Source organism: Heloderma suspectum, chromosome 2 (genome assembly GCF_057233095.1).
Source record: "Heloderma suspectum isolate Gila_16-S chromosome 2, 16-S_ref, whole genome shotgun sequence".
Classification (NCBI taxonomy): Eukaryota; Metazoa; Chordata; class Lepidosauria; order Squamata; family Helodermatidae; genus Heloderma; species Heloderma suspectum.
The window spans coordinates 288014040-288158218 of NC_139459.1; the positions used below are offsets into that span (position 1 = coordinate 288014040).

The 144179-nt window shown below is 42.6% G+C and overlaps 1 protein-coding gene across 2 annotated transcripts; it reads right to left on the bottom strand.

The window, feature by feature from the left end:
• Nucleotides 1–7157: 7157 nt before the first annotated feature.
• Nucleotides 7158–107963, bottom strand: SFMBT1 (Scm like with four mbt domains 1). 2 transcript variants are annotated; one of them, XM_084839787.1, is made up of 21 exons: nt 107874–107963; nt 52634–52783; nt 47366–47460; nt 41316–41556; nt 40631–40719; nt 38050–38296; nt 37223–37320; nt 35622–35723; nt 30384–30534; nt 29844–29926; nt 28598–28724; nt 28116–28229; nt 27502–27544; nt 25441–25505; nt 23066–23205; nt 20527–20636; nt 18618–18793; nt 16406–16584; nt 16017–16262; nt 12046–12174; nt 7158–11823 (listed from the first exon to the last, which is right to left on the bottom strand). In XM_084839787.1, exons 2-21 carry the CDS (start codon nt 52659–52661, stop codon nt 11683–11685), a joined length of 2604 nt encoding a protein of 867 aa, XP_084695913.1. In that variant the 5' UTR covers nt 52662–52783; nt 107874–107963; the 3' UTR covers nt 7158–11682. The 2 variants fall into 2 exon arrangements, with proteins under 2 accessions (XP_084695913.1, XP_084695914.1); XM_084839788.1 differs by lacking the exon at nt 107874–107963 and adding an exon at nt 107224–107510.
• Nucleotides 107964–144179: the final 36216 nt, after the last annotated feature.

A 144179-nucleotide genomic window follows, 5' to 3' on the forward strand; every position in this document is an offset into this window, starting at 1 on the left:
TATGGGCAAAATTAGAAATAATTACTATAATCTAAATTTTATAGAAGGCAAGCTAATTAACCTCTTGCTTGCTCTCAGGACAGGACTGTGCAATGTTCCAAATCGTGCTTGCTTACAATTTACCCTTCATGCACCCACACTTTTCCTTGGTATTTTAGGCTGAAATCCAGATGAGGCGGACAGGGTGCCTGGGACCAGTGAAGAGCTGTTTGGCACCTTAAACATTTACAGATAAATTGCAAACTGAACATCATGGCATTGAAAGGAGGAGTTGCTGGAACATGCCTCCTCAGATATACATTTTTATTATGACATGGCACCTACACGGTTTCACAGGGGGGAGTTAAAATCCCCATTTTTCAGAGTATAGTATACCAGTAAATGTGTAAGATGTACCCTCCAATCTACCTCTGGAAAGAAAAAGTCTGTTTCCTGTTCTCCATGCTATGAGTTGCTGATGAGGGCAAACTCCACCCCTCACCCTGCCCAAGAGCTGTATGGCACCCTAAACATGTACTGATTAATTGCAGGCTGAACATGGCACACTGGCAAGGGCAAATGCAGGAATGTATCTAAACTCAATTTTGGAATCCAGAATGGGCATTCTGGAGTCTCATGGATTCCAAAATTGGAACTGGAAGTTCAGTGGAAACTGGCCTGAGAAGTCCAGTTCTGCCCATTATTTTCTGAAGCAGAGCTTCTACCTCAAGAGTCTTCCATGTTCTTAAAAACATATTGGTCAAGGAATTGTATCCAACATTATTCCTTCTAACTCTGAATAAAAATGAAATTTTAGACTCGCCTTTGAATGGTATTTTCTTTCTGGTAGTAGAAGTGTGTCTGTTTTGAATTCTTGAGCAATGGACACTTCCTTGAGATGAATTAATCATTTTTTGATAGAGAGCCTTCAGTGACATATAGGGAGAAGTGTTCAGTACATAATGTGTTTGTTAATTCATTTTTTAAGATGAGGCTTCACCAAAGTGATGCCCTCCAGATGTATCAAACTACAACCTCCATCCATCCCAGCCAGCTTGGTCAATTACCATGCTGGTCTGGGGTTGAATGGGATAGTTCAAACACATCTGGAGGGCACCATGGCGGAGGCTATTTTAGAGGCCTAGTTTATTGAAATCCCATTAAGATAGAAATCATCCTTAAAACACTGAATCCTCTTCTAGCTGCTACAAAATCATGTATTTTTCTTTTCCCACATTTTGTTTTTACCACTTGTAAAATACTCCACTATTTCATGACTTTTATACTTTTTTATACAGATTATATAATAGATAAATATAAAATAGTCTATATTTATGGCAGAATGAGTTGTTTTCTCTTTTGGAAGATACATCACAATATAGTCCCTGGCTGCAAACAAACTGGTTTTCTCACTGTGAAATATACTTGTAATTATGAGCAGGAATATTTATCAGCTTTGCATTGATCTGTGATCATAATGATAAAGCAGCTGCTATATTGAGTTGTAAAATGAAGGCATATCAGTACATGAGATCAAATATTAATCTTGTTACACTAGTGCAAATCCTGTGTCGCCAAGGGGGATAGTAGTCTGAGAATGATTGGATAAAAACATAAAAATATGTTTGCCTGTTTCCCTTGCAACTGGGGCAACTTTACACTTTTAAAATAAATGTACTACAAATAAACTGGCAAAGGTGAAAACACAGATGTTCTTTTTAAAAAAGATCACTTACCATTTCTTGAAGTTTGAGGTAGAAAACGTGATGTAACATTTTTTTCTCTTCTCCTTCTGGTGTCCTTTCAGCTAGTCCTCCTATTCTGTCACCTTTTCTTTAGCCCCTTTCCCAACATTCTGAGCTTGTCCTTTCATTGGCCCAGCACTCTTAAGAGCTCACAGGAGTAAGCATTATTACACATGCATACACACAGTGCCACATGTTACATTACATGTACAGTGTGGGGCATATTTGCCTCATCCCTCTCCCTTCTGTCTTCCTGAGCTGCCCAAAGCTCAAGCTTTGGACTTTTTCAAAGTTTCAAAATGGTCTGGACGTCTACACTTCTCAAGCTTCAGTTGTTGTTTTTTAAATGAGCAAAATCGGTCTGGTAGATCTCTAGTAATAAGCCTTACACTACCATATTCTTATATAAGATACTAGAAAATAAACTTCTGCCAGGCTATTTCTATATTACGAAACTAGAAATCAATTTAGGGCGCAATCCTACGCATGTTTAGACATAAGAAGCCCTACAACTCCCAGCATTGCACCACCAGCAAGAGAGTAAAAAGGTATAAGAGATCAACTTTTTCAAAAGTTGACTTGACCAAAGTTAGGGGGGCCTTTATAAATGAGAAGCCTCAAGCCTGAAGTAAAAGCAAGTAATTAAAAAGTAGTAGTAGTGATGCTTAGAAGAGATACAGAAAAGAGGAACCTAGAAAGTTACAAGAACTGGATATATGCTGACTTGATAGTTAAAAAGAACTAAATATTCACTGAAGGATATGTGTAATCGTGTGGTTAAGACTGGAGTACATGACCACGGCCAGACAGCGATTCTCTTGATGTGGACAAAGATCACTAGGCGAAAGGGGTAACAAGTGATGTAAGGGGAAGTATGCATAGATAAGGAGGTGGGAGAAAAAGAGTACAGTAACCAATCATATCACATATCATGTTCAAGTGTAAAACTATAAAAACTAAAGAGAAGATATGGCTGGGGTTGCTCCCACCTCTCCTAGCAGAAAACTAGAACAACTGGTAACATATGTTCTTATAAGCTTGTAAGTTGCATCTTCATCTCCTTGTTCTAAACTGGACTAGTACCATGGTACATCTTTCTATAATGGTCTTAAATATGCATGCTTTTTGTTAATAAATGTTTAGAAGTAGAGTCCAATTGTATGAGCATCTATTTATAACATAACTATGCTCTCCGAGTCAGAGGATGGATCACGAGCAAATCCAACATTCCCATTAGGCAGGGGTGTAGGGACTTGCTTTAGTGGAGCATTCTTATTTAAGTTTTAAAAACCCCAATAGATTTTGAACCAAAATTTTTTCCTACAAAAAAAAAGAGACAGATTTTAGGGGAATTGGGGCAAGGTGTCATCAGTATCCCGATGACACCCAGCTCTATTTCTCTGTTACATCTGAATCAGGTGTGGCTGTGAATGACCTGGACTGGTGCCTGGAAGCAATGGTGGGATGGATGGGGGACAACTGGAATTGAATTCTATAAAGATGGAGGCTCTGTGGATGGGCAGTTCCTGAGTCCAGGAGTGGAGTAATTTACCTGTACTAGAAGGGGCTGTTCTCCTCCTACAGGAACAGGTATATAGCCTGGGGGTGCTCTTGGAGTCATCTGTCACTAGAGACCCAAGTGGCTTTGGTGGCAAAGAGCACCGATTACCAGCTTCAGCTGGTATGACAGCTACAACCATTCCTGGACAAGGATAGCCAGGCCACAGTGGGGCTGCCCTCGAGATTGGTTCAGAATCTGCAGATAGTGCAGAATCAGGTGGCTATATAGTTCAGTGGAACTTCTTACCATGCACATATGACTTCTGTGCTGAAAGCACTGCTGCCAGTTAGCTACAGAGTCACGTTCAAGGGGTTACTGCTGGCTTATAATGCCCTAAACAGCTCAGTACCAGTTCATCGGAGGGATCGTCTTTGTTAGGAATGAATCTGAGTGTGTCAAGATAGTTAGCAGCTCAGACTCAGAATGGGAGCAGCCAAAACCGGGGGAGGCTCCTTCCCTAGTAAGCTCAGATACGGCAAGGCGTTCTTCTCAAGACCTTGGCACACAGATGGTTTGACCTGAAGGGCCCCCCCCCCCCCATGAGAACCCGGGTCTCGGGGGAGGAGGAGAGTGACGGGCGTGACTCGAGGGATGCTAAGGTCTGTCGCGGAGCAAAGTGGGAAAAGTTAGGAGCTCAAACGCTCCTCCTGGTTGGCTATGTGTGATAGCCTACATAAGAGGGAGCAACTGTAAGGGAGGGACATCCCCCCTAAGCTAGTCTGGCAGGAAATTCTTCTTCAAACTCCTGGCAACTTCTCTAACTTCCACTTCTGCTCCTCAATTGGTATTCGTAATTGTGTGGAGTAGCTGTTTCCTTTGTAGCCTAAGAGTTTCCTAGAATTTGCATTTGTAAGGAACCTGGTCGTTGACTGATAGTGAGCCCGAAGCCTGGTATCTTGGAATGTGTTGATTGCGAAGGGAGAGGATGAAGGGACTTGAGTCTTCTCCCGTGCAGACCGCCCCAGTCTCTACCATCTGAGGGGAAGACATACCACAGCTTCAGGGAAGGGCTGTAGCTCAGTGGCAAAGCACCTGCTTTGCCTGCAGAAGATCCCAGGCTCAATCCCCAGCATCTCCAGGTAGGGCAGGGAAAACTCCTGCCAGAAACCCTGGAGAGCTGCTGCCAGTCAGAGTTGACAGTACTGGGCTAAATGGACCAAGGGTCTGATTTGGTATAAGGTACCTTCTTCCTATGTTCCTATATTGATATTCACTTGGTCATGGGGTGGGGGAGAGCCCTCTTCGTTGTGGTGCCTGTTGTCACCACCCTGGGAGCCCACCTGATTACAATGAAAGACGCATTTGTTTGCTGGACATTTTCTTGACTGCTAGCATTGCCAACTACCTCTGGCTGTTTTAATTAGATACTTCACTGTTTTATTACTTTATTGTTTTATTACATTTTGTTACGGTTTTATTTTGTGAACCATTTTGGGATTTTAAAAAAAGTGGCAAATGCATTTTCTGAAAGAAATTTTTTAAATACATCATGGAAATAGTTTCAGTCGCTGAATTCAGCAGTGTTTGTTCTCAGGACAGAGAATGTTCCATAAAAATCACTTCCACTACATTTAGATTCTGTTGTCATCTAAAAAATGCTTTCATGAATACAGTTAAGAATAGACATGGGCAAAGGATGCCTCATTATCCCATTATTCTCCATCATTTATCACTGAAGCATTTGCAATTAAGATACCAGGTTTTACAGAAAGCAGTTTCTAGCTAATTTGAGCAATGGATCAAACAGCAGATCCAGGCAACAGACAGGAATATCTGAAGCTAGGGGGTTTGTGATTGGGGGGGGGGGGGAGGAAACGTATGTATTTTAGCCAAAAGACAAGTTTCTGCCATGGAAGTGTTTATAAATTGCATTAGTGATCTCTTTATGCAAAGCATTATAACAGGGAATTTGCAAATTAAGCAACACATTCCACATATTTTTATTATCTGGTTTGAAGCTTGCTAATAGCAAATTCAGTGGCTCACCACATGACTAACAGCTAAAGAAACTGTCTCCATTGAAAGTTAGTGTGTTACCTAATGGTGCCTGCCACCAGCAGAACAGACACTGCTGGTGAAATAGACCACCACCACCATGCTGCTGTGTTCCCCAATCTGCTCTGGGAGCATGGAGGGGTGTGCGGAAAGGAAGGGGAAGTCTTGCTGTGTGAGAGGTGGTCTGCTCACATCATGTGATATTGGATGGAGCCCTGGTGTTTCACTCATGCGGTCTCAGATCATCCAGTGATTGTAGTCACTGAGTTATAAGCAAGTATACTGAACAAACCCAAGTTGACGATATACTTACTCGGAACAGAGGTGGCAGATTTCCAGGCATATTCAGGTAGGAATGGGGGATTCTCTACCTTCAAGTCATCATGCCATCGCTCTTGGTTCATTCTTGCACACTGTAATCAGTGATACTGGGCTACTTTTATGAATTAATCTATAGTTTGTGTTCCTTAAGGCTGCAATCCTTTGTTCACTTAATGGGGAATAAGTCCAGTTGAACTTGGTGGGCTTTACTTCTTAGCAGACATGTAGGATTGCATTGTACATAGCAAAATTTATACATCACAATTCGATAATCTACACTGAAAACACTCAAAAGTTCTACTATTCTCCTTATAAGGTTTACTCCACATTGAGAAGTGGATTCTTCTCAAGGGATAAAGTAGTAATACTGATGAACGAATCAGTTAAGTACTACAAGGACACTTTACATTTGGCTACATTTTGCAGTTTCTTGTAGCACATAGATGTGTTTTGGTTAAATGCTGGGCTACAGTTTAACTCTACTAGGGGGGAATCTAGAACCACATACATACACACACAACCCCCTTAAACTCCAAAAACTGGAGCTGTCCCCATGTAAAACTGCAAAGTTCCCTCCGAGATGAAATAAAAATACAACACTATCCAACCATTATTGAAATAGCAGTTGTCAGCTTGAATCCATTGTCTTACACTATCAGTTCTCAGCATGCAATACTAGCAGGAGGGAGATATGGTATTGCCTCTAATTAGTTCTAAGTGTTTAAACATTAATGCGACAAAAGCATTTTCTTATTTACTTGTAACATTAGTACAAAGCTGAAGTTTAGCCAGATTAAAAATAGCATGCAGCACAATCCTATGCATGTTCGTTCAGAAATAAGCCCCACTATTGGGCTTACTCCCAGGTGAGTGTGTTTATAATTGTAAGATTACAGGCTTAGTTTTGCAAGTAACAGTACAAATTGATTTCACTATGCCAGCAACATCACCCAATTTTGGTTCTGATTACCTTAACCAACCCTCCCCCGCAGCTCCATTAGAAATTAGAAAAAAAAAGAAAACAATAACCTAAATTAGGAGGATAATGCACCCTGATGATGAACTCTGAAATCGATTTTGATCTCCTTTAACAAAATGTAGTTTGAGGGTATTGTGCATGTGTGAACAGCATTTCTATGGGGGGAAACCTCAAATATAAAATTGCATTGAGTTTTTCTATCACTACTTGCTGTTCTACCCAAGAGGGCAATAGGTAAATAGGCCTAGTACCTGGAATGTGATAAAACATCTTGAATTATAATTATAAAATGCTTGGAAATTCACCTTTGCCACTAGGGATCCTCAAGTGCTTGTTATGTACTAATAACCTGGCCTGCTCTTTCCCCAGTGACATAACACAGAATTCCGAACACTCAACCATACCCAACTTATTGACACAATGGAAACCAGCACCAATTTAAATATTTTTAATTTTCTTACAACCACTTAAAACGGTCATGAAGTACCACAAAACTATGTACATTCATTTACAGAAAAGAAAAAACCCAAGCAAAATAATCCATCTAAAATATTTTAAAACCCTTTTACTGATGCACCTATCCAGCAAAGGAAGAACTTCAATAGTAATATTTTAATGTGCACATTTCTCCATTTTAGAATTTTACCCTCAATTCACACATATATATTAATTAAAATCAAAGAGGAAAAAAATAGAGCAAGCAGGTGGAACAACACAATATACATCTTTAATTAAAAAAAACAGCAGGGAAAGTGCATGTCCGATGAGCGATTACAACAAACAGATCTACATATACGTTGACAGTATCTGCCCTAGGAGGCTCTTTCAAGAGATTTTGATTGTCTATAAACATTAACAGAACTGGAGGAGGATGTGTGCGCTGGGTGAGGGTGGAATATGGCAGCAGCTTGAGAAGCTGACAAACAAGAAGCCTCAATAATACATGGAAAGCATTAAGGCTTCTTAGGAGTTGCAGTTAAAGGAGTAAGTTCTTCACAAAAGGTCATCTATTTAAATCACCCCTACCCCATTACTCGAAGTTCCAAATGTCTGGTGGTAATTCCAGTTTCTACAGAGCCTTGCTTAACAAGACAAGAACTTTGCTTCCTCTAGAGATAAAAATAAATGCAACTTGCTGCATTCCATGGTTCAAACCCCTTATACTGTTGGTGTCAAATTGTATTCTTTTAAGCAGTTTTAATCTGGTAGGCTGCAGCGTAAGGATTAGATCTAACTTCTGGCAAACAAACAACTTATAAGGAATATACCCACTGTACTTCTAGCCTCTCTCCAGTTTTGATGGTTTTCAGACATATATATTTATAAATAATTCATGTTAGTGGTATTCACTATACAACCCATTTGCTACAAATCCAGCCTAAAGGGTGTTTGATTACTGCACACATAGTGAATACCACTGCACTATATAATGAGGTTTTAAAACTATTATTGTACACTAAAATCCATTCTGACCTTTCACTCATAAGGCTACCTTCAAAAACAAAGGTCATACATGAATGATTTGGGGGAAGTTAATACCAGCATGAGTTCTCAGCATCCAGTCAAGCTTACACTCATGAGGTTTTCAGGCAAAGTCAATCCCTTTGTGCTTAGCAAATCTTGGGTATTTTGAAAACTTCAGTAGTCCACACAGTAGGCAACCATCTTAGGAAAAGCTGAAAGTTATGTTGAAAGAGCTTTATTTAAAACATTGAATTTAATTCTCTGATAAAATGACTTTTGGCAACATGTCTCCTGTTAGATTCATAAAGCTTCACAATACGTACAGAAAGAAATAAAGTGGCTGAGGCAAAGACGTGATTTGGCCATCCTGGTTTTAAAACTTCACAATTTGGCGTATATGTGAAATCTACTCCTCCTCATGGACAACCCAGCTGCTTTGAGCTGATTAGCCTTTGGCTAGTAATACATTTAAAAAAAAACCCTCTGCACATATGAAAAATGTGTGCTCAATTCAGTAAGTAAATGGCGCATTATTATATTGCTAGAAATTTAGTAATTGACTAATTCTACCTTCTTGCGAAGTATTTATGTGATCAGGAATAATAAGGCTTCCATTAGCTTAACAGGATCAAAAGTTGCATAACAGGCACAGAAATGATAAAGCGTCAAATGTTTCCCCTAATCCTGCCTCCTTCAAATACAGAGTCTGGTATAAGTCTTACATGTTACTAGCTTCCCATTTTCTCCCAAATCTCTAGCATTATAAAAGTGGCAGGTATGCCAAGTAAAATTAGACCACAACTATCTCACATTTTATTTGATAGCTGTGCAACTTCAAAAGACTTTAGTGTAGAGTAAAGAAAGTTTATGTGTTAACATTTTTCTGTCTTCTCTAACTTTATAAACTATTTTCCAAAAAAGCCAATTGTGGGGAAAAACTCTGTATCTTAAAAAATTATTTTCATATTGTCTTTTTTATAACAAGTAGCCCTAAGAGGCATGAAAAGTGTGTTTAACTTTCCCTGCTCTCTTCTTTGAGGGAAGGTATAATACAGACCTTAATGCTAATGGGGTGCATACACTTTCTCCTAGCTAAAATGTCATTGGTATAGTAAAATATACAATGCTATCTAACTTTGCCAACTCTCCCCCACTCCACTACAATAGTACAAGAACCTTTGAATGTCATATCAGTACTAAGTCAGATAAGACTCCAACTAATCCATTTGGCCAGTATGGAAAGAGATGAACGGTTTGTAGATGAAGTTATGTTTTACTGAAGTTGGAGAATAGTCCAGAACTATTTAGGGAATGAATGCTTTGTAGATTGTGTCAAACCCTTTAAACTCAAGCCCACAAGACATGCTTGAACTTCCTCAAGAAATGAAGTGTACAAGTACCCGTGTGTTGCATAGAAATGACTCACTCAAAAGTAACAAAACAATGAAAAGCATTTTTCTTTTTGAATTCTTTTTGAACTCCCCTAAATGGATCCCACTGGGACCAAATTGCTAAAGCAAGACAGAAATATAAGCCTATAAATATATCCCAGCCAGCCAGCATGTACTCCACTGGCATCAAAAACATAGTTTGACTTATTTACAGCAATGTATGGAGTATGAAAGTTTTAACTTTAAAAACCCTGAAAATCTTAAAGACATATGTTTGTACATACAAAGTACTTATGATTTCCTTCTGGATTATTTTTCAGAAGACATCCAACAGGTGCCTGTTTATAGAGCAAAAGATACACTAAGGTTGGATGATGAAAAGAGACTGATTTTCTTTCTGGTGCTAGATAGAGGCATTTGCACTCACACACACACAAGTGCATTTTCTCATAAATAAACGGACCAGCTGAACAGCACTAATTTCAATATACAAACGTAGGTGCAAATTCGGCCCATCGGTACATTTACTTAGGATTTTATGTACTAAATCTGCTTTGGTTGAAACCTGAAATACGAAAGCTCTGGGAAATCATTCTCTGCATCCATAGTCTAGGGGGTCCCATATAGCTAGGAGGATTATAAGGAAATGTCTTTCAAGATACCATATAAGATACCTCTTCCTAAACAGCACTCATGTATACCCTGGGACAAGAAAATAATGTTTCAACCTGTGAATGCCTAATCTTCACAAACTGAAGTGGCCAGATATATTTCAAATTTAATATACACATATAATGGATAGAAAGGCAGAGGCTGACCTGGTGCATGACTGGATCCCAGTGAGTTTGGACCCACTCTGCAGAAATCAAGACCTTTAATTCTTCAATAGTGTGCACCAACAATCAGTGGTTGCAGTTGTGGGAAGTTGCTCTATAGATAAGCATTAGCCAGCACAATAAGTTGAACACAGTTGAGTTCTCTCTCCATTGAGCCACAAGGTCTTGTGGAGAACCATGGGCCCCCCTCTCCTAAAGCGTTCACATAAGTCAGCATATGCCGCATGAACTGTGCTACAAAAGGGCATCACAATTCACGTTCTGTTAGATACTTAGCTAGAAGAGGGAAGACAACATTCCACCCATGCATCTACAAAACAAATACAATGATTTGGAGAATCCTCTTAATATCTGAGTATTCGTAGGAGCTCTGCGTTTCCACTCATTCTTCCTCTACAGATGTAAGGTCAGGTTTTCAAACAAATGAAAACGAGAGAAGAAAATATAATCCCTATCATGTCATTTTCCCTACAAAAAGTAACATGCAATACTTTACTAAAATCTTTCCAAACAGAAAAATGGTATTACTGAAGTGTCAATATTTCTGAGCAGCTTTCAGTAAAATATAAAATAAAAAAGATTGCATCTTTTCTGTAAATCAAAGTCATTCAAAGCAAACATCCAAATTTATAATTCTCACAATCTGCCCCCCCCCCCCCGTGCCTTTATACCGGCAACATGTCAGGCAGAAATTCTATCAGGCATAACCATCATCACCACCACCTCTCCATGACAAAGAACTCTACCTGTTGAATGTATGACTATCAGGTAGCCATTAAAGGCACCAAGCCTCTGTCAGGAGAAAAAAAGTTGAAATCCCTGTTCTATCTGCAGAAAAGCAGTTGTTGCATAGCGGTATATGACCTTCTCCGGAAATTTTTACTTCCCTCGTAGCTTTTTCAGGTTGTAGAGGTAGAGAGCAAACTCCAAAATAAAGATCACAAACAAATCTGGCTGTACTTCAGTGTTCAAGCTTTTGGCCACACCACTTATCTTGGCAATCATCTTGAAGATAAAGAAAATGGGGTAGTTCTGCAAATAGTGAGGAGATTTCCATCTATCTACATTCCCTTCCACATGCTGTCAAGTTTATCCTTTCCAGACCAGAACTAAAGGAAATTTTTCTCCCCTCAGAGGAGAGATTTCAACCACCTTTATTCATAAAAAGGTCCTGACATACAGAATGAGCAAGTACTACATTCCTAAGCCAAGAGACAGCTGTGAAAATAGCTAGGATTGCATTCATGTTTTGCTCCAAGTATTTTTTTTCCTTCCCTCAAAGTGCAAGACTGCAAATGTCAGTTTATAAGCAGTTTCCATCTGACCCTCCTTGGTGCTCCCTACTGAAGAAAGAGCAGGACACTGCAGTTGTGCTTCAAAAATTCAGTTTCAACATTGCCCCCCTCCCCCTTCAGTTAGCAAACTGCTGGTAGAAGGCAAATTTTACTCTTTCAATGTGATGGCAAAGTTTAATGGCTGGGCCAAGTTTCAAGTCCATGCACTCCTGAACAGTGGGAAGGGTGAGCAGGAGAAGTGCCTGTCCATCTATTTCCTGTTGAGAGATGGAGAGAGAACTGGAATCAGAATTAACAAGAAATGACACCAAGATGCATTAAATAGTAGTAAACCTGTAGTGTGGCTGAAAGCTAGCAAACCAAAATAGAAAATATCCTTAGACCAGTATAAACGTAGGGATCAAAAAGGCTTAACTATGTGCCATGCCAGAAAACTATGTGCTCAATTAGTAATTGCCAACAATAGAACAGTAGAATACCTGATCCAGAAATATTCTAGCTAATGGTGCACAGTCTGTAGATTTGAGGAACCGCACAACATCAGCTACGCTCCATTCCAGAGGGTTGCTGTCCAGCTGCAACTTTTCGCCAACTTCTATCTTTATTTCCTATCCCACAAATCCAAAACACAAAAGCAAAAATGTTACATTTGCCATGCTCAAAATATTCACATTTTTCACATATCCCCATTAAAAGACCACCACCCGACCTTTTCTAAAGGTCCTATAGGCCATGGGTGGTATGTGTGCATCAACAAAAATTAAGTCATGAAATGTAGACTATGTACTCAGACACAGAATGCACAAACATTTCAGCTCCATGCCCCTATTCCTTCCCTCCCCCCAGGAAAAGTAATAAAGTTGTGTGCCCGTGAATGCAGCAAAAGAAACTGAAGCACAGATGGGCACTTTTGGGGAACCCCCCTCCCCAATCATACCAACCAGATGAGATCAATAGGTTTCCAGCAGTCCATAGGTGGAATGTGCAAATGTTCTTCCTTATGATGATATGTCCCTCACCTCATCCACCTCAGCGTTGGGTGTACTGGTTAACAGTTCTCTCACATTTGTAAAGGGCTATCATGGAGAGCTAGGCATGCAGTGTGTTAAACAGATGTAATTGCATATAATTTGAAAGTCTGTGACCCAAACTAGATGACGCAGTAACATTGCAATCCTATGAATGTCTACTCAGAAGTAAGCTCCACTTAGTTCAATGGAATTTACTCCCAGGGAAGTGCGTATAGGGTTGTAGCCTAAGTGTGTAAATATATTCAAAGTGTCTGATTTTTGTCACTGTAATTTAGGGTTCAAGATTGTGACCACGGTGCACTAGGAAGGGAGGTTTAACACTCCGCCCCCCCCCCCTCCCCGCTGCTGTAGTCCCAATGAAAATTGCCCTCTCCAGCTGCTGTTCACCCAGGGAGGGAAACTTTCAGTGATGTCAATGGAAATTTCCTTCCCAGAGTGAATTTTATTTCATTTATTATATTTCTATACTGCCCCACAGCCAAAGCTCTCTGGGCGGCCCACAAAAATGAATAGCAGCTTGAGAGGGGGCAACTGTCATCAGGCACACAGCACAGGGGTAAGGGATTAAACCCTCATCCCTGCACACTCCTGATTCACTGAACACAAGATGCTGCTGCCTTCTACTGACTCAGATCACTGGTCCATCTAGCCTAGCCAGTTGACACTGGCTTGCAGCAGCTCTCCAAGGGGGCAGACAGGAGTCTTTCTGACCTAGGACATTCTGCATGCAAAGCCGGTGCTCTGCTGCTATGATCAGCACCATCTGTGGTTGCTACTTAAATAAGATAAGTCACACATCTTAAATGCATACATACATTCAATGTATTGTCTTGCATGGCCCTACATTTGTCCTTTTTTTACCCCAACCTGCCTGCTTACCCCAACCTGCCTGCTTTCCTTCTTACTATCAGTGGATCTTGGTTCGATCCCTGCCTGTTCTCCTAAAAGCAGGTCATGTTATTGTGTCAATTCCACAGTTAAGGTAAGTTCCTATAATATACACAACCAGGACTTCTGCTGGAAACTGGAGATAAGATGCCTAGAACTCCTTGGAGATAAAGCAGGGTATAAATGTTTTAAAATAAATAGCAGAAACTATTCTCCCTGGCTTTCATATTAGGTCTTCTGCCAGCAAGGCAAAGGGAAGGACTTTTGATTTCAAACTGATGCCTACTAGCTGATACTACAATCCTTCTGGTGCCATGTACCATGCAACCTGCCTGCCTATTTGATCAGCTAGAACAAGTATTAAATGTTAGAACCAATGCTTTTCTTCTGTTTGCTTCCTTGACTACTTTTCTGCGTTCTGTCTGTTTGTTAATGAATTAGCCAAAAGTTCGATTTAACTGGTGCGTTCTGATCTGGGTAGATTCTGACTAATCTTACCTTAACCCCCATTAATGCCCTGGTTGTTGTGGCCAAGCTCCAACAAAAGTGTATGCTAACCCTCTAAGAGAGTTGGGTGGACACAGCTTAGAAGCTGGCAGAGTTGTAATCTGGTAATCTCTCCCTCTTAATATATGAGAGACTGAGGGCACAGTCCTATCCAGACAGGCGGCCGCCTCTGAACTCAGAGGTGACCGCCTATCCAAAGCAGGGCAGGAGAAGCATGGAGAGGATTGTTCTCTCCACGCTTCTCTTGCCCTGCTTTTTCTGCTAGACAGCTGATTGTGGCTGTCTAGCCGTGGGAGGACAGAGCGGGGAAGTAAGCTGCTGTACAACACATAGGATGTGTCATACAGGCAGTTCCGTCCTCCCCGCCCCAGAACGCCCCCAGCCACGTCCCTTTCCGGCCGCTCGTGCTCCTCTTGTGAGTGCGGAGGATGGGGCTGTTCCGCACTGCCTCGGAGGCAGCACAGAAGTGGGGGGAGGCCAGATAACACGATATCCTATGGCCATCTAGCTGCTGTCTAGCGGCCATAGGATTGCTCCCTTTGGATGCAATCCTATGCTTATTTAGACAGAAAAAAGTCCTGCAACTCCCAGCATTCCCTAGCCAGGATTGTGCCTTTACTGTTCTTTAACTCAGTAACTAGTGGCAGCTATTTATTGATGCAGAGCATGGTAAAGCAAAGTAAACATGTTACTTTTATTCTCATAGCTGTAGCTGGGAATGTTAGACTACTGAAATAGGAAAACAAAAATTAATGTCTGGTTGAATGAACCTGACACTCAGATGTATAAACTTGGTGAAAGAAGGTTATCATGTTTACATATAATAGACTTTATACAGAACCTGGGAAAATTTGGGATACGTAGTGTATGTTGCAAGCTATTACTCCATTTTTGCACTATTAAAGGAATTGTCTCCAAAGGGAAGAAAGGGCTTTCGTGCAGCCTTAATAGATCTTTAAATGTAGCTTTAATTATTAATAAATAATTGGAAGTTCAGTCCACCAGGAAGTGTTTGAAATGATTATTTACTGCAAGCCAGACTAGCTCAATCTAAGTGAACTGAAGGCCCCATCTAAAGTGATGAGCTAGGCCAGTTAAAAGCAAACATTTAGACAAGAATTTGTCTCAAATAGGGATGTATGGATTTTGTGAAATCCGTTCTGTCTGTGTTTTGCAGACTGTTGGTCATCTTTTGTTCCGTCATCTGCTTATTGACAGAACTGGTTTTCTTTTAGGGACATATGAGGTTTTCATTCCACTTGCGTGAATGCACAAGTGCGAACGTGAGTACCCCCACCCCCACCCGGTCTGCAAGTCCACAGAATTTGAGCGACTCTGAAAAAGCTGGTCCACTGAGGAATCCACAGGTTGGATTCACAGAAATCCAAACTCATTTGAATCCACTGTGTATTTCTCCAATATGCCTACTTTCAAATATGCTTCCTGTGGCCCCTAAGCACATTGAGCATTGCAGTGGAGAAAGCACCTCTAAGATGGCCCCAAGTATACACAAACTACATACAATGGGAAAGCCCAGCACCACTTTGCAGAGGTTTCCCTGCCACCTTCACAACTGGAAAAAGCCAATCAGGTACTGGAGCAAAGAGAGGTATGTCTGTCTGTCCACCCCATCCATCTTTCTGACCCCCAATTACATGTTTAAGGCCAAATAATGTAAAATGATGGATTATTTTGTTTCTAAAGATACTTCTAAAACAAACATTTGAAATAATTTTTCGTTATCTCAGGGTCTGGTTCTTTTATGCTAACTTTGTGCTAACTTGTGGTTGTATTTCCTCACATGCTAATTGGAGTAGCTATTTTATTCTATTTCTGTTTTTAGTCCTAAGTAAACCTGACAAGCATGGACATATACTGCCATTTATCAACAAATGGGGAAAAGGTCCTAACATTCAAGATCTAAATGTCTAAATCACCTACTGAACAAGTTCCCCCTTTCTGAAAGCTAGATGTTCACTGCTAAGATGTACTTTTTTGTTTTGTTTTTTTAAATCAAGACATACCTTTGGTGAAGGTGGTTTATTTTCATCATCTGAGAAGGAAAAGGTTCGTAGTTTCCTTTTCTGTGTGTCCCGGTCCTGCGCCCCAAAATGGGATCGCTCGCTCTGCGTGGGGGAGGATGACTGAGATTTCTTCTCTGACACTTCAGACTCTTCAAGCAGTTCCTCCTGATGCTCAGAGGTGCTGTCTTCAGTCAGGGATTCTTCATCCACCTCATCCTGGTCATCCTCCTCTTCACCCCCACTGCCCTGAAATGATACAGGAAGGACATGGGTAGGCTCATCTTGGTGTGGATTAGTGAGGCTTGTGTGCCAAAGCATATTCCATGGTTAATTTATCCAACACTTATCTGGCCTACAGCGTCAGAAATAAATATCTCATGGTCACATACCTGGGGTGAGCCAGCTGGTGTGTTATCCACAGAGGTAGATGATCGTTTCTTCTTATGAACAAAGAAGTTTTTTCGTTTCTTTCTCTTCCTGCTTGCCTTCTTCATGCTTGCCTCTGTGCTGCTGTGGATACCTGGTGGTCGGCCAATCCTTTTATTTCTCCGCTTCCCATAATAGTGGGCTATGGGAAATTAAAAGATGAGAATTCTTACTGCAAAATTTCAGGACAACTCATTTATTAGTCCTTAAAAAACAGGGCAGTAAGAGGAGATTTTAGAGGCGCTTTTGAAAGTCCTGTTGTTGCTGCTTGATACGCATGCACTACCCTGTAGGTATGTGCCTTAGAAAAATAGAAGAAATGATACAGCAGTTAACGCAGCCTGCTAGCCGCTAGACAAGGAGCACAGTGTTTCAAATAAGGGGTGGGGTTGCCAACATTTGCAGGTCAAACTGGTCTGTAGCAACCAATGGTCAGGTTTCTCAAGATGAGGGTGGTGACCCCACCAGGAGTGCTGAAGGTGCAGTTTTCATTCTGTTATTGTGTTTTTAAATGTGCTTTAATGCATTTGTTTTTATTATTGTTTTAATCAAATTTTAATTGTGATTGTAAGCCATCTTGAGTGCCATTTTTCTTGGTGGAAAGGCAGGGTACAAATCAAATCAAATCAAAAAATGAGGAGGATCATTTTAGGCAATAGATGAATTGACACAAGGAGAGGGTGTGTGTAGGGACCATGATGTAGAGAAGCAGTATGTAGGTAGGAGCTGATGAAAGTGAGCATAACAGCAAAGTGTGTGAGTGTGTGTGTGTATGTGTGAGTGAGTGAGAGAGAGAGAGAGAGAGAGAGCAAGAGCGAGCGCAGATGATGGTAGGAACATAAGGAAGATCTAGTAAGCTTAGGAGAAGGGTACAGTTTCATAAGAGGATAAGCCTATATAGTCATGATGGCCGTATATTACTTCTAGTATTGGAGGCAGTGTGCCTCTCACTACCACTTGCTGGAAAACATGAATGGGAAGGTGCTGTTCCCCTCATGTCCTGCTTGTGGGCTTCCAATAGACAGCTGGTTGGTCAGTGTAGGAACAGAAAGGTGTGCTAGATAAACCTTTGGTTTATCCAGCAGACTCTTCCTACACATTCTGAGAAATACTGAAACAACCAATGTTAGTACAGCTTTTATTCTTACATCAAGAACCCATTACTGCCAACTGAAACTACCATTCACAGTTTGCAAACTATTAATAAGGACAGACTTCACTTTTTCTATAAGGTGTAAAGCAAGAATCATGAAGAAGTTGGATATTTTTCTTGATGTCTGCATTACAGTCCAGGAATATATTCCAGGTTTTCCTGAACAGCTTCCCGATTCATTTCAATCGAGAGAGAGGAGAGAGAGAGAGAGAGAGAGAGAGAGAGAGAGCTGATAAATACACACACTCCTTTGAATACACGTACTGGATCTCTACAATGAAGCCAGTCAACCTGTTATGCAGGAGATCTGCAACAAGATCTCCTGATGTTTTTGTTTGCACTTTAAAGCAGCGATAGGACACAATGTTTGTCTCCCTCACAAAGCTGCTAGACCTTCCCATGGGACCTTCCACAAATACCAGTATTTTCCCCATGGGCTCAACACCAGATTTCTGGGAGCAATTTCGATCAAATTTAAAATTGCTTGTGACTCCTTTGAAATGAAGATAAAAATGTCAGGAGATCCATTCATGGATCAGCCACATAATAGGTGGTTTTGTCCTCAGATCAAGGGGACTAGCTTACTATAATTTTACAAGTGCTCTGTGCTGCTGCACTAACTCTTTAAGTCATCCTTCCCCAACCTGGCACCCTCTGGATATCTTGGTCTGCAACCCCCATAATACCCAGCCAACATGGCCAATGCCCATGGTGGCTGGGAATCATGGGACTTGCAATCCAACACATATGGAAGGCACCAGGTTGGGGAAGGCTGTTCTAAGTATTCTGTGGGCAGATATTAGACACAGGGCATGATGGACCATTGCTGATATGATCCTGGTACAGTAGATCTTCTGAGCACATAAAGTTTTAAGGATACTGTAGTTTTATTCTTTACAGTACTTTTAAGGATACTGTGCATTGATAGGAAATTATGCTTTCTAGCCACTGACCCACGTTGTAGCACTGTCCAGTAGTGAATGAGAAAATCCACTTGTAAGATCAAACACCACAATACTCACTATATTTGGTTTTTGTCAGAACAGAGCAGTTCTCTGAACACTTGTCTAGCACCATCTGGGGGCCGAAGAGATTTGGACAACATTCCAGTTTGATACAGGTCTGCCTGCAGAAGTCTGAAACCCGATCCGCTGTTCTTACAACCTCCACTGTGGCACGGTAGCTCTTTCCTTTATACCTGTAGCAAGAAAACAAACATTTGGTTCGATTATAATTGAAACAAAAAGAAAAGAAGTGAAGATATGGAAGCCAGGCCACTTTATGTGGTAAATATATGCAAGCCATTGTAGGGCTGGTGAAATGTTGTGCACCACCATTGTCAGATCAAGATACATTCCTACTGAATTGGTATTACTAAAAAGGTAAAGAAAGAAGCGTGTGACTAATAGTGAGTTCAGCAAAGTTTGCAATTCTTTGGTTCTGCATATAAACCTCAGCCACTTGTTATGCCCTCCTTCAGTACAAGGAGAGCATTCTAGCCCCAGTATCTGAGCCAGAGAAGAACTCCCGCAACGCACCCACTCCCACCCAGCTGCGGTGGTAGCTGCAAGGGGGCGCGGAGATCACAGATCTCTTTCCTTCTCCTTTTTTTGCCCTGGTACATGGAACAAATCCTGTTACGGCAGTGTCTCAGGTATCAAGCGACCCCTGGAAATGGCACCCTGGGTCACATCTGTACTAGCATTCACTCTAGGCACCAGGGAGAAGGACAGATTCCCTCCCTCCCAGAGTAGAAGGAACAGCGGCCACCATCACTAGAGTCACCACTACCACTTAATGGGGTTTGGGAAGGTAAAGTGAAGCAACAGCAAACACTGGAGTACTCATTGGGGACGGGGTGGGGATATTTTCCACCAGTGTAGCAATTAATTGCTGGCCCAATCCAAAGGGAATGGGGGGGGAGAGGGTTTAGTCTATTACTAATTGTCAAAGGGATTTTTCTATTTCAAGACATACACCACTTATAACTATGTGGACTGCTCTGAACTCTATACTCTTAATCAATTCACTTACAGAACAAAAGAACATCAATAACTTCTAACCTAAGCCTTTTGCTGACCTTCACTTGACAGCCTTGCAACCCTTCACTGAATATATAAATCAGTTGCCCAGTGAACTCAGAGATAGTTACAAAACTCAGTGTTGCAATGTCAGTTTTGCAATATCTAAAATAACTCACTCCTTGTTAAACATGAAACATCTGCTTAAGTACTCCTACTTATTTACCCAGCCCCCCCAAAAGGCAGCAGGGACGTTCTGTTTAACCAGGAGACAGCATGATTAGGTCAGTTTTTTTCTGACATCTGAGAAAGTCCTCAGGAATACAACTACCCTTTTACTTGAACTATTCTCTGGACTTTTGGATTAGGTTGATAAGAAAGGGAGAGAGATTTTTTCAGAAAAGAGAGAGGCTTGTAATATTAGCTGCAGTGCTATTTTAATTTCACTCAAAATGCATGTTTATTTTGGAGGAATTGAAAAAAATAGAGAAGACATGAATCATTAACATCTAATTTAGGCATATAGTCAGTTATCTTATGGAAGAAGATGAGTGATTTGAGGCAGGGGTGCTTATGTGAGTCCCATGTTATGCCCACCCAAAGCAGGCTCACTTATTTAGATTTATATCCCTGCTCTTCAAACAGATTATCAGGGTACCTTCTGGTTTTTTAAGTTGGCTGTGGGGACTGGACGGGACTGACTGCTGTGGTGGCAGTGAATTGGTGGAGAGATAAAGGGTTAAGCACCTCCTCCTGCCTGCCAACTCTGCCCAGCAAATGCACCCTCTCCCCCATGGCCCTGCATCAGCATTACAAAGGTGGTGGTGGTGGTGGGGTATTGTTCCTTTGTAATGTCTAATTTGGCTCAAAGAGCAAAGGATAAACACATGATACAGAACAGACAATTTACTTTGCTTTCAGGGTCTCCCCGTATCCATGCCAAGCAGCTTCCTCATCCAGTTGGATTTCTCTAAGAACACGGCTTGGCTTATAGGCAGCATTGATCAACAAAGAGAGAACCTGAAAAGCGCGTGGGGGGGGGGGAGCGGGGATAAAAAGAAAGGGAAAACATGATGTAACTTGTATAGTAACATTTATTTTAACATGATAATATGACTTAGTAGATTAATTCTATTCATCTGAATTAACCACAGTGAGCGTACCAACATCACAGAGTCAAATATGCAAGCATAATAAGATTAGAAAGAACAACAGTAACTGCAAGCCAAACCAGACAGTAAGTGAGGACTAGCCAATAATTTATTATTTGATTGCCATTAAGTTTCCAATCTAGCAGCTCTCGATATAGCCTAGCTGTCTTTCCTCATTTCCTTCTGCTTTGTTCAGGGAACATCATAGCACTGTGTTTATCTAGCAAATGTTTCTGCCTTCTTTTAATTCAGCCAACATGCACTCAATTCCAGCGCACATTTCATTTCTTTTCCCCAAAAGAAATAGTTCTGTGAGGGGCTGGCCTTATACTAAAATATAAAAGAACTAAAGTGTACTGGCAAACAGAAAAGCCAATGAGGTTGAAGGAAGGGTGGATGCAAAGTATAGGCAATGGGATGAGAAAAAATAATTCTCAAGGAAGGGTAGTTGAAGAAGGAGGCTTGTGGACAATGGCAGAAGATGACAGGTAATTGGGAGCTTTTCAACACAATTTCACAGCACATCATTCAGGACAGGTTGGTTAGGACTGGGAGGGAGAGGGAAGGAAGGTTGGTCAAGGTGGCTTTCAAAGAAAATATTTATCCTTGCACTAAAATAACTGGAAAAACCCATGAGTGAAAGATGCCTCATTCAATTCATTCCAAGAAGTTAGACAGCCATGTAAGAAAATATACATGAATTTAATGAGCAAATAATCCAGAATAATGAACCTGAGATTTAAAATAAATCATATTAAAGTGCTTTGCATTGCTGTACCATGGCACAGTAACTGACAAAACTGGCACTATGAGGAATAACCAGTGGCATTTAACATGCAGCAGAAGTCCCCAGAGGCAGTTACAATAATCTAGGATCTTCTCAGAGGACTATACATGTTGTAACAGATCTCGGTAACAGATCTAGTTACCGACATCAAATCTAATATTCTGCCTTGGGCAGATTCTGCTGCTATTTAGTTCAGTGCCAGGTGTTTATTGTCTTCTCTGCAACACCACTTAGGCCTTTTTGCAACACAGTGAATTAATTACATGCCTGATAGAAGTCTAATCTTCCCTAAAACTTTTATTTATTAATTACAGGATTTCTATTCTACCCTTCCAATTCATGAATGAAGCACTCAAGGCAGCTAACAATTTAAATCTAATCAATACAAGAGAACAATTTCACAGATGGGGATTCTGCTAGTGTACTGCCCACCCCGCTCAACAGCCTCTTTTCCGGAGTTAGCTGACGTGGCCTCGGAGTTGGTGCTGGAGTCCCCTCAGCTTGTGTTGGGGGACTTCAACGTTCATGCCTGGCAGGAGTGGCTCAGGAGTTCATGGCCTCTATGGCAACCATGGGTCTGTCCAACTGGTATCTAGCCCCACTGATCTGGCAGGACTCACTTTGGGTGTTGGGTGGGATAATGGTGATCTGGAGGTGGAAGAGTACTGTAAAGGCCCTGTGGAACCACCACTCAGCTGGCGTGTGGCCTCTAAGGAGGGGTTTTCAGGCCCTGAATGCTCCTTTCGGATCAGCAGCAACATGAGAAGACCCAACAGGGGAGGTTGGAGCTGGGGTGGTGGTGGTTGGGCCCAGCTGGCACTGGGAATGTCCTGGGTTGTTTCGTGACAGCCGAACCTGGAAATTCTGGGTTGTTTAGGGGTGAAACAATCCAGAATTAACCCAAACAATTGAAACTGAAAATGACGTGCACACCTGCTCATCTCGGGCAATTCCTGGGTTAAGCAACTGTAGAACTGGCAATGGCTCTCCAGGCAGGAGTTTTTCAGCTCTACCTGGAGATGCCAGGAAGCGAACCTGGGACCTTCTGCATGCAAAACAGGGGCTCTGCCACTGAGCTATGGGCCCTCCTTAGCGGGACTTACTTCTGAGTAAACAGCAGAGTTTCAATCTGAGTTGCGAGGCACAGGGAGGTCATATAGGAAGACCAAGAGACCCTGAATTCCTTCTGTGGCTCCCAACGTTTTGGGCCTGGCCATATCTCCCAGAGCAACCGTTTCTGTGAATGCTACCAAACCCCCCCCCCATTTTGTGTTGGTGCTCACAACACTTTCTCAAAATTCCAAATGTGCCCACAGGCCCAAAAAGGCTGGGGACCCCTTTACCTAATATAGGTAGGCTAGTACGTTGTTTCATAGGAAATTAAACTTTTTTGTACTTACCTCGAAGGCTGCATTAGGGTATTTCTCATCTACTATGACTAGATGGGGGGTTTACATGGAGAAAGCAAATTGTGCCAGAAACTTATAGCCATGTTTTCCAAATGCCCGTACCTCTTTAAGAACAAGGACACAATTTCCAGGTCCCACAGACTGTGGCAGTTCAGCAATTCTACCTTTGTTAAGATATGGCCCTGAGAAGCAGCGGTGGTTGAAGTAGATCTTTGGACAGCAGTATTTCCCGTTAGTTACAACTGGAAAAGTAAAACGATTTCAGAATGCTCTGCAAAAAACACTCACTTTAAATACTACCATTCAGGTAATCTAAACTATAATACGGAAGTAACGTTTATTTATTTTATTTATTTTATTATTAAATTTATTAATCGCCCATCTGGCTGGTCACCCAGCCACTCTGGGCGATGTACAACATACAATAAAAACAGTTTAAAACAATAAAATTCTACAATAAAAACATTTTCTAAAATACCCTAACCCACCCCTAATGCCTGCCTGAACAACAACGTTTTTAATGCACGACGGAAGCTCATTAAAGTTTACAGCTTCACATGTATATATCTTGACTTTTGATAACCCACACCATGACTACATATGGTTAATTCCCATCTCAAAGGTTTATTGTTTAACACTGACAGTCCACCTCATCATGGTCAACTTCTAAATATTATGGGCTGGAACCCAAGAAGCAGAAGTGGAACTGTGGTCATGCAATGGGCCTCTCCTGCCTCCTCCTCCTCATTTCAGCCCTCGCCCCCAAAGCTGATTCAGAGGGTGAAGGGGCGCTCTGGAACAGCATGGGATAGCTGCATGGGAGGCTGCAGTGTGACAGGTTACAAACCAGAAGTCAGGGAGACAGCCTTGTGCGAGTGCACGTAGCTTTCCACTGGCACAAAACACCTTTGGTTCCAAACTTGTGTGCACCATCTAAACAATTAAAACTCCCCCCACCCATGCGAAAAAGTATCTTAAAACTTGATTACGCTTTCCTAACAAACAATGGTAGAGACCTAGGTGACGCAGGGTCAAATTCAGAATTGATACAAGGTTCAGACCAGCCTTCTCCAACCTGGCACCCTCCAGATGTGCTGGACTACAACTCTCACCATTCAATGGGCATGCTGGCTGAGGACGATGGAAGCTGTAGTCCAACACTTCTGGAGGGTGCCAGGTTGGGGAAGGCTGGTGTAGACCTTAAACCTCTCAAGGCTAAAGATGAGATTTCTGTCATTAACATGGAGAAGAGACTTCTAGAATATCCTTCATGACTTTCTGTGAACTTCCGTTGGTGATGTATGCAGAGGCCCACAAGTCCTTGTGGGTGAGGCAACATCAGTGCTCCAGCATTTGCACATGACTCATGTTCCAATTCCATTGTGCAAATCTTTTCTTAGGTTCCACTAAAGCACAATCTGGGCATTTTTTGTGTGGCTTGTTTGGGCTGGGGAGTTGTCAAGCACCTGTCAGACCAGGCCATAATGCATTGCTGGTGAACTGCGTTTGGCTTGATGATTCACAAGTTGTAGAGGCCTGATAAAAAATATTGGTATTTTCATATGTTTTTGTCTTGAAAGCTTGTTTTCCCAGAGCCATGTGTTAATGTTGAAACAATGTGTATAGTTAGTTTATTGCTCAAGTTTTCAAAATAAGTCAGCATCCTCTGTGATGCAAGATTGTTAAAGGTATTGATATACCAACAGTCATTCCATTCTAGCTATGCTTGGACTAAGAGTCGCTTTCTTTTAAAGCCCTAATTCCGTGGAGTTTATAATTGGCATATATAGAGATGAGATTGTATTGACATAACGCCTCTCCATTTAAAAACCAATTAAATCCCAGAATGAGCAGCCTCCATTTTTGCAAAGCTTACATTAGGTAGTGTCTCAAACACACACTTTGCTGCATTGCAAGTGATGCAATAAGATTTTAGCAATTTGTTTAGCTATTTCAGCAGCAGATGTACTTATTCAACATTCATTCATTCAACAGTTTAGCAAATGATTAGATTTCACCATCTGGCACATATGGAATTTTACTGTCAAACTATCTTGTGCTTATAGACATGCCAGAGTTCTCTGCGAGGCAGAACATAGTACTTCACTGCTGAGCTGAAAGAGTTCAAAGTACAAGCAGGAAATAGTTGTTAGGAAGAGCCTTACACAAACAGAGTAGCTCTAAACATCTAAAGCCAGTGATGGTCGTTGATTATATGTTTTGTCTGGAACTACCATGATTCCCCCCACTGGAACTCCCTTGTTATCTAGTCCTGCTCCCTTTCACCCTATTGGGAGGGACCAATAACCTGGTATTATACTGGAAAGTTCCCTTCCTTTATAGTATGCAACATTTTGTAATATGCAAATGTAGAGTTATCTTTTCCTCATATATTGTATATACACAGCGTTTATAGCCTTACTGTCCAATTACCACACATCCCGCCCTCCCCTGGCAAACACACACTTCTTTCTTACTGGTGTCAGCAGAGTTCAGTTCCTGGCTCTTTAGTCCCTCATGGTCAGTCCTTGAAGACAATATTCTGTCAAAGAAGGAAATAGGATGAAAAAAAAGTATTATTCATACTTGACTTTGCTATGTGGCTCTTTAGTTCTACATATTATTTTTTTTAAAGCAAATGTGATTTGTGCCTCTAGCATTGCATACCTAGTGCATGGAGAGATTTAATTAGTTAGAAAGAATAGGTACTCAGTGTATAGGACCTATGAGGTTGCCAGGCAGGTGCTCCTGAGGAATTATGTCCACTGAAAAATGTGGGTAGGGAGGGACCAATAACTTCCTACCATTCCTAAAAGTTGTGTGCCTGAGAGAAAAATTGACGGGAGACTGAAACCAAACCTTGCAATGGTCCCCAGGAACTGGAGAGGACAGAAAGCCTGCTTAGATGCTCTGCCATAGCCTGTTGGACTACAGATACTAACATTCAATCCTAGATTATTATATGACAGTAAGTTCAACTGATTTAAAAACACACACACTTCCGTTCAAGTGTGCTTAACAATGCAGCCTTCACTGGGTATTCCAGAGTTCTTATAAGATGAAATCACACACTTAGGATGTCACCAATAACCCGCCAGGTGAATTCCATAGAACAGTATCATTTCAAATAAGTTCACACTACACAGTCTCCCTTAGAGTTTAAGGTCTTGATTAATGGAATGGCCTTTTCTGAATTAGCAACATCTATTGTTCTCTACTTTTCTAATGCTTTAAGTTCACCATCTGATATTACAGCCCAAATGGAGATTCATAAGGCTGTTCATCAGTAGTACCCCTGGGACATTTTGGGGAAAAGACATTAAGTGAAAAATAATTAATAACACCCTCCACAGAATAACTTTCAATCAGAAAAAAGTGATCCCAGTCCTAGCAGCACTTATGAAAAAGGAAAGGGCTCACATCTGGAATAAAGGCAATGGTTCAATTCAAATGAAAGAGAAAGCCATGGTCCCCACTATGAAGGTAAGCTGCAGTGAGTCTTGGGCTCATGAACTCCCCCAACTGCCCCCTTTCCTCCTCCACACCCATGAGGAGAAGCAGCTTCTAATGATAGCCTAGCCACGGTTTCCTGTGATGTCTAAACAAACCACATTTCCTGGTGGTTTGTTTAGACATGTGCATGTTTTGTAGCATTTGAGTGGTGGCATAAATGCCTTTCCTACCATAGGCAAATAGAACTCGAAGGTGATATACAGGAGTTTCATGATCCGTCTACCACAGTAGGAAAGATATCCACAACACCATTCAAGCATTACAAAAAGTATGTGGCTAATCTCAGTGTCAGAATTAAACACTGAAGTGGTCTTTGGGCACCATATGATGAGTACCTGCTCTACACTGCTGTAGGGAAGATGAATTTGGGATACCTCCCCCTTCCAGCTCCTATTGTAGCAGAAATCAGAGACAGAGAGACCATAGAGACTACTCTATTCACCCCCCAGTACTATCAAACAGCATAGGCAAGGAAGCTTCTAAGCTTTGAATAAAGAGTGAAGCAGTGGAAACAAGATGCTAACCTCCCGCAAAATGCCACCTACCCTGAACTGGTACCCACAGAGTAAAAAACTAACAAAAATCCAAGCAAAACTAGGCTAATCTGCACAAAGTTACCATATCAATAAGGGGTGAGACTGAGGAAGAAACAGAAGAATTTCATCTATTACATGCTTACTTGGGGAGAACTGAAGAAGTTTACAAAAATAATTTCAATCCGGTATTATAGCCCTATGCTCCAAATCCAAATGTAGATTTATTATACCAGTATACACTTTTAGTTCCACTTGCTCAGTACTTGAATGTCCATTAACAGGGCTCAGAAGAGATTTACCTCCACTATAAGCATTAAGAGAAACTGTTCCGATGAGGTCTGCGTACCAAAGCATTGAGCCAATATAGAAGAAATTTAGATGACCATTTTTTCAGCAGTTCCAAGTGCTGAGCTCTAGCTAACTGTCATTGTATTCAAGGTTCTCCAAAATCAGCCACTGCTAGGGATGAGTGATACATTTAATACTTACTGTTTCTCTGGTTGGACCACTGCAATTTTCTTCTCTTTGTTCACTGTAAACCAAAATGAACACAATAAAGAACCAATATAAAATTTTAGAAGGTGTCCTATGATAACATACGGCTGTCACAACCTTTTACGTGCAGAATCACAGCATTTATGTGGACAGGCTACAGCCATGTTTTGCAACTGCTTGGAACACCTATTTCTTGTGAAATTTAAGAGGAACTGAGCAAAGAACAATTAAAACAAAAGTGTACCCTGAACGTTCCCAGCTGGGTGACAAGGTTTTCTTCTTCTTCCTGAACTTAGAGACATGCATTTCTCCAATTTCACTCTTAAAATGTGCTATAATAGTAGTCTAAACGTAGGTGCTTGCGCGTTACCCGCCTATTGCTGCTCATAACTAACCATTCGTTTCTAGGGAGATTAGGAACATATTAATTCAAAATGTCTTACAACTTTCTCCCCATTTCTTTTCTAGGAATTTTCTCATATGTTATGTTACAATACAGAGCATGTATGTTTTATTATTATATGTGAGAAATGGATATAAAGTACTTTGATGTACTACAATCTGTGCAATTTCACAATACGTTCTATTATAGTAATCATTATTCATACCTATTGCTCTGCGAGGAGGTCTGAGCTGGTATCCATTAGTTTCACACCAGCCTACTGGAAATATATTCATGGATTCCACACACACTATGCATTCAAGCACCGGCATTTTAGAACCTGTTAAAATAACATGCAAAAATCTTACAGGGCTACTCAGTTCTACTGTTTGTTTTGATCTGACACATCAGAATAATGGCTTCCTATACCAGATGTGTGTGTACCCACAGATTTGAATAAGCCCTAAGTAGCCTGAGAGGCTTCACACATAGGACATGAATAGGAATCTGGCAGGATACAAGCCTTTAACTGTCTTTTCTGTCGGTTTTATCAGGAGTGGCAATAAGAAACAGCCCAAATACCAACATAGCCATTTTTTGGAGTAGCTGAGAATGATTTATGACACTCAGACAAGTCAGTGGTGTTAACATGACACTTGGGAAAAGCAAACCAAATGCAAAATATCTATCTTCCAAAAGACAACTTACTTTCCAGCTGTAGCCAGAGATAGGAATCCTTCACCTTTGTAACTGTAGCAACACAAATTTCTTGTGGATCTTCTGGGTTCACAGCCTCAAGTTTCATGTTCTCCTTAAAACCATGGTCAGAATTTAGCTAAAACGAACAAAACACAAGACAGAATGTACATTTTTAAAGCAGACTCAAATACCAATGGGGAAATAGTTCCGAATAAATTTCGTGAATAAGTGGTAAAGTGAACCTTTGGAGGATCACCAAGCACTCAGAAACTGTAACAATATCTAATCAGCAAGTGTGGCCTCTTTTATGTCACCAAAAGAATTTCAGCTAAGCAACCACATGAGTTTTTTTTTTTTTAAATGGATGCATTTGTTATAGAACATGTGGGATGCTCTGCTTCAAACCCACAGCTTGCAATATTTAAAATAAACAATTAAACATGACAAAAGGATAGTGTGTGTCTCATTAGAAGCTTGCTTTATGTGCAAAGGAAGGCTTGGTTCCTACAACAGCCAACAAGGTAATAAACCTGGGTCTCAGTTGTACCACTTCAGGCTGAGTGTAGACCCACAGAATTTCCTCCTCCACACGCTGGGGAAGGATCAAAAAGGCTGCATACGATGTTCCATGCATACCAGGCCTTCCCCTTCCCACCGCAGTACCTCATACCCTTACAAAAAGGTATTCCCGGAGGCTGGGGGACTCCGTAGAGCAGTATACAATGTGATAGTAAGGGTTTGCAGTCAGAAAGCAAATTGGCAATCACAAGAAACTCTACGTGTGCATGGGGCTGTATTTGGATCCCAGCCAAACCCAAAAAATCTCTGAACTTGAAAACACTAGATGTCAGGGAGAAGGATTCTAATCCAATTTTCCCCCAAATATGCTAAATTTCCAGGTGCAGGATTCCCCCCACCCCTTGGGAAGCATTGCATCATCCGAACCCCCACAAGTAATCTAAGCGGTATACTCAAGGCGCAGATTTACCACCTCACCTGCTGTTTCTGGCCAAGACATAAAATGCCAATGCTACACTTTAAAGACATGTGATATCATCCGCTTTGGTAGAATAAACCAAATATTAAACGCTACAAATGTCTGTTCAGGCATTATAGTATGATGCCCTAACCCCACCTCCCGCAAGATATTTTAATTCTTTGTTCTTATTATTATGTCATTATGTGCTATGACTAAGAAGCTTTATAAACAAAATATATACCACTGAAAAAAAGACACTATACAGTGAATGCTCACCAAGGAGAAACAACTCTGGGGAGCAGCCTCAGCTCCACACTGCTTGAGATAGTCTGCCCAGTCAAAGTCTTGCCCAGGATAACCTATGAACCAAGAAGAGCGACTCTGATTATTGCGTCTGCAATCACACACTTCCTCCAAAAAGATATGGGTGACATCACGAGCACCAATAGGAGAGGGCAAGGAGGGGCGGTTGTGGTCTCTCCAGTCCTAGTCTGCCATTCTCCTACACCACACTGGCTCCCTTAAGTTTGTGTTATTCAAATAGCTGCTGAAAACACAATAATGCCTTCATTCTTAAATCAGGTTTTGCAGAGTATTTGAAAAGCCCATACCCAATGCCTGTCCCAGATGTACATTTACAATTACTATAATTACTATGAGAAATCTTACCTCACCTGGACTATGCTGTTGTCCAGTATCCGCAACATAACTCAAGAAACAGCAGTTCTAGCTTGTGGAAGACAGTATTTCCAGGTACAAAAGCACAATGTTCTAGAAAACTGCTGATATGAGTGCAGAGAGACTATATATGCTCACCAGGCGGAGGGCTGAGATGCAAGCCATTCTTTAGACTCCACTGCACAGGGAAAATACCAGGACTGTTGACATGACACACGCAAGACTGGCTTGTGGTACGTTCAGGTCGCAAATCATCTATTTCTATCATGAAATATTTATCACTGAACACCTGCAAGAAGGCAGAGGAATGACTTAGTTTTATATTATCAGCCAGATGGTCCTTGTTCCAGAGAGGCCATTTCCTGTGCTAAGTTTGCCAATATTTTTATTTATTGGCTAGGATGCAAAAGAGCGATGTTAAGTGTGCCCGAGGACTTGAGCATGCCCACTGGAGGTTACGGACTTTTTTTACTTTGAGCAGCTGCCCTCTACAACATATCACAAACTGCTTTTGAAACCTTGGTTTCAAAATAGGTAGTCATGTGGCAAGGGAGAAGGTGTTATTCGAGAAATGCAAGTCTACAGTTCTCTTGGGCAGATGGAACTAGTTGTGCAGTTCTTTGCCATTACTTACAAAGCACCAGAGGGAGCAGGGTACACGGAAGGAGCCTCCTCGAAGACTGTTGTACAATCGGGCATACCCTGGTAACGGTGCATTGCGCCAGCTAATCCTTCTACCACCTGATTGGACCGCAGCTCGGCGGTGCGGCGGTGGCTACATTTTGGCGGAGCGGACTTTGGTCTGGACACAACATGACGGCGACCAGAGGGAGCAATCCTATGGCCGCTAGACATGGTCTGGAGGGCCACAAGATGTTTTGGTTTCTGGGAAACCAAAGGCTCTGACCTCGGTTCAGACCTGCACTCCCCGCCCCTCTCCCTCCCCTGCCCCATCGTGGCCAGTGCAGCTGTCTCTGCACTCTGAAACGGAGCGCGGAGGTGAGGAGAAGGGGGAGGAGACTGCGGAAGCTGCTTTACGCAGCTTCCTATTGGGTCTCCCGGCCCCTTTCCCTCCCCCTCCCCAAAGCCACACCTTTGGTGAAATCACCTGTCTAGGCAAAATGCAGGGTGGCCAGAGCACCCTGCTCAAAAATATACTTTTTTCTCTTTTCAAAAGAACAAAACAAAACAGGCATCTGCCCAAAGTATCTTGCTCTAAATACTGACAAAAAGGCACAAGAGAAAGCACAAGAAAAGAATGAGAGGATAAGAATGTGCACATACAGTTACACTCAAGGTGCCAGCTACCGAGCCATATTTATGGAGTTATTGCTGGTTAATAAAGCCCTAAACTGCTCAGGACCAAGTTATCTTAAATACCACCTTCTCCTCTATTTGCCCAGGCTTTTCTCTCACCAGTAGCATTATCAGCTATCCCTGGTTTTTTTAAATGAGATGTTATTGTTTTTATCATTGTTTTAATTATTGATTTTATTGTATTATATCATTATTTTATTTTGTAAACTGCTGTGAGACGTCTTCTTCTTTTAATGAAAAGTGGTATAGAAATTTTCTGAAATTAATTTATTTATTGCATTTCTGTACCACCCAATAGCCGAAGCTTTCTGGGCAGTTCACAACAATTAAAAGCATAAAATACAACCTAATATACACTATAAGAGTTTAAAACTACAGTATAAAATAGAAGTAAAAGCCAAAATAAAACCTAGCAGCAGTGCAAAGATTTAAAATACAGTAATGCATTTAAAACAACAGAAACTGAAAGACAAAAATGCCTGGGAAAATAAGAAGTTCTTCACCTGGTGCTGGAAAGTGTGGGCACCAGGTGAGCCTCTCTGGGAAGCTCATTCTACAACCAGGTGCCACAACAGAAAAGGCTCTCTTCTTAATAGCCAATAAACAAACAAACGGGTGGGTTAGAAAACATATTTTTAAAAAATAATTTAGGGCGCAATCCTGTCTAGATAAGCGGCCGCCTCCAAACTCAGAGGTGACCGCCTATCCAAAGCAGGGCAGGAGAAGCACAGAGGGGATTGTTCCCTCCGCGCTCCTCCTGCCCTGCTTTTTCTGCTAGACAGCTGACTGCGGCTGTCTACCCACAGGACACAGAGCAGGGAAGGAGGCTGCTGTACGACACACTGGATGTGTCGTACAGGCATTTCTGCCCTCCCCGCCCCAGAACGCCCCCCAGCCACGCCCCTTTCCAGCCACTCTGTGCTCCTCTTGCGAGCGCGGGGGATGGGGCTGTTCTGTGCTGCCTTGGAGGCAGTGCAGAAGTGAGGAGAAGCTGGTTTTCCAGGCACTGACCTCGGAGTGCGGGCTCCGAGGTCGGTTCCCGGAAAACTGCATATCCTATGGCCATCTAGCCGCTGTCTAGCGGCCATAGGATTGCTCCCTCCATTGCTCTTTAAAATTAGAGATTTAGCTGAAAATTAAAGTAAAATAAAATAAATTTAGTAGGCAAAGGTAAGTTGAAAACACAGAGACATTTCTTAAAAGAGATTAGAGTGAAAATACTGGTAGTATCTTCAGGCGCAACATTACAGGCATAAAAATAAAAACTGAAACAAGAGATGTTAAGTTTATCAAGAAGAAAAGTTAAGGAAAAAAAGCCTGAACTGGATCGATGAATTCAGATACATAAATAGAGGAGGAGCTAAACTCTTTAAAGTGGAAGTGAAACCAAACTGGGAGCCACTGAAAGAATGTGAGAGAGGTATCATTCCAAATACAGAAACAGAACAATGAAAGAAGTAAAAATGGGCTGTTTAAAGCAATTGCTATCACAGTATTCTTTTCCTCTCTGACCAGACAACAACCTAACTAGCCCCCCCCCCCCCCCGCCCCGCAGAGTGCCCTATGATTAGGAGAACTGCAATTAATAAGATGATTACAATAATGACCTTCTAGAGTTGCTTAAATTGTGGCCAGCAGGGGGACTATATTAAATCTGTGACTGTTCAGGAGATGGAGACAAGTAGCAAGACAGAAGATGGGACTGTGAGAAGACCGTCCAACAGATTTGTCAAACAGATAAACTCTTTTGTGTCAAAATTGTGATGAGGCATCTTAGAAGAGATAAGATAAAGGGAAAGTTGACTAGGCAAAAAAAAGGGCTGACAGTGTTGACATTACAGTTCTTACAGCTGTCAGGATGGTTCATTCCTGAGAAAGCGACATAAGAACAGTGCATCTATTCCAGACACAGTCACGATGACATCTATACAAGAAGTGAGAGTTCTGAAGTGAGAAGAAAGTTATTTTTGTAGTAAAAAGATGCAGAGATATTTGCCTGCAAATACCTTATAGGTACAATATTACTTTATAGTAAAATTGCACACTTGTCAATAATACTTGTCTTTTGGACTCTTTGAGCTGCTCATTATAGTAAAGTGTATCACATAAACAAGTACTCTCAACCTGAATGCCCAAAATGGAATGGCTCAATAAAGATCTGGGAAAAAATGGATTTTATCTAATGTTAGTCATGCTTAGAGTAGACCCACTGAAATGAATGGGGCTTACATTAGATATAATCAATACAGTCTTCTTTTCTGAGCACACCAGGGTGTGTACAAAATTACAGTGAAGCCAACAGGATCCAAAAGTGTTTCAGTTCCTTGTTGGTGCTGGAAAAGCTTTTCATAACAATAATTTTAAAGGGGTGAGGGGAGAATGCTAGGAATCATCATCCCTTAAAATGCTGGGAAGATAGCATTTACATGCCTTTTACAAAAAAAAAAGAAGAAGGTATTTTACCATAAAAATGTTAATGAGAACTGCTGTAACTGCAGAACTGTAGTAAGATCATGTCCTTCTGAGGAAAATCATTGTTGCAATTGAAAGGAAAGGTTATATATAAAGGTGGGGAAGCCATGGCCCTCCAGATGTTGTTGAATTCCAATTCCCACCTGCCCCAATCTGAATGGGCAATAATCAGGCATGATCAGGAGTCATAGTCCAACAACATCCGGAGGGCCGCAGGTTTCCCACCCCTGTTATACTTTGCCTTGCAACTTCTTCTGTATCTCATTAGGCCACCTGAAAGACTTCTACCCGGGAACATTACCAGCTAGTGTGGGATTTATCAACTACTACAAAGATCTTAACTGGCAAGAAATGGCATAGTTCCAACCTCCAACCCTATGGAAATAGTTTTCTAAAATTAGCCTGTGTGGGGGCAAACACCAGCTTGAGATCTTTGAAAAAAATAAAAGCAAAGGAAGCAGTGTTGGTCCATAAGAAAAATTCCAAAATCCTTGCTCAGGTAGTACCTTTATTAGGACCAGCCAAAATGTCACAAAATAGTAAACAAGCTTTCAAGTTCTCCAGAACTCTTTATCAGGCTGGATGTTAAGCAACGGGGAGGGGGCTCAATTTTGAAGCTGCAAAGTCTGCATTTAGTTACTTTCTTAAGATGGAGCGTAATGGAGATAGCACACTTACAGAGCGATCCCATATATGTCTATTCATAAGAAAGCCCCACAGAGTTCCCCAGGTGTGCAGGTTTGTAGCCTTACTTGAATTAGGCTCTATTAAATAATATGCAAGTTTCAGATTGTACTTAGCGGTGCTGGGACAAACACGTCCCCCCGCCCAACACACAATGGCTGATCCCCCCGTTGTTGAAAATATAAAATCCAGCAGTCATCTGGAACTGAAGAATGGACTAATGATTTTACTGCCGATATTAATACAATACTTTCACTATTATAGCTTATTGCTATTGTTGTCATATATTTGTGTATGAAACTAAAATTAAAGAGTTTCTCTGGATACAGATAAAAAAGTTCAGAGCCGCAATTTAGATTACACTAGTTCAAGCCTTCCCCAACCTGGTACCCTCCAGATGTGTTGGACTACAACTCCCAGCATCACCCTAGCTAGCATGGGGATGCTGGGAATTGTAGTCCAACACATCTGGAGGGCACCAGGTTGGGGGAGGGTGCACTGGCTGTTATTTTTCATGCTCAGCATCAGTGCTCAATTTTGAAGAATGGGGCGCTGCTTCGAAGTCTTGCCCTGTGTGCCACACCCTTCCACCTAATCCCAGATTTGAAGGGCTTTTACAGTTACTGACTAGTGAGGAAAAGGAACTCTACTCTTTCTAAAAAAGATATTACTACTACTCAGACGTCTTGGAGCTTCAGCATGGAACTGAAAGCAGATTTGGGGACTAAGCTCTGGAGTGTGAGCATGTTTTTTGCAGCAGATACCAAAACACTTTGCAACAGTATCCTTGGCTTAAGGTGACCCTAAGTATTAGAACATATGAAATTACATGTAGTTTTCATTTCAGTGAAGAAGAAAAAGTTACAGCTAGCAGCTAAGGCACTTCAGAACATATTTTCGCACCTTTGTAACCGTAGCAGGTGATATGACAAACGGAGCCATTGGATCGACAGCCTCCAACTTCATGTTCATTGAGAATGAGTGCATTCCAACAATAGGCTTGTCCTAAAAACGACAACATGAAAAATTTTATTAGCTCTGGGGTTCTCTGCCACACAAAATCATTGAGACAGAAAATTGTTCATAGTAGAAAATGAGAGATGCAGTGTATCTTCCATTGGTACCATAAAAGAGATAACTTTATCCTTTAATATTTCAGTGAGGGTCACACTAGCTCATCCTGTATTTTGAAGTTATTCAGCTTACAGAAAACCAGCAAATTAAAGCTGGCAGCAATTACTCTCTTACTAAAGCAGACATGACATTCTCTTTTCCTTTCAATGGGACTGGAATTTGCCACAATACTTTTCACCTAGGAATTTCTAATTGGCAGCATAATGAAAACAGTAAGAAATCCGAAGAAATACTCTTGTGATCCATGGAGAGACTATTTAGTGTAAAAACAAAAATGACTCAAGAAAGACACTGGACAAAAAGAAGCAGACCTCCAGCACTGAATACTACAACTGTAATGTCATTAACAACCAATCCTCACTTTTTCTTTAGTGGGGACAAGGGCACTTCTTTCCACAGAAAGTTGAAGGCCACTTCAAACGAAAGGTCAGTCAGTGGGAAGATATTCAGTGCAACAGAACCTACACTAGTTCCATACTGTCTTCTAAGCACAATTCAAGGGGCCCAAACAGTCTGGGACCAGTATAACTTTGAGACTTTGTGCTCCAGTATGTCCCAACACACTCTTTAGGACCAACCAAGAGTGGCCTCTGAACAGTACCATCTGAATTCCAAGTTTATTTTATTTATTTACTGTACTTTTAAACCACCCAATAACCTAAGTTCTCTGGGCGGTGTGCAATATATAATAAAAACAGCGTAGAATATAACCAAGGTAAAAACAGCAGCAAAGAATAAAACCATGACATCATAAAACCAAATTAAAAACAGCAGCAGAATAGTATTAAGAGCACTAAAACAGTTCTTGAATGCCTAGGAAAATAAAAGGTCTTCACCTGGTACCAAAAAGGCCATAACATAGGCGCCAGGCAACCCTCTCTGGGGAGAGCATTCCACAAACGGGTGCCACCACTGAAAGGGCCTTCTCTTGTAGTCACCCTGTCACCTCTCTTGGCAGGGGCACCTGGAGGAGGTGCCTTAATTTCCAGGTAGGTAAATAATTCAGACATTAAGAGCATGTAGACAGGCGTTTTTGATGACTGCCCCACAATGATGGAATCTCCTACCTCTGAAAACCTGGCAAAGCTAAAGCATATTTGGAAATTGTTTCAAAACTGTTACTTGGTTGGAGTTTTGCATCTGCAGCTGGGGAAGTCAACCTTGTGTCTGCTACATTGATTTTAATACATTATCTTATACACATTTCAGGAACTCACTCAACTCACCTGGAGCCTATGAGATCCAATGGGCAAAAAACGCTAATTAAAATAGCCTCATGTGGCTGGTTTTCAGCAATTACATTTTGTAGCTATTATATTTAACCATACAATATATTAAAAGCGCTCAACGGCAAGTCCCAGTTGTCGTACCTTAAATAGATCAGTGGGCACCAAAGATTCTTCTTCCTCCTCTTTTATTTTTGCTAGGATCTCCTGCCATTCTGCCTCAGTCTTCAAGTGTCTAACAGCTTCAATAAAAGAATGGTAGCTTGTTATCACCCTTAGAGTAGACCACAGCAAGCATGAATCCTTTACACTACTCCTGTGATGTGGTCAAGTCAATAAGGTGAAAATAGTTGACAAAACTGCACGCTACCTTTTGCATGGAGAGACTGCACAATACATTTCCTTGTCATCACTCCCTATGACCCCTATGCTGAATAATTTTTTTAATTGCCCTCAAGGTGTGCATGCTGTATTTCCTCTGAAGATTCCGTTTTAGCAGTTCTTAGGCAGAATCCTATTTGCTTTTAGGGGAATAAGAAGCAGTTGGGAGATTCAGTTGGGGGAGGAGGGCAAGTTGCCGATAAGGAACCATTAACGGTTATCCCTAGTGTGCTATGTAGGTGTACCTTCTGATTGTCCTAAGAGTATATCTCCAAGCACAGAACATATTGCTTGGATTGTTCTAAGTTTATACACAGACAAAAGAACTACCAAACTCTAGGTATCAACAGCAATTTGCCTCCATCAACATGGCAATTGTGCAAGCGGGCAGCTTAAGTAAACGTTAAAGAAAATGGGAAGCCCCTGAGTTCTGAACAGTTACATGACATTCATGTGGTGTCTGCATCCTTCTTGGCCATGCCAAGATGATTTCTTACTGGACTGAAAGATCCTTAGAACTGAGACTGCATAATAAACACTACTGGAGGCTTAACAAAAGAAAATGTGTGATTGAAAATGAAGCTTTGTACCTAATGGAGGCTCAAGGATATATCCTTGTTGGGTTGCCCAACCCACTGGATGGAGAAAGGGATCTAAGTAGAACATCCATAAGTCATGCTGGTCTGAATCTCCAAGTCCTTCATAACGCAGTCTGAGCCTTCCACCAATGTTTTCCAGAACATTGACTATCCATGCTCCTAGGGAATCTTTCAAGTGCTGACATTCTAGTCTTGAACCAGGTGCAATGAGATCCAAAGGATTTTTCCCTCGATGGAGCTGCAGAGCAAAATGGAGAAAAATGGCTGAATGTTGACTGCCCATTCACCTACCCTGAAAAGACCTTAAGACAAAATATTAATCTCCATTGCTCTTGCTGAGTTCTATACAAGACTTCTACCATGCTTACTGTTAGCACAGTGAAAGCATAACAGGAAGTCAGGCAAAATGGGATGTTTTTCTGTTTCTAATTCACAGCACTGCAGCTTCAGCTTAAACTCTTGACAGACGCATAGCCAAGAGCACAGCAATCTACATTTATATATGTAATTCATATATAAACTGGAGCCTGCATTTGTCTCCATGTTTTCCTGTCAAGCAATTTTCTGTCCAATTCAGGGCTGAGAAAATGAAAATTAAAAATCCTTATTGTTTGTGAGGGAATGCTAGTAAACATGTTTGCTACATGATTTTTACAGAGTCTACCTCCATACAGCTCCTCCTCCTAAAAAATATTGTTGCGGATCCCTGCCCACACACAGCCAGATCAAATGCCCCAGCCTTCTGTCTTTGTGTTTCCACTGTCTAGGACACAGCTGTAGTTGTAGTCAGGTTCATGATCACTGTGGAAGGGTAAAAGATCTGTCATTTCTTATCATCTCTCTCATCTAGACCTCTAAATGTGTTAGTGGTTCTAAATAGAGTGGTTGGTTATCTGTGTTATGGAGCTTACTTCAGATTACGCATGTGCCCCTTTGAACTAGAACACAGAAGTGCTTCCACATTGTCCCTGCATCCAAGGCTTGGGGGTGGAATCTTGTGCTTTAAATATATTACTTTGTAATACCTGCATTCTTTCATGAGATGCCACTGCCAGGCTGCTTGCATTAGCTTCCCAAAACAGCAAATAGCATTGACTATCTTTGGAAGTGAGGAAAAAACCCTTTCCAGTTCTATGTCATTCCAATATTTTTATTTTAAACAAAACAAGCAAGCATAGGGAAGCAAAAATATGTGTGGAAAGGACATTTTTTTTAACATCATGGTTTTAATACCCTCTCAGGGGCATTACAGATAAACAAAATCCAGGTGACACTTTGATCGTGTAAAACATACTTTAAGAAGAGATACGCAAGTGTACTTATTCAAAACAGCAGTCACTCAACCTGCATGAAGTTCATATTAGAGATGTTTCCAAGACTTGTCACCTCAAATCCAAACCCATACATGAGCTCATTCTCATAACAAACCATGGTTTGTCATTACATCTGAACCTGGCCAAACTATTTTAATGAAATTTACACTTTAAATCACCATTGTGGATTCCCTTCAGAACAGAAATTCACAGATTTCGTATTCTTGGGTCGTAGTATACAGTGTTCTGGCTTCAAGTTTTGCATCTCCCAAATTTGTGCATGCCCTCCATATCCCAGAAGTTTATTCCCTGCTCAAACAGTTGTGCAGACAAGCAAATGGCAAAATATTCTACTGTCCCAAAGCACTCCAAGTATGGTGTCTGAGCTGTTCTCTAGGATTTACTTTGGCCAAGTGGAACATAAAACTGAAGTAGGACTTAAGGAAGGGGAGCAGGCTGTGGGATCTAGTGCAGCCCCTCTACTGCACATGCCCCTCATCCGTTCTTGCCCTGGTTCAGTAATGCATGTGATGGTCACTAAGCCAGGTTACAATGATTAGGGTTCTCAAAGTAACTTTATAAAAGAGAAATCTTAAGGGGCGGGAGGAGAAGAGTCTCATAATAGACTTGCCATTTCCAGAACCCTGTCTGCTCATTCCTGCCAGGGTGGGGGTGACAGTTTCCCCCTTTTTTTCTAGAAGATGTTCGCTTTTTTAAAGTTTGCCTCTGACTTTAAAACAATAGGAGGGAAAATACCTGTTAGCATGGAGCTGGCATCATTTGGGGTCACAACCGAGAGGCATGTTTGGTCAGCAAGGGAGCTTTGGATCCAGTGGAATTCAAACCCAACCTCCACATGCCCCAAATTGGGCCCTACTACTGGTGGTACTCCTACACTTGTGGAGATTTCCACGGGTGAACCAGGGGGCCCTGGGATGGACATAGTGCCCCACTGGTGGAACTCCTCTCTGTCACCAGAGGGGCTTCTCCACCCCATCCTAACCTCCTTGAGACTGCCTTTATACAGGCTAGGGTTACTCTCTAACTTGCATTTAATTGTGCCCCTTTAAATCATGTAATTAAACAAAACCTCTGTTGTGTCAGCTTATTGGTATACAGACACTTTCAGGAAAGGGGGCTGGTGAAGATAGAACAAAACATGATTGCAGCTACAAAATCTAGTACAAAATTGTTTGTACTGATTTAACACGTAAGACTGGTAAAGTCTCTTTACTGCTGCAATCTGTGCGCACACTTACCCCTTCTAGAAGGTTGGCAGGGGCACTGCATGCTCCTTTCAGAGTTTGCTGAAGGAATTCCACCTGGTTAGAAATTTTATCCTTGATTCCTAAAATAAAGGGGAAAAACGTCAGTTGGTATTTACTCTTGCTATCTTATAATAATGTAGCAAAACATGTTGGATCTATCCTGGGAAGGTCAAAAGCAGGCCCACATGTCCATTCCCAAACAGGTTTGCAACTTTTGCATCACTCAGAAATAGAAACTGCAGTTAAGCATATTTTTGTGAGTTCAATACCCACATTTATAGAGTTGAGGGCTGGAGGCCACTTCTAGGGTGGGAACTGGCAGAGGAGTTTAAATATTATGAACACAGAGGCAGATTTTAACTGCTGATATTAATGGGTCCAACAAGTACATTGACAAATAGCTAAAAGAAGAAAAAAAAAGGATTCATGTACAGCTGGCTTACCGATGTTACAGCAAAGTGATGACTGTGGGTCCAGGAGTGATTTGTGATAGGCTATTCTAAGTAGAAGTTTATGGTAAACCAAAGACAAAATATTATGCAGGAACCCTGAATGGAGACCTTGGTCCAGAAAGTTATATCAATTGGCAGGAGGTTTACTAAAAACAATTACTTTGAAGGCTTACAGGTTAAGCTTCAGAGTCAAACCTGGCCTTCATCCCATGTTAGATAGTTACCTTCAGGCACTTTGAGCGTCTTCTTGTTCTGTTCACACCAGCCAATTGGGTGCAAGTCAGCTGTCATGATATCACACCAGAAGTCAGCCTTGCGGTCCTCCCCATAACCATCATATCGCAAAAGTAGTAACTGCCCACAAGTGGTAATGATTGTGGCAATCCAGTATGTGTCAGGGCCAGGTTTGACAGCAACCTCCAGTTTCATGCCTGGTGAAAAGCCATTTTGTGGGCTAGTGTCCACCTAAAAAAAGGAAGAAAGATGTTAATGCATGGCTCTGGTTACAATCTGATCAGCTTTTGATACCATAACAAACCTATTTGCAGAATATTTATTTTATCTTTATTTATTTAAAACATTTGTATCCCACCCTATATCACTAAGATCTCAGGGCAGTGTACAGATAAAATCGATTTGGACAGTATAAAATGATAAATAATTTAAACAGCTAAAAACATATTAAACCATTAAACAAGCTAATATCAATTAAAATCTAAAACGTCAAAATAGTGTGCTACTTTAGAGAATGCATTTAGCCTTCAAAGGCTTTGGTAGAAAGCCATGTTTTTACTTGGCACCAAAATGAAACCAATATACACACCAATTGGGCATCCAAGGGGAGGGCATTCCACAACTGGGGTGCCACAGCAGAGAAGGCCCTCTCCCCCTCGTCCCACCATAATGTATGTCTTGCACTGGTGGGATGCAAAATGTATGTCTTGCACTGATGAGACTCCCCTCCAACAGATCTCAGTCCTTGGGCAAGCATATATATACAGGGAGAGGCGCTCACTCAAATATCGAGGTCCCAAGCCACTTAGGGCTTTAAATGTCATCACCAGAACCTTGAATTCTGACCGGAAGCGTATTGGCAGCCAGCGCAATTCCTTTAAAACTGGTGTTATGTGATCTTTATGAGATATTCCAGTTAGCAGTCTAGCTGCTGCATTTTGCACTAGCTGCAACTTCTGAGTTGCCTTCAAGGGCAGCCCCATGTAAAGTGCACTGCAGTAGTCTAATCGGGAAGTTACCAGTGCATGTACTACTGTGGCTAGGTTATCCCTGTCCAGGAAAGGTTGAAGCGTATTTAGGTACAGGCCAGATACATCTTCTGTTTTTAAAAGTTGGTGTAGAAACTAAGGAGCTTTTTTAAAAAAAAGATCTGGATTTGGCTAGTGAAGAATCAATTGGGTACTGTGGGAAAAGTGACCACAAGATTTGGACACAATTGTAAGGAAATGATGTTAACAGCAGAAGTCATATATTTACTTTTTAAATATGGTAAATGGTATAAAATATATTAAATAAATAAATAAGTCAGACAATTTATTTCAGAAAAGCTGATCTGCATGCTCAGGTAAGTTAACATGGATAGAAAGCACTAATGAGGAATCAAGAAGAGTACACAATTTTTAAAAAAATCTGAATTCTTCCCTGTGGGCCACCCAAACATAGCAAACATGGGAAAAATTAATAGACCAATGGGGATGCAGAAGGATTTTTTTTAATGAGCTGGTGACCAAGTGAAAAAGCATATAAAAACTAAAATAAATTTGTCATTAAGGTACTATGACAATGGAATCTATGCTTCTCAAGACAAAGTAAGGAGGACAAAAGTAAAAGTGAACCGGGATTCAGAAGGAACATCAGAAATAGAAGAGTTTCAAACCTATTCCAAGAATAAGACAATTAAGGCTGCAGCAGTTACAGCACTCCTAAAGGCAACAAATAGAATTGATTACTGTTCATTAAAGTTTCTGCCTTCACCAAAAAGGCAACTATGGCCAGAAAAATGATGTGCAAAATTAAGTCAGCAGTACCTGATGAAAGCTCACCAGTGCATCTGCTCAAATGTTTCATGAAAAACAAAGGAGACTGGAAAAGGGCATTCACATCCTATCATCATAAAATAGGGCAATGTAAAAAAATGAAATAACAAAAATAGCCAATCCACAATACCCAGCATAATAGAACAGATTACAACATTCAATTTGTTAGCATCTATAAGATAATATGCTACTAAAAGCAAAGAAGAATTTATTGAAAATGATCATAGCACACTATTGCCTGCATTCAGTTGATACTACGAAGGCCTGTCATATGTACATAACCAACCCAAGCACTTTAATTACATTTGTTTGTGTGGGGAGGAAGAGAGAGCATTTTCATCCCACTTAAGTGACAAGGATTTATACTTCCATCTTTGTACATAACATATATAAAAAGCCTATAAGAACTACACACCACTACTAACTATATTTGCTTTCATTACTGTTCTATAGAATATAAAGATCTGACACTCTGGAGTGTAATGTAAAGAAGTCCGTATAAAATGTGTCTTCCAATCCCTACTGGCCAAAAGAGTTCCCCATCCCCCACCCCATGCATCACATTGCAACATATGGCAACATCATTGCCCCCAACTTAATTTAAAATTTTACATTTGTAAACCCTAGCTGGAGATTACCTCTGTCTAGGAAAAGACACTATGAAATTGTCCTTATTGAGGAAGTGTGTGCCACAGAGTGAATGTATTTAGCACTGGAAATAAGAAGAGTACGGAAGCCAAAGCGGAATCTAGGCTGGGGTCCCTTTCCATTAGATTAGCACATAGAAATACTTTGCAACATGTCAGTCATATCAGTACAGCTTTCTGTTTGTTGCTTTGTCTGCCTTGTTGCTCCTTTCCCATTAGGCTGAAAGGCTGGCTGATTTTGGAATTAATGATCAAGCATAGGTGCACCAAGACAAGCATAATAAAAGTGAGGTTCTTAATTACTCAGGTAACTGAAGTTCACAATTTTCCTATTTCGACTTCAACATCTATTTAACACTGCCTTAAAGCTGAAGTATTTTTGCTAACCTATAAATCCCCTCCTTTATCCTCTCAGCATAGCCTCAGATATATCAGTCAGTTACATAGCATCCAGAATCTGTTTCCTGCACTAAAAGTCACCTAGTGCAATACAACCATAAAAATAACAAAAGGTGAAAGAATGAATCCTTTCCCTCCCTGCAAAAGGCTTCACAATCAAAGGAAGATGGGTAGGAATGATAAACATGGAGAGAGAAAAGCAAGCAATTAAAAATATTGGATACATGTCTTACTTGGATGCATGTTCTACTAAATAAATAGGCTGGAATATTTCTGGATTAGAACCAACATTTTCATAACATTCTCTCTCATGCTCAAACAGCACCCTCTTATGGTAGCCTAGCAAGACTGCAATAGTAAGAAACACAAAGTGAACTAATTTACAGTGCAGTCCTATACATGTCTACTCAGAAGTAAGTCCCACTGTATTCAGTGAGGCTTACGCCCAGGTAAGTGGGTATGGGATTGCAGCCTTTATTTATTTTTATTTTTTTGCAAGGGCGTCCACCATCAAATTGTAGCTTGTCTGAGAAGAAAAAATGGCAGGTGATCAGTTGTCCAGCCATCTAGACACTTGATATCTAATTCCAGACCTGACTACAGCAATTATAAACATACAGCTAGATAATCTAATTGGCAGATTTGATATCAGAAGATAGTTAACTCTGTGCACCTCCTGCACTCGGTTTCTAAAGGCTGTATATACTGCAGAGCTGAACATGGCTGTGGGGAAAAGTAACCTTCCCATTTAAAGTGTGGCGATAAAATGTTATGTTTTTATACAGCTGCCTGAATACTGTTCTACCTTTTCACGTACAATACCACAGAAGATTTTTAGTAAAGGGAAAAGTAAATTATTTAAGAAAAAAATTATCTTCAGAATACAGTCCTAATAGAAAGGTAACCTCAGCTGAATTGCTAAGATATTACATTAAGCCTTCTGCAGGTTAATTACATGGCAATTGTAGTTCACATAGATTAACAAAAAACACTGATTTAGGCACAAGAAGGTGCCCTTAGTTCCATAAGGAAAAAAACCAGAAAGATGCAGTAACAGATACTGAATAATTTGTAAACACGTAGAAACAGTGTTCCAATTTGGCTTACATTTCTGAAGCAGTGCTCAGGACTTAAATCCTTAAAGCAGCAGTTTAGCACAGCAAAATTACTAGTGATACCCCAATTTGAACTTTGTCCGGTTTTATTTTTTTAGCTCTCTTTGGTGGATGGCCTGAATTTATGCTGAACTAAAAAAAAATCAGCCAAGAACTTTGTTGTTGTTGTTCAGTCCTTAAGTCTTCGTGACCCCAAGCCAAGAACTACAAAGTATTTAAAAACACCAACTTGTAAAACAACACTTTTCATTGCTGGTCAGAGAGAGCCAACTTGCCTCTGTTCTTCTTTCCCCACAATCTCTGTTTCCCTCCTTCTACAGGACTAAAGCCACACACACACACACACACAGCTCCTCCCTTCTCCATGTGTTGCTTCCAGGGAGGAAGCATGGCCATGTGCATTTCCTAAACCACATACAAATATGAACCAGTCAACCAGCCAGCACCCTAACAAGACCTTCTCTCTGGTAAGTGCCAGTGTTTACTGTGGCTAGGTTATCCCTGTCCAGGAAAGACCATCGCTGGTGGATCAGCAGAAGCTGGCCCCAATGTTAGCTCTGCCATGCCAAACCCTCTTGCCCCAGTGACTCTGTACTTTTACAGCATTAAAAAACGGAAAGCAATGGATACAGACTGCTCAAATGCAAGTTTCCAAAATATTAAGGTGCAACCCAAATGCTACAGAAACATACTATACTGTGTGGTGTAGTGCAGCCAGTGTGGTGTAGTGGTTAGACCACTGAACTGGGACTTGGGGGATTTGGGTTCTAGTCCTCACTTGGCCATGAAGCTCACGGCGTGACTCTCACCCTAACCTACTTCATAGGGTTGTTGTGAGAATAAAATGGCGAGGAGGACCATATCAAATGCCTTGGGTTCCTTGCAATGCATGAGAAAAAAGGTGGGATATAAATGTAAAATTAATAATACTACTAATAAAGCTAAAACCTATTATTTCTCCAGTCTTTCCCTGATCCTAACATCTGCTAACCTCAATGAAGGTCCATTAACTTTATGTGGGATGATCACACTCTGCCATGCATGTCAGCTGAGCTTTGATAGCCTCTCATAATAGGTGTTGCAGTATCATAACACACAGGGGCTCACTACAGACAGTAGTGGGGACGGAATTCAAGAAATTTCCTACAGACAAACACACACTGACAGGGGTGGCCCATTTGTCTAACAAGTTTCCCACCTCTTCCATTACGGGCCCACATTTTAAAATTGCTCTGTAAAAAGCATCTGGAGAATTAGGAAAGAAAAATATGTTCCAAATCCCAGCTGTTTGCTCAAGCAGTTTTTGCTGTTCAGAATTTCCAAACGTTCCAACAAAAAGTTAACTTCTTTTGACAAGTTTCATAGCAGTGAAAGCCACTGTACATTGCTTGAGCTTTGCCACACTACTAAAATCAAAGCATTACCATCGAAATCTTGAAGTTATACTATCGACTAATGCAGAACAGAAACAATAGCATTCTACCTTTATTAAGGCCAACTGAAAATCACAAAGTCATGATCTAGCTTTTGAGTTTCTTCCTCAGGTTAGATATTAAACAAATAAAAACAAAACGGGGGGGGGGTGAGGGAGAGAATGATGTTGCCAGTAAAGGACACAGTTGAAACTCCATCCGCAATAAGTGACAGTCATAAGATGGCAATCCAGAAAGCTTTTTGCAGACTAATTAATTTCATTTGTGCCAACTGCAAAAGATTTTACTTTGCAGCAAGGCATCCTGGGACAAAAAAGGGAAGTCACTCTCCATCTAAAAGCATACAAGTCAGCGATTATTTGGATCTCTCTGTAGCACTAACTGGAACATCAAGGCTCCCTTGTAAGGCAGAAAACGGGAGTAAATGCTTTCTGCTAATGTTATCCTCCCTTAAAGGGACCTGTGAGAATATTATTAAAGTCCAAAAAGAGTAGCAAAATACCTAAGGGGCTGCATTTAGATTTCTCAAGTATCTGAAATCAAAAGAACTTCTTCACATTATGGCTCTCCAGCGACTAGAGCATAAAGGATGCATTAAAAAAGGAGAGATCGACCAGATGCTTACTTACATGTTTAAATGAGCCGTGGGGGGCTGCTGTTGCTCCTGTATCTTCCAAATACTCATCCCAATTGAATTCTGCTTCTTCCACACCGGATCCTGCATCTACAATGAACCAGAAACATCATAGTAGTCCGTAGGGGAAATATATAACTAATTTGCTACTTTAAAACTCTTAGTTGTGCAGGAATTCTCCACTTGGATGTGGAAAGAAACTACTGGAATTTAGTGTTGTTTCTTTTAAGTGAGATAGATACCATGCTTGTTCTTCCAGGTCATTTGGGGAGCAAAATAAAAGAATGAAAAGGATTCTGGCCTATTACACAGAGAGCTTCTGCTACTGGGCAGTACAGAAATGTAATAAATAAATGAACAAATGAACAGACAGTCAGAATTAAGGATGAAGACTAGACAGCAACAATTCCAGAATACTGGGGAAAGGGGAGGACCTAAAAGACTCTCAACTAGTACAAGATGTTCAGACTATGCCACTTGTGCTGCTCCTGCCAGTCAGTTAGCAGCAGCCAGCAATATGAATTACTAAAGTCCCCATGCTGATTCAGTGTACCTGACACCCAAGATATACTGGGAGTACTTCTGTAACAAAACCCATTTAAAGAGGTACAACCTGTATCAAGAGTAATTGGCAATTCTGTGAAAAATAGGAACTCTTTGCATTGTAAATTGGTCGCAAACTCAGCCAAGAACACAGAACAGCAATCAACAAAATGGAAAGGAGAAATAAGAACATTACAGCAAAGGCTTAGGTGGCAGTCCCTAAGCGACTTGCAGATACATGAAGAGAGGGAAGCCGCTCCTTCACAAGCACCTTTGATTTGTAGTTTATGTCTATAAGCAGTCCACTCTGGATTTAATGCGTTACCGGATCAATCCTTAAACAGAAATACAGTGCACTAGGCTTGGCTGTGCACTCTTTTTCAATAGTTGTTTGTAAAGTTCTTAACTCCAAAGATATACCTTCATGGATAAGAACAGTTTTACCTAAGCTCCAATTGACTATTCAACTGCTGGCAGAAGTTCCAGTCACCATTTCAACTAATGTAATTAAGGGAGCAATCCTACTGGGACAGATGGCTGCCTCCGAACTTGGAGGCGACTGCCTATGCAATGCAGGGCAGGAGAAGCGCGGAGGGGATTGTCCCCTCCGCGCTTCAGCCGCCCTGCATTTGCGGCTAGACAGACAATTTTGGCTGTCTACCCGTGGGAAGCCAGAGCGGGGGAAGCAGCGGCCGGCTGACATGGGGGATGTGGTGTACCCGATTTCTTACTTCCCCACCCCAGCACGCCCCAGTTTTGCCATTCCACACTCCTCTTCCGAGCATGGAGCCATTCCGCGCTGCCCATGAGGCAGCACAGGATGGGGTAGAGGTCAGTTGTCAGGGAACTGAGCTATCCTATGGCCATCTATTCACTGACTAGCAGCCATAGGATTGCGCTCTGGTTTGCTTTTACAAATGGCTAATTTCTGTCATATATATTCGGGACATAAATAAAAATATATAAATACACACATACACACCCTTTATGCAACATGTCTGTGGTGTTCTGAAGTAATATATGGGACAGATGGATGTTATTTTAGACTTTTTATTAGTTTTACAACCCATCCCACTCAAAGCAAGTAGCTACTTTATAAAGAACAAATACCAGCAAAAGGTTTATTAGAAATTTGCATTACTAAAGCCAGTTTAAAATATCCTGCTTAAAAATCACCCTTACTAGCCCCGATACACTTGCCTAGTCAAAAGGTTTTATATTTACAGCTAAAACAACTATGAGCTTTGCTATTTCTGAATGGAAAAGGATCAAACACACCAGACATAGAAACATTTTCAGCATCACCTGTTTTATTTATTTCAATTTATATAAAAGGTAGGACAACTTCCTGTTCCACATCTATGAATCCTAACTTTCGTTTAGAAATAAAGTACTTTCTCCAACTTACGTGGTTTAAGATAGATTTAAAAAATGCAATGGTGCAAATACTGAAGAATGAGAAATGAGTAGAAAGCCAAATTCTGTGGCATTTCTTAATATTGGTTCTCCAAGAAGCAGTCTTAGATTAGTTGTTCAAAGTACTTAAAACCAAAATGCAAAATGCACTACTATTCAAAGGGGCTACAGGAATCAGTGGAAGGCCTACTATGCTAGTAGAACACAAGAAAAATATGCTGGTTGAACACTCTGCCACTGGAGCTGCTCTGCTGAAGATACATCAGAGGGACAGCTGAAATGGGGTGGAGTCATGGGCGGCACAGGAAAGAACCATACTTGCACCTCATCCCATATGTCCCATCAATGGTGTAACTTTACACCAGCAGAGAATTTCCCTCCAACTGCCCCATAATAACAAATGCCCCATAATGGACTGTGCGTTGTATGAGGGTTGTTTAGCACGACACAACAACTCCCGACTGCGGGTTGCATATTCATGATGGTGGCTGGCACGTGCCACAGCTCAAGAATAAATGAACCCACAACAGGCTGTTGTCTCATGCAAACCAGGTCAATGTGTCTGCTCTTGGTTACGGATTACTGGTAATTGCTCTATGGAGCTTGCAGTGTGGGTTCAAGTCCCTGGAGCTGCCTCTTTTCCCCTTGACATTACTTTTTTTTAACTAGGTAAGCAAAAGGTGAGTGCGGCCATGTTCACCCTTTCCCTCTGGTGGGACCGAAATGGCCATCTCCTGCTTCACGACCCCATGCCCTATGCACTGAGCCCCCTGGAACTTGCTGCTGTGGCTGACGTTGTTGCGTTTCCTGGATTCTCCCCTTGGCTGCTTGGCCAAGAGTCTTTTCCTCCCTGGGTGGGTCTGTATCCCTGTCCCAGGGCAACTGTGTGCTCTCTGCAAGGAAATGGCCCAGGGAGCTAAGTGGGGCTGTGTTGTGTGAGCTCTCCTTCCACATAAAACAGTGGTTGTAAGTAGCATAAGGAGATTCAACTTGGCCCCATATAGGGATATCTGGGGTAAGACATTAGTGGGGTTCTTGCTGGCTGTGCTAGATTGCAGCTGATGGAGTGGGGACACTGTAGCGTCATCTTTTGTGTTGTATGTGTGGTGATGTGGGTTATTGTGCTGGGACTATGTTCCCATCCTCCTCGCAAGTTCATTGGGAGGCATGTAGATATTGTCACTGGCACAGTCTCTGATTGGCTGGCTGTGTGGGTGTTTCCAGGGTCTCCATGCCTGTCATTTTTAAGCCATTTTTGTATTTTCTTGTTGCATGTGTGTTTCCCCTCCCATTGGGTACAGTGGACATTCCACCAGCATCAACACCAGCAAATTTCCAGTCCCAGCATAATGTGAGTATAGGGTTGCTCCTTTATTACGTAAAGAGGCCAACATTTAATTTCTTTGTGCAGCTCAAAGACTCCACAATTGCATTTGTTATGTAACAAAAAGACACGCACTTGTGCACAAACGCCTGTCAGAGAAGGCTATCAGGAGAGTCAGTGTCAAGTTTGCAGATTCAAAGGCAGTAACATATTAAGCGGCATATTATAAAAAAAGAATACCTGTGCTGTAAATACTGGGCAGGGCTAGTTATTAAAAACAGAAGACCTATGCACAGCACTTGATGTATTATTCAGTCCTTTAAGGACAAACCCTTCCTTTCACAGGAAGTGAAGTGGGTAGGAAGAAAGCCAAACTTCCAACATTAATGAAAGATTCTAACACTTCAAGTCTCTATTTATGGCAGATTGCATCACCCACATTAAATATACCGTGGTGCTACTCACTTTGTCAGCATTTTCATTCCTTGAAAGAAAAAGGCCACACATGCTCAAAATGGATAACTGGGAGTATTGTAAGATGCATAATTTGAGACCACAATAAGCATCAACAAAGTTCCAAAAACTAAGAAATCACAACTTTCAAGCTCTTATGTGAAAGGGGCTTAAGCGCACCTCCTATGCTCCATCTAAACAAGTTCTATGAAGTGTGGATAAACTTTAAGAAAAAAATCTTCATATTAAAAGAAATGGTGGCTGCAAACTCTGTACTTTTTAAAAATGTGGCAGCAGGAAGAGAGGAAAGAAGGAGGAAACACACTGGCCTGGTTTGGATATAATGGTAAAAAACTGTTTATTATGTGCACCAGACTCAGACACCCTCCCCTCTTCCTCTAGCATAGCCATGAGAAGAATATTGAATGTGTTTGTTTCCAGTATCAAATTAACCACAGATTAGCATTATGTCAGTACCCTAAACTGTGGTTAATCTTAACTATGGAGAGTTGTAACATGCTAGCTTCATAAGCTATGATTTGAGTTAGGCTTGTTTCAACTAACCATAGTTTAGACTAACCACAGTTTGTCCAATTTCAGACATGATGCTAAGTTGTGCTCAGCCTAAAGTGGAAGCCACTCCAGAGGAGCATGGAAGTATGGAAGCTTGTGGGGGAGAGGCTAGGCTCATTCCGTTAACGATACACCATTGGTTATTGCTGCATCCAAATGTGGTCATATAGTCACAGTAGGCAGAGGAGAGGGAGACAGCTGTTCAGATCAACTGCTGATTAAGTATTTTTTTCAGAGCTGCAGGCACACTGCAGTTATTATGTAATGGAAGTGCACATACATACAGAACTGAAGAGAAACATCAGCAACATTCTCAATTGCCCTGTGTCTGGATGTGGCCATTATTTAAAGCAGGGGTGTACAATCTGCAGCCCACGGGCCACATGTGGCCTTCTGCCACCTCCAGTGCACCCTGTAGAGCCATGGGGACCCCGCCAAGGCTTTCCCTTGTTACATCTAGTGTGAGTTTTCCCTTGCTAGCACTAGCACAACCAAGGGAAACCCTTCCCTTATTTTGGATCTCTCTAGGGAGATCTGAGATAAAGGAACTGTTTCCCTTGCTAGCACTAGCTAGGGAAAGCCCTGTCAGGGAGGGGGGCTGGCTGTAGGTGTGCATGGTGTGGCAGTGTGCGCACGCACACATACGTGCAGCCTATGGCACCTCAGCAAACACCTGATGCAGCCCTTGGGGCTGAAAAGGTTGTGCACCCCTGCTTTAATTTAAAGCAATTTTAGCCATGGTTTATTATTGGGTCGAGGAACCCTATACAACCTTACCTGGGAGTAAATTCACTGAATTCGCTGGGACTTATTTCTAGACATACATAGGATTGCACTGTTAATCATGTTGTATCACAAGTATGCAAAACTCTTATGAACCAGGTTAATTTGTCCAAAATATGTTTACAACTGAGAAGATACCTGTTGCAATTATGAAGCCTGGTATTACATTACCTGTCTCATGCTGCTGTTCTCCATTCATCTCCACAGCAATCTGGCAATAATTCTTGGGAGCAGGAAGTAGCGGAAGCCAGTCAATGCCTTGATTTCATCTGGTCTCCGGTACCTTTGTTTCTTCAAGCTTCCAGTATGTTCCAACAAAAACTGTGAAGGAAAATTTTAAAATATGTTTTTATTTTTATTCATATTGTTAGAACAACTAAAACTCTTGCTTCATTATTATTATGGAGTTAGAAAAAGCATAGTGTCAAACAAACAAGCTAAAAACCTCAAAAGGGGCAGAATCACTGTGGGTGACAACACCAGGCCTCAAAAGGAATTTAGTGATGGGAACATGCTATCACCCCCCTGACCAAAGTGCTCAGGATGATCTTGAGACAGAGAATGAAATAAAAGAGGCATACAAATGAGAAAGTGGTGTAGTAATGTTGTTGCATGTCCCCACCCACACAGGCACCTTGACACACAAGTTTCACATGTACATGGAATGTACGGCCATAAACAGAACTTGCCAGAGGTGGGGTGTGCACATGGCAGACTTTTGCACTAAGCTCTTCTTCAGATGGGGAATAGCTGCTTCTTAGTTTGGGGAACGTAGCTCAAAACCGATAACCAACAATTGTCTCTTTCCCTAAAGAAACCGTAGTTAGCATGTCATGTGAACCCTGAGAACCCTTGGTCTGCAGCATGGGTTATCTTTCCCATGATGGGTTGGCATGTCATCTGCCAGCCATTGTGGGTAAAGGGCATTGAGCCACATGGCAAGAGAGGCAGAAGCCTGCGCCACCTTGCCCAGCAGGGCCGTGATCACCATTCACGATCAAGCCCAAGCCCAAGCCACTGCCCATGCCCCTTTCCCGTTGCCAGTGACAGCCCCCCCAGTGGTGTTCAAATGGAACCCTGGAGCGGCTGTCACCCCCCCCCCCCCCGGCTCCGATCATGGTCAGGGTCGGGTCCCTTGTTTTTTTTCCCAGTCCCATGAAACTTTTTTTTTGCACTTTTCTGTAACCAGGGATGTGCACAAGTGGGGGCTCTTTCTGCGGTTTCCTGATGCTGCGCACTTATCTGCAGGATCCCCCTTCGTGCCAGGGTGGGCCAGCACCCCAAGGGGGTCCCCCACTTGGCCATCTACTTCCTCCCAGCCCCTCTCCTTTCCATTTTTGTTTCATTTCTTCATTCTGATCTTGCACAAGATTGGAATGAGGAAATGAAAAAAAAATGTAGCACCCCGTTTCTTCTGAAAAATGGGGATGCCTGCCCCTTCTCACCCCTCCCTGTGCCGGCCCCCCTCCCCATGCTGGGCACCCAGCCTCTTCAGTAGAAATGGGGTGCTTTCCCACCTCCCCATAGGGATTGCTATCTCTGCCTCGCTTATGACAGCTGTCAAAACTGACAGCAGCAAAGCAGAGGCAGCGATTGTGGGGCTGGATACTGGCTCTCCCCACCTGCATCCCTTCACGTTTGGGCACCATGCAGGGGGGCAAGCTGGTATCCTTCAGTTTCCTGATGCTGCACACCTGCGCAGTGTCATGAAACTGAAGGAAAGTAAAATAAAAGAGCCCCCAGTTGCACACATTCCCCGGTTACAAGGAAGTGCAGAAAAAAAGTTTCCCTGTTTCATTTTTGCACAAAAACAGAACAAGGGGGGGGGGGAAAGGACCCGACCCCGATTGGGGGACTTGGTAACAGACAAGATGGGCCTGCCATGGGTCTCCTGGGATGCAGGGTGGAAGACTGAGGGAGACAATTGGGCAAACAAACAACCCATGCTGGGTTGTTTGCCTGATTGTGGGGTGGGTCTGCTAGCCTCCCAAGGTGGGTGGTACATGAAACAACCCACCTTGCGTGGCTTGCCAACCACCATGGGATAGCGCTTTGTGTGAGCAGGCCATAGCGTTTTGCACAAAGAATACAAGGGTTTGATTGCTGGTCATAGGCTGGGTCAAAACAAAGGGGACAAAGGCCTGGTTCTGACTCCTATAGACGATACAGGGAGGTTCTCTGCCTCTTAACGGATTTTAGGCTATCCAGGGTAGCCCATTCAGAAGGAGTCATTAAGGATGATTAGAACGGAGCTGCTAGGGCTTTGACCTCACTGAACAGGAGGTAGCTTCATGAGGACATTTCACAATGGGGTCATTTTTCCTGCCAGGGCATTTAATTGGCCAATTCAAAAGTACCCTAGTGGATAAGTCACTGGGTGATGGCGGGGTAATTGGGCAGACATTCACAGGCATCCCCAGGCAGAGACCCTCCCTTTAATTTAATTGAGGTGTAGTTACATGTTCAGGGTGGCAGCAGCATTCCAGAGCATAATTATCTTTCCTGGCTAGCAACTATTCTAGCTTTGCCTTCCAGAACAAAATGAATTCCAGAGCCAAGGTGTCAGGGCAAGGTCCAATAAATCCAATAGCACCAGTCTTGTGGAGTGGAAATTTTTCCAAAATGGACGTTTTTCGAGTGGTTTATTTTATGTAGCCTAGCTACAGTTATCCATGCTCTGATAACCTGTTGTCTAGATTACTGCAATGTGCTATACATGGGGCTGCCTTTGAAAATGGTCCGGAAACTTCAGCTGGTCCAAAATAGTGCAGCAAGACTGTTAACGGGGACCAGCCAATGTGATCATATTATACTGGTACTTTTCCTGCTGCACTAGCTGCCAGTCCCTTTCTGGGCCCGATTCAAAGTGCTGGTATTAATGTTCAAGGCCCTTAATGGCTTGGGGCCAGGTTACCTGAAGGATTGTCTTCGTCCCATATGTGCCTGCCCGGACCCTAAGATCATCTTCAGCAGCCCTTCTCCAGGAGCCCCCACCAAAGGAACCAAGGCAGGTGGCTACCAGGAAAAAAGTCTTTTCTGTTGTGGCTCCCCAGCTGTGGAATGAGTACCTAAAGAGGCTCGAGTGACACCTACACTGTGCTCTTTTCAGTACCAGGTGAAGACCTTTTTATTTTCCCAGGCATTTTTTAGATACCAGGTTTTTTTAGCTCTGTTGTTTTAAATCTGGTATTGCATTTTAAATCTCTTTATTGCTGCTAGGTTTTACTCTGGTTGTACTTTTATACTGTAGTTTTAAGCTATTATATTTTACATTGTATTTTATGCTGTATTTTGTGGTTTTAATTTCTGTGAGCCGCCCGGGGAGCTTCAGCTATTGGGCGGTATAGAAAGGTAATAAAATAAATAAATAAATCTCTCCAAACTGGTTGAACAGGCATTAAAATAGCAAATGCAGTTCAATGTAAGCAAATGTAAAGTGATGCACGTTGGGACAAAAACTCCTAACTTCACTTATATGCTAATGAGGTCTGAGCTGGCAGTATCTGACCAGGAAAGGGACCTTAGGTTGTGATGGATAGCTCCATAAAAATGGTGACTCAGTGAAAATTGGTGACTCCTGTGAAAAAGGGAAATTGTATGTTGGGGATTATTAGAAAAGTAATTGAAAATAAAACTGTGAATATCACACTGCCTTTATAGAAACCTATGGTGTGGCAACCACACTTGGAATACTGTGTACAGTTCTCCTCACCACACCTTAAAATATATATATTGCAGAACTGGTAAAGATGCAGAAAAAGGCAACCAAAATTATCAAGGGGCTGAGGCAACTCCCCTATGAGTAAGAATCATAACATCTGGGGCTTTTCAGATAAAAGGTGAATGGGGGGAGAGGGAAGAGAGACATGATAGGGATGTATAAGGTTATGTAGGAAGTGGAGAAATTGGATAGGCATCTCTCATAATATTAGAACCCACGGTCATGAAGCTGAATGGTAGGAGATTTGAGACTTATTCACACACTACATAGTTAAACTATGGAATTTGCTACCACAAGATGTAGCGACGGCCACCAACTTGGATGGCTTTAGAAGGGGATTAGACAAATTCATGGAGAATATAGCTATCAATAGCTACTAGTCATGGTTGCTATATATTACATCTGGTATCAGAGGCAGTATGCTGGGGAACACAACTGGGAAGGTGCTATTGTATTCATGTCCTGCTTGTGGGATTCCCATAGGTATCTGTTTGGCCACTGTGGGATCAAAATGCTAGACTAAGTAAACTATTAGTCTGATCCAGCATCAGTGTTGATTCAAGCAGAGCTGTAAAAGAATCCCAGCTGTGTGAGCACACAGGAACCTAACACACAGGCATTCAGTAAACAATTAAGTTATAAAATACACACAAAAGTGGTTGATAGCTAATAACAGTTTAAAAATATTTTCCACCTTGCAGCAGAAGTTGCACCCAAAATACATCAAGAATTCAAAAGATGTTTCCAACCCTGAACACAAGCCACTTTGCATCAGTGCAGCTACAGCTAAGTATAGGACCGGGAGATCAGTTTGCTTTGATTTCTGTTTGGACTTAACCACCTAATTGTCAACCTACTCAGTGATAATTGAATTCACACGTCAGGAAACATGCCCCAGAGATTCCTGTGTTAGGCTGATCAGAGGGCAAATATGGGAAGTAATTACAGTGGCAATCAAAAATTAACCTATCCCTATTCAAGAGCTAATTACCAGAAACCAGACAGGACTTAAAAGGGGAAAAAGGCAAGACTTGGATAAATATGTGTTTTTAAGTTCTAAACCTTAATACCAACATTACCTTGAGGTTTATATACAACAGTGAACCCAAGAAGTGAACAAAATTATAGGTTTCTGCATGACCAAGTGTCATGCTGGGTCTAGAATTGACTGAATAATTAACCCCAATAAACCTGACTGTAAATGCTAATCTTGGGAAAAATAAAGAAATATTTAGAATGCATGTTAAGTTTGAACATTTTTGTTGGGTAACAAAATTAACAATATGAACTATAACAAAGCTATAAACGTCAACCTAGATGAACTCATAGTGAATTGAAGAATTACATGGAAAGATGCTAATGTTTTAAAAGTCCTTTGACTTTTCAAAGTAGTTCAGGATCCTAAATATTAGAATGGATTTTATCCACCAAGATGAAAACTAAAGTAATTTATTTTGTTGTTATCCACAATAGAAATCTTTGTAAATTCACTTCCTATGTCAGTAGATAACTTTCTAGAAAATAATTACATTAACATACCATGTGTTTACACCTAAATTTAGGGCATGAATACAATGCAGAAACAATAAATTCTCATTACCATGCTCTGTTTACCCCAACCTATATCATTTTACTCCAAATGGCTCCATATACAAGTTGTTGGATGATGAGATGATCTCATTGGAAAGTTATAAACCATTCCGAATGTTCCACAGAGACTGGCAACTAGATTTTACATTAGCTTCACAACTGTTTGAAAGTAAGGGAAAATGTGAGACTGGTAATACTATATATTTGTGTACTAAACACTAACAGAAGTGTCCAGGATTTTCTACTACTCCAGGGTGGGTGTGGCATTAAAATCAGCAATTTTAGGGTTTTTTTCAGGTTTTAAACTCATTTCAAACCTGAAAAAAACCCTAAATTTTAAAATGGCGATACTTCTTGTTGTGCATTGCATTCCACAATTTGAATCTGTACTACTCTTTCCCTGTACTGTTTATCAACACAGCTTTTGTAAAATGAAGTAAAATCCAACAGCAAGAATAAGGCAGGCTGCAATCCTAGACACACTTACCTGGAAGGAAGTCACAGTGAACTAAGTGGGGCTTACTTCTGAGTAGACATGCCTATGATTGCACTGTAATTTGTTTACAGATGTGATATTTTGAAGTCAGACCATCATTTAGGAGCTCCTTTGACTCACTGAATTATTTACAAATGCTGATTCTTAGGCAAAGCAGGATAAGTAGAATGGCCTAACTGGGACTATGGTGTAGGGGCCGGGGTGGGGTGGGGTGGGGGTAGGGATGTCAGAGAATTTCGCCACGAATCTCAGGGAGGCCGAATGCGAGCGCATTCGGCCCCCCGAAATCGGTGGCGAAACAGTCTGCCTCCCCCACCCCCGGAACGGGACTTACCTTCGGCAAATCTTCCTGGCGGCGGCAGCTGCCGGTCTTCTGACCGGCTGCCGCCGCCACCATTTCCAGTTAAAAAACAAAACGAAACGTGATAGGCTATGTAAAGATTTACGTAGCCTATCACGGCTAGATTTTTAAAAAACACCGTGGTAGGCTACGTAAATCTTTACATAGCCTATCACGGCTGATTTAAAAGAAAAAAAAATGCGCGTACACAAATGGCGGCGCCCATGGGCGCCGCCATTTGCGTTCCTTATTTTGGCACGTCTTAGTCTATGTAAACATTTACGTAGACTAAGACAGCGAAAATAAGCAACGCAAATGGCGGCGCCCATGGGCGCCGCCATTTGCATACGCGTGTTTTTTTTCTTTTAAAGCAGCCGTGATAGGCTACGTAAACATTTACGTACCCTATCATGGCTGACTGCAGGGATGCAAACGGCAGCGGCTACGGCCACTGCCATTTGCGGAGCCGGCCAGCCAGGATTCGGGGGGGGGAGGGACGGAGCGCCTCCTCCCCGGCCAGAATTTGGGGGGGAGGGATGGAGCGCCTCCCCCCCGGCCAGAATTTCGGGGGGAGGGACGGAGCGCCTCCACCCCGGCCAGAATTTCGGGGGGAAGGACGGAGCGCCTCCCCCCCACCGCGAATGTCACCCTTTGAAAAGGTAAGTGACTTTCGTACATCCCTAGGTGGGGGACTTTAAACCCTTTGGCCCCACCACTGTCCCAATCTGAATTAGGGCCCTGCCCTAAACCTGCTATTCACAATTGGAGGAAAGCTCCCATTGCAATTAACAGGTTCTCCCCTGCTCTCTGGCCCCAATTCTAATCTGACTGTGGCAGGGGCAAAGAGTTTAAGTCAATCCAGTTACACACACACACACACACACACACTCGTGTTGACTAATCATTTAAAAAACCAACCAAGCAAGGCCAACCAATGTGAATAGTGTAATGTTTAGTTTGGCCACTAGAAAAATTAAATGGAAAATAGTTTTATTTTTTGCCACAATAGGACACAAACATCCATGGGAAGGTGATGTGTCAAGAAGTACACGGGATGCTTTAGATTAGAGCTATGCTTACTTGTCAACTAAAATGACTTCACTCTTTTTTGGATTCAATTTTCAGCAGCTAACCAACATCTGCTCTTCTGTCACAGCCAAACACTGTAGCAGCAGAGACCATAGCAGCAGGGTCAAAGGAGAGCAGGAACATGAGAACATACTGAGGACACCTGATTTAAACTGCTACACAATCTCATCCAATCGTCACATATATATATATTGAACAAGAACAGGCATCAGCAGAATCCCAAGGATCTCCCTCACAAGCAAAATCCTGAAATGAATGATTATATCACCACTTTGCCAAAAAATAGGCAGAACCACTACCCCAGAAGACTTGCCTGGTCTTCCACTTGCATCACTAATGTTTTTGAATGACTATTTGCCGGCAAACACATCCCTCTCCCCCCACATTAAACATTCAGATTATCTATCAAAATTAGTAGAGAATAGACAACAGCAGTTAAACAGCAGGATTTTTTTTGTTTTGTTTAAATATGAACTTTTACAAGACTGAGAACAAAGGAAGAGATATCATGACAAGATACCGTATGCAGTCCCTCTCTCTCCCTCTCTTTGAAATCTAACTCTGAATTTTCACCAAAGACAAATGACTCTTCATATATCACAATCCAGTCTTGCCCCTTGGAAACCTGTATAATGATCAATCAAGCGGAGGCAAGTCAGAAAGTCTCAAGAGTATGTTTACTTATGATGTTAGAATTCCCTAGGAAGGAGGAGCCAGAATGTTCTGTGACAGTTAATAGGGACCCGTAATGGGGGAGGGGCCTTTGGCATGCTTGGTGTTTCAGAAAGTAAATGGGCCTGGATGTAAATACATCCAGTTTTATCGCTTTGATTTTTATTTAAATCTTGATTATTTATATAATAATGCTAAAACATACTATCATTACAGACCAGTCTATAGCATAGTGCCTCTTATTTACTAATCAGTTCTGATGGGGCTGTGATTGTCCCCATTCACTTATTTAGATCATGCTTGGTTTAAAAGAGTTAACATCGCCTCTTCTTTGAAACTTTGGGTGCTGGGGAATAAAATATCTGACTAGAAACCTATTGCCAATTGCCCCAAAGATGTCCTGTCTGCTCTTATGCTTTTGACAGAAGCTCGATATGCAGAAATCAGGCAAAGCTTTCGACAAGATGAACATCATCTGCTCATGTGTGCATATCGTGCTGCTGTTAAAGGTACAGCTATAGAGGCTGGTAGAAAGGTTGGAAATCTAATAGTATTCAAAAAGGTGAAGATGTGCTGGGGATAGCTGCCACATACTGGAAAATAGGACCCAAAATGGAATAAAAGATAAAACTAGGGGGAAAATGAGGCCATATACCAACACAAAACACTGTCTCTATGTTACTGTAACAATTTATGATTGCACATTTATTATATGCATGTATAAAGACCAGTACAGACTGAAGAGTGTCCCTTCAGCCACATGTTATCAGTCCTTCAAGTTTTATACTTATGCACAAACCACTGTTGCAGAAAATAGATCAATGGATAGAGATCGCCTGCTCCATAGCAGAAAATTGCTATTAAATCTTGGGGGAAATTCTTCAAAAAATGTTTTTTTTGGCACACAAAACATATTATTCCATGCTTACTGGAATCCTCAATGCCTTTTGAAGAAAAAAAAACCTATCCCCAGCAGCAAGTTTCTTGCATCCTTGCCCCCATATGATGTGGTCCTGCCCCATAGCGGCCCCTATAACAACTGAGATTGTTATATGTATCAGTCTTGTTCTAGAGACAACTCTGAAGTCTGCAGATATTGTTAAATTACATTCCTGTGCTTTGGGATCAACCTAATGGCCAATATAAGTGGCTCATTAGAGCTCTCATGGTCATTAAGTGCCTTGTACCACAGGAGTGGAAGGACAAGTCCCTGTCACCCATCATCCAATGGACTGAGGACCTCACTTCCCTTTCCATATCTTAACATGCAGCCTATCAGCAAAACGATATAGACACTTATTTCGACTGCTTATACCGATTTGTATGCTGGGCTTTTTTCATTTTTTTCTGCCAATATGTGCCTTACAGATTGACATCCAATATGAGGTGTCATTAATAATCTTTTCACCTTCAAACTCCAAGCCCCCTTACCCTTCTTCCTTCTGTCCATTCTACCCTTCCTTGCTGTTTGCAGTTTGTTTACCAAAACTAATAAAACCTATAAATACATAAATAAATGCTTTTTTGGTAAAGTATCTGCAAATATTGGTTTTATTTATTTATGTATTACATTTCTATACCATCCATTACCCAAAACTCTGTGTGGTTCACAAAACACAACTTAAAACCATAAATACAGTAAAAACACAGTAAAAAGTATAAAAACCTTAAGTTTAAAACAGAATAAAACCGCAGTAAAAATGAAGATAAAAGCCAGCAGCAGTGCAGAGATCTAAAAAACACATTAACACAGTTTTTAAAACTGAAGGACTGTTATTCATGAATCTAAATATGGAACACTTAAAAAAATCTGCCTCAATTATTTGCTTTGCAAGGCAGTAAGTGTAGGTTGGCTATATAGCTGATTAGTTCTCGAAGTGTGAGATGGAGGAGGCTCTTCTCTGTAAGTTCTTCTCTGACTACTCTCCACCAGGTTTGTATGTGTGTCTTTTTGGAGGGGCAGTGGGGGGAGGGGGGAGACAGTAGGGAACCAAGTGTCTCAAAATATATATCAGGTTTGTCTTGGCAATTGTTGTGATTTTGCAATGGTTTCCTCCATTGATGTAATTTGCCTGAAATATGTTTAAAAATACAGGATCTAAAAGGACAAAATTTTATTTTAGTACATTACTAACATTTCATTTTCCACTTTTTGGTCTACAAGTCTATCAAAGAGGCTTACATAAAAATGCATAGCAATAACAATAAAATGAATTAAATTATTAAAACCAACAGCACTGAAAGCAAAATAAAACAATATGAATAATCACATTCTGAAAAATCATCATCAGGAGATCTGGGCAAAATAAAAAAGAGCATCAAACTGGGATCTTTGGGAACAGCAGTTCATAGCCAGGGTGCCACATCAGAGAAGGTTGTCTTTCAGGTACCCAGCTCCCATGCTAGGGCTTTAAAGATAATCATAAGCATTCAGAGTTGTGCTTGGAAATGGACTAGTAGTCAGTGCAGTTGTTTCAGAACTGGCAAAGTGTGTTCCACTTAACCAGTCCCAGTTCAGTAATTTGGCTACTGTATTTTGTAGGGACTGACATTTTCAAGCTATCTTCAAAAATCAGCCATAAGGGCAATGCATGACAAGGCCAAAGTACTTGATAATTTCAACAACTTAAAATGAATGGATATTCAAAACTTCTATAATTTCAAGTTACTTAAGCAGTTTATGTTGAGTGCTCTATAGTTGAAATATTGAGCCCTCATTTAGATCCCGACGTACTGACTTCAAATTTTAGTGCCAGGCTCCCGTTTCTGAACACATGCTCCTGAACACTGAAGGGGAAAAATACTGAGCACATTTATGGTTCATTTCTGCAGTTTTAGTGTTTATTTCAAATTGATGTTCCTGAACAGGAAATGTTCTCCGAATTATATCCTCATCTTGTTCTGCCACTTATTCCTACTAAGGCACCACTCAGGTGTAACCCTGCTGCTATGAAATACTGCAACACTACAAAAATGATTTAGGAAATAAAACACCAAAAAGAACTCATTAGGCAAGCAATTCCATTACTCATAGCTAAAACGGAATCAGGAAGAACAAATGCTAGACAAACCTCTTGCAACACAAGTGTTTAAGAGAAGATGCTCTTTGAAGGTTTAATGGGGACAGCAACTCTGAACAAACAATGGTTGCTTGTTATCATTATCAGACACACAGATGTTATATAAAAGAGTTTCCAGTCAATACAACAACAGCAGCTTTAGAAATCAAAACTGCAAAGATACAGAGATTGCAGCCACGTTTCATCACAAACAAATTATAACAACAGAATATAGAGCAGGAGACGGTAGCAACTGTGTGAAAGCACTGCAACAGACAGCCCTCTTAAAATGTGAAAGGCTGCGTTGATTTAACTGGCAAACAACAGTAGGAGCAAGACTGGGGAAGACCCAATACTTGAGAGGGATTCAGTCTGTTTTATGAAAATAATGTCATGGTACCGGAGAACTTGAACTCAAATTGATGTCTGACGAGTGCGCAGAATTACTGGAACTATAGATTAAATGCTGGGGTTCACATTTTCCCTGCAGCTGATGAAATTCTATAGGCAATCCATTCTGACTGCAATATTCTATGGCTCCCTCTACCCTGCATTTTAAACTTCAGTTATTATATAAATTTTTCATTGTATCTTACAACTGAAGTTAGACCTTAGCCTATCAAGTCAGACCCCCTGAAGACAAGCTTGGTTACATGTGTTAGTAACGGCTGAGTCGACTTGAAGAAAGTGTTCCGATGTGGCTGAGAACATTTTAACTGATACAACACCATAGGAAAATAGATGGAAGAGAAGAAACAGTTCCACCAAAGAGATCTGTACTGCTAGAAAACCCCAACATCCTCCTCAACTGTGAAAGCATAAAAAAGGCCAAAACGTTTGTAACATCATTACGAGACCCACCTAGACATTCATGGAAATTGGTAAGGCATTCAGTGCCTTCTAGTCCAAAGGTAATGTCAAAATCGTAATACAAAGCAACGACCACATATTTTGACCATATTCAGCTCACTCTGACACCCCGTGTAAATAAATCAGAGCTGAAGAAAGTCTATTTTATTTATTTATTTATTTATTTAATTTCTATACTGCCCAATAGCCGAAGCTCTCTGGGCGGTTCACAAAAATTAAAACCAAACAACACACAATAAAACAATTTAAAATATATAGAACATTAAAACCACAACATAACAATACAACCACAATAAAACCTAGCAGCGGTACAGGAGTTTAAAATACAGACTTAAAACAGCAAAGCTAAAAATTTAGAAAGCTAAAATGCTAAAATGCCTGGGAAAATAAAAAGGTCTTCACCTGGCGCCGAAAGGAATACAATGTAGGTGCCAGGCGAACCTCACTAGGGAGCTCACTCCAGAGCCGGGGTGCCACAGCAGAAAAAGCCCTCCTCCTAGTAGCCACCTGCCTCACTTCCTTTGGCAGGGGCTCACGGAGAAGGGCCGCTGACGATGATCTTAAGGTCCGGGCAGGCACATATGGGAGGAGGCGATCCTTCAGGTAACCTGGCCCCAAGCCGTTAAGGGCTTTGAATGTTAACACCAGCACTTTGAATCTGGCCTGGAAATGGACTGGCAGCCAGTGCAGCTGGAAAAGTACTGGCGTAATATGAGCTCGCAGGCCAGTCCCTGTTAACAATCTTGCTGCCCTATTTTGGACCAACTGAAGTTTCCGGGCCGTTTTCAAAGGCAGCCCCATGTATAACACATTGCAGTAATCCAGACGAGAAGTTATCAGAGCATGGATAACTTTAGCTAGGCTATCTCTGTCCAGATAAGGGCATAGTTGGTATACCAGCCTAAGCTGATAAAAAGTGCTCCGTGCCACTGAGTTCACCTGTGCCTCAAGTGACAGTTCTGGATCCAAGAGCACCCCCAAACTACGAACCTGATCCTTTAGGGGGAGTGCAACCCCCTCCAGAACAGGTTGAATATCACCTAGCCGGGCAGACGAACCACCCACTAACAGTACCTCCGTCTTGTCTGGATTGAGTTTCAGTTTATTGGCTCTCATCCAGTCCATTACGGTGCCCAGGCACTGATTCAGAACAGCCACTGCCTCACCTGGTTTTGATGAGAAAGAGAGGTAGAGCTGGGTGTCATCTGCATATTGATGGCACCTCAGCCCACACCTCCGGATAACCTCCCCCAGCGGTTTCATGTAGATGTTAAACAGCATGGGGGATAGAATAGAGCCCTGTGGAACCCCATGGCGCAATTGCCATGGCACAGAGCAATAATCCCCCAGCACCACCTTCTGGAATCAGCCATCCAAGTAGGAGCGGAACCACTGTAGTGCAGTGCCTCCAACTCCTAACCCAGACAACCTATCCAGAAGGATACCATGGTCGATGGTATCGAAAGCCGCTGAGAGGTCCAAGAGAATCAACAGGGTCGCACTCCCCCTGTCCCTCTCCCGGCAGAGGTCATCCCACAGGGCGACCAAGGCAGTTTCCATTCCAAAACCAAGCCTGAAGCCCGATTGAAATGGATCTAGATAATCCGTTTCATTCAACAGTGCCTGGAGCTGTCCTACAACCACCCGCTCAAGCACCTTGCCCAGGAAGGGGATGTTGGCCACTGGCCTATAATTGTTAACATCCTCTGGGTCCAGGTTAGGCTTTTTCAGGAGTGGTCTAATTACCACCTCTTTTAAAGTGGCAGGCACCACTCCCTCTCTCAAGGAGGAATTTACAACCTCCTGGACCCAGCCAGACATCCCCTCCTTGTTTGATTTAATAAGCCATGAAGGGCAAGGGTCAAGCACACAAGTGGTCGATCGGACTTGGCCAAGCACCTTGTCCGCATCCTCAGGCCTCAGTAACTGAAACTCATCCAATAAAACTGGACCAGACGGTGCTCTGAACGCCTCTACCAATGGACTCTACCAAGTCTAGGGGGTTGTTATCCCAGTATAAGTGATGCTGTAAATGGACTCTCAGCCAAACAGGATTAGGGAATGGAAGAAGGCAATCTGCATATAATGACATGATCTTGGCAAATATTCAAACTTACCTACCTGAGAATACCCTAGCCATTATATATTTGGGCTGCCTTCTCCCATTCCCTAATCCAGTCTGGCGGAGGGTCTGTTATATCATCATTTATCCTGGGTTTACAAGCACTTTAGTAAAATACATATTAGATTTTTTTTTTCTATTAAAAACACTAACATTTTCTTATTATTACATAATAACTTTCAGTGTTCAAAATTCCCTTTAGTCTTCACACATTAGCTTTTGATATAATAAAATACCATGTCAGTTTCATGTGGTGAATGTTGTTTGATAAGCTCTCATGTTGAAAAAGCAAATTCTAGTCTTTGATGCTTTCCCCACTCTGTGGAACTCCCTCCCTAAGGAACTCTGTCATGCCCCCTCTTTAATGAGCTTCTGCCGTGCATTAAAAACGTGGTTGTTCAGGCAGGCATTTGGGGTGGATTAGGATATTTTAGAAAATGTTTTTATTGTAGAATTTTATTGTTTTAAACTGTTTTATTATATGTTGTACATCGCCCAGAGCGGCTGGGTGACCAGCCAGATGGGCAATTAATAAATTTAATAAATAAATAGCTTCAGGGTGTTGGACAACAGTTAGCACCATATAAGGATACATTCAGAAAATATTAATTCACAACACAAGACTGACGCAGTAAAGTCACCTATGCTGACTTCACTATATCAGAAAGTTAAACATGGATCAGGGCTTAAATATTCAGTGTTTATTGAAGAAGACCTGAAAGGACAGTTAGCTCCATTATCCTCAAAGTGGTTCTGAAAAAATCCAACTAGTCACATGGGGGGGTGGGGGAGGGTAATTCAGCATGATCATTTCTGTCATTTGCTCTACAAAACTCTGGCCTTTATTTATAGATGCGATATTTGCTCCATAACAACTGATTAGTAATGGCTGTAAACGAGTATCTCTCTATATATGCATAAGAGATACACAATGAGACAGCAATATCAAAAGTTAAAGATTTACATAACGTTCAAATAAGGCAATCTGCACATCCTTCTCCCATTGTTCTTCACCTGAATTTTAATTTTTCAGTACTTGAAATTTCATGCTGTGTGTCAATTCAAGAGAAAATAAATGCACAAAACTTCTACACGTGTTAATTTTTATCAACCATGCAAGGGTTTACAAACTAATGAGTAAAACAGGTCAAAATAACAGGTGCACTATTAAAGTTTTGTCACCAACTGTTCCCTAGTCTTCCAAAAGAAAATGAAGGGTAGAAGAACACAGTATATAGTCATTGTCAATGATGAGGGTTATATCAGTTGTGAGCCCATCTACACTCACCCATGCAATTATTACAATGTCATGAGCCAGCTGCACATGTAAAAAAAGATGTAATACAGAAACACCACAACTGTTGATGCAATTACTGTTCCAGTCATCCCACACTATGCCATTTCTGATTTTAAAAATATAAAGTACTTTATTATCTAGTTTTTTCCTGCTTCTTCTAGCTACATTAGAGCTGCAGCAGCCTAATGACATGTCCACACCATTGCTACTTCTTGCATTTCAATTGTTTTTGTCTATGTCCCTCTCTGGCGCTCACCATGGCTTATTCCAATCACCTACATAGTCAGCTGGCAGCCAAAACCACTGTGGCTGCTCTGCTCCAGCCTTTTCCCGAGATCTGGCAAGCAGCCCAGGGACAACCACAGCCAAACAAATACAGCCTTCCCTGATACCACGCTACAGTTACAAAAGCACAGTTTTCCTCTGGTACAATGACAGCGGGGCCGCGGTGGCTTGGGGCCGCGGTGGCTTAGTGGTTAAGACGCTGAACTGCAGACCAGAAGGTCGGCAGGACAGCAGTTCGAGACCCAAGTGCCGCGTGACGGCGTGAGCTCCCGTCTTCAGTCCCAGCTCCTGCCAACCTAGCAGTTCGAAAGCAAGAAATTGCAAGTAGATAAATAGGTACCACCTTGGCGGGAAAGGTAACAGCGTTCCGTGCACCTCGGTGTTCAGTCATGCCGGCCACATGACCACGGAAGCGTCTTCGGACAGCGCTGGCTCTTCGGCTTAGAAATGGAGATGAGTACCACACCCTAGAGTCGGACACGACTGGTTGGGGACACCTTTACCTTTACCTTACAAGGACAGCCTTGCGCTATCGCACATCCCTGCTACAGCGAGGTTACACAATGACAGGCTTTCCTGATCGATACTTTGAAACTGTGCAACTTGGGAAATAGGAGAACTGTTCACTTTTCCATGATGAAGCACAGTTCTGCAATTATCCAAGACAGCATCTGAAATGTCCTAATGAGGGCCCACCTCTGCAATTTTGCCCCATTCCAGCTAACTGCCAGGGAGTTCTAGCCCCCACCCCCATTTCCCTTTTCTGGCCGCTTCTCCATGAAAAAGCGAAGTTGGGCAGTACAGGTTTCCCCAGTACAATGACACCCTTCCCTGTACAAACTATCATGAGGCCACATTACAGCTAAGTCACACAATGACAGATCTCCCTGATGGCTACTGTGAAAAAAAGGAAAAAGAGGCAACTGCAGAACAGGGAAAAATAGGCACATGGTACAGTACAGCCTCCCCTGATCACACGATCCTGCTACTGCAAAGTGTCTCATTTACAGTCCTCCATGATGAGACTGACATTGCTCACTTTTTCATAAAAACTGCAACACAAGGGAAGTTGGAATACCATCCAGCAGAGTGGGACGACTGGGGAGGGAGGAAGGGCAAGGGTGGGGAAATAAGCTACTCACAGCGGCTTATTTGGCTGATCATGTGGGGAATAACACTAGCTTATTTTCTAAATAAGCTACTGTGAGTGGCTTATTAATCCACCTTATCTTAAACTGACATCCAAACACAGCCAATGACTTTCCAATAACAAAATACAGGAACAAGTTCAACTAGTTATGAACATAAAAAGTTGCATTATACCAAATCATATCATTGGTCCATCCAGGTCAGTATTGTCTACACTGACTGGCAGCAGCTCTACAGAGTTTTAGACAGGAGTCTTTCCCACTCCTACCTGGAGATGCCAGGGATTGAATCTGAGACCTTTTGCATGCAAAGCATTGTGCTCTACCACTGATGCATGGCATTTCCCCTAAGGATGGAGAGTAGGCTCTCACAGATCATATAACGCATAGAATCATAGGGTTGGAAGGGGCCTACAAGACCCCTGGAATAACACTGGAATAAACTGATAAACTGAAGACTTCCATTATTGCAGCCTGTGAACAAACTATTGGATACCAAACTAAGAAATATCAGGACTGGTTTGATGAGAATGATAGGGAGATTGGTCATATTATTGATAAGAAAAGGAAAGCTTTCCAAATATGGCAAAAAGACATCAACTGTGCCGCTAAGAAAAAAATCTACGCCAGTGCAAAGGCTGAGATCCAAAGAAGAACTAGAGAACTTAAGAACACTTGGTGGATAAAGAAAGCTCAAGAAATCCAGCATTTTGCAGATGCCCATGACACACGGGGCTTTTTTTAATGCCACAAAGGCCATCTACGGTCCAACAAACCATGGTACCTTACGCTCAATAGATGGTGCCGAACTTCTAAAGGACTTCAGGGATGCCATAATTGTCTCTCTCTTAAAAAAGGGTGATAAAACAGATTGTGGAAACTATCGAGGCATCTCCTTTCTAGCTACAGAAGGCAAAATCCTGGCAAGGATCCTCGCAAACCACCTTCTACCTATCTCAGAAGACATCCTCCCTGAATCCCAAAATGGCTTCCGCCCTTCCAGGGGGACAGTGGATATGATCTTCACCACACGACAGCTCCAAGAAAAATGCAGGGAGCAAAACCAACCCCTGTACATGGCGTTTACTGATCTGACTAAGGCCTTCAACACTGTAAATCATACTGCTCTCTGGACCATCCTTCTGAAAACCAGATGCCCTAACAAATTTGTGAACATCTTGCGGCTCTCTCTTATCTTGGGGCAAAATAATCTTGGATAAAAATGGCTCTCAAAGTGATCCATTCAAAGTGGGATCAGGCATTAAACAGGGATGCGTCATTGCTCCAGCCTTATTCGCTATCTTCATCGCTATGATTCTACACCTTGTTGAAGGGAAACTTCCCACTGGTGTAGAAATCATATATCAAACCGATAGAAAACTTTTTACTCTCAGTAGGCTGAAAGCAAAAAGTAAGGTAATTACATCCTCTGTCATAGAACTTGAATATGTTGATGATAACGTAATCTGCGCACATTCAGAGGAAAATCTCCAAACTATCCTAAACATCTTCGCAGAAGCATATGAAAAGCTCGGCCTCTTCCTTAACATCAAAAAACCCAAAGCGCTTTACAAGCAAGCACAAACCGATCCCTCTGTAGCACCATCAATCCAGCTTAATGGTGTGATGCTCGAAAATGTCGATCACTTTTCTTATCTCGGCAGCCACCTCTCCACAAAAGCCGACATTGACGATGAAATTCAGCATCGCCTGAGCTCTGTGACTGTAGCATTCTCCCGAATGAAGCATAGAGTGTTCGAGGTTCGGGACATTCGCAGGGAGACCAAAATGCTTGTTTACAAAGCCACTGTATTACCAACCTTACTGTATGCTTGTGAAACATGGACCATCTATAAATGCCACTCCCAACTTCTCGAAAAATTCCACGAACGCTGCCTCCAAAAAATTCTGCAAATTACTTGGGAAGACAGACAGACTAATGTCAGCATACTGGAAGAAGCAAAGACCACCAGTGTTGAAACAATGATTCTCCAACATCAACTTCGCTGGATCGGCCATGTTGTTCGAATGCCTGATTATCGTCTTCCAAAACAGTTACTCTATTCCCAACTTATGAATGGGAAATGGAATACTGGTGGACAGCAAAAGATATTTAAAGATGTTCTTAAAGCTAATCTAAAAAAAATGTAACATAAGCATTGAGAACTGGGAAGCTCTTGAGCGTTACAACTCATGGAACTCATGAGCGTTCCAACTGGATGTCAGCCTATATTAAAGGCGCCATGGACTTGAAGAAGCACGAGTACAGAGCGAAAGGGAGAAACGAGCTAAGCGGAAAGCACGTCAAGCAAACCCGCACTGTGACCACCTTCCACCTGGAAACCTATGTCCTCACTGTGGGAGGCTGTGTAGATCCAGAATTGGCCTTTACAGCCACCTGCAGACCCACTGCTAGAGATTATTAATGTGTTGATTGACCTATCTTCATTGAATCTGTCTAATCCTTTTAAAGAGTTATCTATATAGACTCTATCTTTGGAAGACAATCTTACTCGGTCACGAGTGCTCACCGTGATATGATGATAAGACCATTGAGTCCAACCCCCTGCTCAATGCTGTATCAGCTGTCTCCAGTATACCCCAGGAAAAACATCTTGTGCAGACATATCTTAAGAGTTGTCAACTTTTTTGTATGGCCTAGAAGATGGCATTTCCATATACATTCAGATGGGCAGCACACAATAGAGTGTGAAGGACCCTGTATGCAAGTTTTCTGTGCAGTCATAAACTCCATCCTGTTCCATTACACCTTATGTTTCTCCACGTTAGGGAACATTAAGCCTTGATGTTGGAACCCCCAGGTGCCAACCAGCTAGCCCCTCTCTGTAGGTTCCATTTCAACCTTATAAGAGATTTTCAAGATGAGCTGTGTTTTTGTCTAGTTACTTTCCTCATTTGTGGTAATCTAGCTGGCCTGGGATTAGATGTTTCTCTGTATTTCTAGTCACCACCTCTTCTCTAGACATGCCTGTTATCAAGAAGTTGGTATTACTTTTTCCAGTTCCTTCCTCTTCCTGTGTCTTCCAGCTTCTATCTCTCTGACCTCACCTCTCTCCTCCCACCCTCTGGGCTTCCCTCATTGCTTCTGGCCCCCATCCTACCCCTAAGAGTGAGTGAGGTGGGTGATGGCATGTTGAGAAGAAGCCATTGTGGCATGTGCCCAGAACTTTTCCTCTGATAGACTTCTTGGCAGGCGATACCTGGGATTAGTTTAGGAGCAAGGAAAGAACTTAGCAGGCCACCTGCTGGATCAGACCACAAGGTCCATGTCATCCAGCATCTAGGTTCCCAAAATCAGCAGGAAGGTGCTTCCAGGGAGCCAACAAGTAGGGCGTGAAGTCAACCGCCTTCTCCAGCTATCGCTCTACAGCAACTGGCATTTAGTGGTATGCCGCCTCTGAATCTCACGTTTCGTGAAACTATGCAAAGAAGGATATTGGGCCTTTTTCACATGGCATAATTGCGTACACATCCAAAACCCACATTACGTGAAAGTGGAAGTCACTCACATGCTTGCAAGGGAGGGAGAAAATACTTGGTATTAGTATAGCACCTCGGAGTGTCAAAACAATTCATTCTTTAGAACATCTTTGTAAAGCAGGTCAGTATTGCCCCCATATTGCAGATATGCCAAGGCTGAGAGAAAGGGCACTCCATCCCTTTCTCCAGCATCTTTCCATTTTTTGAAAAATTATTATGTGGCATTGTACCCTTCACTCTCAGATCCAACCCTGCCCATCCCTTCATGTCACACTCATACCACCAAATATGAAAATGGATTATGTAATGGTTGCTCTTCAGCCAAGGAAAGAAACATATTTTAGCAAGAAAAGGATTAAAGGGAAGACAATCGCTAATCCTCTCAATTTAGGGATGCAGTACAGTTTTATCTTCATTTTCTATTGCCAAAGCGCAATATACTGTTTATTTGTAAGCAATTCGCAATTAGAACAGAGGACACAGAAAATCACTACTACAACATCTTCACAAATCCAAATCATAGGCGCAACCATAACAGCAAACCCTGCACTGTTGCAGCACTTCCTGAGCTTTTACATGTAGCAAATCCAAATAAAAACAGGGATAAAAAGCTAGCAGATACTAGACCTTTAAAGGTGCTTTCACACTGATGCTGTTAAGAGTGTTTCAAACCAACACCCTCACTTCCACATCAGATATCCAGATGGCCATTATATATTTCCATGACACAATTCTGACACTTTTATGGCACATAGTTAAAAGCTGTTGTCATGAAATTGTCAGACAAGCGTTAAAAAAGACACACGAACACCTCAACCCAACACATGAACACCTCAACCCAAGCTATAGACTTTCAACTGTCCTTCATGCAGACTTATGAATGCAGTGGAGTTAATGCACTTCTGAAGCTATCATGCCAGATTCTAATCCAAATACTCCAGCCCAGATTGAAATACTATATACTGGAAGAAAAATGTAAACAGAGGTGGATGGGTGGGTGGGGTGGCAAATGTAACAAAATGGTGATCTCTAGGCTTTCCAGTATAACCTCTAAAACGGAATAAACTTTTATGGTTAAATATAGGGATGGCCATTAATTTTATTTATTTATTTATTTATTTATTTTTATTTCATTTCTATACCGCCCAATAGCCGAAGCTCTCTGGGTGGTTCACAAAAACTAAAACCAAACAACACACAATAAAACAATTTAAAATATATAGAACATTAAAATCACAATATAACAATACAACCACAATAAAACCTAGCAGCATTGCAGGAGTTTAAAATACAGATTTAAAACAGCAAAGATAAAAATTTAGAAAGCTAAAATGCCTGGGAAAATAAAAAGGTCTTCACCTGGCGCCGAAAGGAGTACAATGTAGGCGCCAGGCGAACCTCACTAGGGAGCTCATTCCAGAGCCGGGGTGCCACAACAGAAAAAGCCCTCCTCCTAGTAGCCACCCGCCTCACTTCCTTTGGCAGGGGCTCACGGAGAAGGGCCGCTGACGATGATCTTAAGGTCCAGGCAGGCACATATGGGAGGAGGCGATCCTTCAGGTAACCTGGCCCCAAGCCGTTAAGGGCTTTGAATGTTAACACCAGCACTTTGAATCGGGCCCGGAAATGGACTGGCAGCCAGTGCAGCTGGAAAAGTACTGGCGTAATATGAGCTCGCAGGCCAATCCCTGTTAACAATCTTGCTGCCCTATTTTGGACCAGCTGAAGTTTCCGGACCGTTTTCAAAGGCAGCCCCACGTATAACGCATTGCAGTAATCCAGAAGAGAAGTTATCAGAGCATGGATAACTGTAGCTAGGCTATCTCTGTCCAGATAAGGGCATAGTTGGTATACCAGCCTAAGCTGATAAAAAGTGCTCCGTGCCACTGAGTTCACCTGTGCCTCAAGTGACAGTTCTGGATCCAAGAGCACCCCCAAACTACGAACCTGATCCTTTAGGGGGAGTGCAACCCCCTCCAGAACAGGTTGAATATCACCTAGCCGGGCAGACGAACCACCCACTAACAGTACCTCCGTCTTGTCTGGATTGAGTTTCAGTTTATTAGCCCTCATCCAGTCCATTACCGTGCCCAGGCACTGGTTCAGAACAGCCACTGCCTCACCTGGTTTTGATGAGAAAGAGAGGTAGAGCTGGGTGTCATCCGCATATTGATGGCACCTCAGCCCACACCTCCGGATAACCTCCCCCAGTGGTTTCATGTAGATGTTAAACAGCATGGGGGATAGAATAGAGCCCTGTGGAACCCCATGGCGCAATTGCCATGGCACAGAGCAATAATCCCCCAGCACCACCTTCTGGAATCGGCCATCCAAGTAGGAGCGGAACCACTGTAGTGCAGTGCCTCCAACTCCCAACCCAGACAACCTATCCAGAAGGATACCATGGTCGATGGTATCGAAAGCCGCTGAGAGGTCCAGGAGAATCAACAGGGTCGCACTCCCCTGTCCCTCTCCCAACGCATTCAGCCCCCCAAAATTGTTGGTGAAATTCTCCGCCCCCCCGCCCCCCCCGGGATGGGACTTACCTCCCTCGAATGTCCCTCTCGGCGGCGGGTCCTGGCGGCGTTTCGGCGGGGGCGGCGGCCGGTCTTCCGACCGGCTGCCGCCACCACCATTACAAGGTGAATGAAAAAAACAAAACAAAACCCACACCCGTGATAGGCTACGTAACGATTAACGTAGCCTATCACGGCTAGATTTCCAAAGTCAGCCGTGATAGGCTACGTTAATCGTTACGTAGCCTATCACGGCTGACTTTGGCAATCTAGCCGTGACAGGCTATGTTAATCGTTACGTAGCCTATCACGGGTGTGGTATGTTTTTTTTAAAATTCACTTTTGTATTTCGCGGCCGGGGAGACGGGGCGCTTCTCCCCGGCCTGAATTTCGGCCGGGCGAGGTGGGGCGCCTCCCCCGCGGCCTGAACTTCGGGGGGAGAACCGAAGCACCTCCCCCCCACCGCGAAGCAAGCTGCGGGACCAGGTAAGTGACTTTCGTACATCACTAGTTAAATATAGTTCCTCCAGGAGGTGGCGAGGCAGGTCATGACATTAGAAGAAAGGTAAATTGCTACCTTTCCCTGTATTTAAAACAAGTTATGTTCAGTCCAAGTAAATTTCACAGACACCATTGAACAAAGGATGTATACCACCCTTCCTGTTGCATCTCCAGTACTTCAGTGCATCTTACGCCTTTTGCCCCTGCCCCAGAAATAAGGATCCATCCATCTCCTGTGTGAGTACGAGAATAAAGTTTTAAATATTTTAGACAAATAAGGAAAGAGGTCTAGCATCTTCCACCTTCTTCCTGAAGCGCAAAGAATTTTTACTGAAAGTATCTGGAACTGTTAGAAATTTCACATTTATTGTTGTCAGTTTTAGCTTTTAACTTTCATACTATTCGACCATCAGTGTTTTCTTTTTCAAAGCTTTTCCTATGTCCTTGGAAATCAGAGGTATACAAATTTAAGCCACCCCCAGACATCTTTCTCCACACCACAGAAATTGCCACCAAAACTATTTCCCTAACAGAAAATATGAATAGCACCTGCAGAACACCCTTCCTAGATAAAGAAGATAAATGCCACACCAACATCTAGACTGGATTACTGCAATATATTCTATGTTGGGCTGCCTTTGAAGGCTGTTCATAAACTGCAAATGATGCAAAATAGAGCAGCTAGGCTGCTAACTGGTAGTAATGATAGGGAACATAACTTGCCAAGACAAAAAGAATTGCACTGGGGCTACCAATTTGTTTCTGGTCATAAACAAAGTGCTGGTCTTAAGTTTGAGACCAGGGTACCTGAAGGACACCACTTCCACTCAAGCCTGCTTGACCTTTAAGATCTTCTTCAGAGGCACATGAGCATGCCCTCATCTGAAGTAAGGTGGGTGGCAACAAGAACAGGGCCTTCTTGGTCATGGTGCCTCAGCCTCAGAATGCCCTTCCCATTCTCTTGCCATCAGGCTTCCTCCTTGTTAACATTTTAAAAGAACCTGAAAATGTTGCTCTTCTCTGCTGCTTTTAACATAATCTGATGATGCCGTTTTATTTGGCTTCTCCAGCCAATTGTTTTCTACTTGTTGATGTTTTTAAGGCTGAATATTTTATATTTGTTAGCCACCTTGTGAATCCCTGGGATTAAGAGGCAGGGTGTATATATCTCTTCAGAAATAAACAAATACTAACAATGATGCAACCAATGAAAGAATATGTTCGTAAACACACGGACAAAGTAGGAAACAGTGTTCTATAGCTATACTTGAAGAAGAAAAAACACCCTTCCAGAAAAGAAAACATCTTCATAACAAAGGGAGAGCTCACAGTAGGGGACAAAATTCATCACAATGCATTGTCAAAGTGAATGGCAAAAAGAATTCTAGGAGCCATAATGCCTCTTATTCTATTCACATTAGGTAATATTGCTGTGCACCATAAATCTTGAGACAGCAAGGAACCCACACACTGCATTTCTACTTCCACCAGATGGTTTGACCAAAAATTGTGCCATCTGGGTAGGAGAGGCTGCATTCACTCTGAAACATATTCAATATCTCAGTCCTCAAGCTTAAAAAGTGTCCATGGCTCATTTGCATGATTCGCCCTGGATCTACAGCAATGCTATGTGCATCTTGTTCTAGCAAAATGAGTATGGTAAGCGTTGGTGTTCTATATATGGTTGTGCAAGGGTTGATGAGAGGAGCTGCGTTCAACACATTCATGTATTAGGCACAGCAAACCTAAAAATGACATGCAGATAATTACTAGGAGAACCAGATGGACAGAAACTAATTTGTGTTGGTGTGAAAGTTCAGGCTGCTTTTAATGCTCTTCAGTGTGACCCACCAGGTCCAGATAAGTGGCATTTACTTCCTTTTTTTTACATCCTTTGTAATGGTGATATTTAGCATGGTAATAATGTATAATGCATTTTTCAGGTTGAATGTCCTTTGCAATCCTTATTTGTACCTTGTGAGAGAGGCCCTTGAAGTGAATACTCCCCAAACTCTCATGGGTACATTCTCATTCCTCACTACTCAAGAAGAGCTTCCATCTCCTCTATGGTTAGTAGGAATTCAAAGACAGCAAAAAATGCAATATACTTCCATCCTTCTCTGTGGAGCCGCTAAAGGGGGACAGGGGAGAGAGAGAGAGAATGGGTGTGCACAAGGGAAATATGAGGAAAGGACTCAAGGCATTCTGTAAACCAGGGGTGGGCAGAAAGTTGATCTCCATATGTTTTGGACTTCAATTCCCAGCATTCCTGACTATTGGCCATGCTAGCAGGGGCTTCTGAAAGTTGAAGTTCAAACATCTGGAGATCTACCTTCTGCCCACCCCTACAGTAAAGAATTCTCTGCTCTCTTGCATTATGGTTATCCACTTGCCTATTGAGGCATTGGGTAAGTAATTAAATATTACAGGATTCACCACTTGCAAACCCCAGTTCCCATTCACAGAATAGAAGACTGTTAGTCTTATTCTGTGAAACTGCTCTGATAAAAATGCCAAAAATAACAATTTCTGTAAAATGATGCCTATTACTATTTTTTAAAAAAGAGGCTGAATGGTTGCTTTCCAATATAGATTTGCATAGAAAATGGCACTGAATAATTGCACACAATAATTGCACACAAAGACTTTAAAATATGAAGTTGTTGTTTTTAAAACAATTATATTTTAAAACAATTTTAAAACAATTAGAACAATTAATTATGTTCATACATAATGACAACCCAGGGTATGGGTTGTCACTGAATGGGGTTGCTGTTGAATCATGTTTTGTTGCTACATGAGATCCCTGCACTGTGATTTAACTCTGTGTTGTTAACCACAAACAACCCAGGATGAGAACCCATGGCTTGCTGTTGGGTTGTGAACTCTGGATTGTTTGTGGTTAATAACCCAGAGTTAAACCACAGTGCAGGGTTCACATGTAATGACAACCCACGATTCAACAACAATCCATACTCAACCCATACTCTGGGTTGTTGTTATGTGCTAACCAGGTTTTTATGTATGACATGTGTATTAAGCCTAGAAAACATAACTGAAAAAACGAAATACTGCCTAAGCGTTTGAATGACATACAATGGGTTGTTTAAAGTTGTGACTAAAATAAGTCTTCTGATCTGAAAACTACAACAAACCGCTATAGAGCTACTTTAAAATTGGAATCTTTTAGATGTGCAAGAGCCAAGAAATAAAGCTGCCACTCAATATGAGAAAGTTGGAGCTGCTCCCAGTCACACCAATTAATAAACTAGAGCACTTTAGATAGAAGGCAGCAGAATGTGTATCCTTTACCTCATGTCCCCATCAGCCAACAACCGAACATCACCAGTAGTCATGCAATTTTAAGACAGCTGTCTCAGGGTGGGGCTGCGTTATCAAAAAATGAAACTGGAAATGTGTTGAAAGTGCCCTCAGTTTGCTGTTCGCCATGGAAAGAGGTTGAAGAAGAGGGTAGATGGCATAGGACAGAAAATGTATCAGATCTAAGAGAGGTTGATCTAGTGAAGTGCTAGGTTTTTTTGTGCAGGAAATGGGCAACCCAGGATGGCAAGGTAATTTTGCAGGCACAGATGAGGAACTCCACCCAATATTTCACCCTGCCTCCTCAAAGTGGGCTTCCTGCAAAATTCGCTGCCAGCCAGGGAATTATGGCTTGTTTATAATGAACAGTTATCCTAATGTAACAATCTCTTACAGCACTTTAGCTGCTGGTTTGTGTAATGAAAGCAAGGGTTGAAGGTTGGTTAGGGGCCTCAACTTAGCTGTGTCCATCTTGAGATAAAGGGATCTTTAACATCATCCTGATAATAAGGAGGCAAGCCAGAGGTCAGCCCAGTACTTCTGGAAACCCTTGTCAGTAGATAGGAGTCCCTTAATTTTATTTAATTCCCAACAGCAACAGCCATCTGCCATGGTGATGTAGGGAGATCCATTTTAAGTGCAAAGTGAACTGAGATTGCCTTATGGGAACAACCAAGCCTGTGACCAGCAACCTATGATTCTGCACCACTGTAAACATAGGTTGTTCATCTCAATAGTAAACCTGAATCAACTACTTCAAATGTCAACAATTATGTAAACAAATCCTTAAATACAAACCCCTGCAGTAAGGAGGGCTGGAGTCCTCTCACAATTTCCACCCACTGGTGCTAGAGCACCAAGCAGCAATTATGTCTATAAAATAAGTTCAATATTTCTAATGTAATACATTGGAAGTATCTCTCTGTGGTTTGGGGAAAAAACGATACAAAAAGGGAGGATGGACTAGAGCTCATAACTCGTTATAACTGAAACCGAGTTAGACTGCAAAGACATCATCATCTAAGCACAGTGATTAACATAATGTGCAATTTGATCCAGAGAGCACACTCTGACCTGGCAAATTTTGGATTAATTAACCCAAGATTTGCCACAGTACATGCTGGGCACATTCTGCCACCATTTTTAATATTCAACCCCTGACCAGGCTGATCAGGGGTTGCTAGGTGACATCTGAACCTGGACACTATAGGTTAATTGTAGGTTAAACAACCCACAGATAATCTTCAATTAGTTAACCCATGATTTGTCACTGTTATGTGCGAACAGCCCCTCTCTGACAGCAATCCACCCACATCCTCTCCCCCATACACTCACTAAATAGAGATTCACGAATTCTGCATCCACAAGCATTTAGTGGTGGCTAGAGAACAGTATTTAAAACGTCTCATCGCACCTCTTAACAAATCTCGAGGTGGCTTGAAATAATTCAAGAACTAAAATGACATCATCCAAAAAACATATATTGCCAAAAACATAAAACCAAACAACCACAACATTAAAACACAGTATTTCAATCCAACAAATCAAACACGTAAGAATTTTCCTTCATGCCCATTACCAGTCGACTTGACAGGTAGAGATGCTCATATATCCACATCCCAGTACAGAACAGAAACTTAAAACTGTCCATTAAAAGTGTAATTCTTATGAATGCAAATAGATCAAATGGAGTTAGCAGCTTTAGAAGCTCCTCTAGCGATGGTGACACAATGATAGTCCAACAGCATGAGACATCAGATGCTTTTACTGGTTGTGTACAACAGCTTACAGATGAACTTCAATCGTATCCAGCTACACTTGCCGCCAGCACTCACAAGCAACAGGCTCTCTTTAAATGTGCAAGTGCATACACTACACATCATTTAAGATTCCCATATTTTTCGGTATCTCCAAATTTGTATCCTGGTGACATTAATGAATTAACGGCTTCAGCTGAACTCACAGTGCTCTATAGAAGTTACCTTTAAGGCTGGCTGGGGCATGCTGGGAGTAGTGGGCCTTTTTTCTGTCTAAACATACAAAGGATTGCCCCCTTAGTCATCTGAACTTTTACCTAGGCTTATTCAAAGAGAGCTCACTTTTAAAAGACTGACAAGAAACACAAACTGCTTTTGCAGTAGTTTCTCACTAATGCTAAAGAAAAAGGTTTTCTACAGTTATCCAAATTCTATTTAATGTAGAGTGTGAACCCCTATGATCATTTACCAAGCAGTAACTTATTGAAACATGTACAGTATTCCAATCCGATATGTTGAGATGAGCCGGTGTGAATGTGTGATAAAAAATTCTCATCACTTAACAGATGTGACAGCTAACCAATGTCCCTAGTATTTAAATTACCACTTTTGTAAATGGCTGTCTGTACTCATAGTGAACCGGGACCACGGTGGGTTAGTGGTTAAGACGCTAAACTGCAGACTGGAAGGTCGGCAGGTCAGCAGTTCGAGACCCGAGTGCTGCGTGATGGAGTGAGCGCCCGTCTTCAGTCCCAGCTCCTGCCAACCTAGCAGTTCGAAAGCAAGAAATTGCAAGTAGATAAATAGGTACCGCCTCGGCGGGAAAGGTAACAGCGTTCCGTGCACCTCGGTGTTCAGTCATGCCGGCCACATGACCATGGAAGCGTCTTCGGACAGCGCTGGCTCTTCGGCTTAGAAACGGGGATGAGCACCACACCCTAGAGTCAGACACGACTGGTTGGGGACACCTTTACTTTTACCTTTACTCATAGTGAAACGATTAAAAAAATCAAATAAGAGGACAACTCTCTTAAAAGTACAAATGGATGGGGAAGAATTTTTAAATGAAAAAATATCCTTTATATGAAATTAGGGTCAATAAAAGGTTATTGCTTCTCTCGTTCATGATTTCCCCTTGTGGATTTAGAGACCCCCAAAATGAGACAACTCTCTACCAGGACAAAAACACTGGTTAAAACATACTTGCTCCTTACCAGATAACCCTGATTCTTTTAACAATACTCCCCTTGCTCCTGCCTCTCCCACCCCTCAGCAGCCTCTCGCTTTTCCATTAGTGCCAACAGAATAATCTCCAAATAATTCTTCTTTGGAGTTCTAATTTTAGCAGCATGTTCATCGTTTCTCGGTAAACACAATTAAAGGAAACAGAAACAGGACATTTTTAGAAAGCAGAAAAAAATGGATTTCTAGGCCTACATTCTTTGCATCCCATTCTACAAATAGAATGTGAACTGGGATCCCAACTTCTATTTTGTGGCCATTTCCAGTTCTACAAAGTTTCATGTTTACTAGTATTTTTCTAACTGTCTGTTAGTTAGAATAAAGCTGGCCAATGGTGATACGGAGCAAGGTTCCTGCATGCTTAACAGTTGTACAGAGCAAGAACTGTGGCACTAAAGCTGCGGGGGGGGGGGGGGAGGAAGTAGTATGTCTATGGAAATTTTCCCTTCTTCAGAACTATGAAAGAGAATTGATTTCTGCCCCCTTCTGTATCCAGCAATTTTTATAATAGTTAAGAGACAGTGTATTGAGATTCCACTTTAACAGATGGGAGATGAGTAACTTGCATCAAGGATGGAGGTGTGTACACAGATCTTCCGTTCCTCCTAACCCATTAGGCTGTTATATACACACACGTAGGTGGGGACAAGTGGGGATGTTCCACACTGGGACCACATCCTCAGGGGATTATAAACTCAAAGCAAGCTTGGTTAATACTGAAAGAAAAAGGGGTTGGCATTATTTGTCTTACAACAACATAAAGATTGCTTAAATGGCACATTAACAAAGTGCATCTGCAAAGCCTGAATTTTATCCAAGGAGAATTCTGAACTTTCCTAATAAAAACAAAATTGGGTGCTTTGAAAGATGAAACACCAAGAAGTGGGGCTTACAACAAAATATGGCGGTATGGAGAGCTCCTGCTTAGTGTTCCTTCCAGTCATGTTGTCTTCTTTCAGGATACTCGGCCTCCTCTGCCCTCTGAATTTTCATTCAGCCCACATAATAAGCATTTTGCTCAATTCTGTTTTGGGGGGGTGCCCCTTAGGTCCCCCCCACAAAGATTCTTTCAACTTCTGTAAACCCTGTAGCTCCCCCAAGCATGCTGATATCTCTCTTGATTTTCAATAGCTCCGCTTTGGCTTTAAGGCTATTATAACGCAGCATCTGAGTTTGCTATTACTATACACACGCGCGCGCGCATGAAAGTGAAGATCTGCAACAAAATGTTGCAGTGTGGAGTGTTCTATTCCTTCCCCCTCCTAGTCAGTTTGCATGCTGCGCCCAGTGAGCATGCTGTCCTCACTGACCTGTGTTTTGTGTGCGCGCACACGCGCATACGCGTGGGGTGGGGGATCCATTTTGAAACTGACCTATTTTAAGAAATGACCGATCCAAACGAGACTGTTCATTCTACACTTTTTATATCTATGTGTGTCTTCCTCCCTTTCCAGTCACTCCATTCAATTCCTTCTCCCACCCAGTGGGCAGGGCTTTCCCCCCCCTCAGTCAACATTCTGTGCCACTGAGTCCTTATTGGGTTATTTTGGGGTTCTCCCCTTAGATGTCCCCCCACAGATGTTTTGAGCATCTGAAAACCTCGAGTTTAGCCTAAGTTTGCTGATACCTTCCTCTTGTGTGTGGATGGTGCAGTTTTGACTATACCTCCATGAGCATCGGAAGACGTGAATCAGAAATATAGGGAACTATGACCATATTGGCTCCCCATTATTGTTTCCCCAATAATTTGATCTTTTTTAAACTAAGGAAAGAAAAAAATGTTTGAATCCTTCCCAGAGGCTAGAAAAAATCGGAGCTGACTTCCAAGAGCAGGAAGTAATTTATTAATTCTTTCATGCCCACAAACTATATCTGTACAGATAAGTATTTACTATATCAGTTACTGCTATGGACGGCATTTATTAACTGGTTTTACGAGAGCTCCATAATTACTTATTCTCAATAAATTTAGGACACATCCCTGACAAGAATAAGAGACATTTATCTCTGAAGGACCTCTCCTCTTCAGTGCTGTTTGGTGATGTGTGTCTAGCTACTGTTCTTGGCAGATTGTAACATGCCAGGCCATTCATGGGGAACAGAATGCCCCATCTTGCCTTGCAGCATCCAGGGCTGCCTGGAGGAGGAAGGGGGAAGGGGTGAACTGAGGCAATTTGCCCTGAGTCCCTACAAACCAAGTCCCCTCTCCCCCTCAGCTCCTGTGTGTATCACTGGCCCCTGCCCTGGCTCTGCCATATTGCTCACAAGAACCTCACAGGTGTATGGGTCTTTGTAGGTAGCAGGACCTCCAACATCACACCTGCCATAGGCCTCATAAACCCTATAGATGGCCAGATCCTGTGCTCCCCTGGCTTAGAGACCTGGCCCTAGGAGCAGCGATGTGTGGGAGGTGAGGGTTTTATGGCCTGCGTGGACCTGCCTCCACATCTTATTCTCGGTGCGCAGGAGGAGGAAGTACTGTGCCTGCGCTTCACTCTTCAGTCCTTGAATCCTCATACCCGGCCTTCACGACTTGGTTTGTTAATTAATACTGGCCTAAACTTAAGATCGTCCGCCAAACAACTAAACATTTCAGTCACTGATTTTCACTACTGACATATAAGAACAGTGACAGCATTAGGGCAGTATCTTCACAGATAGCAGTGCAGGAACTGATATTGCTGTCAACAGTCACAGTGATGGCCAAAGTTTGCAGCCATGCCTTGTTAACCGAAAGCTGTGATGCCAAGAAATGCTCTTTGTAGGCATACACAGAGCAGAAGAAAGAAATGCAGCAGCACATCTTCCTTCGTATCCAGATTTGTAAAGAGCTTAAGATACAAGCTGTGAGATACTGCACTCTTTCATAACCTATCCAAACTACAGCTCCGAGGACAAATTCAATTGTCAATTAACCAAAGAAAGCCCATTTTAAATGAAAGGAAGCTTCAAGAACTACACACATACCTTTTAAGAAGTTCCATGAAAAGAACTTGAGAGTGTTTACTGTGCTTAGTGCAATGTTTTCCAAACTGGAAAGGATGATTTAGGAGAACATGAGACAAGTTTGGGGCATACAATTTGAAAAGATATTGATAGTAAAAGTGATGCGTATAGGAATTGGGCAGAAGCAGAGTGATGCAGTGATGCAGGAGTCATGGGAGCCAGGCAAGTATGCCCAGTGAGTTTTCTAAGCTAGAGGGTACACAAGATCCAGCAAGTTTATGTAAAAGTTTGAGAAACACTGAGTTACTTTACTGTAATCTCCATTGTAAGAGAGAATATTCTTTTACAGCAAGAGGCTTTTTCTTCTTTTTTAAGTGAACAGGCTCTTAAAGTCAATGTTCAGCCAATTAGTTGCACAGAATTGTCACTTTGTACAGATTCATTCATTTTGGTTTCCAGTTATTCAAAATCAGGTTGGCAAACATATTTTCATTGCAATTATAAGATCCTCTCATGTTCACAGTTCACAGGCTGCAAATGCTGTCAGCAGAAAGGACCAGATTTGTAGGCATACTGCAGGCAGGCAGAAGAATTCATTCGCTTAGCGACTCTGACGTAACTTATCGAGCCTAGCAGTGAATGGGAATTCTATTGTCAATGGCTGGGTTCGCACGTCATGCTGAGCCACCCTGCGAATAAGCCACTGTGAGTTTTGGTTGTTTGCTGAACAGCTGACGGTACACCCAACAGACGATCGGGCCTACCATGGAGTGTTCTCTCCCTTCTTCCACCTCAGTCCTCCAGCCCACCCCAGCACGTATCCAGGCACCTTTGAAGCAGAACCTGTCTTCTCACTTTGACCCGTCCCCCGCTCTAATCACTGCCCCCTTTTGCTCTCTGGAGTTAAAAAAAAATTCAGTGCTTCGGGAGTATGAAATGGAGCCATAAAAAAAAAAAAATACCTCCCTTCCTTCATAAGTGTGCAAGATCACACTTTTGCCTGTCCCATATGTATAGACTTGCCTGGTCAATTTCTTTGTACGTTTCAGCTGACAAAAGGAGCCTGGAAGTGAGAGAAGAAGGTGCACCAAAAGGAAGGTGGGGCAATTTGTCCCACTTAGCAATGTAATCCTCTCACTTTTAAGAGTTGAACTGACATTTGTCAGTATCCTCCTCCCATTCAACACTTCCCTGCATGTCCAGCAAGTCCAGAAAGAGGAGATATTGGTTCCCGCTGCCCTTTCCGTGGCTCCTTTTTGGGATTTTTTTAAAACAGCCCTATTTGTGCCCCCCCAAAGCTCTGAAATTTTTTAAAAAACTGGTAGCAAACAAGCAACAGTCCCTCCAAAGTACTGTTGGGGGGGGGAGCACTGGTGAGGGAGGCTGCACTGGCAAGATCATGATGAGTAGCAGGGGCTTTTTGCCACTCTTACCGAGCAGCTCTGCAGCTGATCCAAGCAACCCACAATAAAATCACTCCCCTGGATTAGGACGACACAACAACCCACCATAGTATGATCAACCCTTCATCAAGCCATGGGTTCTCATGGTGGCTTCTTCATGAAAATTATGCTAATTTGTAGAGAACAAGCCAGGTTTTGACAATATCATAGTGGGCTGTCATGTTGTGCTGCCCATGGTGGGATGTCGTGTCATGCGAACCCATTTAATGAAGTCTTGCTGACTTCAATTGTACATATTGCCTATAGAGAATGAAAGCTTACAAGTGCAAACAGGTTTAGTGGTACTAGACTGAACCTTGAGACAAATCGTAATCGGCCAAAGATACTTTTTCTTCATGTACAGAAGCAGCAACTTCCAAAGCAGTTCAGCATTTTTAGTGGAAACACTTCCCATCTGGATCGTTGCCTATTAGGCCTAATGGACCCTTAAAGCCCTCAAAATATACAATATTTTAAACACAAAATCAACAAGCACCTAGTCTTCCCTGCATGTGAAAAACCACTTACATTTTAAAACATGCACAGCACCTTACAGATCTTCACCTTGGTTATCTTAATATCAACCATGTACGTAGGCTCTTAGGACTTTTTCTTTTACAGATGAGAGATCTAAGGCTGAGAGGTAGTAAGGTACCTACAATCAGAAAGTAAATCCATGACTAAGCAGGGTTTTGAACTAGGGTCTGCTAGATCCACAATTTTTACCCTTCCCAAATTTCTTCAGCAGAGGTCCACATATGAAGTTGCCTGGCTGCCCTGGATGCTCAACATGACATGAGAAAAACTTCCCCTCCTCCAAATATTCCATACATCATAGAGAACGGGGGGGGGGGGTCTCATTTCCTGAAAGGTTGGAGAAAGACTCTACTTTGCCCTCAAATCTTGTGTCACACACAAGGTCATTGGAAGAGGTTGTTTTGACACTTCGCACAGGTCTTTGAAGACATTCAAAAGCAGCAATAATGTCTACTAGGTCTTTCGAGCATATCCAAAGCCCAGTGCAAAGTATGGTTAACTATGTCCCCCCACATGCACACTTGTACATGCCAGTTCGGGGAGGGATGCAGTTGATGGAGTCCACAAAGAAAATGGACATTCAGTATTTGTGGACCCTTCTTCCAGGTAGAATGATAAACAATAAAATGCTCAGTCAAAAATATTGTACTCCACTGCTTCCCTCTGTCATATTCTCTTAAAGTACTTATAGAATCAACATAGCAACCAATACGTTGTGACCTTGTCTGTGTTCCAACACTTAATTTCAGCAGTAAAACTCAAACATTCATTGCATAGTAGATATTCCTTACTGTTGAACATTGTATTAGAATGTGTAATGCCTCCTGCTATGCAGAACAAGCAAGATTTTTGTACCATTTCAAGAACATTGCCCACTTCCCCCTGCTTCCCAAAGCAGTCCTTTTAGGACTTAACAAAATTCCCTTATTTCAAACCCCTCACAACTCTACAAAACTCTACACCATTCTCTTCATTATTGAACAGTTGGCCCAGCCTTCCCCAATGTGGTGCCTCCAGATGTTTTGTACTACAACTCCCATCATCCTTGATCCCTGCCATGGTGTCTGGGGCTGATGGGAGTTGAAGTCCTAAATATTTGGAGAGCACCATGTTCAAGAAGATAGAGCTAACCTGTTGTTTTGAAAAATAATATTGGGGTCCAATACATGTTACGTTTCTGTGCAAATATAAGACACTAGAGTCGTATAGTGCCCTTTAGGAGTCGATATGGTCCACAACACCCCCACCACACGCCACACAAATGATCAGGGCAAGAGTTTTGATGCCCTTAATAGGAAAAAAGGCTCAAACTTGTTAGTGGCTACTACTGCATGCTTCAGAATCTCTGTCAGTCTCTCTGTCTGTCTGTCTCTCACTCTTACACTTACTTACACACATGCACAAGCAGCGAAGGAGTCAAAGAATGTAGTGCTCAAAAGGGTGGGATGCAGTAATCTAAGCAAAAGATGTGACATTTTCAGTGGAAAAATTATGGCTTGTAAGCACCTACTGGGTGGGGAATTTTGCCCTCCGAACTATTTGCCATAGACACGCCTAATTTATTCCATCCCCATCAGTATTAATGAACTCTATTTAAATCAGCTCCTCAAAATGAAGTGCTTACTACTTTTCAAACAGGTGTGATGGGGCAGGCTACATAATGTATCCTTAATCTGTAGCGTGTTAATTTCTACATCTTACAAAACGATGCCGTCAGTGTTGACTAAGAGTCAATACAATCATGTTATATTTTTAGCGGGCGGGGGGGGCAAATTGTTTGGGGTCTGGATGCAAGGGCTTCCTGGATGCAAGTACTGCCTGTTGGACGTCACTGTTTTACGATTATCAGGGTGTGTGGAAGAACCCCAGATACAAAGCCATTTGGGGTAAACATCAGCTGCACCAAAGCTCTTTGGGGCCAACTAGCATCCACCACTGAAGCCTAGAGCCACAATAACACACTACACCGCGCTGAAAAACAAGAGATAAACCTGGACTGATCTTGGTTAGTAATAAAGTATCTGTTTTACGTGCAGGTGCTCATCATGACAGTCTCTATAGCCCTCCTCCCAGGGAGAAACCAGGAACACAGGCAGCTCTGGTCATCCATGTCAGCGAACCAGTTCTAGTAGTTTGCACCTCCACTGGGAGCAGGTCTTTTGTAGAGCTAATGAGTCTTAATCGCCCATTTGGGACAAATCCACCCCAAAATGCTTTGCATTACAACAGGAAACAATGTATGGTTGCTGGGAAAATTCATCCCCCCTTCACCCTACAGCACTCCGACCACCACCCCGCCTCTCAGTTACTTAGGAATTCTGTTTATATGGTAAAGTGGGGGATGTGTGGCTTAAACCCCAAGTTCTATTGAGTGTGCTTTCCCTCTGATAGTGGGACAAATACATAGTCCTGTATTATTATTATTATATGAATTAAGCAGTATTTCTTAATGCATATTACAATAAGAAATTTAAATTAGGACGGTCCCTACAGCCATTCTCCCAAGGAAAAGCCAGAAATGCAGGCAGCTGTGGTGATTCACATCAACAAACCCTTTCTAGCAGTTTTCACCTCCAACAGGATCAGGTCTTTTGTAAAGCAAATGGGTCTTAATTGCCCATTCAAGACCAAGCCACCCTAGAATACTCTACCTTACAATAAGGGACACTATATTGTTGCTGGGAAAATTGATCCCCCCCCCCTAAGATCTGAGAAAACAGGGGATTCTGAAGGGGAGGGCAGATAACACTGAAGTCCCTGCTAATCGAAAAGTGCTGCACTGTGTCCCTGTGAGCCCCGGCTCAACTACACCACTGCCAGCAGAGGCTGAGAATCTGAACATGCATTCTGGCTGCATGACTGCTGGCACTGACCCTTTAGATCACCTCCGTTTGCACATATGTCCATTTTTTTTACATGAATGTAAAAAATTCATGACACAGGATAACTTCTCTCTGTTATCTCAATGCGAATGCAACTCTTCATGGAGAGAGCCCATATTTATCTCCTTTATACCATGACCAAGATGTTACAGAAAAGCAGCATTTCCATATGGAAAAAGTGGCCATTTGCAATCATCTATTTAATTCTATCCGGCTTATTCATTTCATTTGATTAAATTATGCCAGGCCATTAAATCATTGCTGTTATGATGATTTAGTTAATAAACCAAGGTGAGTGGGACTAAATTTTTTTAAAGAGTGCCAGCTTTCTAAGCATGAAAGGTGCCCTCTAATATCCAATCACAGATATTTAGCTCTGATATCCAATGCTGCATGGAAAACCCACCAAAACCAATCATGGAGCTTTCCACCTCTACACAAATAGAGTATGTGACAAAACGTAATACCTCTGCATGCATTCATACAGTATGTACCAAATTGGAGGCATAAGAGCAACTTGGGCTATGTTTATATTAGCAACTGCTGAACTTCCTGTGGCATTTACTGCAGGACTGCTCCTACTTTGGGTCTGTTCACATGCGTCCTGCATAAAAATTGCTCACTGGAGCATGCTTCCCATTTCATTGCTAGGGCAAACACACCCATAAATGCATTTGCCAGACTATCCATACATTTTATAGTAATGGAATATCACCTGGATTTGTAGATGAAATCTAGGTTCCTTTTACCTTCTTATGAAAATAGTATAATGCTGCAATATCTTAAATATGGTCAGGATCAAAAGCTTCCTCTGTAAAATTGATTCATTGTATGACAGAGATTACTGAAGGATTTTCTTCTATTAGAATAGTTCTATTCTTTTTCCAGTTTTTGAGCACCCAGAGATTTTGGAAGGGTTAGAATACACAGATGCAAAATAACCATATACAATTAAGCAGTCAGAAAAATGCCATTTAAAACACACACCATTTTGGATAGGGTTGTATTCCCCCTTAAGGATCAGGTTTGTAGTCTGGGGGAGCTCCTAGATCCAACTTTGTCATTAGAGCCCAAAGCGGCCTCTGTAGCACAGACTGTATTTTATCAGCTGGTGTTGGTGCACCAGCCGCAGCCTTTCCTGGACAGAAATTCCCTGACTGCAGTTATCTACACATCCAAGCTACAGTACTGTAGTATGGTGTACATGAAGCTGGCTTTGAAGACTGCAGTTACTTCAAAATATAGCTGATGGGCTAATAACTGGGAACCTATTTCTCTGGTACTTAAAAGAATTCCCAGTCGACTGGAGCACAATTCAAAGTGCTGCTGCTTAGCGCTTTAAAGCAATAAATGAGTTGGAACTAGATGCCTGAAGGAACGCCTGTTCCTCTGTCAACCTGCCTGTGCACATCACCTTTGGAGACTTTCCTCTGTGTGCCCCCAACATCAGAGATGGGGCAGGTAGTAACTGGAGAGAAGTCTTGCTTGATGGTGATGCTCATTTGTGGAATTCTCTCCACAAGGAGGCTTGCCTGGTGCTATCCTTTGGGCACCAGTCAGTGGCTTTTATTACTGTTTAATTCCTATTTGATTGTCTTGTATTTTATTGTTATGTACACCAATACATTTTAATTAAATATGTATTAAAATACATACAAATTTTCAAAGTAAATAAATACCCTCCCCCTACAAATACCAGCCCCAATAAGATGAACACTATCAAATTATAGTCTCAGTTATTGGCGAGACTCCCAGAAAAGAGAAATCCAGAGTTGTGGTTCACCTGCCAAGAAGCCTCTCTTGTTGTATAGAATTTTATTTTTTAACTTTGAACACAGATGGTCTAACTAAGACCATGTAAGTGTGCAGAGGACTGCAGCCTTATTCAGCAAAAGTTCAATATCACTTTCTTCTGCGTAAATTCAATCCATCCCCCACTGGCCATCTGATTATTTTCTAGTTCTATGCAGATGGTCAAACTGTGTGGAAAACATATATATGGATAGGGAAAGATTGCTGACCTCACCTTCAAATACCATGCATTGATTGTAACTTCTTCACAGGCCCTACAAATTTAAGCATGGAACACACAATCTGTACCCTCCACTTTTGCAGGGCATAGATCATGTGTTCAGAGCCTATACACATGGACCCTGTGCAGAAATTACAAATTAATCCACAGTGGTCAGGATTGGGGCAAGGAAGGATGATCTTGGTCCACTCCCACCCACGCATATATTTCTAAACAATTTGATCACCAGCACAGGACTTCTCTCTCTCAAACTGGCATTAAATTTGAGCCTAGTCTTGTAGCCATATTGGGGGGGGGGGACATTAGCCCCTTTCATCACCGTTTGCATTCAACACTAGTTTGAATGTAGTTTGCATTCCACAAAAACAAACTTTGTCTTCCTTAGATCTGGAAGTAATATGATGGACTGCAAACAAAGCAAAGAATGAGGTGGAACAAATACTGTGGCAAAGTGTCATAAAATATTATTCCAGCACAAGCAGATCCACTGGAGTTAAGGATAAAAGTATAATTTATATCAGGGCTTAAGAAGTAATAATTGCAGCCACCCATTTTAATTGATCGGATAAGTCTATTCAGATTGTTAATTCAGGAAATAACAAATCTCTCCTTGAGTGGCAATAAAAAGTAACCACTAGATAGGGCTTGCCAACTTCACTGCCTTCCCACAGCCAACGGCGTTACCTGTCTTCAGTTTAATTTCTAACATATTCAACAGTGAAGGCCAGTGAGTAGTTAAAGCCAGATAATCTATGCTGAATTCTAAAAATTCCTACAACACTTTTTAAATCAATGCTATGGACAGACTGAGTCATTCTTCAGTCAAGGAACATGGCATCAGGATATGACTTCACTCAAGGAACATGGTTAGGATAACTGCCCTTGTGCCAGCATGGTATCAACCGTCACCTTTCAACAGCAGTTTTGCTGTTCAAGGATTACACCAACACAATGGGATTAGATGTCATGGCTGAGATATCCATGCTATACAAATGCAACTGAGCAGCACAAGGCCTTGGGGGACTCAACATGTGTACAGAAATGGGCCACAGTGTGGGAGAGAAGAGGAAGACACAAAGCTGCTGTTGTTGTTCAGTCGTGTCCGACTCTTCGTGACCCCATGGGCCATAGCACGCCAGGCCTTCCTGTCCTGCGCTCTCTCCTGGAGTGTGCTCAAGTTCATATTCATTGCATCGGTGATGCTATCTAGCCATCTCATCCTCTGCCGTCCCCTTCTCCTTTTGCCTTCAGTCTTTCCCAGCATCAGGATCTTTTCCAGGGAGTTTTCTCTTCCTTATTGAACTGATGCAATATTGCAATCCAAAAAATAACAGTATTAACTCAAAAGGCTTAGCCCCAGTTCAGAAGTTACTGCCAACCTTGGTTTGGCTGTTAGGAATATACTCAGACTCTGTCCTTCCCTTGTGGGAACTTATTCTGTCCATGTCCTGGTTTGTAGTAACCATAGTTTGCAGTGATATCTGAATTGGGCAAGCTTATATTTACCACTAGCTGTAGTTATTTGAGGTAGGTTTCTGATTCTGGTTTGCCCAATGCAGATATGAGAAAGAGCAAACTATGGTTAGTGTGAACTAGGGTATGGAGGAAGGACTCTGTACACAAATGGGGAAGGGGTAAAAGAATGGGAAAAGCAGTAAACACACAAACCTATGCCACATCTCCCTTCCCAAACCATGTGACCATGCTGTCTGAACAGAGTATCTGTCAACCAAGTTCCCTCTGGATGTGTTGGACTACGACTCCCACCATCCCTAGCGAGCATGACCAATGGCTGGTCCAACACAACAGTCCAACACATCAGGAGGGTATCAGGTTGGGGAATGCTGGACTAGGTAATGAATATAATCTGTATTTGTGCTGATTTAGCTATAAATGTCTGGATCCAGATAATGCATGCATATTGGGAAATTACTGATTCTTCCTTCTGGAACCAGCTCCTATTGACTCACTAGAATGGCACTATACAACAGCCTTCCCCAACCTGGTGCTGGGAATCGTGGGAGTTGTAGTCAAACACATCTGGAGGATGCCAGGTTGGGGAAGACTGCTTTACAGGGTAACCAAACCTTCATATGGTTTGGAGGATACAAAAAGCTACTGCAGAAAAGGAGAAACTGAAAATCCTGTGTACACTCAGCACTTTAGATCCCAGCCAGTTATAAAAATCTACTTGAAGGAAACCCAAATTCTAAATTAAGAGAAGTAGAGTTATGTGGTATGCATAAGTTATACAAATTCTCATAATTTTTCATATCTTACATAATTTATTTTGCTTCTGTTAGTATGGGGAAGGATAGATTAAAAATCACTGATCGTTACGTATTAGAAAGAAAAAGAATTCTATCAGATTTTAAAGATTTTCATTGGGTTTTTTTCTAAAAAGTGTTTCTTAAAAAATGTAATCTCACTATACTTTCTTAAAATGAAACTTTGTATTTATCAAAAGCACATTATGACATAGACTACCTTACTACATAAAACTTAACTATAGGGCAGTATACCCAACATTCAAAGCCAAGCATTATAAGTATGACCCAGTATCATGTATTTTATTGTTGCTGAAATTGTGGATATCTCTGGCTATTAACCAAAGAGACTGGACATTTACTTTCCATCTCAGAGAAACATAGTTCTATAATTACCAGTCCTTGCTTCTGCAAAGCTCTGAACAATTAGGCCAGGATCCAGAAGATGTACTTACAGCACAATCCTACTAGACAATACATGTCTAGATAGAAGCCCCATTGAGTTCAATAGCGTTTACTTCCAAGTTAAGTGGGACTGCACCCCTAGCCTAAAAAAGGGGCTTGCATTAGCCTAGAGGAATTCTTTTTCTTTGACCAGAACTTCATCATACATCACAACCTGCTTTTAAAAGTCCCCTGTTTCAAGACTAGTTTATAATTTGGCACAGGAGCTGTGGCCCAAAAAGCATACCTAAAGCACCATTAGGTTCACAGACCTGGTGTCATGTGCACCGTATGGTCAGAGGTTCTGGGTCTCCACTCACCCATGGGGGGTGAGCAAGGCGGACGATCCTCCTCCAGATGTGTCCAGGGGCTTACAGACTGTGTATCATACCCCAGATCCTACCACAGCAGCCAATCTGCTTCTGGAGGCAGAGCTTTGGAGCAGATCTGAGTGGGAACCTTTTCCCTCTGGTCTGCTCCTGGATTATAAATAAAGGTCCGGCCACAGCCTCAGTAGTGCTATTGCTGATTTCCCACATCTCATTATAGTTCTCACTGTCTTGCAATGGATGAACATTAGCCACCAGTTGTCTGGGCTGTCAAAACTTTTAACTGCATCTGCAAATGTCCTCTGCAATGCTGGGTGCTGCCTTTCCTCATAGCAGCATTATGGTCTGCAGACTGAAAGCACTGTTATATTCAGGTAATGTGCTGGAGGTGATGGGTAAGCACTGGCTGGCTCCCACTGGGTGATCTTCTCAAGGAATTGGCACCATACAGCCAGGAATGGCCCACGGTATCAGTTTGTGCTTGGTGGGACGCAGACTCCTGCTACTCCCATCAACATTATCTGACAGCACAGGGGGCTGGAATAGCATCAGTCAGCAGTGGGGCTGCCCAATGACTGGACCCTCGCCCTATGCCATGCCAAACTCTGAGCTATTACCAATAAAAGTTACAGCCATTTTTACTCTACATAAGCCTATGTATACTTGCTCCCTCCCCTTCTTGTGCTCCACTCCAAGCTGTGGGTACAAAGGCATGTTCCATTCTTCCATGGGCACTACACCCTCATGAGGAAGAATTGCAATAAGGATCAATTCCTCTCCCCTTTCCTTCCTTGGTGCTCAAACACAAACAGTGCAGCAGGCTATTACATAGGATCAGGAGACATGTGTGAGCTTCCAATAACCCTATCCCGTCCTCTCCTGACTTAGTGCCAATGACTCTATATACAATGTAAGTACAACATATAGTAAAAGCCTTTACAGTGACCCTCTTCCTGCCCAACTGGACAGTGAAAGGCAAGAAAGAAGTTATTTATTCACTACTATACAGCATCATTATTTGCTAGGCAATTATCTTTAACCTTCTTGGTAATACTTTTTTATGTACTGAATTCTAAAGGGAATGCTCCTATGATGATGATTTTTTTCTACTGAGATTTATGTAATGTTACCATGCGCTAATAGCCGAAGCTGAGCAAAGTAAACTGTGGTAAACACTTTGATTGCCACTCATTTTATATCTACTTAAGGATTATATTAAGCTTTTATGTTTTATAGTATTCAGTTATACAGTATAGAGCTTTTTGTGCAGATTTATTGAAATACAATATTTAATAAATATTTTACTTTAAAAGTACTATTAGCTGCAGGGCTGCTCCTTTCCTTGTGTTAACAACCATGAGCAATCTATAGACAGAAGTAGTAACTCCATAGAAGCTATACCCATACAGTTCTTGCGGTCTGTTTCTGTTCTTCCAAATCCAAGATTGTACCCTCAAATCAGTTAAATTGGAGTACTTTGATCCAAGGCTCTTAATCTCTTTTACTGTGCTTGTTGTTCAGTCGTTAAGATGTGTCCGACTCTACATGACCCCACGGACCATAGCACACCAGGCCTTCCTGTCCTCCGCTCTCTCCTGGAGCGTGCTCAAGTTCATATTCATGGCTATCTAGCCATCTCACCCTCTGCCATCCCCTTCTCCTTTGCCTTCAATCTTTCCCAGCATCAGGGTCTTTTCCAGGGAGTTTTCTTGTCGCATTCGGTGGCCAAAATATTTGAGCTTCAGCTTCAGGATCTGTCCTTCCAATGAGCACTCAGGGTTGATTTCCTTTAGGATGGACTGATCTGACCTCCTGGCAGTCCAGGGGACTTGTAAGTGTCTACTCCAGCACCACAGTTCGAAAGCATCAATTCTTCGGCGCTCAGCCTTCCTTATAGTCCAGCTCTCACAGCCATACGTTACTACTGGGAAAACCATAGCTTTGATTATATGGACCTTTGTCGGCAAGGTGATGTCTCTGCTTCTTACTATGCTGTCTAGGTTGGCCATAGCTTTCCTCCCAAGGAGCAAGCATCTTTTAATTTCATGGCTACAGTCACCGTCTGCAGTGATTTTGCAGCCCAAGAAAATAAAATCTGTCACTGCTTCCATTTCTTCCCCTTCTATATGCCAGGAAGTGATGGGGCCAGATGCCATGATCTTCGTTTTTGTAATGTTGAGTTTCAAACCAGCTTTTGCACTCTCCTCTTTCACCCTCAACAAGAGGCTCTTTAGATCCTCTTCGCTTTCTGCCATTAGGGTCATATCGTCTGCATATCGGCGGTTGTTGATAATTCTCCCAGCAATCTTAATTCCGACCTGTGATTCATCCAACCCGGCGTTTCTCATGATGTACTCTGCATATAAGTTAAATAAGCAGGGTGACAATATGCAGCCTTGTCGTACTCCTTTCCCAATTTTGAACCAATCGGTTGTTCCATGTCTGGTTCTTACTGTTGCTTCTTGACCCTTGTACAGGTTTCTCAGGAGACAGGTAAGGTAGTCTGGTACTCCCATCACTTTAAGAATTTGCCACAGTTTGTTGTGATCCACACAATCAAAGGCTTTAGCGTAGTCAATGAAGCAGAAATAGACGTTTTTCTGGAATTCTCTTGCTTTCTCCATGATCCAGCGAATGTTGGCGATTTGATCTCTCTGCCTCTTCGAAACCCAGCTTGTACTTCCCGTAATTCTCGGTTCACATACTGCTGAAGCCTAGCTTGTAGGATTTTGAGCATCACCTTGCTGGCATGTGAAATGAGCGCAATTGTACGGTACTTTGAACACTCTTTGGCGTTGCCCTTCTTTGGAATTGGAATGTAAACTGACCTTTTCCAGTCTTGTGGCCACTGTTGAGTGTTCCAAATTTGTTGGCATATTGGGTGCAGCACTTTAACAGCATCATCTTTTAGGATTTTAAATAGCTCAGCTGGAAGACTGTCATCTCCGCTAGCTTTGTTGTTAATAATGCTTCCTAAGGCCCACTTGACTTCACTCTCGAGGATGTCCGGCTCAAGTTCAGTGACCGCACTATCATGGCTATCAGGGACATTCAGATCTTTCCTGTATAGTTTTTCTGTGTATTCTTTCCACCTCTTCTTAATCTCATCTGCTTCTGTTAGGTCCCTGCCTTCTTTGTCCTTTATCATGCCCGTCTTTGCACAAAACGTTCCTTTGAGATCTCCGATTTTCTTGAAAAGATCTCTAGTCCTTCCCATTCTATTGTTTTCCTCCATTTCTTTGCATTGTTCATTTAAGAAGGCCTTCTTGTCTCTCCTTGCTATTCTCTGGAACACTGCATTCAGTTGGATATATCTTCCCCTTTCTCCCTTGCTTTTCGCTTCCCTTCTTTCTTCAGCTACTTGTAAAGCCTCATCAGACAGCCACTTGGTTTTCTTGCATTTCTTTTTCTTTGGGATGGATTGAGTTGCTGCCTCCTGAACGATTTTACGGACCTCCGTCCATAATTCCTCAGGCACTCTATCAGGTCTAATCCCTTAAATCTATTCCTCACCTCCACTGCATATTCATTAGGGATATGATTGAGGTCATACCGGAATGGTTTAGTGGTTTTCCCTACGTTCTTCAATTTAAGCTGAAATTTTGCAACAAGAAGCTCATGATCTGAGCCACAGTCAGCTCCAGGTCTTGTTTTGACTGACTGTATAGAGCTTCTCCATTTTTGGCTGCAAAGGACATAATCAATCTGATTTCGATATTGACCATCTGGTGATGTCCATGTGTAGAGTCGCCTCTTGTGCTGTTGGAAAAGAGCGTTTGCTATGATCAGCGTGTTCTCTTGACAAAACTCTATTAGCCTTTGTCCTGCTTCATTTGTACACCAAGGCCATGCCTGCCTGTTATCCCGGTGATTTCTTGACTTCCTACTTTAGCATTCCAATCCCCTATGATGAAGAGGACATCTTTTTTTGGTGCTAGTTCTAGAAGGTGTTGTAGGTCTTCACAGAACCCATCAACCTCAGCTTCTGTGGCCTCACTGGTTGGGGCACAGACTTGAATTACTGTGATGTTGAATGGTTTTGCCTTGGATTCGTACTGAGATCATTCTATCGTTTTTGAGATTGTACCCCAGTACTGCTTTTCCCACCCTTTTGTTGACTATGAGTGCTACTCCATTTCTTCTAAGGGATTCTTGCCCACAGTAGTAGATATAATGGTCACCTGAATTAAATTCGCCCATGCTTGTCCATTTGAGTTTGCTGATTCCCAAGATGTCGATGTTCAATCTTGCCATGTCATGCTTGACCACTTCCAACTTACCTTGATTCATTGATCTTACATTCTAGGTTCCTAAACAATATTGTTCTTTACAGCATCGGACTTTCTTTTCACCACCAGACACATCCACAGCTGAGTGTCCTTTCGGCTTTGGCCCAGCCACTTCACTCTTTCTGGCGCTACTTGGAAATTCCCTCTGCTCTTCCCCAGTAGTATATTGGACACCCTCCGACCTGAGGGGCTCATCTTCCCGTGTCATATCTTTTAGCCTTGTGATACGTTCCATGGGGTTTTCTTGGCAAGAATACTGGAGTGCGTTGCCATTTCCTTCTCCAGTGGACCACATTTTGTCAGAACTCTCCGCCATGACCTGTCCGTCTTGGGTAGCCCTGCACGGCATAGCTTATGGCTTCACTGAGTTACGCAAGCCCCTTCTCCACAACAAGGCAGTGAGTGGTAGAAATCTACATGCAACTGCTGCTTTGCGTATCAGGTTATAAAGCTAATATCACTAAACATCTCAAGAGTTGTTTACGTGAAGTGCTACTCTCCGCCCCCCCCCCCCCCGTTGGTTGTTCTTTATTGCAGCAACCATCATTTTCCATCAGGGCACCAGGAACGTATTCTCTTCCACGTCCAAATTTAAAATATTACTAGCTGCACAACAAACTCCCTGAATGAATCTGTTGAGATCGGTGCACTGAGATTACCCAGACTTCTTAGAGGTTTGAACACAACCACCAAGAACAGTTTTTGGGGGGGCAAAGTCAATACCTTCAAGCTCCCTTGGGATCCCTGGTCTAACCCAAATAACTGGCCCTATGCACATGGTGTGACATATGCTTGATGCTTTGAAAGAACCCGGACACCATTTCAATTCTAAGGTATGGCAGAACAACATTGTTGTTGTGAATATTTTATTCTGAAGGCATTGAACCCTGGCACCCTGTGTCTCTGCTGGGGTGCTAACATTATGAGTGCACACGGAGACCACCTAGACATCTTTAGAGATTTCAGTACAAAACAGACCAGTTAGAACATCTGAAGAAATACAATAATGAAATAATAATTGCAATAATAATAATAGCAATAATAATAACATCCCAACAGTTGAAATGAAATGAAACAACTAAAGAAGGTATGTGCATCACCTATAAATAGGTATCCTCAGGACCAAACTACACATTAGAAATGTGTCCCTTCTAGCATACTTAGCACTGTGCATGGTCTTTCCTAAAAAAAGGCAGCCACGAGGGGAGCAATCTGGAGCAGGGCTACCCTTCCACCCACACTGTTTTTCCACAGAAAATCACCCATTTGGTCCCATCCCACCCATGGCTACTTTCTGGCACAAAAGAAAATGTCCAGCACTAAGTACGCTAAAAGAAACACGCTATAAAGAAACATGCAGTTTGACCCTTAAGGGTTCATTTTGCTGCAGGTACACAGACAGAGCAGGCAACCCTGATCAGGACCTGATTCCAGGCAAAGAGAAAGAGTGTGCATTCGTTATATAACAAAGTTTGATCATTCAGAAATTGCTGTATTTCCTATAAATGTGCCGGGTCCCGAAAGATCAGTCCTGGAAGAATCTCAGCACCTATACCTCAAATCCACCAAAAAAACTCGTTAAGGCTTGCCCGGCACTGCATAGTGTTTCATTAGAACATCAAGAATTCATCTCCTCTATCTTTCATCACCAAAACACAAAGAGAATATCAAAGCATGTTTAATAGCCACATCATTTTGAGATACCATCAGTTTCAGCTATTTGCTATAATGGAAATTCCTTATAACCGATTTTGCTAATGAATAATGGTTTATTCAACTCCATAAAGGAAAAGGAGTGTCCTAAAGAATAAACAGCAAGTAAATGAAAACAGATTAAGTGAACAAGGACAAACTATTCATCTTCAGAACCAGCAAGATGTTGTCAAGGGTGGCCCAGACTGCAAAGGAATAGCAATGATCCATTTCAGCATAACAAACTGACAAGATTAGTCCAGTACTCTAGCACCAACCATTAATAATGAAGGAATCAATCCACAAGATTCTGCTGCTGCTCAACCTCCATTCATTCCAAGGGGGCTTTATAAGCTTCACTGGAATGAACATAAGTTGAGCAGCAGTGTAGATTTAATCCTGTACACAGTAACAGACCTACAAATCCACTGAAATGTGAGTGTAAGTAGACTGTTTTTTAACAGTCTAACCAGAATAAACTGTCAATCTCACAGCAGGGGTCGCTTGCATTGGCGGTTGCCAATTAAATTGAACAATTTTGTTAACGGAAGAAAAGGAACCCCAATACTACATTAAAATAACCTCTTCTCTCAAATTACTTGTGCATGAATACTGGATATTTAAAAAATTGACTTTGTAAATCATAAGTAATATTGTTTTTCAAAGTACAAACTGACTCATTTAATTTGAGCTGAGCTTATTTCTAGCTAAAGGCACAATGCCATGCATGTTTATACAGAAAAAAGTCCTAGACCTCCCAGCATGTCTGGCTGGGGAATGCCGGAAGTTGTTTAGACAGAAAAAAAAGTCCTATGTGCATAGGATTGCACCCAAAGTACGTTTAGGATAGGAGCCTTGGATCCCAAGCCAACCAAAGTCCCACAGTTCTGTTGTTTTTCTAGAAGCAGGCATAGAATTGCAGCATTAATCTTTTTTTCATTCTTACAACAAACTTATTAACATTTAAAAAAAAGAACTGAGAATGAAAAATGGGTGACTTCTGTAAAGTCACCTAAGCATGCCCACCCCTTGCAGTGATTTGAGCCCATGTTGCCAGGCCTGAATTTAACAAGCTATCTGAAGGCCTACACTGGCTTTCATTTCTTTTACTATTGAAACCATTTTTATACATTTTTCATTTGCACAATATTTGAGCACCTCCCATGCTTTTAGTGCTGGCACAAAATAGTCTTCTTAACTGTTCACATAATTTAATTTCATGGAAGACGACACTGAACTTTCCCCACAATTTATCATCCATAAAGACTAGCCTGTTCATACATTGCAAGTCAGAAGTGTGGCATGACCATGATTCAGAAGCTACTGTGTGTTTTAACCATTGATCTTTGTCAAAACTTTTATGGTACATAATCCTGACACATAAATATGTTTCTGAAAAGAATGGCATTCATTGCCTGGTCTTCTAATTTTTCATGACATTGAAAATAATATACATTATTTTCTATACAGAAGCTATACTGCCCTTCAGGTTCCAGGGGCCTAGGCCGGTAGTGCAGATTGCTTTGTGAGTTTGACTGCTACTCATGTCAAAGCTTTGGCTAGCACTAACTTGACAGGCACGACAGTCTTCAATGCTTCCTCAAATTAGTAAAAGAAACCCTTAAGCCAATGATACCGGTTGAGTGATAGCTCTACATTTATTCAGCTAATCAGCATGGATGTTATATACATACAGCCATCTTCACTAAAACCCCTTTGACTTGCCCTTGCACAGGTGGACTTCCTATTGTAAGGACAAAGCTCCTTGGAGGCAAGTGAAGAAGGAAGAGAGCTCAGGCACAGAAACAGTTACATTCAGACAGGGGACTTTGTGCTGGTGTAATTGCCTGCAGGACCCCAGGGAGCGACTACACGCTGTAGTAAACATTGTTCAAGGACCCTGCAGACTTTCATGTGATCACAATACATCCCCTTTTGCATTTGACAGGAAAACACATGAAGCAGTTTTAAGTTTCTACCATGAAAATACTGGTACGTGGAGACCACACTGGCAATACCCAAGAATTAGGATGACAGTATTCTTATACAGACTAATTTTGAAGCTTTCTGATCTGTAAGGTCTATTTTCTAGCAAGATCATAGTGCATGAGAGCTTCCTACCATTCAAGGGTATACAGTGAAAGCCCAGCTTTCCTGAATTTTATTTTTCTTTGTCCCTTCATGAGCACAGTCCACATAATAAAGTGTGAGTCGGAGTTTCTTATTTCTTTTCTAAGGTGATGCCAACTATCCATTACAGTGGATTACCAGTCAGTAGATATTTGTAAACAAAAATCAAGGGGGGGGGGGAGTTTGGTTCAATGCTTTAATGTCAGAATTATAATCAGACATTTGGTTTTTATTCCCCGACTTGCCAAGGAGCTGAAACAGAATTCCCAGCAACAGCACTACATCTGTGAGACAAAAACAGTTATGAAAGTCTATTATGTGCAAAAGATCTGAGATCTCAAACACAACAAGCTATGAAAATGTGGTGAATACAAATATCAGCACATGTCACAAGTAACACTTTAGCACATTTTCCCTATAACCTCTCTCATCTGTATATCTTCCCCATGTAGTGGAACTATTTAAAGAATAGTTTGCAAAGGAATAAAAAAAAAAGATAATTCATACCAGTGAACTGAAATGGAAAGAAAGCGTGATGGATCAATTACTAAGTTAAGCCCCCTTGTTCACTCAGCTCTTCACTCTAAACAATTTCCCCCAGTGGAGAAATCTTAGCATCGGCTTTAGAGCCTTTCCAACTCCTGGAGTTGTTCTGTCACATAAAAATGAAGTCACCTAACAGACAAGTAAATAAAATCAATAAATTCAGTTCTTTTCCACCTTTTCACTTTAAAATACTCTAATTAATCCACCAAGCTGGTCTGGAATTGACATGAATTGCCCTCTCAATTTCACTTCCACTGGAGCAGAATGCTTTGAATCTCATTGAACAGCATCCTCCTGGTGCTAAGAACAGAAATGCTCTGAAATAATGTTAGGTATGTAGTGCCCAGCTTAAATTGAAAGAAACAATACAAGGTAAAATGCAAACTTTGGCCTGAAAGAGATGAATATGGAAGTGACATATTCATAGGAGAAACTGGGCTTCAACTATTTTTTAAGTATTCTGAAGTATCTTCATAGCACTTGCTTAACTTCTGACATGGTGAATAGATTCAATGATGCGCCTGTCTGAAAGTACTAATCTTAAACATATTAATACTCTAGTACAAGATGGCTCAAATGTGCAGAAACTACATGTGGTTATGGCCTTTCTGCCGGTGAGAGGGCGGATAGCTTTCTGGCAATCTGAGGTGTTGCCTTAATCAAGCTAGGATTCCAGCAATGCTGTTGTCTCAGTTCAATACTCAGTTATGTGGCTTTGCTCTCCATAGCTCTTAGATCCAAACATGCAGGAATTATACCTAATGCATCCCTTCCTGAATAACAACACTTTTCACTAAGGGAATGGGGATTTATTTATTTACTGTACTTTTAAATTGCCCAATAACTGAAGTTCTCTGGGCAGTGTATAATACATTAAAAACACAATACAAACTTTAAATAAATAAACAGTGCAGAATAAAACCAAGATAAAGCCAACAGCAAAGAACAGAATCATAGAATAGTAGGGTTGGAAGGGGCCTATAAGACCAATAAAACCATGACAACATCAAAAAACCAAATTAAAATCAACAGCAGGATAAAGTATTAACAGCACTAAAAACAGTTCTTAAAATGCCTGGGAGAATAAAAAGGCCTTCACCCGATGTAGGCATCAGGTGAGCCTCTCTGGGGAGAGCGTTCCACAAATGGGGTGCCAGCACTGAAAATGCCCTTTCTTACAGTCACCTGCCTCGCCTCATTTGGTGGGGGTATTTGGAAGAGGGTCTCAGACGATGATCTTAATGTCTTGATAGGCAAAGCACTGCACTTCAATACACAAACCTTTTTTTTTTTTTAACTATTCCTGTACATGGAAAGCTAGCATGTCAGGGAGAAGGCCAAGCTTAAAATTCTTCCCAACATAAACACTTTCCATATGCAGAGAGTTTTGATTCTGTTCTGGGGGGAAAAAAAAAACATGGGGGAAGTACTGGATCATGCAATTCCTCCACCTCCAGTCTGAAGAAGTATAATCCAAGAGAAGTACGACATGTCTGAATTGGCATATTTGAAACAGCTCTTAGTCCTATGCCATATCGGGTATTATAGACACAAATATAAGTGCATTTAGAAATGAGGCCTAAGGAAACGTTGCCAAAGAGTTGCACTTTATTTGAATGGGATTTCACTATAATGGTATAGTATAAGACAGCCTTGTTGGAATCCTAGCCTGATTACAGCCTCTACTGTAGGCAGACCTGAAAATATAAACTACAATTAATGACTCACTGCTGCCCAAAGAGGTTAAGAATCAAACTAAACTTTACTCATTACACCCTGGTCTAAACACAGCATATGGAAACAAGTCCCCTTTAAAAAACTTGGGACAATGTCCATGTAACATGGTTAGAACTACATTAGGGCCTCTTCATCTGTCACACATTAAGCGTTACGCACAGCTACAGGTGTCTATTCTACTGTGGGCAAATATAACTGGGAGCTGAGTGCCCTGGTTTTTGAGGCCCATGTACAGTGCATCTATATGCAGTGAAATAAAACCTGGGTGGTGTCAGTAGTCTGTAGTGGCCTGTTGCTTAAAGTATTACGAGGATCTTTCTGTTAGAGGAAAAAGTGTGCATGTGTTGTATTAGGCCTGTATCTTCCAGAAGTAGTTACTGCAACAATCCGTAAGCATGCATATTTGGAAGCAAGTTCCACTGCAGTAAGTGGTTTCCTTTCAAGTAGATGTGCTTAGGATTAAGGTTTTCTGTATAATTAGAAGACTTGAATTGCTCTCTCACCATATCCTCCACAAAACACCAAAGAGCTTCAGCCTGATGCATAACAGTTTTATTGTAACTCGCTGGACAGAAAATATGGGTTTTCTTACATGAATGTTAGAGCTTTGCATGTTATATTCCGTATCACTAAAATGTTTGCTATGGTAACCTCCCAGGCTACTGGCAGCATTAAGCCCTGTGAAAGTAGTGACAACAGAAACAGTATCTATGTAGCACCACATTCTTGTTGGTGAAGAATTTTACATTAGAATTCTACTTTCCAAGTGGATATAGCAGAGGCAAAGCTATCAGCCCTAACAGTTACAGACTTTTAAACACCTTTTATGATGACAGCAAATTTCTCCAAAGCAGATATAATCATTCTACTAAAACCCACATGGGACCATTAAATAGACATCACTCTGGCCCATTATATAGACTAGGAGAGGCCTAGTAATAGCATTGCTTTTTAAGAACCAATAAACTGCCTGGCTTTTACTCCTGCCAAGTAAATTTTAAATAGTGTCAGTTGCAGACTTTTCCTCCCCGTTTTCATTAAGGGGGAAGTTTCACTTGCTTTGTAATAACTTACTGTTAACTTCATGCACAGAAAACACCTTCCTAAATTGTATGCATATAGTGTTTCTTTCCACCTCCTTATGGATGGGTCACAAATTGTCTGATAAAAGGGCTTTGGCTTTCCCTGCACAAGTTCCTCTTCCACTACAGCAGATTCCCACAATCTGAATCAACTGTGTTATGGCACCATTCTAGTTTCCACTACAGCCAACTTCAGTATGTATCCCCGATTCACGATTTATGGATTCAGGCGCATCCTCAGCTACAGGAGCAGAGGAATATCCCAAGACAACAAAGTGGGTGTATTCTTAAGTACAAGAGGGAGGGGGAAGAGGCAACGATGGAAACTGAAAGAAGTCAGCAGAGTATAGCGGAGCAGGGTTGTTTTTCAACTGAAAGCAAGAGTCCCGCAGGAGGAGGCATCAGCAGCACTTGTGAGATGGGTGGAAAGGGGCTGGGCGTCGTGTAACTTTGTGGCACTGTAATCACACTTTACCAAAACAACTGTGGGCAGCAGCTGCGGATCCTACTATCTTCCTTCCCCCAGACCCACCCCCCAAAGCAGCGATTTATGGCGCCAAGTGGATGCGATGAGGCGCGGTAGGATAGGCATCAACATCCCAGGCGGGTTCGCAGGCGGGTGGCGAACTGCGTAGCGCTCTTCAGAGAAAGGGAGCGCTCCCGATGGAGTTCCCGGACTGTGGGTTTAAAGATCACTTACCTCGCCATTTCGGAGGGGAGGGGAGGGGAGGGGAGGGGAGGGGAGGGAGAAAGCCAAATTGTTAAGGAGGCCTCCTCGTCTCAAGTGAAGCCATTTTAGAGAGGAAAACATAACATGTCAACCAACCGGCTCTTCAGGAAGGACAGAACACATGGCCACAAAAGTTCATCAGAAGTTACCTTGAAATGACTTTTGCGGGAGCCAACCCACTCAACTCCCAAGTTTGAAAGAGAAAGTGCGTCCACAGTAACCGACCAGCCACTGACTCAAGAAACCCAGTGCTCGAGGGGGAGGGGGAGAAAGAGAAAAGGGGGCTCCCCCACTCCCCGACACACAGTACGACCGGGGAGGGGGAGAGTCGACGAAGAGGCAGCGAGCTCCTGCACCCAACGCCGAGGAACTTTTCGCGGCCGCAGCAAGGCTGCAAACGCAAACGGCAGCGCAGCAAGCGCCCCCTTTCGGGCCCAGAGCTGCCCAGGCGCGGCGCGCGCCTCCCCCGGGCCGCGGGAACTTGCGCGGAGCGCGGCAGGAGCGCCAACCGCGCGCGGAGTTGGCGCTCCTACTGCGGCGGCGGCGCCAGCCAGTACATCTGAGTGAAGTGCTCGCCGCTCGCTCCCCCTCCCCTGGCGCTGCGCTCCGCCTGCTTGCCTGGCGGCGGCGGCTACTGCCGCCGCCGCCGCCGCCCTCGCCCTCCCTCGCCGTCTCCCGCATCAAACTTCAGGAGCCGAAAAAAAACCTTTCCGGCGGCCGGGCAGGCGGCAAAACGCGCCCAGCAGCTGCCGCGGGCGCCGCCCTGCCCACAAGGGCCCGCATCCCGCGCCCGCCTTACCGACGGGGAGTTTTTCCAGCCCCGCGCCGCTGCCGGGGCTCCAGCAAGGCTCGCCGGCGCTCCGCTCACCGCCTCATTCCAATATGGCACGGTCGGCCCAAGCGCATGCGCCCGCCGTCGCTCTCCCCGTCCCCTCCCCTCGCTCCTGGCTTTTTGGGCGCTCGCAACACACTCCCTCGCGCTCGGACGCGCGGAGCCCTGGCGCCGCGTGGGGATGGGCCGTCCTCGGCGGCGGCCCCCCGCAGAAGGCGACGCCGCCGCCGCCAACTTGCTCGGCCAGCACTTCGGGAGGCGGCGCGAGCCCCCGCCCGTCGCAGCGCCACCCTGTCCCCGAGGATTTCCCGCGGGGCGCGCACCTGCCGCCAGTTCTTACGCGCGCAAGTGGGGAGGTCGCGTGCTTGCCGGCCCCGGGCGGGGCGGGGAGAAGGCGCTAAAAGAAGCGCAGCCCGCAGCGTGCGGGAATGACGCGAGAGGGGGGCAGCTGAACGGCTCGGGGAGACAGGCGGGCGCGCAGTCAGCTCAGCTCTCCATCCAACGCGCTGGCCTCCCCTGCTTGGAGCCGCTAACAACTTGAGCCCGTTTACTTGCACGGAAACCGGCTGACTCCGGCATGAAGCCGGTTTCCGTGCAAGAAACACGCCGGCCAAAGCGGCGTATAGCTCGCAGTCATGCCTTTCTCCCTTGGCGGCCAAGTTGATTTTGCGACGGGAGCGCCCGACTTCCTCCCGGCCTCCCCCCCGCCCTTGTTTGCCGGCCCAGAACTGACAGCGCCGTGGGTCGCCCGGCGCAACGGCAATGCCCGCGTCGCCTTCCGCGAGGGCTCCGTGCCGCTTTCGCTGCGCCCTGCCCCGCATCCCGCAGCCGTTTACCCTCCTCCTCCTCGCCGCCCCCCCCCCCCCCGCAGGAGATGTAGGACGGAAGCGCGGCCCGAGTGCGTGCGCGCTGTGCAGCCGGGGGCGGCGGCGAAAGAGGCGGCGGGGTGCTTGCAGCTGTGAAGACGCCGAGAGGCGGGATAAGCTACAACACCCCGAACCGAAATTAAAACGTAAAGGGGGGGGGGGGAATAGATGGGGAAAGAAAAGGGAAGGGTTGTGCAACACCGAGAACCTCATGACCACGCGCCTGTGCAATCAGAGAAGAGTAATAAAAGCGAGCGACTTTCACGCCGCTTAAAGGCGACGGGAGGCGAAAGAGGGACACCAACGGAGCCGGCAGCCAACTGGATCCTCGCAAGAACCTCGCTTTGGAGCAGGGGGTGGGGAATGAGGTCTTATTTCGAGGACCCTTCCTCCGCGTTCGCTCCCCTTTCGGAGCAAGCCGTCGCCATCCGCCGCTCTGGATTTTCTCAGAGGCTCGAGAGCGATATTGACTGTAGATCTCTGCCACAAACCTACGCTCCCCCCTTTCTCTTTTAACCCGTTCCATGCACACTAACGTTGCTGTTGGTGTACCGGGATTTATACGTCTAGCTAACGTACGGCCCCCTGGCCGCTCCGTGCGTTGCAGACACCAGTTGATAGCAGACGGAAATCACCGGCCAGCGTGCAGGAAAGTCGGAGGGAACTCGACAAACGGTCAGCATCGGTCTCGGGCGGAAGCGAAGGGATGCGCCAAGAAATGTAGAGAGCAAACACTGCGAGATCTCCAGACAGGCGGAACGCATGTAGAAAACGAAGGCGAAGAATAATGCATCTAGCGCAGGCGAATTGTCGCCATGCGGCTTAGGTCTGACCAGCTGCTCCTTTGCAAACAGGCGGGGGATCAAGTCGAACAGCCAGAAATTCCTCTGTTTCCATTGAAAACGCTGGCCAATTCAGAAGCTGGCAAATGCAACGGGGGGGGGGGGGCGTGACTTTACAAGCTTTGGGAAGCCCCCCATGGTATCTCGACCGGGTCATCGTGAATATATGCTTCATGAATAAATGCTGCTACATAATTTGAAGAGGTGATCGGATCGATTTTGTTGCTACTTTTGAATGTTGTTAAACCTAACTCTTCGATATTTCAAAAGAAAAAAAACAAATGATGGCACTTCGGGTTGGGAGATCTCTTGCATTAACCAAACTCAGAGGAGCTCAAATTGAAGAACCAAGAAGATGCTGCTGCCTTACAAGGACTGGCGAATCATCTTCCTAGTCGGTCTCCTTAGCACAACAAGGAGCCAAGAGCGAGCTGCAGTCTGCTTAGAAATTCTCTGCCTAAAGAAGAAAAGCGGGCGGGGGGAGAGAAGCACCTCAACTCAGAAAGTAAAATGCCATGTCAAACCGCTAGAGGGTGGTCCCTCCATGTGCTTTGTACGGAAAACTTAACGAAGCATCCTGGAATGTAGTATTTAAGCCTGCGATCCTGTGAACGTTTACTTTAGAGAAGGCCTCATTGAGCTCAGTGGGACTGACCTCTGAGTAAATATCCACAGGCTCAGGCTGCCGAATGTATACAATCCCTTAAACTCACCCATCAGTTCCTTAAGTTAAAAAATGCATTATGAAAAAGGGCATTCTGAGCGCACACACAAATACAATAACCCCTTCCCAAGTAAAGCCACACATTGAACTTTTCCCAATTGAAAGAAATATTGATACGAAATTGTAGATGTCACACCCGGATGATAGCTGAATTCATTATCTTTTATTTAAAATATGTTTACATATATGTTGAGTCAGAAGAAAGACTCACTGAATTCACTGAGGCTTATTCGCAAGTAGGTGGGCACAGGTTTGCAGCCTGAAGGAACAAAAGCATGTTACATCATCACTAGTAGGCAAGTGGATAATGCAAACCCCATGGGTTCACAGCCACTTGGGGGGTACAAAGCAAATCATCATTATTGCATAATAAATGGTGAACAAGCCTCACTATAAGTGATGTTTCTCTATGTCATTCTTTAAATGGAACTTTATTCCAATTAAGGCTACAGTCCTATGCACACGTACTGGAAAATAAGGCTTCAATCCTTATGCATACTTCCCTGGAAGTCAATCCCATTAAGTGGGACTTACTTCTGACTAAACATGGATAGGATTGGACTTGTATAGACACAGTGAGAATTGATTCCTAGTATAATATGGTTAGGATTCAGTTGCAAGTGCGTTTAGGAACACAGATAAAGATTACATTGAAAGAAGGACAAATACACTACAAGGACTCACAGTTCCATTGTACTTAATTTATCAAAATAAAGCATGCCCCCTCTGGGCAAACTTTTCCCCTATTTTTATACTGCAGATGCTCACTTGGCATTTTCATTCCCTTTTTCCTTCATTAATGATAACAAGTTGCAATCCCTTCAATAAAATTGAATACAAAGACTTCTCTGGAAATACACCAAATGTTCTTTCTCAAGGCTGTGAAGAACATATTTAGCAGAAGCTGATTAGCTGAGCTAATTATTTTAAGTGACTAGAAAGTGTCTCATTTCTCTTAACTCTGAAAACCCTAAGTACATTAGATAAGAGAAACTTTGGTCTTTTGCTTGTGTTAATGAGTCCTTTTCTTTAAAAGCTAACAAGCTTTTTTTCTGTTTTTCCACACATGGTTTTAGGTTGCAGAGTGACATGAAATCTTAAGCATCCTTCAAATAAGTTCCTGTAGGTCTTACTTTCAAATAGGTCTTATGGTAATAATGTTTATTAAAGTTACTCTTATGATGAGAAAGTTGGTAGCTCTGAAAGGCCCAATACTCACATTACCCGAGTGGTGTGGGAGCCCCAGACTACATGGGAGAAGCTCACACTTTGACCTGGTTTGCACAACCAAAGCAAGCCACCATGGCTTAAGACACGGTGGCTTGTCGCAAGCCAGGCACAATTTACATAATCACAGCCCATCCACAGCTTATCAAGTCATTGAAACCTGGGTGGCTTGTTGAATTAAACAACCCCCAAATAGCCCATGGGCTGTTGTAGAATTATTTGAAGGTTGTTTAACCCTCCAACAAGCCATGCTGCCAGGTTCAGACAACATGACAAGCTGCGGCCAGGCAGTGGTTATGCAAATTGTGCCCAGCACTCACTAGCACACATTGTGGCTTGCGAGAAGCCGCAGTGGCTTATTCAAGTCACTGTGGCTTGTTTTGATGGTGCAAGCCAGCCCTATGACTCTTCCCCACAACACCATTAACCCTTAAAATATTGGATTAATGCTGGTGTGGCGTGATCTACATCAGGATGATATCATCCTGCATGGTCTTACTTATTTATCTGAGAAATTTCTTACCTACTTTTCATTATAAAATAATCCCAAAGTGTGGTACGAGCAATAAAACAGTAAAATAATACAACATTTACAAAAAACATAAAACAGGAGATAACAGTTTACATGACTCAGCAAATGAAAAGAGGAAAAATCACTCAAAAGCCTGGGTCTAAACAAATAGGTCTTTAGCTGGCACCAAAAGCCTGTCAGACTTGGTGCCACCCGTGTATGAGGGTTCAGGGAGTTCCACGCCCTCTTTACTTCTCAAGTTACCTGACTGTGCTGCTTTAGCTCCCACACAGTTGTAGTCATGTGAGTAGTGGGCCTAAGGCTGCAGTCTTGCACCCTGTGCAAATGAAGCTGTCTCACGAAAGGAAGTCCACATAGCCTCCCATCCCCCATATCAGAAGGGCCGCCATTCTGAGGGATGGTCCTGCCAATATGGAACCAGTTGACACAACAGCAGCACACTGAGCACTGAGTCCCCACAGTGAGGGATGGGGAGTTACACTGACTTCTGTGTTCTACCACAGAAGCCAGTTTCATTGACAGGTGCAAGGAGTGTCTGTTCCATCTCAAGACTAATGCAGAGTGAAGCCACGTAGCAGAGTATTACAATTAACCTCCCGGTCTTACGGTTTGCCAAACAACTACCAGAGCACTTAGGACTTTACTGTGTGGCATCCTTGCAGCTGAAGGTAAAGCACAAAAGAAACCTGGCATAGTCTCACATGCAGTTTTTCTTCTAGCGAGGTTGTGATATTGGGTGGATTTGAGCAGGGCTAGAACTGGCTAGCTGTGCCTTGCTTGCTGGGCTCTGGATACTGCTTTAATTCCTGTTTGTGCCACCAGAGCTAATGTTGACTTATAGGAATGAGTGGTTAGAATCGGTTCCTCAAAGCATGTACAGTGACAATGGCTAAACTAAAGTTAAACTGGATTCCTGCCAATGCAAGTGCTTTGAGGACTGGGCTGTTCCTTCCAGGTGTGAAAATGCCTATGCAGATGACAGTGCCCAGGATACCTTCTTTAATGCTGCTAACTGATTGGAAACTCAACAAATGAAATGTCCCTATTTTATGAAAGTTAGATTGTATAAAATAGCATTAAACTAGTCATGCATATCTTATTGTATGGAATATCTCATAAGCTTGTATTCAGTATGTTACTGTGAAAAGTCTAATGCATCATTTAAATGTATTTATTCAATACATCCTGTGCTAAAACCTCTTGCTAAGGATTTTTAATATACAGTTCCCCTCTGTCACTTCACAGCATTTGATTGAAAGACTAGATCTCTCTTCATTTCTTGAAGGACTACAGTTAGACATTGCTTAAATCATCAACTTATTTGATGTTAGCTGATAAGTGTGCCTTGCCAACTGCTTTAACTCTAAGAAATGTTCAAAGCTATTGAGTGAGTTTTCCTGTCCTGTTTCTTTGTTCCTCACATCTTCAAGGTTCCTCCCGCTTTTCTGTTTAAGCTACGAAAGTTGCTATAATGAGATCCTCAGAAGGTACTATATATTACTGATTTATTTCCTAAGAAAATGGGCCTCAATTTAACTAAAGTTGATGATGATAACTAACAAGTTACATTATTTTCAGTGGGCTTGGTCCTGACTAACTTTAGCTGGATTGGATACACAGTACTGTAGGGACTGCACAGTACTCTTCTTGTGCTGAATAAAAGAGAGTTTTCTTCCTATGCTTGGTGTCTATTTGCAGATGGGGGACAATGACTTACATTTAAGTCTACACATAAAAGCAATAACCCTTTAAAAATGAAAAAGCAAGGATAGGTGTGTTGGCTATAAGCAAGATTCCAACATCCATATTAGGGCTATATCTCTATTAGGCCAACTAAAATTTTAGGAAATAGTATGCAGACTTTCAAGTTGTCCAGAACTCTTCATCAAGCTAGACGAAGAGTTCTTGAGAGCTTGAAAACCTACACACTGTTTTGTGACATTTTGGTTGGTCTAATAAAGATATTGCCCTAATATGGATGCTGATAAATGAAAAAGCTATTCTCTGCACCAAACTCTATAAGGATTTTTACTCCTTTATCAGGGGATATGTTAAAATTTGTATTAAAAAAATATGCCCGTAACGTAGGAAACTTAAGCAGAGAGGTAGGCTAAGCTTGAATCTGCATGGCCTCAGATCACAGGCTCTGGCTTCCCCTAATGGTGATTCAGGTTTTTTATATTATCCCAAGAATCTCAGCTTTCACTATGAAAAAGAAAATGTCTGTGGGTTGTTGTTGTTTTTTGCTATCTATCGTTGAACTGTGGAAAAACACAATCAGCAAATTATGTGTGTGAAAAGCCTCAGAAAACACAAAAAGGATGGGTGGGGCTCTGGTGGGCAGAAAACAGGATGCTTTTGCCTTACAAAGCAATCTCTACCCAGCCCATCGCCTTTTTCCTGTCTATGCATGTACCTATTGTCCCATACACACAGTCCCTTCCATTTTCCAAACAATTCTGCAAAAAAAGCTGCAATCAGCCGTAAAAATAAACACATTAACTGTGCAATCCCATAAATGTCTACTCAGAAGTCACTCCCATTTTTCTCAATGGGGCTTACTCCATGGCAAATGTGTATAGGATTGCAACCTAAATTAATTTAATCAAGTGTAGCTAGTGCATAGCAAATGCTGAATTTAGATTTCTCATGTGGCAGAATTTGGTGGCTTGGAGGGGCAGGGGGGATTAGTGATGTAAATGTGGAAATCTGCGCCATACTTTGGTTGGAACTGACACCATCTGCTTGAACAGCACAGAGAAAGTGTATCTAAGACAGTAAACCATGCACATTCTCTATGTGAGCCCATAATCTAACTGGACCATCCCCAGCTACAGCCTAAAACCATATTTTCAGTGGTCCATATATGCATCCCCCCTCCCCTGGAAAGAAAGTGTGCATGAGTACATTTGATCATAGTTAATATATGCTACTTTGGGGAGGCAATTCTGGCTTTTTGACAGATATGTGCAAGCAACTACATGGGGAAAAGGCCCTCTGGGGAAATTTGGATGTTAGAGTTTTACAAAGAGTTTTATTCAAAGCATATCAACGAAAGATTGGCTTCTCTTCAGCTGTGAAGTGAGCAGATGTCTTCTGCAAGTACTTGGGAGCATCTGAAAAGGATGGAAATTCATAAAGGCGTGTTCTCTTGGATAGCACATCTCCAATAATGTTTCCCAACCAATGCTTCATCTAATGAAAACTCAGTTGCACATATTCTACTCACAGGCTCCCCACACCTTTCACTAGAACATCATAGTCCGAGGCTGGGACTTAAGATGGTAAGCCAACATGAACTTTGTTCAGGCTTCAGAGTGATCTTCAGGCACAGGGTGAAGAATGTGATAGGGGTGCGTAAATCACTGTAAGAATGCATTTTGTGGTGGGAAGCAACACATAAATTGATATAGTAACAGTAATATCAGCCCCTATTGACTGGCTGGCAGTATGTAGCCTCTGGATTAGCCCAGTCCACTATAAATATTAGGCCTTCTATCTTTGCCTGGTCAATAGAACGGTGCCTTCTTACACTTCAGCTCCTTGTCCTCCAGCTCCAGTAATTGACCTCAGGAACTCTGGGTTGGAAACACACATTCCAAACCTAGGGGCTCCTTCACACGGAGCTTTTATCCTGCTATTGAGATTTCTCACTCAAGAAAGTTTGTGGGTCCTTTTCATGATGTCATTAAGCTCCAGGGCACACCCAGAGGTACTTCCTGCTTATTTCATCACAAAAAGATCTAGAACTAATGAACCATTTTTTAAAGTCAGAATGTAATGCAATTGAAACACCCACTAGATGGCGCTGTTTCATTGAGTTCTCTGGAAGCTTGAAAATTAAACGCTTCCCCTCTCAGCAATCACGTGGTCGCTGCCTGGGAGCCCACCATACATGCGGAAAGGCTCCGGAACACGAGGACTGCAGGGGTTTTCTTTAGTGTAAAGGCTAGATCTACACTAGTGCTTTATGCCAGTACTGAAGCGCACTGATAACCTTTGGGACACATTACACACTCCATATACCACTTTTGTAGCATTATTTCTTAGTTTTTATTCCATATTACCCAAAATACCACAGTGGATGTCATTGTATGTGCTATGAGGTATAAATGCACAAGAGGGATGTAGTGTCACCATGATGGGATTGTATCGGTACGACACAAGGAGTAAATCCAGCCCAGGTCTGGACTGAGTAGTCAGTCCTGGCGTGGCCCTGACACCCTCAAACTGGCTATTATACAGGGGTGCTGAATTTAGGCCTGCATGCCAAATCCAGCTCACCTGGGGTTTCATTCTGGCCCTCTAAGGTTCTCCACATAGGCTAGGCATGTTGTTTGGTGGCCTCCTGGCTTTTGCATGTTTTTCCCTCATTCCAAAAGATTGAAATGCCTCCACTAAGGCTCAGTTGCTGGCAGGAAGAGCTTTAAGCTAAAATAGGCTGGCATTTTTGGTATCTTGGCCCTGCCCCTTTTGGCTTTAGCCCTGCCCATCACTGGGATGCGGCCCCTGAGAGCTTCTTCAGAATGGATTTGGCCCTTGGGCTGAAAGAGGATCCCCACCCCTGCTCTAATAGATGCTGAATTCCTTGTACAAGATGAGAAGAACAAGACAACGTGATCATAATTACAACCCTAATTAATCGCTTGCTGGAACTTCAGTCCAAACGCTCGCTATGTCAGACGCCTTCCCCACCGACGCCTCTTTCATCCCTTCCCTGTAGCTCAAGTTGTTTAAGCATTCTGCTGGCTTGCTGGTTTATTACTACAAACAGCACCATTATATAACAAAGCCATGCGCAGTGTATTGTGGCATAGAGCGCATCAAGCTCCAGGAATCTTGCTTTAATAGTCAGCTGATTTAGTCCCAGGCCAGCATGCTGAAAAAGCAACAAGAGGTTTGGCTGTGGGTAAAAGGGGAGAGAAATTAAAAACCCACCCACCCCACACTTGAATTTGCACTTTGTTTTTGGAAACGCACGCAGAGGAAAGAAGGATATAAATGCTCCAAGAGCTGCAGCTGGGGTCATGTGTGCAGGCCTGGTGACTGTGCCGCTACTTATCTAATGAGCATGTGGAGTGGCTCAAAATGGTTACTGTGTGCACTGGAGATACAGGAATGCTGTTAAGTCATCGCTGCACGTACAGTGTGAGCAGCAGCGTACAGGCAGTGCCTGTGCTGCAGAATAAGCAGTTCCAAGGGAGGAGCAATTGGCACAGCGTAATCATTGTCTTCCGAAGCAGATATTATTCTGACCCTTCTGCAGCCACCTAAGCATGATTACTGACTCCACAGCAGCTTCATGTGGCAGGCAGCCATGAAGATACTGGTCGCTTCATTTGTGCTAAAGCAACAAGGATCTAATTATTTGTTCTTACACTCAGATTTTGAGCTCTGAGTTGATTTGTTCCATAATGATTGCAAGGCTGGAATTTTAATGCTACTTCAAAGTCTCTTCCTTTAGTTGCATCATCCAACCAAGTAATTATTTTACCAATCTTCTTCATTTTAAACTGGAAGAGACAGAATAAGGGACACAGAGATAAAAGGAGGGATTTTTCTTATTGGGCCACTGTTACTAGATTCTTCCAGTTTTAAAACTCAGGAGGTATTTCCGCTACACACACCCATGCACATACACACCAATCTGAAATATGTTGTTAAGGGATCAGGATAACCAAACACTTTCAGACAAAGTGCGGAATCCGCTAACGTTATTACAAGGCCCTAGTAAGGGGTTCCACCAGCAGAAAGTACATGAGGAAGATAGAAAATAAAAGTCTTTTAGGGCACAATCCTATGCATGTTTAGACAGAAAAAGTCCGACAACTCCCAGCATTCCTCAGCCAGCCATTAAAACTTTAACCATGCAAAGTGGCATAACAGTCTTACTATGCAATCCAGCGCGTGCCTACTCAAAAGCACGCCTCAGTGAGTTCACTGGTACTTCCGAGTATATAGGATTACAGCCTTAGGCTGCCAAGTATCCAGTGCAGGGTGGGAGGACAGTGGAGGCAATCTTCTGCTCCCCTCTCCATTTGCCCTGCATTTCTGCTAGGCAGGCGATTTTGCCCGTCTAGTGGTGATGCCTCAGAGCGGGAGGGAAGGAGGCTGGGGTGGCCATAGGATACATCGTCTCCTCCTCGCCTCTGGGAATGCCCCCTTTTCCCCATCTCCACACTCTGTTTTCCTAGCACAGAGAGGTAGCTTGTGCAGTTCCCTCTGCGCCAGCTATGGGGGGGAGGGGCGAGGGAGTGCGGTTTCCTATCTCCAACCTCAGGGCCAGGAAACTGAAATATCCTATGCCCCCCAAGATGTTCCCTCACTATAGCAGGAGCTTCAGCACTTATGAAATGCACTCTGAAATGGACTTAGTGAGAAAAATAATAACCGGAGCACAATGAAGACAAGAAGTCTTAAATGGTATAGTGAATAGCCTGGTATGTGAGCAATCAGCTTGAGAAATAGTTAGAAATACGTAAATACATCCAGTATAAATTCTGCACAATAAAGCCAAATTCTGCAAATTCACGTTCAAAATATATAATAAGGCAAATTATACTAACAAAATCATTGTAAATGACCACCTTGTAGTTGATAGTAGCAGCTAACCATTCACATGCTTAATTCCGCTACTCCTTGGTTAAATTGGAATTAATTCGCCAATCCACATGCAGTGCAGTCCTTTCCATGTCTACTCCAAAGTAAGTTCCATTGAGCTCAGTGAGGTTTACCTCCTAGAAGCAGAGGATTATCACAACTTCTTATCTTTTGTCATATTTGCTATGTTCCCATTGTTTCCTCACACAAAGCACCCTCTTCATTTTCCTCTTTGTACCATCACCAATAAGGCAAAGTCAGCATTAACTAGCACATGATCCTACTTCCAAAAGGCATTCATTGAAACTGCACTCAAAGCTGGTGGCCTGAATATTGATTTAACAGCTAAAGTGAACAGCCACCTAACTACAATTCTTGGTAAATTTCAGTATAACCCTATAATATAGATTATGTTATCAGGTATGTTTTTCAGTTTGCTGATTTAAAGAATGACCTGAGCTCCTATAGCCTAAAAACTAATTCACAACTAATTTAGGGAAACCACATACTTCTTGCCACGTGACAACGAACTATTTTGCTGCATGGTATGTACACACTGGGAAAACTGTGGCCAATCCCAACTTCCCATCATGGTATATATGCACTTGCCAGTAGATGTTGTTTACCTTTGGTTTTACTTATTTTACTTATTTACATTTATATCCTGATTTTCTTCCATGGAACTCAAGGTAGCATAAGCAGGATTCCTAAGCAGTTTCCATTGTGAACCGACTTGGGCATGATATCTACACAGGACATTGTTTCATGTGAAGAATAATAATTTGGATGGATATTTAGGAAGCACAGGTTTTTCCAGGGTTGTTTTTTAAACATGCCAGTAAAGAAGAATTGTCCCCTCATTATTCACTAAAATGCCATGGCATAATTCAAAAGCCAAAATCAGTGCAGGGCAAAATGGTGAGCAATAAAAGTCACACACACACACACACACACACACACAGGTCTGGCCATGGCACAAAATGGAAGTTACTATATTATTCTATATTATTATTTATTACATTTCTATACCGCCCCATAGCTGAAGCTCTCTGGGCAGTTTAGAAAGATTAAAAAACATTAAAATACAATATGCAAAATGTTAAAACCATTTACATAAAAGCAGACAAATAGACAGTATACTCAGAGACAACCTATGGAACAAGTCGCCACTAGATGTTTGCCATGCTCTGTCATTGCACGCTTTTAAGAAGGCCTTGAAAATGAATTATTTTTCATTTCTCTTAATATGATTGCTGTTGCTGTTTTTGCTGTTTGTTTTATTGTCAGCTTTTACTGTTGCTTTTATCGCTATTTTATCACGTTTACGTTTTTATCACTTTTAATATTTTAGGGCACAATCCTATCGGGATAGGCAACCACCTCCGAACTCGGAGGCAACCGTCTATCCAGTGCAGGGCAGGAGCAGTGCAGAGAGGATCTTCCCCTCCACATTCGACCCGCCCTGGTTTCAGCTGCCTAGCCTCAGGAAGTTGGACCGGGGGGGGGGGGGGGGGGCAGACACCGGATGACGTATAGGAAGCGTCGGAAAGGCACATCTGCCCGCCCCACCCCCAAGAACACCTTGTTTTCGCCGCTCTGCACTACTCTTACGCGCGCGGACTGTGGGGCTGATCTGCGCCGCCTACGAGGCAGCGCAGGACGGGGTGGAGGTCAGTTCCCCGGGACCCAACCTCAGAGCGCGGGCTCTGAGGTCAGTTCCCGGGAACCGACATATCCTATGGCCGTCTAGCCACTGACTAGTGGCCATAGGATTGCTCCCTTAATTGTTTTTATGTATTTTATTGCTGTGAGCCGCCTTGGGAGGGCTTTTGCCCTGAAAGGCAGCCAAGAAATTCTATAAATGAATGAATTAATCAATCAATGAACATAAATCTAAAAACAACATTGAACAATCAACCATAACCACCTATCACATTGCTGTGTGTGTGTATGTAGTGGAAACATCTCTTGAATTTTAAAACAAGAAGAATCCAGTAATGGCAGACCAGTAAGAGAAATCATCTTATCTCTGCATCCCTCACTCTGTCCCTTCCATTTTAAAAGGAAGAAGAAAAGATTGGTAAAATCATTACATGGTTAGAAGATGCAACGTAAAGAAAGAGGTGTTCTTTCAGCGGGATCTTCTGCTGGTGCCCGCCCTGACCCCCTCTTAATTGGGGGTGGGGGAGCACTCTATCCAGGGTCAGGTTGGCTGGATCTAGCCTTCATTTTAGTTTCTCACAAGTCTCCTGACATATAGTTGCTCTGGGGGATTGAGGAAAGTTAAAAGGGTGGCTAGACATAGCTGCTTGGAGTGCTGCTATTGCTTCGGCGCCATTGACAGAGAAGGGCCACAAGATGCCCAAAGCTCCCTCAAATATAGAACTGTCCCTGGATCTTGATTTGCCCCAAACACCCAGTGAGCTTCGTGGCAGAGGAGAGGTTTCAGCTCACAAGTCCTCAATGCACACCCAGTGCTCTCTGCCTTCCAGTGCAATGGCTTTTGCATTGCTAGGAACTAGAACACCAGCCTGTGCGCTTGCGTCAGTGCTCCTCTCCAGGGAGAGCTTGCTTAATTTGTACATTCATAAATAAACAGTATCAGAAAGGCACCATAAGTTTCCAGCACCCTCCACCACAGAGACAACCATGAACTTCCTACGAGTCAGAGAAAAGGAGCACAAAAGGGTTTTTGTTCAGGGCAAAGGTTTTGAATACTGCATTGTCAAAGTCTGTTCAGAAGGCAGTAGTTACAGAACTCTACCCATTTCCCAAATGCCTCCCTCTACCCTGCTAGGACTTTTATTATATTAGGCAGCATATAAGTAGCACTGATTGAAAAATAAATAAATATTCTAAAAATCTTGCTACACCATTCAAATGCTGCTCACCTCACACTGCTCCACTCAGTTCCCTCTGTACATCTGCTCCAGGGACTTGGGCGACCCTCCAGAACAATATGGGAGGTGGTGCTGGGGCCTGCAGGGGAAAGTTGGAATGAGCAAAAAGTGGCCTCTTCCCTGCCCCTCCCACCTGTGGGAGTCTCCAGTGGAGTGGAGCCCCTTCCACGAACAGAAGGATGCACATGCCCTTCTAATATTACATAAAATATACAATGGTGGCAGAAACAATGGTGGCAAACGTTTTCTGTAAAACATTAAAAGTTGTCCAGAGTTGCCTTGAGTCCATATGACTGCGTAGTTATGGAACTCTGTCTCCATAACTCCTTCACACTGAGCTCTTATCCTGCGATTGAGATTGCTCCTTCTTGGACGTTTGCGGGCTCTTTACACGACGCCGTGCTCATCCCAGGCGTCTCCTGCACTAAATGCCCTTTGTTCCGTTTTTAAATAGATTTTATTTTATTTATTTATTATTTATTATTAAATTTATTAATTGCCCATCTGGCTGGTCACCCAGCCACTCTGGGCGATGTACAACATACAATAAAACAGTTTAAAACAATAAAATTCTACAACAAAAACATTTTCTAAAATACCCTAACCCACCCCAAATGCCTGCCTGAACAACCACATTTTTAATGCACGACGGAAGCTCATTAAAGAGGGGGCATGACGGAGTTCCCTAGGGAGGGAGTTCCACAGAGTGGGGGCCACCACAGAAAAGGCCCTCTCCCTCGTCCCCACCAGTCTAGCTGTCCTGGCTGATGGGACAGAGAGAAGGCCATCCGAGGCTGATCTTGTTAAGCGGCCTGTCTGGTGCTGCTGGAGGCGCTCCTTAAGATAGGCTGGACCGGAACCATATAGGGTTTTAAAGGTCAAAACCAACACCTTGAATTTGGCCTGGAAAACAACTGGTAACCAGTGCAACTCCTTCAGCACTGGAGTGATGTGATCTCGCCGGCGGCTGCCTTTAATCAGGCGAGCCGCCACATTCTGTACCAGCTGCAGTTTCCGAACCGTCTTCAAGGGTAACCCCACATAGAGCGCATTACAGTAGTCTAAACGAGAGGAGACCAGGGCATGTACTACCGATGGGAGCAGATGGTCGGGAAGGAAGGGGCGCAGCCGCCGTATCAGATGGAGTTGATACAGCGCTGTCTGGCTCACAGCTGACACCTGAGCCTCCATGGACAGCTGGGAGTCCAAAATGACCCCCAGGCTGCAGACCTTGTCTTTCAAGGGTAGCCGTACCCCATTCAACACCAGGTCAACATCCCCCAGCCTCCTCTTGTCTCCCACCAAAAGTACCTCGGTCTTGTCAGGGTTCAGCTTCAGCTTATTCCTCCCCATCCAGCCACTCACCGTCTCCAGACATTTGGACAGGGATTCTACGGCCAACCTTGGTGAAGATTTGAATGAGAGGTAGAGCTACGTGTCATCCGCATATTGATGACACTGCACCCCAAACCTCCTGATGATAGCCCCCAGCAGCTTCACATAGATGTTAAATAGCATCGGGGAGAGGATGGAACCCTGTGGTACCCCACAAGTGAGCGGCCACGGGTCCGAAACCTCCTCTCCCAGTGCTACCCTCTGGTACCTGCCGAAGAGGAAGGACCGGAACCACTGCAATACGGTGTCTCCAATGCCCAACCCCTCCAGGTGGTCCAGGAGGATACCGTGGTCAACGGAATCAAAAGCCGCTGAGAGGTCGAGGAGAACAAGGAAGGAGCATTCACCCCTACCCAGAGCCCTCCTCATATCATCTACCAAGGCGACCAAGGCCGTTTCTGTCCCATGCCCAAGCCTGAAGCCCGACTGCAATGGGTCTAGATAATCAGTTTCTTCCCAGTGTGCCTTCAACTGCACCGCCACCACCCGCTCAATCACCTTGCCCAAAAATGGCAGATTTGAGACTGGGCAAAAGTTGTTCAGAACTTGAGGATCCAAGGAGGGCTTCTTTAAGAGCGGTCTTATCACTGCCTCCTTGAGGGCTGATGGCATCACTCCCTCCTCAAGGGAGGCGTTCACCTGATCCCCTCACCCAGTCTCTCTCTGCAGCCCATAATGAGCCAAGATGGGCAAGGATCAAGTAAGCAGGTGGTTGGCCTTACAGATGAAAGCACCTTGTCCACTTCATCAGGAGGAAGAAGCTGGAACCGATCCCACAAAACCAGTTTGCCACAGGCCGCCTCTTGCTCGCTAACTGTATCCACAGCGTGTGGAGTAACACACCTAATCTGATCAATTTTATCTGCAAAGTGCCTTGCCAAGGCCTCACAGGAGGCCTTAGAATGCTCCAGTGGTTCCGGAGCCACAGGACCGACCAGGCTCCGGACCACTTGGAACAGCCTCCTGGGACAGCACTCTGCAGATGCGATAGAAGCAGCATAGTATTCCTTTTTTGCTGCCTTCACCGCCATGTGATAGGCTGAAGATACAGCTCTAGCCCGTGTCTGATCGTCTTTGGAGCGAGACTTCCGCCACCAACAGATAATGTTAGATAATGAGATAATGAGCTATCGAATTACCCCGTTGTGCTCCGCTTCAGTTTCCTCCTTGAAAAGAGGAAAAGCGGCAAGAAGAGGAGCGGGATCAATGAAAGATAACAGAAGACTCAGATATGGGGAGAAGGGTGGGGGAAAGGAAGAGGGTGAAAAAGGGAGTCGGTGTGATCCTGCATTTAAAACGGAAGGAGAAAGCCCCGTTTTAAATGCAGGCTTTTAGGCTGGTTTAGAGATACCCATCTATGGAGACTTGACCAAGCCACAGAATCTTTCAGAAGCGCTAATATGTTTGAACTTTGACTGACTGTTGCTACCTGGCATTAAAATCACAGGGGAATACTTTGTACTTTTTAGACATTTTTTTTAATATACTTTATTTGGAGGTGTTTTTGTTTAGAAATTGTTATCCGTATCAAACTTTTGGAATGTGGTGGACTGACTGTAGGTATTTTCAGAGGTCTGTGAACTGGAAACATACCTAAACCTTCAGAATGGAAGGATAAGGTCATATATCTCAAAACACTTACGCCTGAGGCATAAGTCTATAAATCCCGCTTTTAAAAAAGCTGTCATCCTGAAGGAGAAAAAGATGAAATTGCTGCACAATGCCTTCTAATACATAGTGCTAGGAGCCCTCTTCTAGAAGCCCCTGTGGTGATGCAGAAAGCACCATCTGTTGGATTTCCGCCTGCCACAGAGCTGTTAAAGAGACCTGCTAGAAAATGATGGCAACCTGACCTGCTCCATATAATCATGGTCTCAATAGAAATTAAATTGCTTCATATACTAGTAAGTTTCCTATCAATCAATTAAAATAAATAATACGTTCAAACGAGACTTCCTATTTTCTTTGGCATTTTTCTTAAAATTGCTAATTTCACAACACCACAGCAACTGTCTTGCTCCCATATGAGAGCTGTGCTGTTATTCCATGGATGCTTCTTTTGCTGCCATGACTATTCATTTGCTGAGTGGCTACGATTTCAGTGAGGGAAAGAAGGGATTAATTCCTGCTCCTAGTAGAAGGAAACAGCATGTACAGAAATGTAATGCTTTTGTTTCAGTTGTTATAGTTCAAAATACGGAAGGAAATGTCTGTCACGCAAAGCCTGAAAGGATCTCTGAGTCTACCACTGATGAACTTAAAAGATTGTTCTTACTGTAGAGCTGTAGCATATGAACGAAAGAGAAAATGAACATATATTGTGCAATCATTTTGTGCATACTGATTGCGTGCCTCATTTATTTATGGAAGGTTTTATTTAACTGGCATCTGAGTTCTTAGCCATACCAGTGCTCTTTTTAATTAAACGAGGAAAATGAACATTTTGTTCATGCCATTTAAAATGTATTTAAGAAAAATGGACTAAAGTCAAGTAATTGGATTTAGTTATCAACTCTGAAAGGTTGACTGCAAGAGGAGGACAAAGCAACAGGGATCCAACAAAGGTCAAATGAAGTCTCTCTTTCAATAATGCTTCTGGACTACAGGTATCCAGCAATTAATTGGTGGTGGGAGAACAGCAATGGTTTGGGCCCACTGAAGAAAAAAATCCATTAGCTAAAAAAGAAAATGGATTAGGAAACGTGACTTATGCACTGCAGTTCTTCTCTGCTTGACATTCTATGGGCAGATTTGAGCTGCAACCTACTTAATTCAAAATATTTGGATTTGTGCCAGTTCAGTTGCATTGATTGAAATGAGTTGAACCCAAATACTTTGAACTGGGTTATACATTAGGGCTAGCCACCATAACCGGGTGCCTTCCAGATGTGTAGAACTGGAAGGCACCCGGCCAGCACGCCAAGCTAAATAACCCAAGGGTTAACCCAAGAACAAACCATGGGTGCCAGGCACGCCCCCGTCTTGTCATCCCTGCCAGCCCATGGGATGTTGTGTAGTGCAAACTGGCCCACAATTAACGTTCTGTCTGAGAAAAATTCTACAGTGTGATATTTGAAATTAATATTTCATTATGTATTTGAATAATTCTTATACTGATTAGGGCGTGGGTTTTGACCTTCAGAATCAGTATTAGCCTCCCAATCAATGTTCTGAGTCAAGTTAAAAAGCATTAGGTGCATAACAGCACTGTGATCTATGCAATTGACTCCAATTCCCATTGTGTTTTAGGCTGTAATTGTATACCAGTTTACCTTAAGTCCCACTGAACTCTCAGCCTGGTGACAGAGATTCTATTTTCATCTCTTGCCTGTGAGAAAGAGGCAGGAACATGTGCCAGAATGTTTGCGGAGGGGACAGAGAAGAAGGGCCATATTTTTGCACTGTTGTAAAGGTGAGAAGCAACATGACAGAATATGGGGTGGATGGTAACATTTCAATGAAATAACAGCAGCTGGCCTGCTGATGTAATGAACCAGTTATATTGGACATAAATGACTAACATAGGTAGTCTGTCACCCTGAAAAGAGAAATAGGGTGTTGCTAGTACAGAAATAAATAGGTGAATCAAATGCAAATGGCAAGGTAGACCTACATTTCATTGCATAGTAATGCACCAGAAAGAGCTTGTCAGTTAGCTACTAATGATCTGTTCTTTTTGACTTGTAGAAAAATGGAAGATTATTGTCCTTCAAAATCCTCACTGCTTCAAGATAGAATAGCAAAATGTTATTCCATCATTATAACCATTCATCAGAACATATTTTATTTAGAAAAAAAGTTTTAAGATTTACTCTCATTTCACAGTAACTGAAAGACGACCCAGCAACAATGACGTTTAAAAAATGAATATGGGGCTTTTGAAATTTCCAAAAGGCAAGCCGATTTAAAACAAGTATGGGTGTCTAGTCCTTCTTTTCTCTAATTCTTTAGAGAAGATATCTGGAATGTGCTTGTAGTGTAGTCGAATAGCATGCATGACTTGAAGTCAAGGTCTAAGGAGGTTCAAATATTTCTTCTGCCTAGTGAATCTTGCAGAAGTATCCTAATTATTTTTTTAAATCTCACTCACTGGACAAATTAATTGTCACTTGTACAAAGTTATTTATTCAGGGCAATTATTTTTCTTCCTGGCTCTCTCAGTTCTTTTGAGTAGAATCTCTGTAACACCTCCTGAGCATTATCCATACACTGTGTTCCACTCAGTCCTTGATACTTTCTCAGGCTGCTTATTATTATTACATTGCATCCAGGTGGCCATAAAGTGGACTCCAATAACTTGGTCCTTATGATGTCAACGTGGTTGGGAATTCTTTACAGTGTAGCTTAGTAACAATGTAGCTTTACAATGTTAGCTTAATTTAGGTGTAGAAGAGAGCATGTAAATAAAATAAAAACCTCAACTTTGAAACAGTCTGGAATATCACCCCCAAAATCACGTATTTGTTGAAATTACGTATGTGTAAATGGTGGACAGAGTAAGAAGAGATTATTGCACTGAGATTATTAGGGATATGGTGGTGATAATAGGGTGAAAGTGGAATTGATTTACAGTGTATGCTTCAGTTCATGCTGAGTAATTGCCCCTTAATACCCTTTACTCAGCCTGGCTTTCAATATAGCCTGTCAAAGTGATGGGCCTTTCACTAGTTTTGTATAAACACAATTCTAGGAAGCACAGTACTTAAGCAGGAAAGTCTATACTTTTCTGGTATTTAACGATAAGCTTGAAAGTTATGATACATCAGAGCCAAACACAAATTCAACATGAGGTTCTAGTTTATATTCCAGGACAACGTTTGAAAATGCAAAAGAAAATTATGTGGAAGTCTTAAAAACGAGCACAATACTCACTGGCTATTTTAAAAGAACAAATGCCCTGCCTATTAGCCAAAACAGATTTTTGAGTCCTCTTCTCTGTAACATCCCATTCATCTTGTTGAATCTATTTCATGTTTTATTCATGACTTTCTGAATTCTTTTACAAAATTACAATGCTTAACTAAATTGGCACAGTGCTAACAGACCTTTTAAAAAATCCTCATGAACTCTTTTTCATGGAGGGATAATGCAAAATGATATTGAAAAATAGCTTTTTACAAACTCTAGAGAAGCTATTTAATAACTGCAATAACACACTCAGCTGTAATAACACACTCCAGTGATTTGATTAGCACCAGATAAACACACTGTTTGGTTGGCTGAGTGCATCAGGTATAATGCACACAGTTGCAATGAACATGGTGATTTTAGGGCAAAGTATCTGCCCTCATTGTGACAACATTACTTTCTGTATCAAAGGCTGTATGAGAACAAGCCCATTTGTTCCATAATTACTGATGTATGGAATTCGTTTTTCTTTGCTTTCTTTTTTTCTTTCTTTCTTGAACAGCCACAACAACTGGAGGATTTAAAATATTGGAATATTCTCAGTAAAGTGTGCCCTCAAAACTCCTTTCCATAAATTCTCTCAAGTTGAATTTGGTTATTGGTCGTTATTTAAAATGTACTATAAATTTACAGTTTCATGTATTTGCTTCAAGACATGTACTGCAGGATAAGATTTTCCTAGCGTAGAACTATAATGATGGGGGAAAGCTTCAACTAGGGCACAATTCAAAGTACTGGTTATTATTTATAATCATAAATCAATGGCCTGGGACAAGGCTACCTGAAATACTACCTTTTCCCATACAAGCCAGCCCAGGTTTTAAGTGGAGGCCGTTCTCTCATTGCAGCTGCCTTCAGAAGCGTTTTTGGTGGCAATGCAAGAGAGGGCCTTCTCAGTGGCTTCTCCCAGGCTCTGGAACTCCCTGCTGAGGGAAGCTTGGTTCACTCTGTCTTTGCTGACTTTCGACCTTTCTATTCAAGCAGGCCTTTGGCGTGTAAACTGGTCTTTTGAGTTGAGTGCTGTTTTTATTCTTTTATTGTTGTGTGTGTTTTTAATTGTGTTTTAGTGTATTTGTTTTATGATTGTTTTAATTATGTTTTTATTTTAAATGTTGGCTTTTTATTGTTGTTAGCCACCTTCAGCTTCATTTCCTGCTAGAAAGGTGGGGTATAAATAAAATAAAATAAACAAAAATGACCTGTTAACACAGCTTATGGTTTATTAGGGGAAGAGCTATAGGTTAGAGGCAGAGCTATGTAGAAGGTCCCAGACTCACTATCTGGCATCTCCAGGTAGGGCTGAAAAAGATTCCTGTCTGAAACCCTGGAGAGCTGCTGCCAACTCAATACTGAGCCAGGTGGACCAGTGGTCTGGCTTGGTTTCAGACCATTGGCAATTGTAATCCCATTTGGGCGCCCTAACTTTTCCCATGGCTCTATGTGGTTCACAACTACCTAGAGCTGAAAGGGCCAAGCAAAAGATGAATTGAAGATGATCAATGCAACATTAACAAAAGTGCAGTTTCAATTTTTTTAAAAAGAAATGTACCATTGTAGAAAGAAAAGTGACAGCCCAATTCAATCTGGTATCCATATGGCCAAAGAAAATCAGATATCACCAGCTGCTTATTAGCTTGCTTCACATGTTGAATGGGCCAAGTTGGTAACAAGGCTTAATTATAGCCAAGTCTCAATAAACACAAATCTTGTCATTAAGTTGCTCTAAGTAGCTGGTAGGAAAAGACTATTGTGCTTGCTAAGTAGCTAGGGTTGAACAATGTCAAGGTGAGAGTATGATCCCCAGCATAACTTGACTATTGTACATACACAGCATGTGCTGCTATGAGGGCAGAAGCCCGCAAAACTATCAGTGTCAAAAGTGTCCTCCTCTTTTGTATATCTTGCAGGGACCATTGCAAAAGGACTGAAAGCGTTCCCATTTCCATGCAGCATTGCCCTGTGTAGGCTTCATTTCCCCTCTGCTTTCTGATTGGTTAGGATCAATCATACAATTAGTGCAGCATTGCCCTCACTCCACATTTGCTGCTGCTGCTGCTGCTTCACTGATGCTAGCACATAGCCAAATCTGATTAGCTATGGAGTGCTGGCAATGTAATATTGTGAAGACATCATGTTCACTGCCTGATCCCTGATTGGCTAGAATGTGGAAGTCAAGAAAAAAGAAGGCCCAAGCAAGGGGAAACAATGGTACAAAGAAGCAGCAAAACAGTGGGACAATGGCTGCAAACAGACATTGAAAAAAAAGAGATAATGGAAAATTGCGTTGTTGGGTTTCCCCCCCTCTTATTTGTTGTCATTGGATTTAGAGCAAGCCAAATTTATAGTTAAGCACAGAATAAAATATGTGGCCTTCCAAGAGCTGAATGCATTAGCCTGTGGGCCATGTGCCCCATAGTCACATGACCTGCCTTGGTCTGTCTCTAATAACTTATTTACATTTTTTAAATCAAGACCTAAATATAGAAGAGCAGTCTTAATGGCCCATTTAAATTTTTTACCCTCAAAGGTTTTAGATGCTAGATATGCTAAAGCTCCCTTTAAAAACAAATATTGTTCCTGTAATCATAGTGAGATGGAAATAGTCATCCATGTGTTCTTTTACTGTATTTATTACCAGGGGGTTAGAGAACGTATAATCAATCCTCTCAAGAGGATGGTCTTTAAAGACCCTCCTGAGGATTTTTTCTTGAGGGGCTTAATATCACAGCACAAGTGGCATTTTTTTTAAAAAATGTCATATCTTTTAGACCTGCTGTGATGGCTACTTCTTAATTTATCACCTTGTCTCTGTTTTATCAAGCCTGCGATTTTGTATTTGGTGATATTGATTGGTTGACTGTAATACATGTACACAAAGGCAACAAGCATTCTTTGGGGAACAATTCGGGGCCCTTGACAGTGCAGCTTTCATTGCAAAGGCCAAAACAGGAGACGTTCAAGGCAGCCCTGGCTGCAGCAAGCATTGGGGCCTTGAAACCAATAACGAGTGTCAGTATACAGCAGCCTTCCCCAACCTGATGCCCTCCAGATATGTTAGACTACAACTCCCATTGCCCTAGCCAATGGCCATGCTGGCTGGTGGTGATGGGCATTGTAGTCCCATCAACACAGCTGGAGGCACTTGGTTTGGCAAGGCTGATCTACAGTTAATGGACTAATCACACCTGTCCATATTATTTCAGCCTGAATTTTTGTGTAGACTTCAACTTCGTAATCTAAGCAAACAATTACCACTTACTAACGTGTTTACTTTGGGCTGTAAACCCAAATGATTCATAGAATCATAGAATTGTAGGGTTAGAAGGGGCCTATAAGACCATTGAATGATGAGTTGACTTAGATTCAATGCAGGAATCTAAGTCAAAGCACCCTTGACAGATGGCTGTCCAGCTTCATCTTGAATGCCTCCAGTGTGGGACAGCCCACCACCTGCCTAGGTAATTGGTTCCATTGTCGTATTGCTCTAACAGTCAGGACGTTTTTCCTGATGTTCAGCCAGAATCTGGCTTCCTGTAACTTCAGCCCATTATGCCGTGTCTTGCATTCTGGGATGATCGAGAAGAGATCCTGGCCTTCTTCTCTGTGACAACCTTTCAACTACTTGAAGAACGCTTTCATATCTCCCCTCAGTCTTCTCTTCTCAAAGCTCAACAAGCCCAGTTCTTTCAGTCTCTCTTCATAGGGCTTTGTTTCCAGTCCCTGATCATCTTCGTTGCCCTCCTCTGAACCCTCTCCGGTTTGTTTGAGCACATTCTAAGCACATTTCCTTGGAAATTAATTCAACTGAAATTATAAGGACTTGCTTCTATGTTCAGATCATTGAGTGTACAAGAACAGATTGGTACAATACCATCATGAGATACTTTTCTGAGATATTGAAATTTGTACCTATGGTACAGAATATGAACAGTAAAGGTTCAAGACATTGCTAGTTCAGAGTAAGAGGTTTTGGGGGCCTAGCAAGCTGTTATGTCAGGCAACTTCAGCTAGGTAAAAATAATAGCTACTTCCAGGGCCAGCATCAAGGGTAGGCATGGTTGGGCACCTGTGTGGACCCACATCCCAGCAGGAGTCTACCCCAGAGTTGTTACTCCGCTTCACCACTGCAATTTGCTTGTTCACCTTCTTCTCGCTTGACACTGGTGATAGTGGGAAGGAGGATGTTAAGAAGTATGCTTTAATTTACATGGACATGTAAACAAAACACATACATGAGAGTTCTTTTGGCATTGAACTCTGGGCGCTTAGGAAAACCTGATACCCCCCCCCCCCCAAATCTGAGATAGTCAGAGACCACAACAAAGTCATTGAAAGGAATTTTTGTTTTATTAAAGAAGAACTTAAAATGACTTAAAATCACACATCAGGGGAATTAACTATAGATATATCAAGGGAATTAGAGTCATACATTAACACAGAGAAGGTTGAAGATAACGAGCATATAAAATCAGTAGTGAAGCTAAGTACGCTGGAATCCGTAGGAAATCATGTAAGTGTGTGTGTGTTCAAAAGAGAACAGTTTTAATTTCTAGAAAGGTGTGTGCATGTGTGTGTGTGTGCGTGTGTGTGTGACAGAGAGAGAGAGAGATCATGGAGAAGGGGAAAGTGGAAGGAAGAAATAAGTTTAATTTTAAATGGGGGAGAAACAGACTGGAGGATTGTGAGAGTGTTTTGGGGAGGAGCAAATGTTGGGGTTTTGGAAGGAAGTAGAAAGAGAGGCTTCACAAATGAAAGGGGGACTCTAAAGCCCAAGGTTTTGGAGTTTGCAGTGGGGAGGAATATTAGGAAAAAGGGAGGAAATAAAATAATTGGAGTATTATTATTATTATTATTTCTTCTATACCGCCCATAGCTGAACCTGTCTGGGCGGTTTACAGACGTTAAAACAATAAATAATAGGGCTGTGCAGGGACCTCCCAATCTGGCTTGGAAGCTTCCGAGGGGGCCCAATCTGGTTCAGGCAGATTCCCCCCCCCCGACCCAACTCTGCCCCGAACCTGAAGCAGGATTCAGATGTTGAACCCCGCTTTGCCCCCACCGACGCCACCTTGCAAACCCCCTCACCTTGCCGCCACCGCCCTTGCCACGTCCTCTGCCACCGTCGTCATCCTCGCCGCCACCGCCGCCATCCTTGCCGCCGCTGCCCTCGCTGCCACCGCCGTCCTCGCCACCGCCTCCACCTCCTGGGTTGCCATTTTAAAAATGCTGACTACCTGCAGTAAGAATTGCCGTGCATGTCCAGGCCTCAGCAGTTTGGCGGCAGCGAGGACGGCGGCGGCGAAGGCAGCGAGGACGGCAGCGATGGAGGTGGCGGTGGCAGTGGCAGTGGTGGTGAGGATGTGACATAGCTTGTTGTTAGGCGAGAGTGGGCTGTTGGGGTGGTTGACAAGCCACCCAGAACCCATGGGCTGTTTTAGGGTTGCGAATAGCTTGTTAACCACCCCAACAACCCACCCTCACCAGGTTTGCATGTAACAACCATTTATTTTTGCATAAATATCCCTGGTTATCACAGGTCCAGGCGAGCAAGATAGCCGGGGGCATTTTGACGATTGTCTTAAACAAAGGTGACAGAGAGTCATGTAGACATGTCCGCTTATGCAATTTTGGTTTTTTTTGGGGGGGGGCGGGTCTCATAGCTTTAAAAAGATGATGAATCCTTATTTTACCCTTCTTTCTGGCTTAAACAGGAAAGTTAGAAATCAGCGTAAAATATTTCATGGTGGGGACTTCTGTGGTTCTGAGACAAGATCTGAAATTTGCAAGTGTTAACACTAAGGAATAAAGACAATCAAGCACAATGACTGGCCAGAAAGTTGTCCGCAAGAAGTCTGCAGATTCACTTGGGACATGAAGGCCTCAATATCCTAAAGGAACTTGCTTTTCTTCAATTCTCCAAGACACCCCCCCCCCGTCCCCTTCCAGATACATGCCCCTTCTTCCCAGAATATCAGTGCTTTGTAACAAGGAGCAGTAGGTGCCACGGCCTACTTGCTCACTGGCTCTCTATCTGCCAACAAGCAAGTGGTAGCAAAGATGTGAAGGAGGAACAGCTGATGACAATGGTGGTGAGAAAGTAGACTCATTGAGGGAAGGGGCCCATTCAGGGTGTCTTGCCCAAGGGCCCTCAAGAACATGGAGCTGGCACTGGTCAGTTCCCAGCATTTTCCCTGTTGCTACACTGTCCCGTCATTCCATCAGTCTTCTACATACATAAGAAAGGGAAGAGCTATGCAAATAGGGCTAGCTCAGGTCTCCCAATGAGTAAACAGGGAGCCAAGCCTGCTTCTCACACCAGGCATCTACACCTACTGGTGTCCCTGAGTGCATGTCTTTACTTTCTTCCATAATAAATTAATGCCTTTTCCAGGGAGATAAAGTAAGTAACTTCACTTATTTAAATGTATTGCCATCCCCATGCTGAAGGCTTGGGGCACATAATGAAAGAAAGAAAAGTCTGCAAAACAAAGTAAGATTCTATTCCATTAAATTTCTCACCCTTTCCTGACTTCACAATAAGCTCTAAAAAGCCAGCCTGAATGCTTCCAGACCATGTGCTCCTAAATTTTGTGCTAATGGAAGAAGCTCAGGTGGTGGTGGTGACCAGGAGTATTTTTTACAAGCTTAGGCTGATACACCAACTGTGGTCCTCTGGAGAGGGAGGATCTTGCCTCAGTCATCCACGCTCTGGTGACATCCAGGCTTGACTACTGCAATGCAGTCTACGTGGGGCTGTCTTTGAAGACAATTCAGAAACTTCTGTTGGTGCAGAATGCAGCCCCCCAATATTGGTGGGAGCTGGGCAGTCTGATCATATGACATCTATGCCAGCTGCATTGGCTGCCAATGTGTTTCCGAGCAGGATTTAAATGGCTGGTTTTATCCTTTAAAGTTTTAAATGGCTTGGGCCCAAGTTACTTGAAGGACCGCCTTCCCCCATACCAGCCTGCCCACATTTTGAGGTCTCACTTACCTGCCATCAAGGGCAGTTAGGCTGCTGAGTACAAGGGAGAAGTCCTTTTCAGTGGTGTCCCTACATCTCTGGAATCAGCTTCCAACAGGGTTCTTCAGGCCCTTTCTTTGCAGGTTTTCAGGAAGGCTCCGAATGTCCATCTGTTTTCACTGGCCTTCTCATAATCTATGGGTGTCAGGTTTTATTGGTGTAATCTGTTTTTATAGTGTTTTAGTGTATTTTATTGTATATTTATGTATTGCTTATTTGTATACTTGCATATGTATTTTGTTTTTGTTTTTTCCTGTATGCAGCCTTGAGAGGTACTACCCTTAAAGGTGGCCTAATTTTTAAACAAACAAACAAATGGTGATGGCAAAATCTCCCAGCCTCCCTGGCAATGAGCAACCCAGCCTCCACCAACAGGAATCCTATGAGAGGAGGGGATACAAAGATGTTCCTCCAAAGGGTCTCTAAAATGGCATGCCCTCACACACCCTCATGTCTGTCTGAAGTATGGGCATGTGGCCAGCGTGCTGCAATGCCATTCAGTTGTGCTCTAATTGCCTGCTTGGTATGGCAACTGCCTGGCCTTTTTTTCATATGCCAACACAGCAAACACCTGGCCACTAGTGGTAGCCATGAGCCATAGTATCAATTGATTCTTCCAGGTCCTGGGCATAATGAAGGGTCGAACAAGAGGATACATTAAGGACACAATCCTTTGTGTCTTTAGGCAGAAAAAGTCCTGCAACTTCGACATTTCTCAGCTAGCCATGCTGACTGCAGAATGCTGGGAATTATAGGATTTTTTCTGTCAAAACATGCATAGGATTGCACCCTAAATACATGATTCCATTTCTTGAAACTTAAAGAAAAGAAGCTTGTGTGTGTGTGTGTATGTGTGTGTTCTAGATCAGGACCTTGGTGCAGGGGCAGGGTTGGGGGACCTTTTCTGATATCATTTTCCCAATAGAAAAGCTCTCAGATGCTATTTGCCCCAGAAGGAAAGCTCTTATGGGTGCAAATGGGAGCTTCCTTTCCAGGACAGATAGCAGATTTGGATAGCCATCTTCACTGGAAAAAGGATGGAGAGGGAAGGATTAAATCCCCTTCCCCACACACACTATCTTGAATTGTGGGCCTTTATGACTGCTATTGAAGAAAAAATGAAGTTACAGATATGCAATCACATATTAAGGGCACAATGCTATGCATGTTTAGACAGAAAAAGTCCTACAACTCCCAGCATTCCACAGTCAGCATGGCTGGCTGGGAAATGCTGGGAATTGTAGGACTTTTTCCTGTCTAAACATTCATAGCATTGTGCCCTTAATATATCATCTAGTTCAGCCTTCCCCAACTTGGCACCCTCCAGATGTGTTGGACTACAACTCCCAGAAGTCCCCAGACAGCTGCTAGCTGGGGATTGTGGTAGTTGTAATCCAGCACATCTGGAAGGTACCAGGTTGGGGAAGGCGGATCTAGTTTAGCACTGAGATTCTATTGCAAGGTAACATTTTCAGAGTAATTAATTAGCAATTTTAATTACATAGTGCTCTTCAAATTGTGTGTGTGTGTGTATGTGCTATTTAATGACCTGATACATGGGCCATGAGGTAGAAATCTCTTTAAAAAGCATACCAGCCAGATAGCTAACCTAACCAAGTCAAATTAAATAATCTATTTGACAAGTTAAAGCAGCACAAAGGAAATGTGGCCACTCAGCTGCAGCATGGACAAAAAATATTTAATTCTATCACCAGAGGCTTGAATCAGGATAATGGATATTTATCACACTACATGTGTTAATTGGGTTACCTAGTGCCAGGATGTTTGTTTTATCAGCAACAATTGCAGTGTGCATAACCCTGTTAGTTATGAGATTGTCATTCCACCTCTGTATTTAATTTCCTTTTGACCTCATTGTTTACAGTTCTCTCCCTCTCCCCCCAATATGTACTGTATATAAGCCTGAAACTTTTCATAGTACTCCATGCATTTGATGAAGTGGGCATAGTCCATAAAAGCTTATACTAAACTAAATTGTTAGTCTTTAAGGTGCCACAAGACCTTTTCTGTGGCTCTTTCCTCATTATTTTATCCATTAATTTCTTGCTCTCCTTATATTTGCTGCTGCAAATGTTGTAAAATGATGCCACAAGAGAATGGCATATGGAGCTAACAAATGTTACTCAATATTGTGCAACTCTTACCACAACTGTACTCAAAATGATTGCTAGATTTCAGTTCTCCACTGTAGTTTCCCACAACAGCTTCGCTCCGTGCATCCACCCACAGAACATTTTGGTTTCTTCTATCATTCCATAGTTATCACTTCAAGAGTGCATCCTGAGTTATGGGATTTTTGTGCAGTCTGCTACCAATTTTTGTGAATGGAGGAGGTACATTCGGTGATGTCCACTGCGTAAACACAAAGCAGGAGAATACAGCCTAGGACTTGGCTATTATGAACCTGCCTGGGTATTAAGATTTGTAGAAGAGGCCTTTTTTGTGGGCACAGAGGCCTGTTCGTCTGGCATGCATGAAAGGGCTTTCTCCTGTGTTGCTCCCAAACTGTAGAATAAGAACATAAGAGCCCTGCTGGATCAGACCAAGGGTTTATCTAGTCCAGCGTTCTGTTCACACAGTGGCCAACCACCTGCCCACGGGAAATCCACAAGCAGGACAGGAGTGCAACAACAGCACCCTCCCACCCATGTTCCCCAGCAACTGGTGTACATAGGCAAACTGCCTCTGTTACTGGAGGTCGTACATAGCCATCAGGACTAGTAGCCATTGATAGCCTTCTCCCCAGGAATTTGTCTCTTCCTCTTTGAAAGCCATTCAAGTTGGAGGCCATCACTACATCTTGTAGAAGTGAATTCCATAGTTTGACTATGCGCTATGTGAAGAAGCACTTCCTTTTATCTGTCCTGAATCTGCCACCAATCAGCTTCATGCGATGACCCCTGTGAGTTACAGTATTATGAGAGAGGGAGAAAAAAGAATGCACTCCCTCAGGAACTACAATTGGCCCCAACTCTCTTGGTTTTCAGAATGGGTGTGAAGACACATCTTTTTAATCTAGGCTTTTAAATTATGTAGCTGTTTTAGTGTTTTAATGTTATTTTAAAATTTGTTTTAGGACTTTATTGTTTTTAATGTAAAGTGGTGCAGTCCAGACACATGTTTGCCACTTCATCCCCTGTTGTAAGAACTAAGACTTAGACCCTGCTCAATACAGGGTCCTGAGCTATGTTGGCTTGGAATGATGAGAGCTGCAGTCCAGCATATGTGGAGGACAGGTTGGGGAAGGCTGGTGGAGATGAACATGCTGTGAATAATCCAGACAGCAATTATTTTCTCTCTCTCTTTGCACTGTTCTTTGCAGAAAAAAGATGCCATGGACTTGCCACTCCGCCAACTATCATCTAATGTTGCCATGGAGGATTGGCCTGTAAGTAGCTTGGTCAGAGGCGCACAGAAGTGTCTCAGACAGACTTTGGAATGGGTTTCTCAGGCAGAATGTACAATAACCCTCAATATTTGTCAAGCTGAAGACACTGTGAGTGGATAGCTGTGATTTAACAGTTGCACAGCAGGCAAATAGAGCTTTTTCCATCACTGCTTTTCCATATTGGAAAAAAAGTGGTACCTGCTGAATGTATGCCAATCAGGCAAATGTTCTAGGCAGAGGAGCTCTGCCAGAAGAAAAAAAGTGGCAGCCTTGGACAGTCTGATGTTCTCACACGATCAGATATGAATTTCACCAAATAGTTACTTTAAAATATATGTGAAATATAAATCTGACCACATGGGGGCACCTTCACCAGGGGAAATGACACAGGAGAATGAAAGAACTCATCATGGCTATGTTTGCCTACTAGAAAAGAATTGTGTAGCACTCATCTTCAGATATTTTTTAAGTTCAGGCTTAAATCTATAGAACAGAACACTCTTTTTTCTTAGCAGCTGAAAGCCACTACAGAGCAACATCACCTCCTAGACATGCTTACTAAGAAGGAAATACATTGAATGAAATTAAGCTTAATTCTAAGTGAGCGTGCCGCAATTGCGCTGCAAACTTTCCAGACTGTGATGTTGCTTACTTAGCTGTTTCCTGTCGCCCCACAATGTAAAGCAGAATTGACTGTCTGTAATGCAGAGTGAGTCAACATTTCATTTCAACATAAATTATTCAAATTGTTTTGTGAATTTATTAGGACAGTGATTGTGTTTTCATAATGCCAGTGTTAAATACGACGATGATGATGATATCCAAGGATTCTGTACAGGATTTTATCAGGTAATTCATGTTCCTGCTTTGCGCCAACATCAGAGAAACTCAGCTGGGAGGGAGGAGAGCGTTCGATTGAAGATCCAAAGGTCCATGGTTTGATTCCCGGCTTTGCCAATGCCAGTGCTGCCTAGCTTTGAGGCAGCATTCCTCTGATGATCAGTTGTTGAGAAGGTTAAGAGGGCCATTGCCTGCGTGTGTGAAACAGGATGCCGGACCGGAAAGGCCCTTGGTCTGATCCAGCAGAACTCTTCTTAAGTTAATTTTTCTTTTTTTAAAAATATAATCCAGTCAAAAGGTACACATACTACCTCATTCACATTGGCTAGATGTGGTAACATCAGCTGGTCTGTGTGAGAGTGAGAGAGTCCCAAGACAGAAGGCAAGTAAGGGAGCAATCCTATAGCTCCTAGACAGCGATTGGCACAGGGGAGGTGGATAGGATATTTCGGGTTCCTGGATCTGAGATCGGAGACAGCACTCTGACCGCGGATCCAGGAATCTGTACTCCCCTCCCCCTCACAGCTGGCACAGAGAGAACCATGCTGGCTGCCAAGTAAAGGGGGTGTTTCTGTGGGTGGGGAGAGAGGGGACTGGAGAGGCCAGGTTGCAAAGTATCCCCAGGCCTCTCCAGCTGCCTTCCCTCCCCAGTGCCCCAGCTAGACAGGCTCAAAAGCCTGTCTAGCAAAAATGCAGAGCGGCAGAAACGGGGAGGCGACAGTCGCCTCTGCCACTCCTCCCGCTGTATACTGGGTGCTCGTAAGCCTCCGAGTTCAGAGGCTTATGAGCACTGGGATAGGATTGTGACCTAACGGTGCCATCTCCACAGCTGCTCCTAGACTAGCTCGAGTGGCCTCTCCGGCACCACAGCAGCCATGTAATGCCAGCTGCCCTGTGTTTGAAAGAGCCAGGAGAGGGAGGCGGGTGACGATCCCTGGACCTGGACCAGCTGAGAATTACTCCTTCCAGCAGATCTGATCCAGATGGAGTAATCACAAGCAACCACTGATATGCATTCATGTTTGTATCAAAAGATGCATCCAGCTGGTTCTTAGGACACATCCACAACATGCAAGGAAAGCTTCTTTATACCTGCAGACCTCTTCTGAACTGGGTCAAGTGCATGTGAGGTTTCAAAAAACTGAATTCAATATTTTAAAATTCTGGTTCGTTCTCTCCCCCCAGTTCCCCCCCCACCCCAGCTGGAGTCCATTGATGCAGGGGTGGCCAACTTGTGGCTCACCAGATATTTTGGCTTACAACTCCTATCAGCCCTGGACATCATAGCCAATGGTAGGGGATGATGGGAATTGGAAACCAACACATCTGGAGGGCCGCAAGTTGCCCACCCCTGATCTATGTAATCTATTGTTTACTGTGAGCCTTTTAAAGGGCAAGGGCTCATATATACAGATAAGTTTCTGTTAGCCACCCTGAACCCTTGAGGCAGGGTGGGGTTTATTATGAAAGCTAAACCAGCAGTGGTGTGTGTGCATGTGTAAAAAATGAAATCACACTACCCATGACTTGAAATGTATTGAAATCACTCCAGCCTTTCTGGAAAGGAGCTCCATGGTGGTATGAGTGAAGATCAGGAGCAATTCTTTAATGACAGAAAGCAACAAGGTCATATTCCATCATTTTAGTGAATAATTCAAGCAATTCAGGATTAGTCAGTTAAATATAAATCATACTGTGGGCAAGATAGGCTACATGGCTAAGCTGAACATTGTTGCTACTCATTAATTATCTGACATACGTCTATGATTAGTCAAATAAGTGTGGCATTTACATTAATTTCGGCATTGAGAATCAAATTCATTCCCAATGGGTTTGCAAAGGTCTGAGGGCAAATTTGCCCTTTGATATATTTCATGGCTTAATTAATTCATCCTGTGTACGGCAGTAATTCAATAGCACTTTTATATCTGTTTTTAAAAGTTCTTCTGGGCCAAGGGAAGTATGGCTTTGGCTCACACATTCATCATGTTTGCTAATTTGTTACCTCTGTCAAACAATCAGGTTGACAGTCTACCTGACTGAGCAATAAAACTCGGTACACACATTTAGGACATAATTCTATATCCCATATTTGGGGTTGTAGCCAGTGCTGGACATCTGCCAGCAGAACAGAAAACGCTGGCTGAACAGACTCCCTCTCCACCTGCAGCTTCCCACACTCTGCTCCGAAAACTGGGGGACCCCCTGGAGCAGGTTTGGGAAGTATGCGGGGGGGGGGGAGTGAGCTGCAAGGAGATGGAAAGTAAGGGAAGTCCCATGGCATGAGCAGCAGAAGTCTGTTTGAATGACATTGGATTTGAGCCTTGAAAATTACCCTGATCTACCGGTGTTTCAGGAGACAGGAGGGAAAAAAAACACACATTCACTGCAGTCATTCAAAACCTGCTCTACTTGCAGAAAAAGAACATAAGAAGAGCCCTGTTGGATCAGACTGGATGCTGGACTAGGTAGGTGTTTAATCTGATCCAGCATTCTGTTCCCACAGTGGCCAAACAGATGCCCCTGAGAACTGAGTAAAGTCTATAAGGGTGCAATAAATTATGAGGGAACAGCCACGTGGCCACACCTATGGACGTACTGTTCTGTGTTGAAGGGTGTAATGTATGTTTGTGTTTCATTACGTTAGGGTTATCTACATTATACATTCTTGGTGTACAGCAGAAAGAAACAGCCACTCTGAAGTCATATCAAATAGCCACTTGGAACTCATTCATTGGAGCGAATGGGGGCTTTCCCCCTGTTTCTATACCCCTGCCTCCCCACATGGGGAGGTGAAAATTGGAGGGGGGGAATGGGGGGAAGGTTTAACCTACCCACCCCTGGAGCACTGTGGGCCTGATCCGAATCGGGCCCACACATGCTTACACAGGAGTAAGTAAAGTAAGTAAAACCATCACGCATAGCTACACGATGCATAGTTCGGAGAAAGTTTGGTTTGGCCCTACACATTCTTCTTGATATGGGCCTCAGAGAAAAGAAGAGGGGATTCTTTTTAGCCCCCTCAGATTCATTAAGACTTTAGAATCTGAGACTTCCTGTGTACTTTCCATAATCTCTCCGGTAATGGAGATCTCCTATTGATTTCTAGACCAGTGCTCTGACCGCAAAGTACAATTATTATCCAAAACAACAAGAGAGAGAAAAATACATTCTAGCCTGTAATCTCAGAGTGCCTGGAGGACAACAATGACATGCAATGTATCAATGCATGTGGTGCATAACCAGGTAGCTAATTCAATGGAAGTGTGCCACTGAAAAACACAGGTGTGTCTCACGTCCCCAAAGCATAACACATAAGATCAGTGAGGTATAGCACACAAATGGCAGCATCAACATGTGGTGAGTGATCAACCCACTCTAAACCAGTTGTGCAACTGCACGCATAACACCACCCAGTTGGAAAGGTGGATTCTAAAGTAGTCAGACAAACACTGAGTCACTAAATTATGTGTTTCAAGGTCTCATCCTAGTCTGATTCACCACTAGGAGGGCAAGTAAGTAGGGATGTATGAGAATTTTGTTTTAGTTCATAAATTATCACAACTTGCCCTGTTCGTAACCCTGAATGTGAACAGGACCGGATTTTTGGGGAAAATGTTTGCACATTCCAAAACTTTCAATCGCATTCAGAAAATATGTATTTTTAAAATATGCACACTTTTTCAAATGATACACATTTTCACGCTTTAGTCAATGGGGGAAGAGTGCACACTTAAAAAAAAACAGCACGCAGGAATGTGTTCTTTTCTCGTTTGGACAAAAAGAGAAAGAGGTCGCAAACAAAAACGGAAGTGAGGTGAACCAAGCTTGGAAGTGGAGTTCAGATCATTTTGGCTAGCTCAAACATGCCTGGTTCTCCCATCCCTACCAGTAGGAAAGAAAAGAAAGTTTATAACAATAACAGTTAAAAACCTGTTCAACTTGCAGAAAAAAGTTTTAGAAAAACTGAATTATTGAAAATAATTACTGAAAATTGTAATACCAAAAGGAAAAGTAGCAGATTCATCTCTGTTATTCTGAAGTGAAGTATCGTCAACTGTGTGATTAGCAGTAGGAGCTTTGCTTCTCTCTCTGTTCTGTCAAAGATTTTGACCAACTATTCTTTCCCCAGCTGAGTCACTAGTCTTTGCCTTTTTAATCTTTGAAAACTTCCTTCTAAACAGAATAAGTCATGAGCCTCTAGGAAATGCAGCTAAACTCTTGTCATATTCAGAACTTACTTCAGGTATCGATTGTTGCCTTTTGTATGATGCTATTTGATGTGATATATAAACTTGTGAAAGCCAAATGTTTTTATCTTATTCAACATAACTAAAAAAAACACACACACGTTTTAGAACCGGGTTCCTTTGAAAGACATACCCGCTGACATTTGTTGCAGAAAATCTGCATTTTATTACACGTTCATGTTTATTACAAGGATTTTTCATTCCGTTGAGGAAGTGCTGGACCATCTCTCTGTCATTTTGCTTTATCCCGTGGTTCTGGAGAAAAGCCGGGGGGGGGGCATAGTCCACCAAACTGCCATCTTAGGGTCATAGAATCATAGAATCATAGGGTTGGAAGGGGCCTGCAAGACCAATGAGTCCACCCCCCTGCTCAGTGCAGGAAGCCTGATTCCCAGGCGGTCTCCCATCCAAGTACTCCCCAGGGCTGACCCCGCTTAGCTTACGAGATCAGATGAGATCAGGCGCATCCAGCCCTTTGGTCAGTCCTTGTCCTCCCCCCCCCCCGCCACTGTAAAAATCAATTTTAACCACCATCTTCAGTTTAAAAAGCCTAGTAAAAAATCAGTGCATAATGCTATGTGCATAGACTTTCACTGAGGGGTGTCTTTGTATGTGCTACTCTTAAGGCGGCTGGCAGCATTCATTTTTGCTGGAGTCGGGGGTAGGGGAGGGTTGCCCAGAAGATGACAGTCAGCTGAAATTGTCCGAGGGTTGAAGTCTCTAGCAAAGGCCAACAAATGGAGCACATTTGCTCCC

Coding starts and splice junctions, on each gene's coding strand:
- SFMBT1 (XM_084839787.1), bottom strand. CDS start 52,661: ATGAATGGAGAACAGCAGCATGAGACAG. Junction 20,637..23,065: donor GTGTCCTTGTTCTTAAAGAG/GTACGGGCATTT, acceptor CGCGCTTTTCAG/GTTCTCTCTTTGTTGATCAA. Junction 16,263..16,405: donor CACCAGCTGGCTCACCCCAG/GTATGTGACCAT, acceptor GTATCATTTCAG/GGCAGTGGGGGTGAAGAGGA.